This window comes from Artibeus jamaicensis, unplaced genomic scaffold (assembly GCF_021234435.1).
Source record: "Artibeus jamaicensis isolate MK-2021 breed Jamaican fruit bat unplaced genomic scaffold, CSHL_Jam_final contig_464, whole genome shotgun sequence".
Classification (NCBI taxonomy): domain Eukaryota; kingdom Metazoa; phylum Chordata; class Mammalia; order Chiroptera; family Phyllostomidae; genus Artibeus; species Artibeus jamaicensis.
In genome coordinates, this window is record NW_026521842.1 from 23,751,708 (window position 1) to 23,895,886 (window position 144,179).

At 39.6% G+C, this 144,179-nt stretch overlaps 1 protein-coding gene, 1 non-coding gene and 1 pseudogene across 2 annotated transcripts; 2 read left to right on the forward strand and 1 right to left on the reverse strand.

Moving 5' to 3' along the window:
- Positions 1 to 11,823: 11,823 nt before the first annotated feature.
- On the reverse strand, positions 11,824 to 28,440 carry LOC128627673 (eukaryotic translation initiation factor 4 gamma 2). Its single transcript, XM_053666789.1, has 2 exons — positions 28,368 to 28,440; positions 11,824 to 15,402 (listed from the first exon to the last, which is right to left on the reverse strand). The coding sequence occupies exons 1-2, from the start codon at positions 28,438 to 28,440 to the stop codon at positions 12,581 to 12,583; spliced, it is 2,895 nt and encodes a 964-aa protein (XP_053522764.1). The 3' UTR covers positions 11,824 to 12,580.
- A 1,855-nt stretch (positions 28,441 to 30,295) lies between these two features.
- Positions 30,296 to 108,745, forward strand: LOC119061423 (AP-3 complex subunit beta-2-like; annotated as a pseudogene).
- Positions 59,914 to 60,042, forward strand: LOC119061426 (small Cajal body-specific RNA 24). The gene has a single exon (XR_005084780.1). It is a non-coding gene; the product is annotated as a small Cajal body-specific RNA 24 (non-coding RNA).
- Positions 108,746 to 144,179: the final 35,434 nt, after the last annotated feature.

The following is a 144,179-nucleotide window of genomic DNA, read 5'->3' on the forward strand; positions in this document are numbered from 1 at the left end:
TTACCAGCGGGAAATCGGGGTGAAGGGAGGAGGAAGAGGGTAAATTGGGGAGGCAGCTGTAAACAGTGATGAAAGGAGTCATGGCTTGGAGTGGCAAACACGCAATAAAAATATACATATGACGTGTCAGAGAATTGTACCCCTGAATCCTATGTCATTTCGTTAACCAATATAACCCCAATACATTTAATTAAAATAAAATAAAGAGTTTAAAAAAAGATCACCCGAGAACGCTGTAACTGAATTCATCTACTATTTCCGTTCTGTCTCTACCTGCCGTCCCATGAATTGTCACTCAAAATTTTGGTTTGACAGTGTATTCTGGGTGACAAGAGAATATAAAAGGAGGGTCTGCATGTTCGGCAAACGTTAAAATCTAGGGCATCAGTGATCACATTATTCAGTAACCCTTACTAACCCTTACGTGAACACCCTCAGGACTAATTCTTCTGGACAGGAATGTGTTACTGTCTCCTGGCCAATGCAATGAACTTCATTTTAGTTGCAAATGAAAAGCATTAAGATTCAATCTTCACTATAGCTATAACCGCCATCGGCTTCTAATTATTATTTAATCTGCCATTTTAAATCAATCTCTCTCCCCTCCCTTCCTGTCTTCATAATTATTTTCCCTTTCAACTCTCCATGTATTAATATTACTATTCAGAGGCCACATGATTTTGGCTCAAATTCTCTCAATTATCAGCTATTAACTCTCAAGGCCCTTTGGGAAGCAAAAGTACTAAGCATTGCTTCAGTTTATAATTTATGGAAAGAAAGTAAGGTAAGCTTTATAAATCTCACCCTGAATTCTATATTATATTTATATTTATAATCTAACAGATACCTTGGATGGTATCTGTAAGCCCTTATCTTAAGGATAGGAGACAATGGTCTGGAAAGTTTAAGACTTAGCTCTTTGACTTTGAGGCTTCTCTGTGGGTACCAGGCAGTGTCTATATATGGGCTTATTTTTATTTATGTTGCATGAAATCTGGTCTGTTTCTTTACTCTGCATAACCATCTTATCTTTTTTTTTCTGTTATGCCTCTCCTGTATTATCTTTTCACTATATATGAAGTCCTGCAAGAAAATTTAAGATTATGTAGGAGAAGAAAAATAAACTTCTCTCCACTCTTCTAGATTCTTAGCTGAGATCCTCCCCCTTGTAATAACAGACAGATTAACAGGAGAAAAACAAACCAAAGTTTCATTACACATATACCTCCTCTATACATGGGAGATACCCAAGAACACTGAATAACTCCCTGAACTTGGCCCTTAAATATCAGCCCTGGCTAAAGACAAATGAAGACTTTGGAAGATGTTGTGGGCAGGGAGCCAGTTACTGGAGGTGACCAGAAAAGCACAGTAAACAAGAGAAAGGTCCTTATGCAGATTTAAATCACGGCCCTTCCCATTGGTAAGAGTGTCTCAGATTTAGTCAATCTCCTCTTCCTGTTCGAGAGAGGAAGACACCTTGCAAATGGAGATTTTTCCAAGGAAAGAAACCGTCCCTCACAAAAGCATAACTGATTCTCAGCTCTCAGAGCTACTCCTGTGTCTGTTATTTCTTAAAACTAATCGGCCCCAAATTCCTTAGGCCAGAGAGGCATGTTTTGGGTGGCAAATCCTGCCCCCCTTCAATTATTTCATTCTCTTTTCCATTTCCAAATTTCTCTTTTATGTTTCCACATTTTCAATCTCTTTCATTCTTGTGAGTGATATCTTCACGTCCACGTCCAGCAGACACTTCATTCTCTGTATTTTTCTTTAATCTAATGTTGAATGTTGCTATTGACTCTTTGCAGTCATTATTTTTCATTTCTGAAACTTCATACATCAAAAATCCATTTTATTCTTCACAGAAATTTGTTCTTCCCTCCAGAATTCTGCTTCTCTTTAAACAATTTTTTTTGAAATATTCAAAGAAAGAAAATCTCTGGGGTTGTTGCTTCCTCCCTTCTTATAGGGTGTGAATTTCCATGGATTGCTGCGGTGGCTAATGCATTTCAGATATTGAGTTTCAGAGGGAATCCTTCCCCAGGAATCCATTCATCTGGGTCACGGACACATTCCTACAGAGTGGTTCCACCTTTGTCACCGCATGGCTTTCACGTTTTGAATTAATTTTGTTTATTGTCAACCTGAGATTCCCATCACCACATAGTTCATAGAGATGTAGAATTCAAAAAACCTCATAGAGCAAAGTGTGGAGTCTTCTTTCTAAACATCGGTCTATTTTTTCCATTCACAGAACCAGTTACGATCTCATTTCTTTCCATAGTACGACCAATGTGTGAGTTCTTCAGATTTTCTTTGTGTGGGTAGGGAAGACTTCAGAGGCTTCTGTTCCTGTCATACACAGGCCTGTGATCTGCTCTCCTATCTTTGAACAAAAATCAGTACACCAGGCCCAAAAGAGTATGTCTCTCCATAACAATTTGACTGTTCAGATTGAATTATCTTTCATCTCTGTTAAAAGATAATATATTTCCTAATGGGTAAAATTATGACTCATACTGATAAAGAATAAATGCATTCAATATTTTATTTCACTCATTACTTAATAAATAAACCTGACTCATGGATGTTACAATAGGTTCAAAGGAGCAATTGAAGAAGAAAGCACATGTAGAATAAAAAAAAACTGGCATTGATTTACATAGAAATGCAAAACTATCTTTTTCCATAAGGGGAGGGGAGTCAATTTAACCTCCACTGAAAGAATATCCCTACATATCCACAGACCAGAATTATTATGTATTGATATCCATTTTCTACAATTTATAGGATTTTCAAATGGCTCAAAAGCAAACAAAGGTTAGAATCAGACAGCGTAGAAGAGTGTGTTTAATGGAGACCTTCACTAATATTTCCTGTTTCCTTCAAATTTCCTTACATCTTAATTTTAGTTTCTTCTGGCTTCTACACCACTAGACACTTGTTTTCTTGCTTGAAAGCTTGAATGAGCAATTTAAAACTGCATTTTATCTAGTATAACCATGGACTCCTTTTAGAAAAATATCTGAGGTCAGCTTAGTCTACCATATTAACTAGACTCATTATTACTCACTTTTAAACTCTTCATCTGTTTTTGCGATAAAAGTTTCACTCTGTTCTCCTGCAAAACGTGTAGATTTGATGTTCTCCGTCTCCATTGCATTTTTCCCCAGGTCTAACTTTTAACATCATTTTCGAGGTTTTTGATCTTGGTATTTGTTCAGCATGTATCTCTGCCTCTATTTTTAACTGCTTTCTCCATACTGATGACCTGGAAACTGACTCCTGAATCTATCAGCTGCTTCAGGCACTTCCTTCCACCTGTGCAGTGGGTATCATCCAATAGGTGTCCCCTGGCAGCTCAAGTTTGACAAGACCAACACCAAGTTCATGGTCCATCTTCCACCCACCTCTCCAACACAGTTTCCAAAGTTGTTCTTCTTCCTGCACATTTTCTGTATATTTTGATATTGCAATATAATTTGTCATTAAAATGAGAATCCTAAAAATCATTCTTAATATCTCTCTCCCCTCTACTTCCAAATCAATGATTCCATCTTAATATCTCTAAAATTATACTTAATTTTTTTCTTAGTGTCCTTTCTTGAGGTGATAGTTTTTTTTTTATATTTCTGTTTTTTGGAGGAAACTATATTAACTACCATACTAGCTCTTATTTCTAACCAGTAATAATTCATTATCTCCTTTGCTCAACAAAATCTCTTTAAATATAAACTTTTGCATATCAGTATACAAGGCACTCATTCAGATCACCAGTAGTAAGTAAGTAAATAAATACATAAATACATAAATAAACTAACTTCAAAATGGGCAAGGACTTGAACAGGCAATTCTTCTGAAGAGGAGATACAACTAGCCATAATAATATGAAACATGTTCAACATTACTAATGTTCAGGGAAATGAAAATCAAAACCACAATGAACTATCATCTCACTTTATTAGAATATCTATCGTCAAAAAGAAAAACAGTAAATGCTGGCAGGCGGTGGAGAAAAGGGAACCCTTATACACTGTTGGCGAGAACACAAACTTGTAAGTCACTATAAAAATCAACCCATAGATTCCAGAAATTGAAAATAGAACTGTCACGTGACACAGCAATCACACTACCAGGTATGTAACCACAGGACACAAAACTGTTGTCTTGAGGACATACCTGTACTGCCAAGTTCATTGGAACATTATTCGTAATAGCCAAGGCACAGCAACAAGCACAGTGCTCATCCACAGAACAGATCAATAAACTAGGAGATAGATATAGGTACACATAATGGAAAAGTATTCAGCCTTAAAAGGAAGAAAATTCTGCCATTTGAGAAAACGTGGATGAATATGAAGGGCATCCCATTAAATGAAGTCAAGAAAGAAAGATAAATATAGCATAGTATCACATATTTACAATCTAAATTTTAAAAGCCAAACTCATACAAGTGGAGTAAACATGTGTTTGCAGGGGGAATGGTGTGGGGGAAATAGGAAGAGGTTAGTAGAGGGTACAAACTTCCAGATACAAGACAAATGATTTCTGAGGATCTAATGAATGTCACAGTGATTACAGCTGATAACACTGCATTCTGCAACTGCAGTTCACTAAGAGAGTAAAACTTAAATGTTATCTCACACAAAAAAAATAAATATGTGAGGTGATGCCAGTGTTTGTTAACTCGATGAGGGGAATCTAGTCACAGCGTTTAGGCATTGAATTATCACCTTGCACACTGTAAACACATTATAAGTTTTTGTCAATTAATCCTCAGTAAAACTGAACAAGAAAAGAAAGACTGAGGCAGCATCGGGAAAGGCAACCAACCAGAGTCTGGCTGGTGACTCAGCTCTACCAACTCTCCAGCTGCATGAACTTGGACAAGTGAATTACGTGTTTTAACCTTCATTTCCAAATGCCCTACATGGGGATAGAAACAGAATGTCTGGTGATACTTGGGTAAAATCTGATTGAAATTTGGAATTGTGCTCCCAGAAAATAACAAACACTATATAAGTAGAGACTATTACTACAAATGTTTAATTTATATAGAAAAGCAAACTTACATTATATAAATATGCATTTTTAACTTACCCATTTTAAGTTCCTATTTTTATTTACTTCATCCCAGTCAATTCTATTGCGTAATCTCTCCACCTAGCATTCAGTGATAAAGTATATCCATATTCTCCTCAGTGACACAAAGCTTTGTAGAGGTTTATACCATCTACATCCATATATATTAGTTTTTCAATTGCACAGTTTTTGAAGTCTTATAACAGTACTACCATGTTACTTATATGTTGCTACTTTTTCACTCAAAACTAACTTACAGATATTTCATAGTTATCTGAGATAGGCCTCATACCTTTATCTCATATTTTATTTTCCACTGGCCTATGAATATATTCCAGATCTAGTATTGCATGTTGACTTTATGATACTTTGGCAAAATGAATATTTTGTTATTAAAAAAGATGAATAAGTTTGATTCATCTAATGTATGCCAGGGTGACTACCGCTGATAATATTGTATTATATAATTGAAATGTGCTAAAATTTTAGAACTCATGTTCTTACTGCCCCCCCAAAAAAATGAGAATTACTAGTGTTTTGCCCTAACAGGTGTAGCTCAGTTGGTAGGGCATTGAAAGGTCACTGGTTTGGTTCTGGTCAGGGCATATGCCTGGAATGTAGGCCTGGTCCCCAGTTGGGGTGTGTGTAACCCTCTTTCTCCCTCCCTTACACTCTAAGAACAATAAAATCTTTTACAAATTTATAAGTGATTTATGTATTTAACAAACACTAAGAAAAGGTATGTGTCTCTCTTCTGTAATGTGTTCTTTATAGTTTTAATAATACTTCATGTTTTAATGTTTCTCTCTCAAATAGCATAAAGCTTGTGTTCAGTCGATTCTTTGCCAAAGGCACAGGTGGCAAACACAAGGCCAAATCCAGCCCTTCACCTTCTTTCATTCGGCCCAGAACCTTGTTTCTACTCGGCAGAACCAAGCTCTGTCTTAACAGTTAAAGAGTAGTTACATTTATACAGTCCTAAAATTACATTCAGCCCTTTGAAGGCAACCAGGAGGCTGATGTAGCCCCCAGTGAAAACGACTTTGACACCCCTGGATGGGTTTCTATCAGTGACCACTAATTGGGTGGATTAATTGGAATCATCTGAAGAAAAGAGTGTGTATAAATACGCATATCACATTTACATACCCAAATATCCACAGAACACAATATCAATGTTCAAAAATTAATTAGCAATCAAGCCAAAGTCACAGTTCAGGTTAAAAACCACATAATCACAATTAATCAATAAAAGCACATTCACGAATCAATAAAAGTAAGTAGAATATTTTGTAGTAAAGTTAACAAAAGCATGCCAAATTTTCATACTGGAAACCACAAATATAAAATTAGAAAAATTAAAGAAGATTAAAATTAATGGAGAGATGTGCCATGGTCATGGAATGAGAGACTTGAGTAGTAAAAGGCCAACTTCGCCTTTGAAATTATACAGTCCAAACAATCAGAATCATCACACCAACAGGATTTTAAAAAGAAATGGAGAATATTATTCTAAAACTGATAGGAAAGTTCAAAGGACCTGAAATAGTCAAAACAATGTAAATAAAGAGAACAGCCACAAAGGACTACCTTTTCTGATTCGAGGACTTACTATAAAGCTACAGTAATGGGAACATTTTCATGTTGGCACCATGAGAGCAGATGGATTAATGGAACAGAATTTTAAGTCCAAAAGTAGTCTCCCACATAAATGTCAGAAGAATAATGGATGAAAGATAGCTTTTTTAATAAATGATGTTGAAATAACTGGATATCCATATAGAGATAATCTTGACCCATTCCTCAAGTTATATACAAAAATGAATGTAAAATGGAAATAGATCTAAAAGCAAAGGCAAAAGACAAAAAATTTCTTTAAAAAGCACATAGTAGAAAATACTTGTAATATTGAGTTATGTAGCATTGCTTAAATTGGAAACAAAAAGTATAAATCTTTTTAATTTATTTTTTCTTGATTATGCCATTACAGTTGTTCTCTTCCCCCACTTCATTCTCCTCCACCCTACCTCCTTGTCCCCACCATTACCCCCCCTTTAGTTTATGACCATGTGTCTCAAGTTCTTTAGACTCTATATTTCCCATACTATTCTTGCCACCCCCTTCTATTTTCTATCTACAGTCTATGCTACTTACTCTCTGTACCTTCTCCCCCTTCTCCTCCTCCCACTCCTCTGTGGCTAACCCTCCATATGATCTTCATTTCTATGTTTCCACTCCTGATCTAGCTGTCCTTTTAGTTTGCTTTTGTTTTAGGTGTGGTTGTTAATAACTGTGAGTTTGTTGTCCTTTCACTGTTCATGTTTTTTTAACTTCTTTTTCTTAGATAAGTCCCTTTAACATTTCATATAATAAGGGCTTGGTGATAATGAACTCCTTGAATTTGATCTTATCTGAGAAGCACTTCATCTGCCCTTCCATTCTAAATGAAAGTTTTGCTGGATAGAGCAATCTTGGTTATAGGTCTTTGGATTTCATGACTTGGAATACCTCTTTCCAGCCCCTTCTTGCCTGTAAGGTCTCTTTTGAGAAATCTGCTGACAGTCTGATGGGAACTCCTTTGTAGGTGACTGTCCCCTTATCTCTTGCTGCTTCTAGGATTCTCTCCTTCATTTTAATCTTGGCTAATGTAATTATAATGTGCCTTGGTGTGTTTCTTCTTGGCTTCAACTTCTTTGGGACTCTCTGAGCTTCCTGGATTTCTTAGAAGTCTATTTCCTTTGCCAGATTGGGGAAATTCTCCTTTATTAAGAGAAAGATTCAACTTCATCAAAATTAAGACTTTTGTTAATGTAAAGACACAAAGAAAAAATGTAAAGGTGAGACATAGACTGGATCATATATTATACCATCTATCATATATCATATATATCTGACAGAGGACTTAAATATAACTATATAAAGAACTCTTATAACTCAATAATAAGAAAGTAACACAATTTGAAAAACAAAGGTGAATAAAAGATTTGAGCAGACATTTCCCAAATGAATAAAGCTGACAAGCACAGAAAAAGATGTTCAACACTTTTTCTTATGAGGGAATGCAACTTAAATAAAAAATATAATATTGACGTAAACCAAGTTGAATAAATACAATTAGAAAGACTCACAATACTGAAGTGAGAACACAGAACTAGTGCCTTCATGATAATGCTTGGAGGCATTCAATATGATAACATCAACTTAGGAAATTAGTTTTTCATTCTTTCCCATTCCTACCATGGAAGTCAGTAATTACCAGCCTAAGTGCCATATTTTATGGACTATAAGATGCACTTCCCCCCAAAAATCTGGGAGGAATAATGGTTGTTAATGCTGCTGTTGACTTCTGTGTACATTTACATTGGTGAACTACTGTGTTATTTATGTTATTAAATATTTTACCACATTTTTGCTTCAAAATTTTTTTTCCTATATTCCTCCTCTAGAACCTAGGTACATGCGCTTATGGTCCAAAAAATATGGTATCTACTGTAGAGAAATAAAATCATGTCCACGCAAAGACTTGTATGTAAATGTTTACAGCAGCATTATCCATAATAGCCAGAAAATGTAAACAAGCTAATACTCATCAACTAGAGGATGGATAAGTAAAATGTGGTACATGTACACAATGGAACACCACTCAGTAATAAAGATGTACAAACTCTTAGTCAATGCAATAATATGGCTAAATCTTAAAACTATGATAAGTAAAAGATACAAAAGGCTATGTACTGTATGATTCTATTTATATGAAAGTTCTGCAAAGATGAAAGGAAAACATGGAAGAAAATACTTGGCTGACTTAAACCGAGGGTCAGTTGAAGAGTGACATGAGGCCATCTTAGGGGACACTGGAAGCCTTCTACATTCTGATTTTGTTAGTGACTGTGGCTACTGTTACTGCACAGAACACATCAAACTCTACACTTGTAATGGTTAAATTTTGATGCACATACTATATACATTTATAAAGCTTTAGAAATTGCATTCAGTTATCCCTAAAATATGTGGCACCAAAGTTATATTCATGATTTTAATTCTGAAGCCTTTAGGCTTAGAATTCCCCAATTTTCCCTTGGTCTGGTATCTGTGGGGAAAGTGCCTTCCTCTCACCGGCCATGAACCACCTCAACCCTGAAAAATGATGCTGCTGTGAATCATACTCCCATCTCTACCAACACAGTTTCTGAATTGGGATGACACATGTCATCCTTTTGAATAGTTCACTTATCTTATTACATATGAGAAATGGTTCACCACGTAATGTCCAGTGGTCCTTCCATTTCTAATTGTCTAATAAAAATGAGAGTGTTAGAAGAATCAATCTTGGAGACATTTTTCTTAACAGAAAAATCTCCCCAACTTTGAAACAAGATCCCTTGGAGATAAGGTTTTCTTCTGCTTTGATGACCCCATCTCTTTGCTTGCTTTCATCTGTCAGGACTGCATATATACCTGGGAACTGGTGATTTAACTTGCAGCTACAGATATAAGAAGGGTTGTACTTCTGCATCAGCTTGATCAGCTCATTCTCTGGGTATAGGAAAATAACCACTCTTCCTTTAGAAGCAGGACAGAAAGAACTGAAAATATACCAATAGGAACAAAGAAAAGGAAAGCTACACTTTAGCAATAGACAAATAGAACCCTTTGTACTCAGAGAATATCCTGAAGTCTATTTACTCAAAGGCAGTCCCACTTATCAGCTTCACCATGACTTTACAAATCTTAATTTTGAAATCAAACTTTTTCGCTCATATTAATACCCACCTCAAAAAATGAGAGATCTCAATAGCTAGAAAGATTATATGTGTATCTATATCTCACATGAAAAAAAGAAAGAGAGAGAGAGAGGAAGGAAGGAAGGAAGGAAGGAAGGAAGGAAGGAAGGAAGGAAGGAAGGAAGGAAGGAAGGAAGGAAGGGCTTTAAAAATGAAAGACCTCCCATAATAGGGTGAAAATGTGTCCCCAAAGAAATTAAGATTGCTTTCATTAACATAATGAAACATTGTTAATAAGCTATATTATATTTTACAGTATCAAACAGAGCACTATACCTTACAACAAAAGCACATGTAGGAGAATGTACATCTAATCCATGGGTTAAATAAGTTTTGGGGGCCTTCTATGACCTACCCTTGCAACTACCTTCTCTGTTTGTGCCTTGTTCTTTATGACATTTTTTCTCAACAGCTAGCTTACCTTCCTCTAAAGATCTATAGATCTTTCAAAACACAAACCAAATGTTACCCTTTCCTATCTGAAAGCTGCCCTATTATTCTAATAGAAAGTAATTACTCTTTCTTCAGAATCATAAGCAATTTGTCTAAGCCACTCTTACAGTGCCTACCATTCTCTGATTTATTGAGTTATTAGTATAAATCACTTTAGCAGCTTTGTTTCAATAATCAATCAACATTCCTGTATATCGCAAAATTTTATTTTATTTTTTTGTGGCAAGAATTTTATGGTATGCTAAAATTCATTCATGATAAAAGCTCTGAGAAATCTATAGACAGAAGGGAGCTACTTCAAATTTAGTAATAAATACCTACAAAAATGCTGCAGCTAACATCATACTTAGGAGTGAGTAACTTGAAGCTTTCTCTTCATCACTCTTTTTCAACATTATACTGGAAGTTCTGGCTAAAGCAATAACAGGAAAATGGAAATAAAAGGTATCCTTAGTGGAAAGAAATAAAACTGTCTGTCTTTGTAATGGATGACATGATCACCTGAGTAGAAAATCTGAAAGCACACACACACACACACACATATACACAACTATTAAAATGTTATTGCAGTTTTGAAAGCACTTTCAAAAACTAGGACATTTGAATGGCTTGGCATAATTTTAATTGGTTAGGTTTGCTGCAATAACAAACCACCCAAAAACTTAGCAAGTTAAAAAAAACAGCCAGTTATTTAGCTCATGATTCTCTGAGTCTCCATCTTGGCTACAATCAGCTGGGCAGGTCTTTAGGTTTGGGCCTGATTCTTTGAGTCTCCATCTTGGCTACAATCAGCTGGGCAGGTCTTTAGGTTTGGGCCGGATTCAGCTTGGCTAGGTAGGCGTTTACAATTGCGGTCACTTGGTGGGTTGCCTGAGGACTGGAACTGGAGGGCTGGCACGACTGGGACTTTCCTCCATTTGGCCTCTTGTCCCCTACCAGGCTTGCCTTGCCTTGTCGACATGGCAGTCCAAGGATCCCAAGAGCAGCCCTCCGTCACCCCCCATGGAAGCTGTGGGGTCTCTTGAGGGTTGGGCTGGGAATTTTCACACAACGGGACATCACAAGGCTGGTCCTATTAAGGGTTGAAGAAAGAGACTCCATCTCTCAACTGGAGGAGGTATAGTATTATGGCCATGTTGTAATTATCTATAATTATAAAGTGATATTCAACAACATAATTATTGAATTACTCTCAGAATAGAGATGGAAATCATATCGTTGTTTCCTAGCCAAGTTGTAATATTTTCGATGAGAGAGAATTAACTGTTACAGTAAAGATCATCTTAATTATCAAGGCGATTTAAAAACGTGTCTGTTTTTAACTTCAGAGCACTGGGCATGGATATGAGTTCCTTTGACATAACCCTTCACCATGAAAATTAAATCGTCTCCCTTTTATAATTTTTTTCATGATAATCTCTCTAGCATGATACAGCTCCCATCATAAAATTATGTTTTCCTATTCCATTTCTGAAAATAGCCATCTTTTTTTTTTTCAAGTATCACAATGTTTATTGATAGATACAAGTATATAAAATCAGGGCATGAACATGACTTGATAAATTAAGTAGACTTAATTTCAATACTATAATAAGAGGGACCAATTCAAATTCTCACCATTTGTTTCACACCCACAAAAACCACTTCAAGGGCATTAAACGATCTCTCAAAACTGATCAGTTTTGTGCAAGTAAACCATGTTTCTTTTAAAAAGACGTGTGCACTTGCCCAGGCTCAAGGATATTAAAATCTAGCACATAAAGCCCATTACTAGAGGTAGAAATACAGGCAATATACTATTACGGCAACAACCATCAATTACAGTTAAGAATTTTTCTGTAACAACCAAATGGATAATCAAATATTGCAACAACTCAAGTATTACTGAGCAAAGTGCATTTCTACAGTATTCAGTGTTGCTATTCAGTTTTCTAACTTAAAACAGCCTATGATAACTGGCAGCAAAGAAGATCCTTGCAATAGACTGCCTTCTGCTTGAGAACTTATGATGTAAGTATTGCATGCTGCTAATATACTATCTAAACATTAAAGATACTCCTAAAATATTTGATGGTAGACTATGATTAAGACATTACACTACAAAAAACCTTATGCAGAAGGAAATCCTAACTGACGTGCTTCTGCTTTAAATATTGTGAAAACATTACGGCGGAATGAATTTTCGCAGTGGTTAGGTCAAATGCAGTTACACCATATCAACAGTATGTTTTGCACAATTTAAGGCTTTGGCTGGTTCTTTAGTCAGCTTCTTCCTCTGATTCTTCTTCCTCAGCAGTTTCTAGCCAGGTTAGCCACTGATTCACCTGGAACAAAGCCTTGCCTTTCCCGGGAAACTCTTGGGTTATGTCTTCCTTCCAAGCCAAGAAAGCTTCTTCTTCAATAATTTCCATGTCATAGAAGTGAACAAAAAAGCGGAGTAACATGCCTTTTGGGAAGTTGCTGTTGTAACAGTGCACCTGAAGAGCATACAGGGCACTTACTTGTAGATCAACATGATCGTGAAGGAATTTCTGCATTACTGGCTTGAAAGAAAGAAGCAGTTGTTTTTCCTGCTCTAACTGTTCTTTGGAAGGAGCAGAGGAAGAATCTGTTTCATCACTGGGTGGGTTTACTTCACTAGAAATATACTGTAGGAAGCTAGTCATTAAGATGTTCACAAATCCTTTATCTACATGAAGTTTGGGAGAGATGTTGTCTTTAATCCACTTATATATGGTCTGAGGGGATGGATCCAACTTTATTTGCTTCAATAGTTCCTTCTCCAATTTGAGGAGTGGAAATAAGAAACTAAGTCCCTTTCCTTCCAAAATCTCCAACATGCGATCCTTATTTTGATCAATTTCTGGGAGCATTTTCTGCATATTGACCTTGCTTTGTTGGAAAAGTTCTGTTAACCATTCTCGATCTTGTAACTTAGCTAGTTGCTGAAGACAAAGTAAGAAGAGAGGAAAATGGGTGCCACTTTCCAGTGGTTGCGCTAGTTCGGAAATGCTCACCAGCTCTGAAATGATGGCACGAGCTGCGAACTGTGCTAAATATGATTTCACCAAGGGGATGTCAACCTCCAGTTTGGGGCACTGGTCCAATACATTCAAAAAAGCCTGCATGAAGTTGTCACTTGTAGCTATTCCTTCCTGTTTGAGTAAACTGATCAAAGAACTGGCTTTTTCTTTATCTTCATCACTTCTGTCTAGTGACAGGATGATTACTTTGCTTAACATCTCAGGAAGAAAGTGTTTAGGAGCCCGCATTTCTCTTACACCACTGACAGCTTCATTTGCATTTCCACTGTTCAGATATTCAGTCACAACAGTTTCAGTTAGTTTAAGTAGTTCTTCCTTTGAGGGTGGCGGCTTTTTACTGGTCTTGGCAGGCTTTTCCTGAATAAGTGGTGGATTAGTTTTGAGACCAAGCTGAGGTGTCTGTCCCAGAGGAGGTGTCTGAGTGCGCGGTGGCTGCGCACTAGGAGGAATCATAGTTATCTGGGGCTGAAGCTTTGGCACTTGATTTTTATTCATTAGGAACGACTGAGCAGGCCTCAGACTAATCTCATCTGCATTAAGCTGTCCTTTCTTAGAAAACCGAGGTGGCATATCCTTCGACTGTCCTTGCAGCTGGGATAAGAGTCCCTGACTCTGGTTATGGTAGAGCTGGCTTAGCCCCTGGCTTTTCATAAACTTGCCTCCCATCTCTCCAAACTGTGACTGTGTGGGAGGCATGATGTGTCCCCCATGGCCATTGAAGAGTTGATTTGAACGATGACGCCCCATGGTGGGTGAAAATCTATCCTGGATAACTCCTGGACCAGTCCCAATTCCACTACCTGGCATTTGTCCAAACATATCAGCAAGTCCTCCAAGTGGGTCCCTATCCATTTTCATCCTGGGTGGCATGAAAGGTCCCTCCAGAAAGAAGTCACTCCTCATCCCTTGAGCCATAGGAGCTGGAATAAACACTCCTAGATCTTTTACTGCATCTTGACGGATTTGATTGATCGTCTTTGGTCCATTGTCAAGAAAAGCCTTGCGAGGAACCCAGTGGTGTTCTCGCAACTCTACTGTATCCTGCAGCAGGAAACGAATCCTTGCTGGCAATTCCTTACTTAACATCAAGGAGCACATTCGGGCAAAGTACTGATCCATTAAGGACTTGGCTCGTTCATGGTCTAATCTAGGTCCCACTGTCCTCATTATCTGACAGAGGCATTCCAAATCTTCTCCCATATCTTTGAGTTGGACTCTCTTCTTCTTTTCCAAAAGTGTTTTGATGCACTTATGAAGGATAGATTCATGAATAAGATCAAGCTTTCCAAGTTCTCCAATGAATTTGATGTTCCCCAACATCTTGATCTTAGCAATGGCTCTCTGTTCCTCCTCCTCAGGGAGGAGGGGGTTTTCACGTTTATCATAGACATCAACATTTCTGGTTCGGTTTTCAAATTCATCTTGTAATTTGGAAATTAGGAGGCGTCTGAATGTTGTGCTTTGCTTCTGTCCTGGCTGACCCTCTGCTGCTGGGCCATCAAAGTTTGGTGCATCTTCTGCCAATCGCAGACATAGCTGAGCATACAATGAGCTATACTTTGGCTCTTCTAGGGCTTTGTCCACAATCAGCAGTATGACCCCTTTAAGGATGAGTTTAGACTCTACACCCACATTGAGGAGCTCAAGGCATAGCTTGTCAAACTTTTCAGGAGTAAGCTTATTTAGTATGCCTCTTACTTTCCTGAAGATTGCATCATGTCGTTCTTTTTCATTTGCGGAGTTGTTTGCTGCGGAGTTGTCATCTCGTCTAGTGCTTCGTGCAGGAATCCATTTCTGAGCGTTTTGCCCTGGGGTTTTCCCCAGGAACTCGCTGTTGCCAGCAGTCTTGGGATAGTGCTGAGGTGCACCCCTACTTCCTCCTCCGCCCGAAGAAGCACTGAAACGAGAAGCACCCCCTTCTGCAATCGCACTCTCCACTTTGGCGGCTTGACAATGAAGAGTCTTCAAAAGAATAATATTAATGGATGGGGTGGGGAGGGACGGGGATGGGAGAAATGAAAAACCTTCACCGGGAACTCAGCAGCTGCCAATGCAGCTGCCTCTTCGGGATCCGGTCGTCGGGGACGGGGAAAGGAGGGGAAGGGGAATGGAAAACAAAAAAGGGGGAGGGAAGGGGGAGGAAGGAGTCGGGAACGGCTGGAAACTCTCAGCTCAGAGGAGTCGCTGCTGCAGCCACCACCCGGTACTCGCCGCCGCCTCCATAGAGCTCTGACTCACTGCTGGCCGAAAATAGCCATCTTTTAGTTTGTCTATTACATAGATGAGAAAAATTGGCAAATGTTTTCCATTTGAATCTGATCAATATCAAATGTGGTCAAATGATTACATTTGTGCTTCTTGTATGCCATTTTCCCATTGCTGTATTTTTCAATGTAAGCATGTACAAAGAAAGATTTCGGCCCCTGATTTCCTGCAAAATTTATGCTGCATATGTCATTGTTGCTTCCCTCGATACATTCTTTGGCTTCATTCCCTAAGTGCAGGCCTTAAACAGATTGCTCTTCATAAATTCTTCAAAAGGTCATCCAGCTTATACGTCTTTAGACCAAGACATGGAATGAACCACACCATTTCCACTATTTATAAGCTCTTTGAAATTACACTTACATCCCCTTTATACATTGAGTTTATTTAGCTATGGAATAGAAGTCCTGCTTTCTCCTTCATACGCTTTGGTTGTGAAAATGAGAGCACCAATGTCTTCCATCAAGTGTGCATTTTGCTTATTAGCTGTTTCCTTCTTTTATTCCTTTCATTCCTGTGTTTTTTTATCATTTTCTAGCTCTTCTAATTGAGTCCAGAGAATAACAGTACAGTAGCTACTCACAGAAAGATCCCTTCAACAATGACTCAAAAATTCTGTGCCGCACTCATGACTGGATTTATTGGTTCCACATGGAGAAAATCCCAGTCACGTACTTATCCTGGAAACTAAGTGAGGCGCCGAGTTGTGGGTAGAAAGGAGAAGCCTGTGAGGTCAGAATAATGATGATAATAACAGTGATGAAGATACTATGACAATAGCTTCCTTCTGACATTTACCACATACACTCAGGGACTCACTATTGTCATTCCCATTTTAGAGACAGACGCCGAACCTCAGAGAGGCTGATTAGCCTGGAGAAACAATAGCTATTCAGAGAGGGAACAAGAACTTCAACTCCAGGTCTATTACACTCCGCATGCCCGGCTCTTACCCATTGCTTCACAATGGAAAAATGAAGGCAGTGATGAATTTTCTCCTGACTTCCTGGAATTAACTCTGTCACTAAATCATTTTTATGACTTTTTCATTAAACGCTTTGCATATGTTTCTAGAGCTGAGTGATATTCAGATGTAACAGAAAACATGAATTAGAGAGAAAACACTACGCCCATCTTTGGATCCTATGTAAATTAGGGCTAATTGAGTCTAGTAAAATTGGGATGTGGACACGCAGTGATGGTAATGGGATTCAGTGGACATACGTTCTGGGCTCTAGAGAGTGAGGTGACAGGTGGCAATTATCATTAGTGACTTTTGAATAAAGATGTTGGAGTCTTCTCACTCATTAGACCAAACAGTTCAACTGTCATTAGAAGGAGCCATAAAAGGCCCTGAAATACCATCAGAAAGAGGGTAATGGTTATTGCCGTAGCAACCTATTATTTCCGTATTGGCGGTGTGATTAAGAAATCAACATCACACATTACCCTCCATCAGCTGTGGTGTTTAATAACTGGTGACAGTGGTCACCAATCAAACTGGGAACAGTTTCCATACCTTCACTGAAACTCACATGGCGCACACAGCTTCCTTTTCCAACTGTGACTTTAATTTGAATATCATCAGGAGCAAGTCAAGACAGATATGCTGTCAATCATCCCAAAAGTCTGGTCCTCATTGGAGGCATACACACTAGGAACGCATTCACCACGAAAAGGAGACTGGAATTTTACCATCGCGGTTTGTTACAGATCTCTCAGGAACAAGAACACAGATGTCGTTGTCACTTTTTGTTTTTCTTACCCACTCGCTGTAAATAGAACACGTGGAGCATTGTTGAAGAGGTAATATATCACCTGATAAGGAAACCACCACCCAGATTCTACGCTAAGAGAGAAAATTCTGTAGACTACACAGTAAATTAAAAGATGTAAAAACTCTTCTAGAGGACATTATGCTTAAGGAAACACATTCTCATTATTTTGAATAAGACTTTGAATTCTTAAAGCCTGACCTAAATGACAATTATAATTGGATGTTTACAATGAAAAATATGTAGAAAACCTACAAGCAATAAGTCAGTAATTATGCACTTGCTAAAAACATGTGCTTGGCATTTTTTTAAATTCCCTAATTAAATTCTAATTAGGATATGCAGTGGAGTGTTAATTTTTTTGCTAGCTATACCTCCAGGGCATTTTTTTTACACCTTCAGGAACCTACACTTATTCAGATATGTAAGAGATAATTATCAATAGAAAGGACCATAGCATCGCTGGCATGGAGAATTGCTTGTCTGTGGTTTCTGCCTCTACCTAAACAGCCCAGGGGAGCTGTGTGTGACTGTGCACTTTCCTTAGCTGACCAATAGGTGTATGACTTTCTCTGCATCCTCCAACCAGGGCTTTCCTTCCAAAACTAGAGAGGGACAGAGAAATACGCGGAGCTGCTCAGTGAATCTGAATACAGGGTGGCCAACCAATCGGGCGCGTTCAAACATCTGGTCTCGCATAGCAACTCAGACTGCAAATGGGAAACCACGTGTTTCGCTCTCAGAATCCATGCAGTTCACTTTCACTTAAAGTCCACACATTACAATTCCAATGATAGAACTGGCCACTCTTCTCCGTAATTGCTCTCCCAAGGTTTTCTTGGAGCTTTCTAACAAATGTATTTCTACATTACCAAACCATACTTAGACTTTTTTTTCGAACTCTTATCCTAATTGCCAAAAATGTCCATCACCTTATATATAGTAGGCAGACACTAAGATAGAAAGCAGTCTATATTTCCCTAAACATTGGGGCATGAACCAAAAAAGAAAAATACAAATGCCTATTAGGGCAAAGCGTTTTTACATTGACTTCTCAGCACGAATCAGTGAGTAGTGGCATCTTAATTGTCCACAGAATTGTTAAACTCATAGTTTAAGAATTACCCAAAGACCCACCACTAATTGCCAACAGAGCCAGGATTTGAATTTGTGATTCTGAGTTGTCAGGAGGCTGAATCATGCTCTTCCATATTCCAAATCCACCTTCGCCAATCTCACGTATCCAACAGAAAACATAGTAAGAGAGTCCTGCCCTCCTCCCAGATGACACTCCCATAGTTTTTTTGCATTTCACTTCTGTGCCTAATTTCAATAAGCCCTTCAGTAAGCCCCTCATTTTTCAAAAAAAAATGCACTTTTCTCTCATTTTGCTCTGTTCAGTAACAGTCACGAGCTACTGTCAACAGATGTGAGAGTTAACAGATCATTAAATTTTCCTCCACGCGGCATCCTCAGAAATGCCCAGGGTCACACCTCTTCCCATCTGAAAAGATTGGCTTTAGAACAGCTTTGCTCAAAACTACTAACTTAGTCCATTTTCTCTAATGTGCAATTAACATGAACAATTCCGCAGACAGGGCCATGGTGCAGTCAATTATACCTGGGTTCCTCTTTGCACCTGTATTCTATCTTCCTGTCTACTGGGCTATCTGTCTTCCCTGAGAGACCCTCACCGAGTCACCTAAAGGCTGGGGGCCAGAAGTCTCTTCGGCAAACTTTATAACGGAGCACATTTTGTTTGAGAAAAATCACGGGGAGAGAACATCCTGCCAGTTCAAGGGTGGGTCCCTCACTCTCTGCTCCACAGACACGCACACACAACATGATTTCTCTGTGTGAGATGCACCTCCTTCCACTATGTTCGATTGAAGAAATGGAAAATGAGTTATCCAGAAAATCCTAGTTTAACTTTCCTTCTTGTAAGAAATTTCATCCTGATTTCCCCAACAACATTGATTATATGCTATTTGAATTCCAGCTGTACTTCATGCATTCCATAAGAACTAAAGGTTAGCACTTTTTAGGGCATTAATTTTTACTCCTTTTATCCCTCTCTTTATACTCTAAAATGCAGGGACTGTGTTATTACTACCGAGGGATCTCCAGCGGGTCGCACCGTGCCTGATTTATATTTGTTGATCATGCTTAGTTATTCACTTACACATCTTTAAAAATGTGTTCAGCATGGGGACTTGTACCTTCTAAGATACACACTACCCCAATGGTCTCTGCCTTTTTGGATCTCCATCCTCATGTTATTCCTTGCCCTTGAGTAAGGGTATACCTTGGGATCAATAAACACAAGACAGCAAGAATAATGAGACTTTTCTTCCATGATTAGGTTACTCAATACAGAGACTTCCACATTGGTGACACCCTGTCTTTCTTTTCTGGCTCTGATGAAGCAAGGTGCCATGATGACCGATAAAGAACTTTTGGCCACACAGCCAACAGTCTGCAAGGAACTGAATCTTCCCAGTAACCCTATGAGTAAGTCTGGGTCTAAATCTTTTCCTAACCAATCCTTCAGGCAAAGTTACAACCCTCCTAAATCCTTTGGTTGCAATTTTGTGGGATTCTAAAACAAAGGAGCAGATAAGCTATACCAGAATTCCTAATGTAAGGAATTCCTGTGGCTCTGTATTAAACCACCAAGATTTGGGGTAATTTGTTACTCAACAATACAAAACTAGTACAGTGTTGGCATTTTATTAAGTGCTGGCAACATAGTTATGAGCAAAATAGAGATCTCTTTTCTTTTAGTGCTCTATTCTAGTAACCAAGTAAAAAATGTCTCATTATCTAAATGTAGAAAGAGCTCAGTACTCTATGTATGTGAAGCCCTTTTCAAATGGTATTTCAGGTATTTATTGCCCTATAACAAACTGCCCTAAAACAATGATTTAAGACAACAAGGATGAATGATTTCTCATGACATCCTCAGTCGGCATGGGACCCTCTGCTGGTTTTTCCTGGGGTTGCTCATGTCCAATACCTAGACTCACAAGGCTGGAAGGTCCAAGATGAGCTCAGTCCTATGTCTGGCTGAGAGGCATGGCAATCAGCTAGGGCAGCTCAGTTCTTTCCACATAAGTCTCTTTTCCTCCAGTAAGTGGGACTGGATTTCTTATGTAGCAGCTCCAACTCAGCGTTCCAAGGAGGCAAGGTACATTGCACAAATAGCTTTGAAGCTTCTGCTTGCAATGTGTTTGCTGATGTCCCATTGGCCAAAAGCAGTAGTATGGCCAGCTCCAGAGTGAATATGAGGGCAAATATACAAGCTATGGTTATGAGCAGTCATGATGTATTGAATGTTCTTGCTGGAAGAATCCACAACAAATACTACTGCCATTTAGATTCATAGAGGAAGTACTAGAATGCTATAGCTTAAAAGAACCTTAGGAGACATGTAGTTAAATCCCCTCATTATATCAACAAAGGAGCAGATGTGATTGAAACAAAATAATTATCTAAGTAAAGAACAGAGTCAAGGTTAAAATGCAGATTCTTTAAGTCAGTCATATCCTCTTTGCTGTACAGAACACATGACTTCATTGTCAACCTCAAACCATACAAAGAACTTTACAAAGGAGAAGGTCACACTGTGCCACTCTAGGTTAGAGAATACAACTCCCAAACACCTGATCCCTTTTTCTCTTCCCAGGGTTATTTGAGTGCAAAAATGTATTAACTCTCTAGTAATTAGAAACTTCGTGTATCACATACTATTCCACAATGTGCCAGTTATTTGAGGGATCATTGCTATTAAACTACAAAATAAGGAATGATCTCCCACTAGCAATTAACATCCAGTGGTCTAAATCATCGTTTTCGTATCAGCCAACTTTCAGTGCATTAGCCAAACAGGGAGACCACATCCAACTAAACACCTGACTTTTAAACTTCTCCAGGATTATTTGTATTCATTTAAACTACCATTTCTCCATATTTTCTATGCTAATATAAACTTGTCCAGGCTGTGGGCACAGGTCGGAATGACTTTTGTTATGTGGGTAAATGCTCCTGATTTTCTAAGCCTGGATTTCTGTGATTCTTATTTTCTGGAGCTTGTTCATGATGATTTTTCACATATAGCTGCTGGAGAATACAGAAGTGAATCTTCCCGAGAATACAGAAGTGAATCTTCCCGAGAATACACCTGTCTTGTTAAATTATTCCCACTTTGATATCCATGCGCATGATCCTTTCTAATCTCTAACAATAGAATTCACATTCAAGGACTTGAGGGACAGCAGCTTTCTGCTTTTAGCTCTTGCTAGTCTCACTATTTTTCTTGTAGTCTGAATATTCACATCACAGAAAAGGCGTGATCACCATTGAAGAAATTCACCTGACATCTCTATTTGACATTATTTTTAAAAGGCTCACTAATCAACTGCTATTTTTTTGTTACTACTAATTTCATTTGATTCTAGGGCACGTATTTGCTCTTGAAAGCCCATTTTTCCTGGTATTCTATAACACATGCTGTCAATCTTGCAAATTTCTGCTGGAATTTTATACGCTCTTGTAAATCTACGGTGAAGAAGCAAGAATGAGGGATTTAGTCAGAATTGTTTTTAAATGTCAGTTCTATCACTTCCTCGGTGTTTAATTTTGATCACAACTTTTTTACTTTTTAAAATGTTATATTTATCTACTTCTTTGTCAAACGAGAAATTGGCCCAAAAGAAAAAATGTTTTTAAAAATGAAAAAGTTGTTCTGCCTTAAGTAGCTTGCAAATTATACAATTTCTACCAGTGATGATTTCTTGAAATAATATTACTTTGGAACACCATTTATTGTTCTTTATTCTAATATTGTTTTCTATAACAAGTTTTCTCATAATGACTATATCTTATTTATCTTTAAATTTCTGATAGAGTATACAATATTAAGTGCTCCAAATAATGACATATATGATGTTACATTTGATACTTAGAGAAAACCCCTATGAGGTAGGGATACATTACTGTTTTCATTTGTCAAATTAAGAAACCAGATCTCAGAAAAGTGAGAAATCCAAGATTGTAAAGTGAGTAGATCTTTTACAAGGGGGTTGAAGCCATAGTTCTCAACTCCCAGCCCACATTCCCCCCAGAGTATTATGGATATTTATTTCTGTTAGAAGTAACCCTCCCAGGGAGGGGTGAGACGCACATCCCAGCAAATATGTAGGGTGAAGTCAAAGATGTCCCGCCCTGCTGGACAATTGAAGGTCAAGTCATCTTATTAATATGTAAGACTGATAGATCTAAAAGTAGATTGAAGACACATATTTATCTTATCTGAAATACTAATAAAATAATGATAAAAATAGTTTTTAATGGCTTACTACTCAAAATTAAAAAACAGTAAGGTGGTATGTTTTCTAAGGCATATTGCATAGCTGCTTGTGTCCTTAACCTAATATCTTGTTGCTGACTAGCCTGTTGCAAATAATATGTACTATGTTCTTATTATAAACATGAAAAAGACCTCCAGGGCTCGCCTGGAGATATTTAAAGAAACACTAAAAATATTTTTTAAAGTTAAAACCTATAAAAAATAATCTTTGTTGTAATCTCAAAATGTTTCTTCTTCCTATTTTGGGTCCTGTATTATCTATGAAAGAGTCTTTAATACAATGCATCCATAAAGCAATAAGAAAATGTTACAAAAAGTAATAAAACAAAAAATAAATTTTAAAAGTAGAACTAAGATAAAAATAAATTCATTACATTTGAAAGACAAAACCAATAAAATCTTCTAACTTCATCATGAAGACAAAACTTTTGAGAACGGGAAACAGAGAAAGAATTCAGGATATACAATGTCTTACAAACATTTATTCCAAAGGAAAAGAACATGAAAAAAATAGGATTTGATAATTAAGAAAAGAAAGATAGAAGGGATTCCCCAGAGTTAAAGAACACCAGTCATAAAAATTAAAAGGCTGTCTAGTAATTGAAATGGCTCATACCTAGACACCATCCCATAATCACAGGATCACAGGGGATAAAGTAAATATTCTAAATTGCCTGGAGATAGAGGTCAGTGTGAACTGGAACAGTACTACGTCACTTACAAATAAACTAGAATGTTAGAACAGAACAGAAAAGGGTGTTAAATATTTTAAGGATTAAACAATGCTCAATTTACAATCACATACTTATTTAAACTAACAAACATGCAAGTTAAGAAAAATGCACCTTCATATATATGAGGCCTTGTACACTCAGACACTTTCACTAATAACACCATTCCTTAAAAAGTAATTTGGGAATATATTCTGGTAAAAAAAAAAAAAGAAGAGGAAAAGAATAGAAGAGATCTAAAAATAATAGTTCAAAACAAAAAATAATAAAAGAAACTTCTAGGATGAAGCTGGTAGGGTGGGCATAAGGAGTCATCAGGCCACGTGGTCATTACCAGAGGGAGAAGTGGGAGGGGACAGGTAGGAGCAGGCAAAGGGGGAGTAAGTAGTGACAAAAAGACACTTTTAACGTGGGTGGTGAGTGCACGGTAGAGTGTGCAGATGATGTGTTACAGAGCCGTACACTTGACTGGTACAGCTCTGGTCACCTGGGTCACCAGCTGTACACCTGGGTGACCAGTGTCGCCACCATAGATTCAATTTAAAAATTAAAAAAAAAAAAAAGAGTTATCAAGCCAGAACAAAATGGAACACTGTAGAGATTCCCAACCAACCCACATTGGCTGGCATTTGGAATAAGATTGCATATGTTTATTGATAGCACTGATTATTTTTCAACTGACACACTCAACCTGTAAGTAAGTTGTTCAGGGCTCAGATAGGTTACAGAAGAGTAATCCTGTAACATGTAGGGTTACATACGGGGAAGTAAACTAAGGGATAAAAGTAGACACACAAAAGACAAGCACTACAAAGTAAAAAAAAAACAGAGAACTATGGGAGCCGGAAGGTGGGTCCTAATATTTTCAACTTATAAAGGGAGTCATCAAAACATTCTAGCTACTAAAGACAAATAGGATGTGTGTTATTTAAAAGATACAGGCTAAGCAACGCAGGAACAACTATAATGAATTTGGGGGGAGCAAGAAAATAGAGGCTACGCCGTGAGTTCAGTCCTTATTTTAGGGCAGAATAATCTATCGATTATGAAAAGTATCGAACATCAAGACATTTAGTATTATTACAGCAGACACTCTCAGCCCCTTTCCCAAAGTCCTCTGGGCTTTTCTGTTGTCCTCTGATCCAGAGATCTGCCACCTGCTTGTCTGTGCCTCAGCGCTCCCACCCCAGGCTGCTCGCCTCACTGCTGGGACAGGTGGGAACTACAAAGAAATTAGCCACCACCCCGAGCAGAGCTCACTGCTGCCTGACTGATGGAAGAAGGTGTCCAAACAACGCATCTCCTTCCATCAGCAAGTGGGGATTTCTGAGGTGTGTGTTGGATATTTTTCCTAGATTGTTCCTGTAAGATTAACCTCCACTCCCTCATTATAGTGACTAACCTATCAGCTGTCTCTCCTTCCCTGTGCGTCTTCCTCATTTTCTCTTAAATAAACTACTTGAATTTCACTCCTTGTCTCAGGATCTGCTTCTAGGAGAAATGCAAATTAAGACATGCTTGTAGATATGAAATCCACCCACTAGAATTTAAATGATTTATCCACTGTGGATAAGAAGTAAGGTAAGGATACTGCATTGCATTGTAAGCCCTTCAGTACCATTTGAGTATAAAAAAATATTCCTATTTTGATGTATGAACAGATACTTATTGACAGATAACAAAGATAGTAGGTAGGTAGATAGATAGACAGATAGCAGGAGGGTCTATAATCACATGTGCTAACTAATCCAGAAAGTTTATAAAAACCAGTGAGAGAATTAAGCCCATAGTTGACCAATTCGAAGCATTCCCCCAAACACCAATGCCACCAGGCAGATTAGATGAAATATGACTCATTCACTATGTTTTTTTGTTCCTGTACCCATGGTATCCATGCCAACAAGAGGCATAACAGGCGGATGTAGCACCTGAAAAATTTCTGCGCTCACAATGCAGTTTACCCTGTAGTGCTCAAATTCACTTCAAACTGTTTCTTATTAAACATTCGTTATGTTCTCAGTACAGGCTCCTGCCAAAATCCAGCTCAGTTTCTCTAACTTTCGAATGGTGCCAAAAGAAATCAAAACAGTAACATCTTTCTCTGTCATCCTTATATTCCTGAATTTCTTGCTGACCGAGACACACACAGCTTGCTGACTGAGTCATGTTTGCCTAATTCTACTGACTTAGTCTATTTCACTTACACTGATGTAATGCAAACTACTTCCAAACACACGGGCTGTTTGCTTATGTATTTCCCTCTGGCAATCCTTCATTCAAGCACATTTTACGTACTTCTCACTTAACCTAATAAATATCTATGCGCCAGAATGATAGTTTTATCTTCTAATCAATATTAAAATATGGTCTTCTCATATTTTATGTTAACATTGATTTTCAAAAAAAAACTTAGCCAATCTCTCAGGGACCCCTTCCAACTCTCATACACCTGGCATGCAGCAATATGCAGGTATATTACCTGTCTAGGGCTATTGAAACCCAGTTTGAAAACTATAGATCACAAGGTCCATATGCAAGAGTAGTCCTTGTTCTTTTGAGTAAGTTTAAGATGTTACAAACTTTATGTCTGGCTGATGGATTCTAAGTTGTTACAAATAACTTGCAAGACACTTACAGAAGCAAGTCAGATCTTGGGCTTCTGAATGACGTTCTGTTGCCATCGGCTTGGCTTTGCATAAACACCAAATTTTTCACTGAGAACTGTCTTCACCGTACAGTGATGCTTTTAAATTTTACTGAACACATTGTGTGTGTGTATCACACAGCAGTCAGCTGACCCCCTCTGTGACCTCATTGCAGATAAAAACCATTGCCTTAACTTGATCATCAATTTGATGAAACATTCTAGGCAGGGAGGCTGTTTTCTCCTTAGGTAACAGAAGCTCCCTCAATGCCGAGTCCCACATGTTTACTGAAATCTTGCCAAGAAGAAGACATTAGGGGATCAGGAGAGACACAGACCCAGTCTTGAGGACCTTTCAGAACTAGACACAAGGGCTGACAGTAATTAATAAAAATATACAGTCCCTTAAAGGTAAAAAAGAATTATGGCATGCAATAATAATGGGTCTGGAAGACCAGGGAATTTCTCTGAGACCTGCGGGAGAAAGAGACATTACCGACAGGAAGTGGAGGATGCTGCTGATGGCAGAAACAATGTTCTGAGGAAGGGAAACCACACGGCAAAGTCCTGAGACAAAGGCCAGAGGGGTCTCGAAAAAGGATCACAGACCAGACACTGAGGACGAACCTACAGCAGCCAAGTATATTTTGTTTTTATAGCACAGTATTTTGTTGCTTTTGTCTATTAGCTATTGGCCAATATTTAAATGTGACAACACAGAAAACGCTGCATATCTGCTTTCATTTGGAACATCAGAAGGGGGAGTATTAGAGCCCCAGCCCTGACACGGCACAGACCGGCTGCTCAGCACCAGGCCAAGTTCGAGGGTCATCCTCTCTTCCTTTCGCCACAGTCCACACGCCCCACTGTGCATTCACAGACGTGCTTGCCTGGGCCATTGCATTGGTAACTGCTGCTCCAGTGTATGCGTGCCATGAACAGGAGACTTTAGTCTAGTTCCTGTCACCACGGTGTCCTCATTAGAGAACCCAGAACATGAAGTGAGCAAAAAAAAAAAAAAAACAGAGAAAAAGAAAAAACTATACTCAAATGTGAGGACACAAAAGAAAACCTAGCCTTATGCACCAAACAAGAATGACTAATAAGACCTAACAGAATCTCAATAAATCCTTGCTTATATTTAAGTAGAAAGATAAAAAGGCCTTGATACCTGTTTTCTTTTGGTGAGTGCATACCAGTCAATATTTAAACAGACACCTATAACATAAGCATAACATTCCCTGCCACTAGAACCTTAAAATTCTGATTTGAAAAGTATACCCAAAGCTCTACCTACAGATTCTGCATTTTCATATGTACCACTCTTCTAACATGGTCAAAGCGAGGTGTGTTGCCATAGAGAAATAAATGTGCTAAAAAGAAGGCAGGGAGTCAAAAACACACAACTAAATAGGTATCCAAAGAAACTTTTATTTTTATCTGTTCTGCAATAACAAGACAAAGAAATAGTTGTATGTATTTTCAAATGCGATTTTTAAAATATATCATGATCCATTTGATCTTGGGATCAAGTAGAACCTACTGATCTGCTCAAATTAATGGGCTCATGTACCTAATGTTACAATATTTGAAAAATACAACCTGATTTAAAATATATCATACTAAAAAGTTTATGGCGGGCCAATTTATTAACTATGGAGGAAAAAGAAAATAAATATGTTACACATACATAAAAGCTATAAAACACTTCCAAACCATAGAAATGTTATACTTTTTCATTCACGTTTTAAGTCAGAAATATAACTACATTATCCCCTTAATCCTATTTTAAATGAATTCACTTATTATAAAGTATATTAAAGGTACTAACAAAAACATGGCTTATGACCTTTTTCTTCCTGTGCAGATAGGGTGATATTTTCAAAATGATAATTAGAAAGTGTCCGTCTCTTGCTGAATTATCTTCGACAAACTCCTGCAGCTCTGAGACCAGGTCTGGACACATCACCAGGGTACTAACAACCTAGTCCCAGTCTGTTACAGCCTCTCCCTCGCACTCCCACCCCACACCCCCCACCCCCACCCCCCCCCCCTATAAGTTGTACTACAGTCGCCCTGATGTCTGTCTGCTCCTCGCAGGCATCTGGCCTTGTTTTGTCACCAGGAACCTGTGCCTGCTGTCTCCTCAACCTGGAATGTTTTTTGAAACACTTTCCCAAGTCTAACGCGTTGTTACCGTTCCCAGCTCAAACGTCACCTGTAAGTTTCAGGGACACAACCCGAACTAAATAGAGACGCGTTTTCTGGGTCGTCAGGCCAACAGGGGCCATGTTCGCTCTGAGAAGCCTGCTCTGCCTTTTCCCTGCCCTGCCTTGCAGGTTCGGAACAGTGGAGTTTTGATGGCTGGTTTTCCCAGTTCCCAGATCAGAGGCTTCTGGCTGCATGTGGACAATGGAAGGGACCAACGGGGTTGGAAGTCCAAGGGAAGAGGTGGCATGGGGCATTTCTGGACGTGGACGTGTCTACTTGTGGATGTAGCACCTTCAGACAGGCCCGGGCGGTCCCGGCGTCCACCAGCCTCTCGGACTCCTGTTTCTGGTAACGGAGCCCACTCTCTCGGTCCCTCTGAGAAACCCGGTGCCTAGATGTCAATTCTGCTCAAACTTTAATTGGGTTTGTTTTTAATTCTCCACCTTCCAAGGTGGTGAGCTCCTGTCCCACGAAGGTTCTTTTCTGAAATTTCTCATTAATGATCTGTCCCGTAAAGGCAGAGAAGTTGACATATTGCTTTCTCCACGGACACCTCCTCAAAACACCTGCGGACCACAGTGACGCACCTACCATGTCCTCTCCCGCCATGTGAAGAGGCCCATTTCCTTAAAACAGGATTCTTCACATGTTAGCTCCAAGATCACTTTCAGTATTTAAAAAAAATCCCATGTTTAATGCATCTAACTTTGGCTTTTGTCCAAAACTATGATTAAGAATGAGCTAAATGATGTCTGAATCCTGTGGTTATCCTTAGGAAATACAAATTTCCTCAGGAATAAATTGTGCACATAAAAAAAAAAGCAACTTATTCTTTCCTCTAATGACCTTTTTGGGACACGTCCGAGTCTGGTGCCTTGCTCGGTCTTGCTTGTATCAAGATGTGGATTTCAATGTTGAGCCCTCAATAATTTGTTTCCATTGTTGACTCCATGTCCTGACCTTCACTGTCCACTGAGACATCCACAGTGTAGTTAAACTCTCTGTATTCTTGGACAAACACGCCCTTACCTTCCAGACTCCTGGCATCTCTGGGATGCTAAACATCAATACATTGACAGCTATGCTGAGTCAAATAAAGGTTCAATTTAAGAACTGAATGTCTCAGGATAGGTTAATATAAAAGCATAAAGTGTTTTATAACTCTGATATGGGGATATTTTCAATGTGCGAAACATATAAGGTAAAAAATTCATTTGCTTTTGAAACGAATTTGGGGAGTGATGGGAGAAAGAGCCCAACGTGCAGGGAGGAAAAGTCCTCTTCCTTTCCTCCCTTTGCTTCTCCTTTTGGCTTTAATGAAATCATATTTACTCTAGTTATTCAGGCCTCTCTTCTTTTTTTTTTATTGCTAAAGAGATTCTCTGAGTATCCTAAAACGGGGCCCAGCCCTTCTGGAATATCTCCACCCCAGTCAACCCCCTTAAAAGCCACTGATTCTCAGAGAGTTGGCATTTTAACATATGTCAAAATGCTTTTCCCCTTTAAGTGATTTCATTATGATCCTCTTTGCTGTTATTTCAAGAGCAGACACTGCCACCCCCGTGACCTCCCATCACTCATCTTTCTGCTAAGACTCCCCTGCTCCTTCCATATTTCCAGTTGCCATCTGGTCCTTTCCGGTACTACTTCAATGTACATGCTCAAAATTAAAGTCATGTCCATATCCTGGGTGTGGCATTCTGACCGATGCCTGTTGATACACTGAACCTCCTGTGCACCAATGCAAAAGTACTTACACACACATGCACTTCCACAGACTTCAAAATACCCGTGGGTCTCTATTCAGTACAAGGTTCTCAATGTCCCTTATGTATTCCCCAGGGATAGAGGTGAGCCATTTGAACCTCACCAGTTACAAAAGTGAGCTGGGCTACAGAAATGCTGGCCACGGGGTGGAGTCCTGCAAAAACAAAGATGGCCTCCACCACCAGTGAGCAACCACAGTCCTTCCTGGGCTATCTCCTTGGATCGCCAGCCAAAATGTGGGTAAGTTGCCTCATATTTGTTCAGCTTCATCCTATGAAGAATTAACTAATGAACATCGAAGTTCAACTCACCCCCCTCAACCCCTGGACAGTGTCCAGAGCCCCTCGCCAGTGGGGAGAGGGGTCAGCACAGCCTTTTATACATGGACCTTAGATGTGTATAATCATGTGAGCTTATATTATTAATAGGAACTCACATTTTTAATAGGAACTGACATTTTAAATTTTTTAAAATTTTAATCATCACCCACAGACATTTTTTTCATTGCATCTTTTTAGAGAGAAAAGATGGTGGGGAGAGACGTCACTGTGAGAGAGAACATCCAGAGTTGTCTACCGTGTGTGCTCCCAACCAGGAATCAAACCCACAACCCTTCCGTGCACAGGATGATGCTCCAACCACGGGAGCCACACCAGCCAGGGATAACATATTGGTGGTTTCATTTTAGGAAAAGCAGGTATAATAACAGGGGTTACCACAGTGATACTACTTTTGTTCAGAGGATCCTAACTAATCCTTGACTTTCACTGGGAAAACATTTGTCATGAGTCTGAGGGCATTTGGCCCAAATATTGCTTGTTATTGTAAACAAGGGATACTTTTCTGGAGTTAAACTGATAGAAGTGGCCCACCTCTGGGGAGAGATGGGAAGGACTGGGGACTTATCCTTGCAACTGAGGAGACTTAACGCACCTCGGCGCCCTGTAGTATCATTTGGTGCTTTCTCCCACTCCTGATGGCTTCGCATGCTTCCCTTTTATACTTGATCTTTCTCGGAAACTAAATATAAGGGATTAAATGAGAATGTCCAGGAAGGCAAATTATTTATATGATGGCAAGAAATTCTGGCACCTTCTGGTTTCATGATATATTATGTAACATGGCCTATTAGAAAATAACACATTTTAAAGACCATACCAGTCCATCAGTATCACTTGATTTAGAAAATTGAGGTTTAAAAACTAGAACTCTTCTAATTTTACATCACTAATAAACAGCACCGAGAGGATACAAGTCCAAATATTCCTGATTCTTGGATTATTGCTTACTTTTCTGCCCCACATGGATAATGTTTATGAACAAAGGTAGAAGCAATTAAGAAAAATTCTAAATTGGTTTGTCATCCCATAGACAAAGGCTGGGTATAAAAATAAGCATCACTTTTTGTTTCCAATAATAACCAACTTCAAAGGGAACCATTTCTGCTACATCTTTTTTTTTTTTTTATAATACAGTTTAGGGGATATCTGTCAAGCCAGAGAAATATATAATAAAGCAAGCTCTCCTTCCATCCCAAACCACAACAAAGAAATGAATCATGAATAGAAATGTTAACATCAAACGTACCCACTGAAAAGTAATAACACTACAACAAGATAAGGCCATTTACATGAGTATTTCATAAAGATTTTCCTCCTGAGATTCTTACATGATCTCTTTCTTCTAAGCTTTGATTTTTCTCAATTTAAAAGAAAGTATAGTGATTAGTTGCATTGCCTTTGAGAACCAGATACATATTTATGAAAAATGTCTTAAGTATATCTATGTAGAGATAATGTACAGGGAGAACACAGTTATTCAGAATCATAATCTCATTTCTGTAGGGCGCATCTATTGCACCAGGAACCTACTGTAGTTCTTTTGAAAGGTGGGCACATTAGCTGCATTAACATTTGACTCTGATTTGCAGCTTTTGTATTTCAGGTGCCTCAGAGAAACCCTCCTGATTGTGACCCGCTTTCATGAGCAGGAACGCCCGTCGTGTTGCCAACCCAGACTGATTCGAGCACACAGCTTATAGCTTAAGGTTGCGGTGGGGGTTGGTGTTGCATCCTCCGGTGTTATCCCAACAAGAAGTCCCAGCATCCTCGTAAAGATCCCCAAAGTGACCTCGTTTTGCCTTTTCACTATATGCTTCCTTCTACTCAATGCCAGGTTCATTAAGCATTCTGTTATGTTTCCGCTGTCATGGCCAACTTGTCCCGTGATATTCCTCTCCTAGACCCTTCCTCGACTAGTGGGAGCCAGGAGTAGAATTATCTTTTCCAGGTTGACCTGTTTCACTTCAGGGAATATTTGAGAGACTGTCCCAGTTGCCCATCCATTCTGTTTGAAACCACTTCCCGATCTGCTTTAGCTCAGACTCCACAACCAATGCCAGCAGCACCCCCCTAGACTCTCAGGTCACTAATGGAGCCACCCAGACCTTCTCAAGGAAGGAGTCAGACTGTTCAATGCACATGGGTAGAACAAGGCTCTTCTGCAAAACGAGGCTGTAGGATGGAAAAGAGATTTTCAGAAACCACTAGAGGAGGATCGGCAATACTTCCTCAAATCCTAGAGCTCACCAAGATTTCTGGAGCACATCTTGGTACCAGCTGGTAGCCAACGGGCCAGAGGCACTATATACATGTGGTAGCATTTTCCAAAAATGTCCCTATCAATACATATCACATCCCCTGGGCTTTTCTTACAGTGCAATGTTGAGGTGCCTCTACTGAGAGGTGGGAGCTGCATTCTTTCTCCATGAACTGAGGAGACCTTTGTAACCACCTTGATCATTAGAATGTGGCAAATGCTGAGTGACTGACTGGGCTAGTCCATAAGAGATGACATGGCCCTGGTAGCTCTGCTGCCCTAGGCTGATGTGTAAGAATGCTGCCTTCTCGGAGCTGCCTGGCTTGTGAGACCATGTGAGGAGACAGAGAGATACATAGAGATGCTTTGAGGAGTCCACATGGTTAGAGCCTCCAGCAACTTGAACTTTCCCAGCCCACACACTAGACATGAGTAACCGCATCTTCACATGATGCTAGTCCCCTGCTTTCCAGTCATGCCAGTAAAACTGACCATTTCATGAGCAACATAAACATTGCGAAAAACTACTAAACTCGAGGATTGCTTTGTTAGGAAGGCATAGTAACTAGGACAGACACAGTCTCTGGTATTCCCAGTGTGTGCAGAAATTTAATTAGCTGCCAACCAAATTTGCATTGCACTTCAAAATCTCAATATTCAGTTCCTTGAAAGGTCAGAAGACCTGTCAGCATTGAGCTGATATTCCAACACAGCAGTTCTCAGCTGGAGATGAGTAGATCTGCCCCTTTCAATGAGGTCTACATTTTCAACTTTCACACGCTCCCCACCATGGCCAGCCAACTTAATTCGGCTACATTTTCTGCCTGGTCACTTTTAGCATTCAAATTTGCACCCTGAAATGGGGTGTATGACCCTCCCTCCTTCACTTCACATATATTTTTCTTTAAAGATTTTATTTATTTTTAGAGAGCTGAAAGGAGGGAGAAAGGGAAAGAGAGATTAATGTGTGGTTGCCTCTCACTCAGCCCCTCCTGGGGACCTGGCCTGCAACCCAGGCCTGTGACCTGACTGGGAGTAGAACCCATGACCCTTTGTTTCACAGGCAGGCACTCAATCCACTGAGCCACACCAGCCAGGGCCACATCACATAAACATTTAAGGCAATATACAGGTAATTGCCCTAAGACATAGTTGCAGATTCTGGACAACATAATTAAATGCCTAACTGATAGGTAATGCTTAGCTAGTACTAAATTTACATTTAAAGAGCATTTTGGGGGGCAAGTCGGTTTAATTTTGTAGACACAACAATCTACTATTGAATGGGGAATTGAACAATAGTAGTATTTTCCATGTTTAAGAAGCGAAGGCTTATCTAAGCCACAGAGAGATAATGAGACTCCAACACCTATTCTGTACAAAAAGTAGAATGTCTCATGAATTCCTCCAATATTTCCTGGGTGCTGCTTATATGCCCCTTCCTTGGCCATGCATATTTATTTTAATAAATTGATCTGACTGCCTGGATTTGGCCAAAGACCTTTCTTCCCTTCACAGTGGTTTCAAGCAAATATTTACTGATCTGTGTTATTTCTACTCTTCTAGAAAAGTAGATTCTGAGAACAACTCTCACCTGGGGAAATGTGTCAGGAACCTAGATCCGAGCAGCATGGGCGGGGGGTGGGGATGGGAGGACAAGGTGCAGCTGAGAAGATTGTCTCAGAGAGAAGGAAGACATTTCCAGATGAAGAAAGCAACGAAACAGCCACACAGTCCATTCCAATTGATCATTATTCCGCAGACTAAAAGGGAGGCCAGTAAAACATCAGAAAGGACACATGAGGTTCGTCAGAAGAATCAAGCAAAGGGGAAATCTGGAGAAATAGTTGGGAGGCAGGAGATGATTCTATATGATGTTTCTACACATCTTGTGACAGTGATTGGTGATTGTCTTCAACTATCTTTTCCATGATAGTTGTAGAGCAAACAGCCTTGGAAGATAAAGAAAGATGCCATCAGAGCAGCAGAGGGAAGATTTGTTTCCTGACCAGCATAATAAAGATAATGTCTCCCTCGAGGGCAAAAGTTGGGCAGGTTTACCAGCAGCTCCGGTACAAGGCTGGGGTTTCTCAAGCTTGGGTGACCTCCGTTGTGACGCAGCTCACTCCGCGTGCAATAGGCCCCTCTGCGTCATTCCCACAGTGCTTGGGGACAAGGGGAACTGACTCGAACATGAAGTTCATGCAACCTGCTGTGTCGTAAGTGGCAGAGATCTTGGTCTCTGGTCCAGGAGCCTCGTGTCTTCTGCCAGCATCTATGAAACTGTGGCAGGCTTACACATTAGTTTGCAAGTAGAGGAACATTGCAGACACAGCAGGCAGGAGTATTTCCCATGCTCTTAAAAAGCATAGTCCAAGAAATTGCCCAAGACCAAGGGGATAGCTTTTGAGAAAGAACTAGTGATAGTTGCTATGATTTCTCTCTCTTACAACAGGAAAAGGAAAGGGCTTCCAGGCGGTAGATTGTCCTTTCTATCACCTTTGAGTCCCGCCCAATGGACACTCGAGGTACACCGTGTGTCAACAGGCTGAGGTATGCATTTGGATTCAAAGGTAAATGTAAACTCTTTTTTTTTTTCCTGCCATTGGCTTCAAATCCAGTGCACAAGAACATCACATTTATACATCCTTGTCACAAAGCAAGTGACAAGAAGTGCTACACAGAGTGGCCCAGAGGAGAAACAGAAGGATTTGGAGAAGCAGGTCTTTGACGATTGGGAATACGAGAGAAATTCAGTCAGAACAAGCAGTCTGAGGCAAGTCCGAGATGCTAAGATGAAACCCAAATGGTAAGTTTGTGCATGCATGTCATCACGGAAAAATGAAGAAGTCCCTCACAGAATCCTCAGAGGCAAGAATGACAAAAGCTTTGAACATCAGACCTAACTCTGGTTCCTAGAATCCTGGCTCACTGGAGGGAAGAGGACAGAGAGAGGCTCGTTTCTAGAGCCTTGGACACTCACTTTAGTGACAAATGTTCACAGCTGCAGTCTGGCTCCTTTACCTATGTGCAAGAAAACAGAGGTGGAATAAGAGAAACCAATACCTTTCTGAAAGTTATGTAGCAAGTGGCAGCACTGATTTTCAAACTGGGTGCCATACACTGAACTGGGCCCCCCACCAATCCATGCGCTGAAGCCCTAACCTCCAACTGGGCTGTGTCTGAAGGCAGGGCCTTCAGGAGGTAAAGTTAAAGGAGGCCATTAGGCAAGGGCCCAATCCAATAGGGTGAGTGTCCTTATAAGAAGAGGTGGATACCAGGATTCTTGTGCACAGAGCAGACCATGTAAAAACACAGTGAGAAGGTAGCGAGCGGGCCATCTGCAACCCAGGATGGAATCCATCATCAGACACAGGTACCTTGATCTTGGACTCAAGTCTCTAGAACTATGAGACAGTAGTGTCTCTCGCTACCCAGTGTGTGGAAATCTGTTAGAAGAGGCCAAAAAAAAAATGAATGCACAATGGATTGCATCTCTGCGCTCACAGCTTTTCACTGCACCACGCTGCCCTTTCATGATGGTTATTAAGATGTCTTCAAATATAAAGACATTCAAATCCATCAAAAAGTGACTCTTATCTGCATTTGAGTTTTGCAGGGAAAGGGATAAAAGTAACCTATCAAGTCGTTTCTCATTTTTCGAGGTTATTTTCTTTATTTACTGCTGGATAATGAAATAATAAAAGTGCTCAAAGCACTTTTTAGTTGGTTATGAAGAGAAATCAATACCGCTTTTTGTTTTGCAAAGGAAAGGCATGAGAGGACGCTGAGGTATTAAACACAAGTGGATTGCATAGCTATTCACGAGGGGTTGCTAACAATTGGATTACTGTTTTAATGTCATAACATGGCAGCGCTGAGGATTACCTTTCACATCTAATCATGCCATTTACATGGAAGTGGGAAAATGCTTCTGAAGTGGCCAAATGCTATTCACTGAATGGATCACAATAGCACTAGAAATTGCTCCAGAGGAAAAATAGTCAGATTCCTTGCCAGGCTCTGGGGAGAGGTCAACGCCTCTTCATTAAAAAAAAAAAAAAAAGCACACACAAAAAGGGTGTGTATATATATATATATATACACACACACACACACACACACACATATGGCAGCTTGTGGCAATAAAAAATACCATGAATCCAGGCCCTGACTCTTGGCTTCAGTCTTTCATGTTTTAAAGTTACATGTTCTTGGTTTTGCCACCAGTAACATTGGAGTTATAGTTAAAATCTCTAGTACATAGAAGAATACTATGCCCCACGCATTTACATAAATGTTTATGTATCAGATCATAAAAAAAATGCTTTGAATTAGCTACTACCTTCATCATCCTCACTGTATGGATAAGAGTGTGGAGGCAAAAAGAGTGTTTAATTTGCCCACGGGTGGGAAGTGGCAGAACAAGCATCCAAGAACAAGCTTATCTACCTCTATGGAGAGGCAATCTGGTACTATCACTAAAGCTCCTACTATGTGCCCCAAAGAAACTTCAGAAGACACAATGTACAGTAGTCCCCCCTAATTCATGGTTTCACTTTCCACAGATTCTGTTCTCCACACTCAACCACGGTCCACAAATATTCACTGGAAAATTTAAGAAATAAACAACTCACACATTTTAAATTTTGTGATTAGTGAGATGAAACGGTGCACCATCCCACTGTGTCCTGCCCAGGAGGTGAATCATCTTTCTGTCTAAAGAATCCACACTATATATGCTTCCTGCTCGTTAGTCACTTAGCATCCTTCTTAGTTATCAGATCTACTGTCATAGTATCACAGCTTTTGTGTTCCTGGGACCCCGGGCAATGGCACCCATGTGCTAGAGTTGCGATGCTGCTGATTCAAATATGCCGAGGGGAATCTATGTAGTGCTTCCTCTAAGTGAAAGGTGGATGCAGTACAATACGAGAGAGAGACTACATTCATATAACTCTCATTACAGGGTATTGTTATAAGTGCTCTATTCTATTATTGTTGTTGTTACTCTCTTACTGTGCCTAATTTATATATTAAATTTCCTCACGGGTACCCATGGATAGGAAGAAACACAGCATGCACAGGGCTCTGTATTGTCTGTGCTTTCAGGCATGCCCTGCGGGTCATGAAAGGTGTGCCCCAGAGACAGAGGAGGGGCTACTGTAAATTTACAGCGAGGCATAGGTTGCCTCTCTGGCTCCAGGCTACTTCTGCAGCCCCTATTCCCCAAGTCCTTGTACCGCTCCTTTATCACGTCAAATATACATTCACTGAACACACTAGATTATTTTGTGATGCACTCTGATTTTTTTTTCAGAATGCCTATTTGTTCCACTCCTCTGGCACACAGAGCTCATTGGTCACACTCTCCGGGAGCCCTTTCTCAACTCCATGCAAGAGTTCGGTTCTGCACCTTCATTCCCAGTAACATTCTGGTCCCTCTCTCTCAGGCAATGTATGTTATGGTACAATTATTTATTTACTTACTTGTCTTTCCTCCTGAAATCTAAACCATCGCAAGGCCATCTCTTTTTTCAACATGCCTTGAATCTAAGTACAAAAGATCTTTGAAGCTTGTTAAAAAGGAGTCCTGCACCCAGTCCAGACACGCATAATCAGAATCTCTGATGCGAGAGCTCCAAGTCTAAGGTCCCTGACCCTGGGTTTTGCATCTACAGTCTCCTGCCTCCTGTGTTTCTATGAAGCTGGAGAAGCGAAGGCACAACCAAGTTACTGTCCAACTGAAGATGTACCCAGAGTGCATTGCTGAGGCCCCAGTAAAGAATGGCTCCGGCTTCCGCCAGGATCATCCAGGGACATCAGAGCTCTATCACTGGTCTGGGGTCACCATGGGGGTCCTTTACCAAGGACTGTCTTTCCTGCATCATGCCCTGATTAGGAAAACTCTTAATCTCTCAGAACCCAGCTCCCTTGTCATTTCCCCTCTAAAGGCATTCCAAGAGCGGACTGGAGCAGATTGCTATCTGCCCTCTGAGACTGTGACCGTGCTAACGTTAGGGACATTACTGTATTCCTCAAAACCTGTAGAGTCGCATACATGGTAGGCACTTTCAATGCTCATGAATGCCTACATTTGTGCATGCAAATGCCTCAGGTATTAAATCAAAATCCTGATGTTTTTTATGGCCAATAGCATTTCTGACAGGTCAGTGTATGGGTGATACTATTGTCCATTATTTTGAATATAACCCTTGCCTCTGTTATGTAAAATGTATACATTTGTTTTTAATATAGTCACCTTCCCTTGACCTAGGCCTGCAGAATTCAGGATTGCTACCAATGTGGTTATGACAATGTAGTAACACTAATATTTAAATCTACCAATCTTCACAGTATAACGTTAATTTGTCAGATGTACTACTTTGAAGATTTATTTCTCTTAAGAATCATTTTTAAAGTTTTGGAAGTTCTTATTTCTGTTTTTCCCTCTTGATTGATTAGCATCATGTAATTTATGACCATTATTACTTAAAAACAAGGCAGACTTTCTATAGATTTACTAAAGCCACACACTTTTAAAAGCTTACTTACTTTTATGCAAAAAGATTTACTATAAAGCAAATTTGGGGGTGATATTTTTTGAAACATAAGAAAGAGAAGAAAAAAGAAATTATGAAATGCAGGATCTAACCTGGAGACAAGCAGAGACGAGCTGGTCTGCACAGATCAGAGGTCTTTTTCTCTTAGGAACATATCTGCTTAAAAATGTGAAATAACCTATGTTTCTTATGTGTCTAAATTCCCCTGACCCTCTTAAACTATAAAGTAGTAAGGCATCCATCCACCCAGCTATAGTTCAAGGACTTGAATAAACTTGATTCAGTCACAGTGGCAGCGGCATGGAATTCCCCTATGAGACTATAACTCCCAGGAGACCTCTCTGAATAAAATGAGGGGGTGATTTCATCAAAGGTACTTTTTCTAGAAGACCACTTCACAGCATAACTGAGAAGAGGATTAAGAGGTAGCAAAAAACATGAATTTCAAAGTCAGCTGGATTGCACCACCACCTTCCTCATTTTATAATCTGTGTGACCTCTGTTGAACTACTTAACCTTGCTCGCCTCAGCATCTTTATTTATAAACAGAGATAATTCCTGCTTGAAAATTATGTTAAAGATTAGTACCATAATAGGTATCAAATGGTTAGAACATAACTGACACTCACTAGACATTCATCCTCATATGTTGCTATTTAAGAGGAAGTGGTAGAAGGAGATCCAACTTGAGGAGTGTTGACTCCTTGGTCTGAGATCCAATGGAGTCTTTATCATAGTGACACAGGAAAGCACGTATCTATAAGAGCTGCATAGACATTGGTGACCCATCTCAGGCACGGGCAGCAGCCCGGCTTCACGAGGACCATATGGAAGATGCTGAAATTCTCTCCAGATATTGCTACCATTTGATGGCCTCCATAGAGTGAGGTCTCATCATGTGTCAAGTACTCAGATGAGCGTTCCGCATATGTGATCACTTGGACCAGGCCACCACCCCATCAGGCGGTCATTAGCATATTCACTCTGGATGCAGGAGATGAAAGTTAAGAGAGCTTCATAAATCTGCCCGGAGCCAGATGGCCACTCAGAGGAAAAACTTTTTATCTGATTATTAAATAATGTCCTTAAAATTAAGCAGCTTAAGTTAAATGAGTTCCTTTGTAAATTCCAAGTTTATTGGAATATTCTAAATATATGCTGTCTACTATCTACAGGGAACTACAGTAGAAGCAATAGAGATTATAAAAGGCATGAAACTAGTTATAAGTGCCTCATGATGTATATATACATGTATGTGGGCATATGAGTGTGCACATATGTAAATATGCATACACTGCAGTATAATGAATTAACTTAGGGAGCAATATGTGTTAACCACCTAATGTGGTCGAAATGGCTCAGAAGGAAATGGGAACCTATTGTTGCAGATGGTGCTAACCTTCCCTCACAAAGCAATTGTCATAAGTATCCTTTTTCACACAAAATATATGACATTATATGAGGCATAGGATAACTCTGTGTGCAAGGAAGATGGAGAATGGGGTGGGGTCTGAGGACAGGACAAAGTTGCATGGGCAACTTTCTAGTCCAAGACAACTGGGTAATATGTTCAGAACCAGCCCCTCCCAAACCATCTAGTGCCCTAACACAAAGCCCCCCCCCAAAGGTATGTCTACCATTTTTTATTGGACATCTATCATACCAACTTTATACTAGTTGTTTTACATTAGTTTTTATGCTCCTTACACGGCCACACAAGGTGAGCATTTATGCCCTCATTATTTCTGCCTCTATCTGTAAGGATCTCTGAGTAGCTAGTCTGTGAAATACTTAAGGTCTAAGAAGGCATCTTATCCTGGGAGACTTTGCACATTATACAGTCTCAGAAACTATTTTAAATATATTTAAATTCTCCTTAATATTAGATTAACTTTCTCCAGGAGACCTATGTTATCATTTTAAGAGTATTTCCAAATATTCCAATATCACTTGTCCTATTTGTCCCACAAGTGTGAAGGACAGATCCGTTTGTAGTGAGCGGAAAAGTGGGACCGGTCTTTCTTTCCATAGTGACCAACCTACTGCAACCAAAACCAGAGAACTTCCACTAACACAGTCCAGGAATAAGGCAGCTGCCATCAATGGGAGAGATGTTGCTCAAGTCCTCCAGCCAGATGGCAGATACACGGGTATGGATTGAAAATATTGAGAAAAGATAGTTTACGTAGAAAAGATAAGATCTTAGCAATAACAAGATGAATTCTAAGCATAAAGTTAACCATCTGTGTATCTATAAACACACGCGTGCATATATCATAATCTAAATTTAGGAAATAAAGATATAGAGTAAAAATAAATAAGATTAAAGCTACCGGCACAATATAAAATTATTTATACATATGTAGATGATCCCCATTTAGGAAAACTAAAGAGACACACTGTGTGTGTGTGTGTGTGTGTGTGTGTGTGAGAGAGAGAGAGAGAGAGAGAAAGAGATGAACAATGGCCACTTCTGCTTGACAGAATGAAAGGCAGTTGGATTATGTAAAGTTCTCTCAATATTTACATATCTGTAAAAAGCTCTTAGCTTTAATAATTGAGGAAAATTAGCATTATATAAACAGATACATTATTTTATTAGACATAAAGTCAGTGTTTTTGTGTGTTGGTATCTTCTTATTTCACTTCAAGATGTGTGCTTTTGTTAGTAGACAGATTCTGTTGGAGAATTTTGCAATTTTTGCTATTTTACCGAAGACGGACAGGCAGAGCTATACGTGGACCTCAACTGAGCCTGCCTGATTGGTTACATAGGCTCAATTTCCACCAAAAATAACTCAAGCGACCTTTTAAATTAATCTTTGCTCTTTGCATTTTACAGCATTGGCCTCGACACTAACTTATATTTAACTTATATTAAATCGTATATCAAATACCAAATGCTTCTGGAATAATTGGACATCACGTGGTATTCAGCCTCCTCTCCCCAGTCATTTAAGGGTTTTATTTCAGCAACTGACTCAGACACCTTAATCTCAAAGAACTGTTTATTCTGGAGTATCCCCGTAGTATTATGTTTCTCCAAAGTTGTCATGCAAAAAAAAAATTGCCTCCCTAATATATTTAGTAAGATTTCAAGTCCTGACACCAGCGTATTTAGATTAAGGTGTCTTGGGCAGAACTGTGAATCTTCATCTCTACTATTCTTCATGAATTCTGAGGCAGACGGTCTGGTGGAATTCAGAGGTAGAGACTACTCCTTTCTCAGTGTTCACCTGATAAGAGAGGCCTCGTACGGATTGATAATCAAAAGAAAATCAAATTTGGTCTCACAATACAAGGCCATTTATTCATTACATTAGTGATGGCGGAAGTCACACTTTTGCAGAATTGGCAGGTGTCCCCCTGATTCCAGTGCTCTGTCTTCAAGAAGAAAATGTGTTGTCAGGGATCCACAAAACAGCTGTGCTTTGTAAAGCAACCTCCAAAGAAAAGTCGTGTAAGTGGGGCACAGGAATATTTCTAACGGGCCACTCTCTGCAGATATTGAAGTCTGTAATGCACAGACCTCAAAATACAGGTCAAATCTCCTCTACGACCTCCTCCCAATTAAAATGCCAATGTTCTCTAAGTGGTCTTTTAATCAACCATAATTGGAAGCATTTTTTAAATTTTCTACTGTGTGCAAATCACTGTAGGAGCTTGAAGGAGCATCAGACAAAGCTCATAAAAGCTCAGAAAGAGAAGCCCTTGGACTTCGATAAGCTGTTTGGAAGTGACATGGCACTGATCAGCTACATGAACGTGAACCCTCTCCCTCACTTTTTTCTAACATAATGTAGCTATTTGTGCCTTCTTTCAAAGTGACTTCATCCGCACAAATGTGCACAATTGATTTTTGATGAAGGTGCAAACCAATCCAATGGAAGGAGGAGAGACTTTTTTAAAAGATGATCCTGGAGCAACAGGACATCTAAAGGAAGATAAAATGAGCTCAACCTAACTTCACATCGTAGACAGCAATCAACTCGAAATGGATCATGGGCTTAAGTGCAAAACGGTAAATGCAAACTTGTAACTTTATTAGAAAGGGAAGACTTACGGAAAAATCTTCGGGCAACAGTATAATCCAGGACAGAAAAACAAAATTCTGGGCCTTATCAGCATTAAAAACTTGCTTCACAAAAGGCCCTGAAAAAGGAATTTAAAGACGAGCTACAGAGAAAGGATACTTACAAACCATGTAGTTAACAACGGTAGTCCTAGAATATATAACTCTTACAGCTCAAAAGAAAAACACATATGACACACGCACAATCTGATTAAAACGTGGGAAACACACATGGAACATTTCACTAAGAAGGGGACACAGTTGACAAGGAAACACACAACAGTCACGTTCAACTTCATTATCCATCAGAGAAATGCAGAATAAAACCACAACAATCTACCAGAATGACTACATAAAAAATGATAAACCAAATGCTGACAAGGATATGGAAAAACAGATTATATATACACTGATGGTCAAGAATGCAAAATGATGAAGCTATTTGTGAAATATTACGGCAGTTTCTTGTACACCTAAACATGTAAATATCATAGGAAGCAGAAATTGTACTCTTACACATTCTTTCCAGAGAAATAAAAACTTATGTGCAGCTTTATCTGTAATAACCAATAACTGGAAACAACCCAGGTATTCTTCAATTGGTGAAGGCTTGTTCAAACTATGGTACACTCTGTGGACTACTGCTCAGAAATATTTTTTAAAATATTTAACAAACTATTGATAAATGCAGCAACTTGAATGAATCTCAGAGGAATTTTACTAAGTGAAAACAGTGAACTCGACAGGTTACACGTTGGATTATTGCATTTTTAAAACATTTGTTTAAAAGGCAAAATTATAAAAATGGAGAAGAAATTCATTGGTGGTTGCCGTGATTTATCAATAGTGGGCATGGAAGAGAGGGGAATGGGACCATAAAAAGGTGAGTCCAGGGACCCTCGCGGTGGGGACAGTGGCCTTCTGGATACATGTCTCGATGTTGGTATCCTGGCTGTGGTACCAGGGCGGAGCAGCAGACTTCTGCAAGGTGCTCACACTGGGGAAACGAGGTAAGGACCACACAGGACCTCTGGGAATAATGTCTCCTAGCTACGCATGTGAATCTACGGTCATCTCAACATTTTTAAAAAGTTTAGTTTTAGGAAAAAAGTAATTCTTGAGTATCCTCTAGAAAAACAAAAATTAAAATGGGTTTGAAAGGAGAATAGCCTCTGCAGTCCTAGTAAATGGTTTTGAACAGGAGGTGCCAAATAAAGTTTACCTTACATCGCAATTTTTGAAAGCGTATTTTTTCAGCAAGCAGTCCTGGGGAAACATTTGCATGGGAGCCATGAAAAAGCTCTGCTCAGATCTCCCTTCCAGAGAGAACCCTCTGTCCCAGGGCATGAGTCAGGTCAGGTCCCAGCCCCCACCCACTGAATAAGTTCAGGATCCCCTGCACTTTCCCTCAAAGGACAGTCTGCGAGAGGTACTGGGTCTTGGGCGCATGCAGTGGGAAATCTTTGCTTTCCACTCCCTTCTCTATCCTCCCCTCAAATAAAATGTCGAAACCTACACTGTAGTCTGAGGTTCGTCTTGTCGGATCCTGCTTCCATTGCTCTTCCTCCTCAAAATTAAGGGTCTGCATCTTAGTTTGGAGCTTTCCTGATCTGAATTCCTCTGACTTTCATCTTTTGAAAACATTACATGCCCCCTGAAAAACGTCCTTTGCATTCCTTGCCCCAGCCCAGCACCTTCTCCTCGGAGGACTCAGGTAACGTGGTGTGTTCTAATATGGTTTCCTCTGTGGTCAAAGTTACTCAGATCCCTAAAGGGCCGCACACCTCAACTCTCCAGTTGGATGTACGTATGTATTTTGGATGAGTAACACATGAGTAGATTTCTATATATTTCCTTCTGTAAGTTTCATGTATGTATCCGTATGCGTGACTCTTCCAAAACCACTCTTCCCCACAAAGGCAGCTATGTGGGTATATTTAGCGCCTGTCTTTGGAATGCACTGTATTAAGAGAAAGAATAAATGTTACTGTCTTAGGGAAGTGAGTGCATTTCATTAATACACTCTCAAGGTGCATATCTTGGAGTGAAGATGATGCTCTAGCTTTACAAGCAACTGCTGCCTGGAAGGTAACTAGAAACAGAAAAGTTGGTTTGCAGTCTGTTCAAAGTTAACTTTGTTTCTAGGCCAACGTTGCTTCTTTTGTTGTTAACCACAGAGGGTTTCCCCCTGTTTTTAGCTTTTGCTTTTATGTTAGATGTCTCTTGAGGAAAATACTAAATATTCTCTGCTCTTATCCATAGTACATCTAGCACTTGGACCTACTACCAAATTTTTTTGTATTTTCTTGCTTTTTGTAGGTACATTTATATTTATTTACTTTTACATTTTAACTGTATTTTTCCATTACCATTTGTCTTATACCCTCTTTCCCCTGCAATTGCCACACTGTTGTCCAGGTCCATGAGTCCTTTTTCCTTTTTGCTCAACCCCTCCACCCCCCACCCCCATCAGTCACCCAGCTCTCTCTCTATGAGTCTGTCTCTATTTTGCTGTTTCAAGTCTGCTGTTAATTGAATCAGAGCTTGAATTTCACTTTAAATGAAGAAGACTTTGCTAAGAGTTCTGCACGGTCTTTGATAAAGAGACTGCTGATTTTCAGCTTTTATTATAACCTATTTTTTCCTGTCAAAATGTCTTTTAATATGGACTGTTTTTAATCTCTTTAAATTAATGAATCTCATTAAATGGCTCTTAAGTAAATCATTTTGATAACGGTTGACAGATTTTTTTTTTTTTACTCAAAATGGGAAGTATAAGAGAGTTTCTTTTTTCAAACATAAGACTAAAATGTCATTCCCAAACTGCATTTGTGCGTGGGGGTCTCCCTGGCGAATCCTCCCCAGGACTGGTTTCCCAGGTAGGTTACCAAAGAGTGATTCAGTCATTTAGAAAAGAAAAATAAAAAACTTACATATACATCAAAGAGCAAGACATCAGGGACAGAGGAAGAAATGCTTGTATTTTTGGCCTGTTACACTCTTTCATCAACTTTGTGTCTAGCCTCGTACCTTTCATTACTGTCTTTTATATAGGGACCAGTTGCATTTTATTAAAGTGCCATTTAACCACAAGATAATTCTTAAAACGTATTCCTGGAAGTCCTTGAGTCTGACACATGAGTCTGTGCAATGCTGAAGACAGAACACTTTTTATATTACCTCTTTTTATTTGTACACTTTAACCCATTTGGAGCACATCTTGTTAAAGGTGTAAGAACGTACATTACGCCAGGCTGGACTAGAGGTGGGAGTGAAGTGGCGGGTCAGAGATTTGAGTTACTTTACACAGTGTTTTTTAAGCAATAACAGCTTTAAACAGAACGTTCACGTTTCTGAACATCACAGCCCTCAACTGGGCTTCACTTTTTCTTCCAGTTATCTCCATTGCTTCTAAAATGTATGTGCCCTTCACACAGCGTAACTGTAACAGGTGGAAACACAATGCTTAAGAAAACAAAATTGCCAATGAAAATGCCCAGAGATGTGTGACACTTTGGCAATGTCACTGGGGAGGAGGTGGAAGGAAGTAGTACAAGGGAAGCCAGGGAAAGAGGGTCACCAGCAGTAGTGGGGAGAAGATGCGGGAAGACCCTCTTTGAATTCCAGGAGGCTTGCTTCTGCATCCTCCTACCAATGTGCTGTCCCTAGGACACAGAAGGCAAATGCATCTTATTTGTTTGAGTGAAGTCAGAGATTGAAAGAACGAGAAAGGGAACAAACTGTTCTAGAAATCAAAGCATCATGATATTCCCACTTGTGAGGTGGGGACAGAGAGAGGGAGGGAAATTACTGTTTTGTGCCACAACTCACTTTAACCAGTAACACTCAGAAAACAGCAAGTAGGCAGATATTTGGTATTTTATGCATTTTGTAAGAGGAAATAATAGTGCTGTATGTGCTGGTTACTCCCCACACCGCACACTACACAATATAGAGATTCACTACTTGGCAGCTTAGCTGTAAGGCCGTCACAGAAAAGACAAAACCATTCCTTATTATCATAATAATATTTTCCAGTCAAGGTTCTGGGTCTTCAGTCCAGCAGTTATTTCAAATGGACATAGTTTATTATCTTAGACAAAGTAAAAAAAGAAAAAAACAAGCTTATGAAAGGAATGAGGGAGAGTGAGCCCTGCTTGCTTATCACTTTAACATTGTCCAAGAGCCTTGCCCGGCAGGGTAGTGTTTCCAGGTTGTCCCAGGCCCCGTCTCACAGCTCTGGGATGGAAGGGGCCACCTTGCCTGAGTGGAGGAAAGGAGTTCCAGCAGCCTGTTTGAGGGACCGTTCTACCACAGTGCTGATCGACCGAGTGGGTCGTCGGGCTTAGGAAACTGAAGGTTTTCCAAGGGTCGGAGCCACCTGGGCATCAGCCAGTCTTCAAAGACGGTCACAGGTATGTAGGAACAGAATCAGGGCAAAAGAGGCCACTTGTGCTCTTTTCAGACATCGGGCTGTATGTTAAAGTGGCTCAGTTAAGGGGATACGGGTAACTCTATCCAAGAGAATACAGAGAGTGCTCCGGTGGACTCTAGAACCCTGAGCAAAAGAATCTATAGCTTTCAATGTCAATTTTAATCCATTATTGATTCTGTGTCTCATAGGGGGGAAATGCAATAATTAAGAGAAGCTTCACATTTCTTATTCATAGAACTTTCTAATCACATACTGTTTCTCAAAAAGTACTGCACGAAGAAATGGTCTTATCCTAAATGCTGCATTTCTATTTGCGGAAAGGGAAAAAATAAAAGGCACATCTCTCATCTGCCCTTGGAGTTCTCACGGCATAAACTGTCATCATTATTTTTCCTGTTCCCTCAGGTAATAGGTTATCAGGAGTCTGTTAAACACCCCAAGACTTTTAAATAATATATTCATGAGACGTCTAATAACAGAACTTGAAAGTCAAAGAGAAAACTAAGTGGACAGGATGTACGTGGCGAGGAATGTGGAGTGTGTGGGCGCCCTACCAATGCCTCACCAAGAAGGGGCTTTGTCATCCATCACACTTGAACTTCAGTCACAAAGGCCCTGCCTCCATCTCGGTCAGCAGAGACACCTGCTACTGACCGAAGACTGACCAACCTCCTTTAACCAAGTGAATTGACAAAAAGCATTGAGAGAAAACATGCATTTGAAATTATTTTTAATAAATGTATTTTCCAAATCCTTTAGCTCTGAATTTTAAAATAACATCTTATTGTTGTTTAAACTACCTTTTCATTCTCCCTACATGTCATTTACTGCCTCTGGGGGAAACAAAAACTTTCTGTAAAGGTCTCTGAAATAAATCTTAATCTCCTGAGATCAAGGGTGTGTAGACCACAGCCCACAGCCAAATCCCTGCTCAGCCTGTTTTTGTACAGCCTGGGAGCTAAGAATGTTTTACATTCTTAAATGTTCACATTGTAAAAAGGTTATATAAATGCCTGGTATCCTCTAATTTGCTATTTGGCACTTTATAGAAAAAAAACTGCCATCCTGGTTCTAAATCATTATCCTTCACACACATACGTCTAAATATTATGCACACAGACTCAGATGAACCCAAGGTCACGGCAGTGCAAAATCATGTTGCAATTTGCCTTTCTTTGTTGCCCCTGAACTACTACTTTCTAACATTCTGTAAGTACTATCTCATCTAGGGCATTAACACACTGGAATGAAAAGGATACCTCTTTAAAAGAATAAACTGTTTTTGCAACACATGGACGAACACGAAGCCACGGATTCATGGAAATTGAGAGCTAGGTGTTGTGAAAACTTTCTCCTCCTCTACTTCAGGATCAAAATATTCGACAAACCCTCCCTCCACACCCATTTCTTCTTCCTGGCTGCGGGAGAAAGTCTAGTTTTTTGGCAAAAGAAGGTGCCTTTCCTTCAATGCACCCTGGGTTTCTTGAACAGAAATGCTCATTGATTTGCTTACAATTAATATCAGGACCACACCCACGACTGGATTCCAGATCTACCTATGCTCATATATTTCTCCAAGATGTCATGAACCTATATTCGTCTTGCCTCTGTAAAGTTACCTGTCCATCATCCCATCTACACATGCATAGTGACAGGGGAAATATCTAGGGATGGTCACTCACACATTCATGGGTGGTGGCTCTGATGACGGAGTTTAGGATAATTTTATTTACTTCTTTATACCATTTTTTTGGCAGTCAGGGGTATGCATGTTGTCTGCAATGAGTATCTTTCAATGGATCTGTATTGAAAAAAAATGAGTCACCAAGGAGCATTTTTCAAGCATATTGCTGTGAATTATATAAGCATCACCAAGGAATTATGCACATTGTAATAGGGAGGTCAATGAAAAAAAAAAAGATTCACAGAATCTGAGCCAGGAGCCCAGAGCATGCTTGGTCGCTGACCAATACACAGACTGCTGCATGGTCTAATTAATTTTTAATTCTACTATGCATTTCTATCCAAATCTGCCTCTACATTTTGTGTCTACGAGAACATGGGGATACATTTTCCTTAATTAAACATGACTTTGGTCTAGAAATACCAACCCAGTGATTAAGTCTCTTCTTTGTCTTAGTTTAAAACATTAAGACTTCTGCATTGATACAAAAGAGTTAAAAATAATGGACAAAGTGTGGGTTCAGGAATCAGCACAGTAGGGACTGACATCGGGCTCTGGGGCTCACTAGCTTTGCCCTACTAGGCAGACCATTGGATTGTGAGCTTCGGTTTCCTCATCTGTGGAACAACGGTGGTAATAGACTGCAGGTGCTCTTGGGAGGGTCAAATGTACGATCTTCACTTAGGAGCCTGGTGAAATGCCCACTGTGTGCTCAGTGTGTGGCCCAGGTCATTATTTCTCCATTCCACAGAATGAGATAGAAACACAAAGTGAAGGCCTGTGTCTCTGAACCAGGCAGCATTGAAATGGGGCCCCGACCTCAGTGTTCTTGCTCCGACCTTCTCCAAGGGGCAGCCTGAGGAGAGAGGCTGGCAACGCAGCTCTCAAAGTTGCAGCCTACCCACTGGTAAGTCTTCTAACACCTTAAAGTTTCATCTATAAAATGAAGACAACACCCTGTACTTCATTTGGTCATTGAGAATGAAATACAGTTACATTTCAAATCAGGTATTTTTATTCTGACACCAGCAAATAAATACTAAGGGCTTAACCCTGAGAGGGCTCTTATTACAGACCAGGTCAAATTCTTCATACTATCTCCAGTTCTTAGATGTAACCCTGGTAATGAGTAGGCACTCAACAAAGAGTTACAAAGTGAAAAATCCAAAATGAATGAATGAATGAATGAATGATGAGGACTGGAACTCTCTGCTGATCATTTCTTCAATATTAACACTGTACTCTAATTAGCCATATTCTCTTATCTCTGTTGTTGTTTTACAAGTCACGTTCAGAGTCATGTCCACATTCCTGCCCCCCAGTGGTGGTTACAGGCACAGTGTCCGGAATCCAGAACTCAGGGTCCATTCCCAGATCCATCATTCAATAGCTACGTTACCGTGAATTACTCACTTTATCCCCCTAACCCTCAGTTTATCAAAGATTATACTAACTGCTTCAGAGACTTATGGGGAAGATTAGGTATACCAATATTATTATTATTGTTATAAAGTACTTGGTAAGTACTCAACAAACATTAGCTGTTTTTACCATCGTTCCTTATTATTGTGTCACACTGTCTCAGAGGACCTGTGCATTGGGCCCCTGTCCCCCATTTGTGCAGAGAAAGATGCACTTCTTCAAAGCAGAAGGTGCCTGTCAGCCTTCAAGGGGCTGCCATTACCAAGCTCGATTTGATTGGGCGTTTCTCTCTTAGTGATGGAAACGACATCATTCACAAGCACTGCCTAAACTTGTGTGGTCCGGGGGATCTGTGACAAGTTCTCGGGTGGTAAGGAGGGATGGGAGGCCCAAATAAGAAATGAGAATGGCATTGTGTCATTTTACATAAACAGACATTTCCACATTTGAGAGAGAGAGCGTGCACACTGAGGATGTTGAAGCTGTGTATGTGTGTCTTATTGAAAGTAAGGAAGAGGGTGGGTAAATTATTTGCCATTTATCTCACTATTTGATTCTGTCAAATCCTCACACCCCTCTTGCAAGATTGATACAAGGGCTTTCACTGATAAAAGAGATAATACTACACAGCAGAGAAGTTAAGAAGCCTGTTCAGGTCACCCAGCCTTTAAATGGCAGAAATAGGGCTCACACTCAAATCTGAGTGTTGCCAAACCTTGTACTATTTAAATAATAACAATCCCTTTAATTTTTTTATTGATTGATTGGAGACACAGAGACAGAAAGAGAGAGAGAGGTCAATTTGTCATCCCACTTATTTATACATCCAATGGTTGGTCTTGGGTGTGCCCCAACCGGAGATCCAATCAACAACCTTGGCCTATCCGGTTGAGGCTCTACGCGACTGAGCTACCCAGTCAGGGCCAATAACGATTTCTATTTAGAGAGTGATACATAGTCACTTCAGAAAATTTAAGAAATTCCGATAAAGAGTGAAGTCAAAAGGACTTTTACTCCCCCACCTAGGGGCAGCTTTCTGGGTATATATTACTGGTTATTTCCATTGCACACACCACCCTCTCTTCAGTTCACGACTAAGAACCTCATTTCCAAGAACCTCGTGGTAAAATCGGACCACAAGCAATTGTCTTCCTTGGGTACCTTACAGCTTTAAAATCCTATGATATTACACTTTGACATAATTTTGCTCTCGATTTTTAATGCTCTTAATAGAAAAAATGAGGCAGATTTCCGTGAAGAGTTCAGGTCTTCCCGCACAGAGATGACATGCAGCTGAGCAGGGCCTCTTGGTGTGGGTTCCTCAACACCCCGCCCATTCATCATTTCCGCAATGGACTTATTTTCATGGCCACTGGACATGTAGCTACATTACTGCCCCTGCCTCCATTTAGGATGCTTTTTGCAGGGAATCAAAGGGAAGAAAGCTAGTTTAGGCAGATGAGAACACTTGTGAGCATTAAAGTGAATCTGTGGAATATAAAACTGTGGACCAGCTCAGGAACCTGAAGAAGGTACTGATCTAGATGCCAGTAGCTACTAGATTGATATGGAAGCGGAAGCAGTGGTTAATCAGGCACCTCCACTTTGGGTATTCAGGTGGTGTAACTTGCAGGGTTTTTTTTTCCTCCTGCCTCCTGACTCTGGCACTGACAGAAAGATTAGAAAGTTACATAATTGCATTAGGATAACAAGGCAGTTCAGGCAGAGGCTGATACCCTGGCAGTATTTTTAGAATAATTCGGAGAAGCTGCCATTACCATCTCATAGAGAGCTGTCTTCATTTGTCAGAAGGGACAGAGAGAAGCGAATTCATCATCTCTTTTTCAGATTACTGGGTACTTGAAAGATGGGTGAGAAGACGTAACATGAAGTTCAAGGCGTATGGAAAATAAGGACATCATGAACACCCTTACGATGACCTACATATTTTTTTTCTTCTTGTCAAGCACAAGATTTTTATTATTTCACCTGTAGCCTTTATATCTTCTGCTCCAAATTTCCCCTCATTCCCTGCCCCTCTCATTTTTTCTCACCTTCTCATCTCTCCCACACACACACACACAGAGGCAGAGAGGTGTAGTCACACAGACACACACAGACATATACCCCCAAAGAGATACATAGATACACCCTAGACGACTTTATTTTCCTTAAACAAACCCTGATGTATAATACATACATATATATAAATGTGCATGATAGCCTCATTCATCTTTCCAAAGTATAATTTTTCATTTATCTCAGCCCCCATTTTAGTTAGGATGAAAGTGCCATCCAACCGGAATGGTGATTAGAGTCAGAAATAGTTAAAGCCTTTTGAATGGAAAGTGACAGAAATTTACATTGTCCTCTCTAACACATACATGGGAGATTTTTTGTGGTGCAATGCACTGGGTGGACAGAAATGGCAGGACCTTCAGGATTTGGGCAAGGAGGGCTTAGATACCATCAAGATCCCCTGGTTTCTGTGTGTTTCTGTGTGTGTGTGTATGTGTGTGTATCACACATCAGTTTCTCTGCCATGGGGAAGACTATTCCCAGAAAACAACATGAGAGGTCATGTAATCCAATAGAAGTTCACTGTAGATTTCAATGAGGCTTCCATAAAAAAAAAAATTGACAAATTCTCCTTCGCTATTTTCCCTTTGCCCTTTTCAGGGTCTGCTCTAATCTCTAAGGTCATCTTCCCCAGGAAACCATTAGCAACCATTTCCATTCATGACCTTTTCCTTCTCTGACATGTGGAAATAGCATAAAAGGCAGGAAGAAATAAGATGGTGAATTTTATTCACTGGGAATCAGATGAACACCCTCCCGGAAAGAGCAACGAGAAAGACAATAACGGGGTGTCCTGGGTCGTTTCCTCCTGGAAAAGGGAGCAAAGAGAGGACAGCTGGAATTTTAAGGTGTTTGATGGTTGAAAGTGACCTAATAGGGCTGGTGAGTGAGAAAAAAAAATTCCCTGTGGCCAAACCAGAAGGTAAGAAGAAGGTAAGAAACTGATGAGCAGGGAGCTGAGGAATGGGCATAAAGGTAGGAGATAGACACTGACCAGAAAATGCCAGAAAGCATTTTTTTCTGGGTGCTGAGCACAGTTCCTCTCTCATCCAGAGGATACAACAGGCTCACCAGTTTTTAAGAATGACTGTATTAAATCTTTGTACTTGTAATTCTGATAATTTTTTGGATTTTTCTGGTACGCATAGTAACAAATGAGCCAAGAGAAACCACGGCCATATCCAGGTTCATAGGTGACGCCTTCTCTTCCCTATGAACCATGGCATTCTTGAGAGCATGGTCTTGCCCTGACTTAATATTACATATCTCTCCTACCGGCCTGAGGAAGGCCTGAAAATAACAGGTTCTCGGTGCTCATTTTATGAAAGGAAACATGAATAGCGGAGCAGAAATAGGAGAGGATGGAGCAAGAAGAAAAGTCAGGAAGAACAGAGTGGAGGCGAGAAAGGGAAGTTGGGGAGAGGACAGGCTTGTGTCCTCTCTTTCTCCCTGGAGCAGAATTCTCCTGGAAAAGAGAATAAGAGGGAAAGGGAGGACCTGTGCCATTCCTGACCGCACTGGTACTTCACCCTTGAACCAGCCATCACATCCTCATTTTCCAGCATTTACAAAAGAAAATCAAACCTGTTCCACGATTCGCTTTCAATTTCTTTGTAACTGGGCTAACCATCCCATTGATTCTATTTTTTACTCGACAAGTTTGGCTCCTCCACCACCCAGCTGTTTCACACCAACCCCCAGTGATTTCGCTCACACGTCCTTGGCCTCTCTCATGCTGGGGTCACATTGCTGCTGTGAGGCTCTTTTGGCAACTGGAGAGTTGAGCCAGTTTGTAAGTAGAAGCTGTTTCCAGGCCAGATTTGCAGACGAGTACATATATTTCTGGCTAAGGATCATCTTCAAAAATACCAAGATATATTTTTTTTAAAATCCTGTCTTCCAAAGCAGAAGCCAGAAATGAAAGGAGCCTCAAGGCTGTAGGGAGCAATGGTTGAACTTGTTGGCTGAGTTAAAGAAAGGGGTCCGGCATAGCACCTGCAGGGTCCAGTCGTGGCTCATCCTTTGATTTCAGCTCGTGTTGAACGGAGCCGACTCACCGGAAGGTCCATCCTCTGTACTGTCAGTGTCTGACACAGTGCCTGCTACACAGTGGGTGCTCAGTGACTGCCGAGTGGGTGAGAACAGGCAGGAAGGAAAGCCCACCTTTCCTGTTTTATTGTGATTTTTCTGATCGTAAACAGAAAAGACAGGACCAGCCCAAGTCACACCCCTTTCTTATTACAAAGTCTTTTATTTCAAAATCCTAACCATGTAATTCTGTGACATAACAACATCACACTCAAGCACACCATATGACATTTTAGGAGAAATGTTCGTATTAAAACTATAAATCATTATGCCCCTATTATTACCCTACCAACCACGCTTAAGCAGGCCTTACCTCTGTGAGATCCTCTATAACAGATTAGAGGTGAAAACTCAAAAAAATATAGAGCAGGAGAGAGACTGTAACCCAGAGACCAGTGATTTTTATTACCATGTGTATCTCTAACTTTGAAAGAACTAATAATGTATATATCAGAGGCAATACACTTGCCCTATACAATAGGAAGATTTCACAAAGCTCACAAAACTGACACCAAGGAATGGGGAGGGCCCATCTCAAAGAATAGAGTTGGTAAGTTGAGGAACTGCTTAGTGTAATTTAATGAGGCTTTTTGTAAAACACTGATTTTTCTTTTCAGGAGCAGTACCCCTCCATAGATGGATGGGTTATCTCTAAATCCCAACATTGACCTTAAATATCAAGCATGCAGCTCTTCTTGGGATGGGAAAAAGGTGAGCTGACGGTCACAGAGTCAGGCCCTTCCAGGTCCGGGCACCCCTCCCTCAGCAGCTGGCATGGTGCTTGTCTCAGATGAACAGTGATTAAATTTCACTCTGCTCTCAAAGACGACCAGGCAGAAAATGTTTGCAGAGAAGAAGTTGGAAAGGAGATACACACAGGTTCTAGAGTGTGCACTTGTTAGGCCGGGAATTAGATAAAAGTAGCCAAGAGGAACCCGAGGCAGGCACCAGACTGTCTCAGCAAGGAAGATAGAAAAGTAAAGAAAGTACAAAGAGTGCTGAACAAGATAAACCGCCTGTACATGACCTTGTCTTTGCAGAAAAGTATCATTGTAGTAAGCAGAGAGCATAGCCATGTGTGTGGGTTCTCTCAAGATAGCCAATTGCTAACAGCTACGTCTGCTTCTGTATTTGCTTGCTTGATTGCTTGCTTGCTCACCCCAATAAAAACCCTAGGCCGTAAGCACCGGGCGCGACTCTCATTTGTAGCCATTTTGGCACCATGTCTCCAGACACCCCGAGAGTTCGCCCCTGCACAGGTAAAAGTTTGGCCAATAAAGTTCCATCTTAAACTCCTGAAAGTTTCCGACCATTTGTTGCTCGCATTGGTGGATGCTACACACTGTGCCCCAGACACAGTCTGGGGGCAAGAGGCAGGGAGTGGAATAGGCACAGCCACCTTTTATAGCAAACTCACCATCCCCCAGGGCAGACCGGCAAACACAGGTGGCAATGTGTGACAGGTGGTTTGGCAAAAGCCCAGAAGCGATGCTGTGAGAACATAAGAGAAGAGACTCAGCTATTTATGTGATTTGAACGTTGGATGACAGAAGCAGATGATTAGGGAAGACCTGCTACAAAACTGTGGGCCCAGTAAACAAGGTAACGGTCACCTCCAGCAGGGCCCAGATGCATGAACAGCCAGGTCTTGGTGATTCCCAAGGGGACCCTGTGTGACCGCTTCTGCCCTTTAGAGCTGCGTTTTCTAGACAAGGTTTCTTACAGAATTTATAGCGTCTTTTCCTGGTAGAAGGAAATGTGAGATTCCACATCTTTAACATTGGATATCTCACAAGAGTAATATCATATGCAAAATTTGGGGATAATAAATAACTTGCATATTTGGGGAGACCTGCAGGTGAAGTGTGGGGAGGAGGTAGATAAAATTAAGCTGGAACGTTCAGAAATACCACTTTACATGTTGAGAATAATAATTTGACTTACTTCATAATCAACGTGAAAAATGGCATAGATATAAGTGCTAAGGTTTTATTTGCTCCTTTCTGGGTGCTAGGATATAAATCAATTTGTATTCAGTCTATAATATAAAGAAATATGTACGACACAAATTCTGGGTGTGATACTATCAAAGGCTTGTATGTGAGGGACATAAGAGAAAAAAAAAGACCAACAGGGAGAAACTAGTCAGATATACTATTGTGAATTGAAATAGTTAGCATAAAAAACTTAGGTCTCTTCAAATTAAATATATATATACCATTGATACAAAATAATGAGTTATTTGGGGGGAGCCACGTAACGCACACTCGCTGAGAATACAGCCCTCATTAAAACTACCCCCGGCTGCTAAGGCTTGTTTCTGGGGCTCAGCGTCAAAGGAGGGAAGTCACTCAGCAAATCCACACTGGAGCCATAGCTAAATGACAACTGTCTGATGCTAACGCTTAAATGCAGTTATTATGCAAAAATGACCTTTAGGCTTGCAAGTATGGTAATTCTGCATAAATGACACTCCTGCCCAGATTTAGTTACAAGTAAATATTTTCTAATGTAAACCCAGGCCCCAGATCAAGCCAAGATGTCCAGTTGGATGTTAAATTGTTCCATTGCTCTTTGTAAAGCAATCTCGTGCATTTCAAAGAACCATAGCTTCTCCCTCAACTTTGGATAAGAGGCGTTTTTTATCTTAGCCTGAGTCAACCTTTGGGACAGGACTCTCCAGGAAGTCGCTCCCCTGCCATCTGGATTTAAGTGTTTCAGGGGACAAGTCTGGGGTCAGTGCGTTGCTTTTTGCTGCTTTTGTTATTTTTCTTCTTGATGAAATATGTATGTAGGGCATCGTCTTCTTTATAATGAATATGAAAAGTATTTATCTAGGTATGCATTAATTCTTTTCAGATAATTGGTTAATTTCTTTTAAGTCTGCATAGCTAAGTTTTGCCCAACTTAAGAAAAATACTTCAAATTATTTGTAGGAGCATTTTTTTTCCTGGGAAAGTTTAGGGGTTTTGTTTCACTGTTAAGTATGCTAACTGTAGATTTATTTCTAATGTGCTTTATTAAACCGAGGAATTTTCCTTTTATACAGAGTTGCTGAGAGTTGAATTTTATAATTTTAAGTTTTTTAATCTTATTTCTTTAGTTTTAGAGACAGGGAGGGAGAAAAAGAGGGAGAGAAACACCGAGGTTTCCTCCCTCTCCTGAGAGGCAGGACCTCTGTCCTGTAGAGACAGAACCATCAATTGGTTGCCTCTCCCGAACACCTGAACCAGGGACTGAAAGCACAGCCCAGGCCTGTGCCCTGAGCGGGAGTGCAGCTGGGGACCTTTCGCGATGCGGGTTGATGCCCAGCCAACTGAGCCACACAGGTCAGGGTCAGAACAGTTTTTTAATCTACCGAGATGATGACTTCTCTTTATTCTGTTGGTTTTATGACTTTATATTATTTTTCTAATGTGGAACCAGTCTTGCATTACCGCATAAACCCAATTTTAATATATTCCTGGATGTGTTTACTCATGATTTGTGGCAGATTATTGCATGTAGACTCTTGAAGGATTTTAGTCTGTCATTTTTTTTCCTGCCGTTTTCAAATTTTAGTATCTGATTTATTCAGTTGTTTTTATAAAAATCGATGGCAACAGTTCCCCTTCTCCTCCATTTTTCAGAAGAGAATTGGGCAGAACCACTATTATTTTTATCTATAGTATCTCATAGGATTTACCTATAAAGCCATCCAGGCTTTCATTCTTTATTCCTAGGAAAGTTTTTTAGTTACAAATACAGAATGCTTTAATAGACGCACGGCTTTTATAGTCAATAATATTGCAATAACTATGTACGGTGCCACATAGATACTGGCAATCCTGGGGGGAACACTTTGTAAAGCACACAACTGTCTAACCACCATGCTGCATACCTGAAACCCACACAAAATAATATTACGTGTCAACTATAATTGAAAAATAAAAGCACAAAAATAGATGCGCGGCCTTTCAGATTTCTTGTTGCATTAGTTTGGGTACTTGTGTGCTTTTTTTAAAAAAAAAAGTTGGGATTAAGACATTCTGCATTTTTAAGCATCTTATATTAAATTTGGGGAATATTGAAAAATCCATAGAAAATGTAATTGTCCATAGGAAAAAAAAAAAGAGGAATTATTTCCAGGAGAGAACTGGCCTTGTCTCAGATGATTCACAAGTAAAGCATGAGCAAATTTGGGTCTGGGTACCACAAATTCAGCATTCTGCACCAAGGTAGTGACGGGCTTGCTCTGCTTCCACCTCCTTCTGTCTCACCTGAGATGCTCTGTCAACTTCTGAGAGCTTCCCAGTAAGACAAACATCTACTAAATTTAGAGCATGCAAATTAAAATTTTTGAGAGGAAAGCAGAAAACTTAATCAGCAACATGGCCAGCTTTCTGGGTGGCACAGATGCTGCTGGAGAATACGTAGCTCCTCTGTTAAAAGGGCAGTCTACCCGATGGCTGCCAATGGTGTGGAAAGAAGCAAGAAATTGGACCATCCCCAAGGAGGGCAGGGGGCTGTGATGTAGACTCTGTCTTTGAGTGACCACTTTGAGAAATGTGAAGATCATGTAGAAATCTACTTTAGGATAATTAAAAATCAATAAGATTTAGGTCTCTAAAGGGAATGTTATTTTTGGATTCAAGGACATGCATGACCATAAAGTAGAAGGAAGATCTAAAGAATTCTGTTTTAGGAATCAAGAGAGATGTAGAATATTAATCATGACAATGATTATTGACTTATATAGCATTTATTCTGTGTTAGATGATTCAGTGTTTAATTCTCACCATGCAGTATAGGTGCCCTATTATACTGAATGTTTGAGAAAAGCCAAACTTGAAAAGGTTCAAATAGTGGAATCTACTTTTATTCGGTTTCTTCTTAAGGTGAAGAAAACTGTTTGTAAATGTCCTAGAGAAACACAGTGGCCTTCTGTTCACCTTTTGCAAGTAAACATGGTGGATCATTCCACTACTGACATATTAAAAAAAAGGTTCAAATAAATTAACTCCACATGGGTTCCAGGTAGTACAGTTGACATTTAACTGGCAGGCTGGAGACATCTCTTAACCGCTTCCCAAATCCACTGTGGACACCTCTTCCAATTCTGCACTCAGCAGCAGCATCTTGGTAGCCTGAACTTATCCCTGAGGCAATATTTTAAACTATAAATGTTGGAAAACGCTACAAACCTACCCCTCTCCAAGAGCTTTAAATCAGTTAATTATGCCAATTACTTGTCAATCCACCATTGATTTAACCCCCAAAGATGGTGCTCTTAACCAATATCCTACATGAGAATTAAAAATCCCAAAATAGACGGGACTTTTTTAACAGTCAATGTATAGGACCAAAGCAGAGGATGTCTTAGCCTCCCCTGACTTTCGATATTTAAACAGAGACCATAGGTAACCACCATGTAGAGCAGAGAATATTCAAATATTAGGTGGAGTGGTTGGAATTCTCCATTCTAGAACCATATATATACACCTTTCTTTATATATTAAGAGTTTACCAAAAATGGTATTAATGTTAACATTAACTTAGATTCGAATATTCTCACTCAGACAAACAAAATTTTAAGTTGCTTCACTTTGAGCCAATATTGCTTGGCTTAATCTACATCATATCTAAAAGTACACCATTTTTCAGAATTGAGAAACAACTCTAGAAACCCTGAAGTTTCGCTTCAACCGAGAAAGCCGACTCATAAACCAAACTAAACATCCCCTTAAAAATGCCGCCCAGGGTCTACAAGGTCATTTTATTTCCAAGGTGCATATTTCAGAGCAGCATGACATTTTCCTGGAGACTCATTTGATGTTGTAAAATATTGCACTAAAACTGAAGCTACAGTGAACAGAGTTTAGAGCTTCCTCCTTTAAGAAGGAATATATATATATCTCAGCTTTAGCCTTCTGTACAAAATGAACGCCCCCGGAGTACGGGGATAGTGATGTTTAATAAAGGCCAATTGACATTCATCCTATGCTCACTGACTCACCGGAGAGGGGTTGGGGTAGAGGAAGAAGGAAAAAAAGTTTCTCTGATCATAGCATGATGTATAAGTAATCTGTGTTTGAAAATGAGGGAGAAGGAGGGTGAAACATAGGATGTTCTCTGATGAGTATAGTTTCCGACCAGTGAAGCTCTGGGTTGGGCCGGTGGGCGGGCTCTGGTGAATCGCTGAGAACAGTACCCTTTGATGGGCCCCACCGCAGTGGCGAGTGCACTCCAGCCTCGCTCGCTCCTACTTGAAGTCTCTCCAGGTTAGTGCTTTGAACATTAGTTCACCACCGACCTTGGCCGTTACGATTTGCAGGAAGCTGACGGCAGTCATTAGCAGCTCCTCACAATCCGCTTCCACCCCGTGTTTTCTGAGGATGAGTGTCTCCCCTTTCCTTATGTCACTTGTCATTTATGTTCTTGCACTGAATACATTGTAACCATCACATTTGACAGATCAAAGATGAACTCTGTCACTTAAAAACCAGCTTTCAATTATCTGCAAACTGTCCAGATGTTTTTTGGATTTTTCTTTCAAAATTCTTAAATGTTGTCAACAAGCTGATGCTGAAAATTATGACGTATTGTTTTTCTCTTTTCCAAAATGGACAGAGAGAAAAGAAGTAGAAGGGACATATGAAGACAGAATAAAAAATAAGAGCAGACATACCATATAAATGAATTCTATTATATGTTTGCTAAGCACTACACTAAATGATTAAATACATGGTTTCCCTTTCTATCCCCTTGGCAACTATTTGTTCTTAGTTCTTTTATCTCCCCTGTAGCATTATTGAGGCATAACCAGTACACAAAAAACTGTACCTGCCAAATGTGAACTATCTGGTGGGTTGGTAGGTATGTGTACACTCATGTAATCATGAGCACAGTCACAATAACAAACGTATTCACCAATCCCTAAAAGCCCGTGTTCCTCTTCAGGGGTTAAGGGTAAGAACATTTAAGATGAGAACTACCCCCCTAACAAGGTTTTAAACTCAAAATACTTTATTTTTCAGTACAGACACTATGTCGTTCAGCACATCTCTGGAACTTTCTTATCTTGTATAACTACAAGCTTATAGCCGTCGCTCTCTTCCCCCCAGCTCCCTAGTAACTACCACTCTACTGTCTGCTTCTGTACATCTAATATCTGAGATGACTCATTAAATAGGAGTCATGCAGAATTATTCATCCCTCTGTAAATGACTCATTTGTTATAATGCCTTCCAACTTTATCCGTGTTGTCACAAACAGTAGAATTTCACTATTTTTAAGGCTAAAAAATATTTCATTTTATGTATATCCCACATTTTCTTTATCCATTCATGCATCACTGACACTTGTTTCCGCATCCTGGCTATTGTGACTGACGCTGCAGTGAACACAGGGACGCAGACGTCTCCGTGGCTTCCTGATTTCAGTTCTTTGGGATAAATACCCAGAAGTGGGATTGCTGGATCGTACGGTGATTCTAGTTTTAATTTTCTAGGAATCTCCGTATGGCTTTCCACAGCACCTACCCCACTGTACACTCCCACCGAGAGTGTAAAGCAGTTCTAGTTGACAACCTCACCAACACTTTTTTTTTTTATAATAGTCAACCTAATAGGTGTGAAGTGATACCTCATTCTGGTTTTGATTTGCATTTCCTTGATGATGAGTGATGTTGAATACCTTTCCATAAACCTCTTGGCCATTTGTATATTCTCTTTGGAGAAATGCCTACAGTCAGAAACTTACAATGTGCCTACAATTATGTGCATTTGTGAGGTAAGGGGAGGGAGGCTCAGGGGCACTAAGAGACTTGCCAGTGTTATACAAACAGTACTAACTGTGCATTAAGGAAATAAATGATTGTTTCATAACAATAAACTCCTGGATGTGCCGAAAATAAAACTTCATTTTTTATTTTTAGAAAAGTTTGAACTTTAACAACTGATCTATAAAACGAGTCGCATCTGAACTTTGAATTTTAAAGGCCGCAAACAATATTGAGCTGTTCTCATTCTTCTGTTCAAACAAATAAGCAAACAAATGAAGAAACAAACAAAAACGAGGCATGTTTTACAGCCAATCCAAGTGTCGTTTTCTATTTTGAGTCTTAAATTTCAGGGGGGTAGTCTTCCAGATGTATTTGCTATACCCAAAATAGGGAAATGCACCATTGTTGAAGTCTACATGATTAATACAAAGAACATCTGGAGAAAAATGCAATCAGGTCAGAAACACACTAATTACCTGGGAAAACTGTCAGAAAATATCTTTAGGCCTCATAGTTTTAAGAGAACAGGCCTAATTCCATGGCCAAGATCAAGTCTGTCTCTCTTCTTGCAGAAGATCCTCAAACATCTTTCTCTTCTATTTGTTTTTATACTTGATAACCTTACTCCCTGTCTGGAACCAAAATTTGTTGCAGAGTGGAAAAAAGTTCCTTCCCTTCCTATACACACCCCACTGACTTGATACATCAATAAACTGCTTAACACACTTGTGCCGACCCCATCCTCGGTTTTAGCATAACTCACTATAAAAATACAGACAGGAAGTAACCAAGACACAAAAGGAGAAATGGTAGAGCTAAGAAGTATTCAGGTGGTCCTTGATGTTTTTCAGTTTGGGTTGTATGCATACTACACTCTATATATTATAATGACACCCTTTACATGCTTTTTATACATTGCATTTGATACAGTAAACTGTTTTGAATATATTACGTTAGAACTTTCAAAGAACAACAGGTGGAAGATTGTGTTATTTTGCCACCTAAGGGTGCAGTCTGCCACCCAACATTTTGATTTAGCCTACCCCTATTTTTGGTACTAATTCATCAGAATTTTATTGAGCAATTAATAAACAGTTTCTTACATCTTAACCTTCTTAATTTATAAAATGGAGTGAGAAGTAAGACCAGTTACATCACTATAATACAAGAGCTATTACGTCCTGTGGACACCAAAGAAGTTGATGTATAAAGGTAGAAAATAGACAGGGGGGAGGAAAAGAATAGTGTGGGAAATATAGAATCTCAAGAACTTGTGACACATGGACATGAACTAAAGGGGGGAGTAGGGGGAGCGGGTGTGCAGGGCGGAGGGGGATGTAGGGGGGAAATGGGACAACTGTAATGGCATAGTCAATAAAATATATTTTTAAAAAGCATTAACAAAAGCATGCCTACAGTGATGAATTCAGTCCCCATCATATGTTCATTTCACTTAAATAAACAAAGTAATTGTTGAAATAAAAAGGCTACTTAGAACTTCTGCAATTATTTTAGTTCTCTGGGATGGTATGGCATGTTTATTGCCCAACTTTCACAATTTCAGCTGTTACTGTAAATTTTTCATGACACAGTTTTCCAAACGTGCATTCAGTAAAGAGATAAAAAGATTTCGAGTTGTATTTATCATGTTACAAGGCCACTTTAAACCCCATCTACCTATGTAGTCGATTCTTCTTCCTAGAGCAGGGTTTACCGAAGCTACCGTGGCCCCGACATCTGGACTGCTGTTATGGAAACTGCAACCTGGTAACCAGCTGACCAGACCACACTGCTGGTATAAACACTAACGTCAGTAACATCTCTGTGCAGAGACGCAGGTGGATTATCCAGTAGGATCCTTACCCTGATAGCAGCTCAATTCTACAAATGAGGACCGAGCTCACATTACAAGGTGCTTCAAGAACTAACCACACAGTTGGTAAGTGATGGAACGCACACTAAAATCCATGTCTCTCTAAAACCAGAGCTGAAGCTCTTACCTACCACATACAGATTCCGCTATACTCAAACTACTCGATGTCTATAAATGATATATGATTGTAGAACAGAGAATTTTTCCATTGTCACCAGCACCGCCACCATCATCACCGTCATTCATACTGTCATCCTCATCTTCTGGAGGAGGGACAGGCAAAGGCAGGGTCACGGTTGTTTGTACAAAAGGTAATACGATCATTAATAAATAACAACATGGGAATAAACTCTGTTTCACAGAATCACAACCGTAATCCTACTGTTGTCCATGCCTGCAGATTAGATATTTAATTATCTCTTTAAAAGGTATCTTTTTAATATATATTTATGTATGTAATTGATACATATTTTAGGATACATAATATCCTAAATGACAGATAGATAGATAGATAGATAAAGGGGTACACGCAGCTTGGGGGATGTTTGTACAGTATTAGCACCTAGGTGGCCACAACCCATATTACAAAACAGATTTCAAGAGGCCTCCCCCACACCCCTCCCCATCACTACTCCTTCCCTTTGTCAAAGGTAATCCTTAATCTGACTCAATCACCACAGATAAATTTTATAGGTACTTGAAATTAATAATAAAAGAAACTATGGCTTATAGAGTATTCCTTGTCTATTTTATATCTGGTTTATTTTACCTGTTATTATATATGCAAAATTCTTAAAAGTTCTGGCACATAATCGTAATGTATTCATTTTCATTGTTGTATAGTCTTTCTTTGTATAAATGAACCACTGTTTAAATTTATCCAGGGGACTTGGGTCAACATGTGGGTGGTCTCATGACTTGGGCTCATAAAAATCAGTGCTGCCATGGCTTTCTCTGCTGATTTGCATCTGTGCACATGGGTGGGCTTTTCTCGGGTTTGTACCTAGTAACAAAAAGGCTGGCCAGAGTATAGACCCAAGGGCGGCTTCACTAAAATGCTGTCAGTTTTCTCGCATGGTTAACCAATCTACACTCCCACCTGGAATGCATTAGGGTTCTCATTCATTGTTAGTCCTTCTTGTGAGTATATGTCCTTTACTGTTTCTCAATTACACTTAAATGTTTCTTCTGAGTTTGTCATACACATTTCATGGATAAAGGTTGAGTTACTACAACTGGGAAAAAAAAAAAACTAAAGCAAGTTTTTATTCAAAGAATTAAGCAGGTGTTGCATGGAGATTTTAGTGGCCAAGCAGCCAAAACCAAGTAGAACAAATTCAAATGTGTGCACTTATGGGCACCCTGAACTGACATAAAAATATAATGTTCCAGCAACCACGTTAAGAATGAGAATGAGGAGAGTGGCTTTGGCATAACTATGTAACCCTAACAATTTTTTTCCACCGAAGAGCATCCACATGTTTAAAGGAGTGAGAAAATTATGGGCTTACACGGCAGACTTGCTTCCCTCCTACCTGTCATTCCACGTGAAAGACATTTAACCCCAGGTCATTTACGTACCACAAGTCCAAACTGCGGTTTCCATTCAAATCCAATTACCTAAAATTTCAAGCTCTTTCACTCACTTGTAGTTCCTTTCCTGGTAATAGGCATGGATTTATATTTAGTCTAAGAACAATGGGGATTCACTAGAAGACTTCGAAAGGTCACAGTTTCCAGCAGAGGTTTTACGAAGGCAAATGGCTTAGTTAGAACCTTCGATGTTGGACTTGAGAACCGAAGGTAGGTGAGACCTGCCGGTTCTTTCCCTCAACAGCTTTCCAGGTTCTGGCTTTTCCCAGTTTTCATTCACTGCAGCTTCAACCCTATTAGATGATTGAGAGTTAGTCTCTTTTACAAACTTCTGTGGTTGCTTTTCATTTGTGTTTATCACCAACGTGTAAAATTCTACTCTTGAATTTCTCTCTCTTTTTTTTCCACCATGGATTTTATGGCTTATTTATGGCATCCAACTCCTTGGCCTTTCATTTCCTTTGGCTGGAATTGTGCCCTTGTATAGATTCCTACCCCTGAGCGAATCTAGGATTCAAGAAGCCTTTTTTTCTCTCTTATTCACATCCCTCAATATTTTCTAACACTTATCCTCAAATGGGCTTTCCATGTCAATAAACAAAGCACAGAGATGACAATTTGAGGAACAGACTAAAAAGACAAGCAACAATCTATTTTTAGTTTCCAGAGAGATTTTTGTTATGAAATTACAAGATTTTATTATTTAAGACAAATTAAGATCTATAAAATTGAATTCCATCTCAATGTATGGGCATGGTATTGGCAACCGTAGATGTATCAAATACAATAATAAAGTTGCATTTTCCTTTGGCTTCTAGAAAAGCTGTTCAAATGGTAATAAGCTGGAATTATCATTTTTAAAAAGATCTATTTTCCCGTAAAATTGCAGCAGCTACTTTAAAAATGTATTTCTGTCTCTCAGAGAAAAATGATCCATCATTATGGCTGAGAATTTTTTAACCTAATCTAATGATGGTAACCCTTCTCTTCTGTTGTAGAATAATGGGCTGATTTTCAAACATCTATTTATAAGTATTTTTTACATCAAGATATATGACATGAATCTAAAGCTTCCAAATTATAAACAATTTCTCTTAAAAATATTAAGCACACAGATTGTAGCAGGGTTTCTCTAAAGTTTAATTTTTACTCTAGCGGTTGGTTAGAAAATGAAGCCTCAATACTGAGCAACTTTCGTTTTTAATTAGTTCCTTTGCAGTTTTAGATTTTTGCCAGATGATCAAAAGGTCTCACTTCACGAAAAAATATGAAATTGTTTTTACACGTGAAAGGGTAACTGTAAAACTTTGCTCGTAGCTTTTTTTCGTGATTTTCCACCTGTTCACTAGTATACAAGTAAATTTCTGCATAACTGTCCTGTTCCCTTTATAAAGCCCCATGTCTTCCCTTGTATTTAGAAGCTTTTTTTTCATTACAGGTAGCATTAGGACAATTACATAATTTCTGAAATAGTCACATAATCTTTGAGTGTTTCTAAGATTGAATTATGTATGGTTTAAGATCTTTCCATCACTATGATCCCATTGCATTCTCAATTACAGGAATAGCTGCATCCGTTGAGTCTGTAAAAAAAAAACTCTCATCTGTCATCATTGCTCTTCTCATTTCTAGACCTTCGTGTGTTCACTCTTGGCTAGATGCTGAACTCCGTCTCCTGTGCCAAAAACCTCCTGCCTCACCCATCTCTTACTTAGGCAGTGGGGTTATCTTTTCAGCATCGTATTTACTGACATGGACCTTGGAATAAGTCCACTGTAGGTGTGACTTCCGAGGCCGCACTGTACCCTTGAGCCTGACTTACCTTACATAACTGTTCTGGCCCCTCAGTCTCTAATTTAGGGAAATAGCACCAATGTAGGGATACATCACTCAGAGCTGAGAGGATAAACCCAAGCTAAGTGAAGGAAGCGTTTGTCACACAGTGCCTATCAAATGATGACTGGTCAAAGGAAGAGTATATGTCTCTATTTTTGCCCAGTTGTCTCTGCCAAAAGGCCATGGTTTCCCTGAGAACAGGGGAGATATTTCTGCTTATTTCCCTTAGCTTTATCAAATATGATGGAGCTGACCTAAAACAGAAGCTCAACAGATGATTTTATTGAAAGTCTATGCAATTCAACTCAATAATAAAGTCCACCTCACTGTTCTGTGTTCCTATCCTTAATCCTACTGAAATTCTGCATCTTCATTGCATTTGTTACGGCCTCCTTGGGATCCCCTCTTGTTTTTCATTGATGTCATCGTTCCTGAGATTATATCTATGGCCTGTAAGAGACGGGCAATGAGACCATTTAGATTCATTCATTCAATATATTCTAACATGTAATCACCACATGACAGCTACTTAAGTGGAACTACACCTTTCGCTGAATTTGGTCCAGTAGTCTGACTGAAACAACTCAGTCCTCCATCGGCCTTAGAGTTTGCCATTCTCCTGCTCTTCTGTGTCATTTATTTCAGCTTTCTAATGAGTGGCCAGAATTAGAAAGGATTCCTTGTTTAAGAGATATGAATCACTATGAAACAATGGCTGCCCTTTTAAAGCCAAGTGATGGAAAATTCACTACCTGCTAAGGCATTGTTTAAATTTCTCCTAAAAAGTTTTCCCTGGTTAAGCTGCTTTTGACTTGAAGAAGTATTCTTCCGATAATTTTTATCCATCTTTTGGCAAGCCTGCCTCATTCCTGAAGAGGAAGGAGATTTCAACTATTTAAAGGTAGCTCTTGCTTACTCCCTGAGACGATCTCATTTAAAAAAAATTCTTACAGGAACAAGTATAAAGGACACATAGACAAAAACTAAAGTGGGGGGGGGAATGGGAGGGAAGTGGGGAGCAGGTGGGGTGTGGGCTGGGATGGGAGTATAAGAAAATTGTACTCGAACAATAATTGAACAAATAAAATAAATTCTTTCTGTTTTATGAACTTTAATATTCTAAATGATTCTCTAAATGATAATTGTTGGATGAATTTTTCTCTGTTCTCGTTAATGACCATACCCATACCTCACAGTAGTGTGGATTGTCCAAAGTGGAAAATGTGCAAAATATTCTGCAGGCATCAAAATTCAAAATTAGTTTCAGGCCGATCCAGTCATCCATCAGTGTTGGGTTTTGATAAAATTGCTATCAACTGAAACCTTAACACCTTTTATTATTTGTTTCTGATACTCACTCACCTCTCTCGCACCTGGAAACAACTAGCAGACATATGTTTTGCCCTATTAAATTTTATTGCTAATTTCTGACTCATTCTTTTAGCACACTGCCAAGATATTGGGGATCCTGATTTCATCGCAATCCGAAATACCATAATGTTCCTTCTCAGTCTCCAAAATGCTTGTTAGCCATGTCTGGCATTACTTCTTATTCCAACTACCTTGTAGCCAAACTCATCAAGATTTATAGCATCTCTAAAACCACAATACATCTTCTGAAGTACTTCTCGCTTTTCATGCAAAAATGCTGTTACTTCCAAATTTCAAGATACAAATGTAAATGCCTTATTGTAAAATATATGTGTGTGTATTATCTGAAATGTTTAATGCTCTTCTCTATTCCATTTACACCATTCTTTCAATGCACCATTGAAAAGACATAATTATTGAGGTTTGTTTTTTCATTTTAATTTTATCCAGGAGTATTCTAGAAAGTTGTGTGTGGGAGAACCACCCCCCCCCCAAAAAAAAAACCAGAATTATCTTCTGGAGGGTGGGGCTCTTATAGTGCAGGATTCCCCCACTAGGTGACCTAACTCATCTGTATCCGTGTACCAGCTGCCAGTGTTATGAGAGGCTGTGTTCAGCTTCGGTGAATTTTGTTGAAGACTCTTTCAACGCGTTTGTCCATTTCACAATGGGTGATTTACAAGCTCAGGTGCCCACACTGTGCTGAGTGTTCAGCAGTTTTTGACCCAAAAGGGCATGACCCCCATACCCCACCCTCCCTATTCACCAGATCTTGCCCCAAGCGATATTTTTGGTAATTGCTTCCTCAGGTGAAAAAAAGTCCTCAAAGGGAAATCTTTTGCTAATGTGGAAGAGGTCAAACAACAAATGGTAGAAGTGATAAAAGGCATCAAAACCAACAAGTTCAAAACCTGTTTCAGCAGTGGAAAAAATGTCTCAGTAGGTGTACTGCATCAAATGGAGAGAACTTTGAAGGTGCTGAAGTTTAAATATGTAAGAATAAATACACAATCTTTTATAAATAAATTGTTCTGTGTTCCCCCCTTGTATTTTATAGGAACACACTAATTGTTACATTTTCCTTTTTTAAATTAAGTCTAATTTTCCAATAAAATCATTTAATAGTTTCAATTATTACAAATTATACTTTATGCTATTATGATAGCCTCCATAATTTATAAATGCTTAAATTTCAATTAATAACTAAATCCTGACATAAAACATTTCAAAATATTTAGAAAGCCAGGCTGAATTTTTGTTTTGTTGTTATTTTAATCCATGTGGTAGGAGAGAAGAAGCAGAAGTACAAATTCCCTTTGATTTTGCATTTGCCTTGGTTTGTTTCAGAATCAGTCTATTTCAGACTCTGACTCTTCCTCCCACTTGTTTGCTGGGTCTTATTCGTCTCCACAACTTAACTGGCGCTAACACCCCCCACAGACCCCTGCACAGAACCAGCATTTCCCTAACCAGTTCTTTTGAGACCCTACTTCAGGCTTTGTTTATTTGTTCTGTACCCAGTTTGGTGAGAAATGATGTCATTGCTTCTAATCCACAGCCTCTTCTTGATTTCCTGCTAGACACACAATGACTTTTTTAATTGAGTTTACTCATCTCGAGTATATCTAAGTTGACATAAAAAGTGAGCGGAAACTGTATACAGAGTTCCCGTATCCTCTCCCAACTTGGCACATGGTTTCCCCTATAATTAACATTTTGCATTAGTGTATTATTTATAATTGATAGGCTAAGACATACATTATTATTAACGAAAGCCCATAACTTAGGATTCCCACTTTGCATTGCACAGTTCCACGGGCTTTGACAAATGCATGTCACGTCTTCGCCATGACAATATCACACAGAATAGACCCAGTGCCCGACAAGTCTCGGTTCCCCGCTGACCCCATCCCTCTCTCCTGGCCACCACTGAGCTTCCCTACCGTTTGGCCTTTTCCAAACTGTCATATAATTGGAACCATACGGCATGGAGTCTTTTCAGATTAGCTTCTTAGAAATAAGTATTAAGGTTTCTCCACATCTTTTTATGGCTTGAAAGCTCTTTTTTAAACCACTAAATAATATTTTACTGTATAATATACTTGGCTTATATATTCAACTATAAGAATCTCTTGGTTACTTCCAAGTTTTGGCTACTATAAGTGATGCTGCCATAAATATTCATATACCTGGTTTCATGAGACGTAAATTTCCAACTCATTGGTATAAATATCTAACTGCTGGATCCTATGTTAAAACTATTTAACTTGGTAAGAAATTGCCAAACTATCTTCTCTAGTAGCTTACAACAAGCGATGAATAAGAATTTCAATTCTCCACCTCCCCTCCTGCATTTGGTATTGTCAGAGTTCTGGAATTTAGCCATTCTAATAATTGCGTGCTGGTATCTCACTGCTGTTTTAATTTGCAGGTCCCTAATGACATACTATGTGGAAGATCTTTTCAGATGCTTATTTGCCATCTGCATGTCCCCTTTCATCAAGAGCCTGTTCAGACCTTTGCCCATAGTATTTCAGGTAATTTGTTTTCTTATTGTAGATTTTCAAATATTTTGGATACACACTCAAGGCAAAATCATTCCTAAAGCACACTCCCATCAGTAGTACTGGTCTGTTTTTCCTTGAAAGGCTCTTTCAACATTATATACACTTCTATTAAAATGCATGCAACAACTGACTGCAAACATTTGCTCACATGTGTTGCCTCCTCTATGGATGTAAGGTCTTTCCAAAGAGAAGTATTTCTGCATCCCCAGCCACATGTGTTGCCAGACAGAGAAGAAGCATTCAATAAATGATTTTGAGTGGATGTCATTACTGAACTCGGCTAAAGCAGACTCTATAGCTAGTTGTCTAAGACACTGTCTCTAGCAGACAGGGTAAAATTCCCTGTTTCAAAAACACAAGAGGAATTACTGGTGGTTGTTCACAAAAAAAGAAAACATTTGACCCGTCTATCAGATATTTTTAAAAATATTTGTTCCTTTGTTTTTACTTTTGTTTTTGTTAAGAACCTCTAGGTTCTTAACAGCTGGAGTTCCTGGGAGTTACATTTTCGCTGTATCATTCACACACAAAAATCCATTCCCTTTAACCTGAGCCTTCCTCAAGGCTCAGGATAAAGAAGGGTTGAAGCACTTATTGATCAGTTCCTACTAGTCAGTAATCAATCCAATGGGGGATATGAAGACAGTGGTAGAATCATTGTAACCTTCTTAAAGAGATTCAATTAAAAAAATAAACACTATCATTGTCATTAGTTTAATTCATAGATGTAGATACAGAGATACAAAAAGGTATAATTGATAGATGATAGATAGATAGATAGATAGATACATACATACATACATACATACATACATAATTTGGGGGAGTGAGAAGATAAATTTAGCAATATCTGATAGAGTGAGGAAGTATATACTTTTTCTGACCCAGAATTCACTTCTAGGTTTCACTGTTTGTTGACTCTCACAGTAATTATATACATTATTTGTAATTTCAAACACATGAAATAATGACCACCAATGACAAATGACCACCAATGTATTTATATGACACAATGCTATATACCAAATTAAATTAATACATACGTACACACACACTCTAGGCATCAATGTGAATAGATCTCAAAAACAATGTTATGTGAAAATTCAAATTACAAAATGATATAAAGTATATCCATTAACAATCAATATATTTTGTCTGTGTATGCATATGTGTTGTAAAATATATATTAAAAATTGACTGGCAAGGTACAGACCATATTCAAACTAGCATGCCCATGTGGCAATGTGATTGGGAAATATAAAGGAAACTTCAACTTTCTCTCCAATAGGTGTGTTAAATTTTAAATGCTCTGAAGCTAACATTATCAAAATTAAGGTTTTGGGAAGCCTAGATGTTTGTTATATTCTTTTTCTATGTTTAATTATACATTGTTTTCATTACAAGTGTAAATATTTTTAGGGAAACTTTATGGGCTATTAAACTGATTTAGGAAACAGAATTTTAGAAAGCACCTCAGTGAAAGTAAGTCATGAGAGAAATGACCGAGATCAGCCCAAGGGAAGAAGCAGCAGATCCAGAGACCAGCAGCCAAGGAGATGATGACATGGGAGCAGAGACGGTGAAATATCCTGGAGAATGTGCCTTACGACATAGGGCACTCTGAACAGGAAATCTTACTTCCTTGGGCCTTGCTTCCCTCCTGTCAAATGATGGGTATAAATAGATGTATCTATTATAGGTCTTCCAACTTTAAAATATAATGAATGGTCCTCTGAATATGTTCTACATGGTATTTTACCAATCTTTCTCATCTTTAAAAAATTTTTATACTATTATGTAAGAAAAGAAAGAAAAACTACTCTGATTCAAATCACTGGTTGCTACTCAATAGCTCTTTCCTTTCCTTTCTGAAGGGTGAGCATTGGTAGAAACAAAATCAGACACTTTTTTCCCCCAGATTTTGTTAAATTGAGGCAGCCATGGACCAACACTGGCCAACGAGATGTGAAGGAATATCTGTTGGGAGACAGGAGCTTCTGAGAGAGGATCTCCCCTCTTCCCTCTCTTCCCATGTGGATGCTGTTGGAGTTACACAGCAGAGCCACTTGTGACCACACAGGAGCAAGTTCAAGCACAAAATACTAACTCATGACATGGTCTGTCTGTGTTCAGTCACTGCAGACTTGATCCCTTTCTCCAGGCTGATGTAGTGAAATCACCAATATTCTTTATTCCCTAAGTTATTGTTATTCTTTTACTTGCAGCCAAGAGCACTTCATAGCTGTGTATGTTCTCTTAACTTTTTCCACTGCTAGCCATTACATTTTTAGCCAAATGTCCCATATTTTAAATGCCTCCATATTACTAGATGTTTGAGACTAGAAAACAAAACAAGCTACCTAGTATTGTTTGTTTTATTTAGATATAAATGTAGGATAATGAGACTTCATACTGTTTGAAATGTAGATCAAGAAAAATTTCAGTGTATCATTTGTCATAATCCTTGGTACAAAGTAACATTTCAATACAGAGGAAGTATCCCTACCTGAGTGACCAAAGGACGAGGAGACAGAGCAAAGTTAGCTCATGCCAGTGCATCAAGACGGCTGTGTGCACTACCAGGAACAGGTCTACTGTGGTACCACAGAGCGAAAGCACAGGAAAAACAACACAAGAAGAATTCAGATTCTAAAGACAGCAGTGTTTGGGAAGGAAACCACTAAGTAGGTTGGTATTTCTCCCATGCACTTCCCCTCTGGTACATAAAACTTCAGACACAGCAATTATACACATTTCCCTTGACTTCCTTAGTTAACTGTGCTAAACCCAGAGCATACAAACTCTCTGAATCCACCATTCTCCTTTTAAAATATGAATAGCGATTCATGTGCCAAAGGGTTAACCTAAGGATAAGTGAAATCTGAGAGAGAGACAGAAAGAGAGAGAGCATTTAGATTAACTGGTATGTTACAAGCATTCAATTATATTACAGGTAATATTTTTGGTTTCATTATTACAATCATTGTATATTCAGGTATACACTTTTCGCTTTCGATTCCTTTGAGCGTGGTGGGGTGCTGAATGAGAAAATGAGGACTAAATAGTAAAAATATACATTAGATGTGACAAGTTAAGTCATAATTTGGAATTCCTCCAATCAGCACACACATGATGGGCACGCTCATATAATAAACATCATTCTATGTACCAGACTTAAAACAAAAGAAGTTTCAATCTCTGAGTACAGGAAGCTTGGAGTAGAGCATCAGACTCTAGGAAAAATCTCAACCTCTTTGTCCATTCTCCCACTCTTTATTTTTCTCACCGTTCACCTTTTCCCCTCACAGTCATCGCTATGGAGCACAAGGAGCTGGCTATGATAGGATGGTGCTCCTTTACCCACCAAAGTCTACATAGTTAAGAGCAACCAATTATTGTCTCCTCCTCCTAAGGTATTTCCTGACCCTTCTATGCAGAAGCAGCATCTGTCTCCATTCCAATACTCACTGCACGTGACTCATGCCTTTTCAATGTAATTTGTCAATATGACTATGTATTACAATTGTTTTGACATATTTTCTTTTCTTGAAAGAGAGAATATAAGCATGATCCCTTCACTATCATTTTTAAGCTCTTCCCTTTGTAGCACTGAATAGTCCACAATTGGAAGGTCGGTGTATATTTGTTAGAATGTGAATGCATGCGCCCAAAGTGACTTGATGATCATAATAACTCGACTATATTAAATAAGTAAAATGTACAAGCCACTGTGCTAGGTGCTTACAAAACTTGTGCAATGAAGTGTTCAAAAGATCTATCCAAGCCAGTATTACTCTCATTTTACAGAAAATAAAGTCACGTAAGTTGTTAGCAAGAAATCTAGAAATCCACATCTAAAAAAAGGAAAACCTCAGAGAATATAAACAGTTTTGACTGCATCACACAGTGAAGACATGAATTTGTCATTTTGAATGTTTTTCTTTGAAGTTATCAGAGATCTAATTTAAATCATCTCACTTCTTAAAAGAAATTTATCATCTTGTGTGATTAAAAAGTTCAGAGGTCTTGGGGGACACTTTGATATGAAGTTTTATGATACAAGCTGACTCACTTCTCTGGAACTATCTTGACTATGCCTTTCTGCAGGTGAAGACTTCTTCATCATAATGTCTGCCTCATGACAGCAAATAGCTGCAGATGACCAGACCTCACATCTGCATCCCATTCCATTCTGAGATAAACTAATTATAAGGAATTTTTTATTACTGAAACAATAATAAGAAAGAAGCTGGACTAGAAAGCTCAAGAAAATATCTCTGCTTCCCAGATCCGAATAGCTGCCCATATTTGCAAATGTCCAAGATGACTTTCACCTCTGGTAGAAGGTAGGGCCAGTCCAAACCATTTGATTAACATAAATTGGGGGAAAATGGATTGCCTCAAAAAAAAAAAAAAAAAAACAGGGCACAGCGTACAGGGCTTATTATAACAGAAAAGCAGGGACTGAGTCATGTGACATCAAAGTTCATCTTCTTTAAGATTCCCCTGTGTGGCTCCCACTCTCTTATAGATGGGAAAGGTCATTTCTCACTGGCTACCCAAAGCACTGTGCAGGAATTTTCAGAACCTTTAGCAGTGAACCTATGTACAAGTTTTGATTCCAAATTTCTCTCTCTTCTCAGACTCTGCCCTTCTTTTCTTAGGATCTATTGCCTGTTTTTTTTTTTTTCAGCCAAGCCATCCTCTGGCTGCCTGGATCGCATGAGTGCAGCTCAAACGTAATGCCAAATGAATCAACAGCATAGCCGTCAGGCCATCACTAGAAACAATATTAGCCTTGTCTGTTCAGACTGAGAGCAGTATGGGAGTGACACAAATAAAATGTAATGGGATGAAATATATTGCTCAATGTACAGTAACAAGGAACTATTGGTTGACAATTGTTTTCTCCCCTCACTATATTTCAATATAGCTTCTCTATGATTGTGACAGAGTGTTAGTAAACTAAGTGCTTATGGCTGTGTAAAACACATAGTAGGAGCACAATAAATGCATTTTTAAGGACTGAATAAATGAATGGGTTCATTAAATCAGATTCAACAAACCAGTTGTAGAATATGGACTTAGCAATGCAGAATCTTATATTTGGAAAATAATCTTGGTTTAACAGCCATCTGATCCATCTAGTTTTACCAAAAATAAATCCTCTCCACTGAGTTCCTGATGTGGAGTTCTTGTGACGCTAGTTGAATATCTCTGCAAAGAAAATTCATGCCACATGGATCACTTAATTCCTGGGACATGCAGAGATACATATCTGAGAGTTTCTCATCTTAAAGAAATGCTCCTGGTGGCTTCCACAACAGTGAAACCATCAAAGATGGACTGCAGAGATTAGAAAAATACAAAGAAAACTGCATAAGCCAATACTATTGTCTTTGGATCTACAGAATGTAGATCAGAGAATTCAGAGCACATGACACAATTTTAAGCAAAGAGAAGACATGATGCTTTAAATCTGAAGTTTTACTTTGACACAGTTCTCTTTCAATAAATGGGGTTTTCAAAATTTTAAATGAAAGGGGAGTTAATAAGCTTTTGGTGTGTGAACTATGTCCACAGTATTGTTTTGCATTTCATGGACATAAATCTCTTCTCATCTTTGCAATGTTACCACCAAGTAGATGTTGCTCTTAACTCCATTCTCAGAGGCATCGGGTGTAGGAAATTCAAGTGACTGCCTTGGACCTCTACCTGGGGAGAAAGCCCATGCCTTACACCTATGTGCACTGCCTTTCAGCTATGTTTATCATTTTTCCCCTAAAATGCATCAGAAAAAAAAAACAAAATCTAGAGATATTCTTGGGGAAGGATTCATGCCATGGGTTCTGCTCTAACATTTAACATCCGTGATACTGTTTGCTGAACGAAGAGAAATGCTAAGACTCCACCAAATGTTTACTGAGTAGATTATTCTCAATGGCCTTCTGCTGAAAAGTTTAAAATTAAAAATAGAACACGATTGCCTATTTGTCCCCCGCCAGACTGTGTGGGAGCAGCAGCCCAGGTTGCCAGCAAGGTTTCCGAAGCTCAGCGTTAGGCAATGTATCTCCCTTCGCCCTGAGTGTTAATGCCCTCTCTCTGTTTCTTTCCAGACAGAAAATAGTAACTAATAGCTTCAATAGCTGCTCCTTCCATCACTTCAACTGCAAATAAACTCTGTTGTTTTTCATCCGTCAGAACCTACGGATGGACACCTAGGGCCAAATGGAGTCTTGCAACTGTTGCTTTCAGGGAATTACCACGGACGTGATCAATGGTGGTAAAGGAGCAAGGAGAGGGTCCCAGGGGATGGTAAATATGTCCCTCGGTTCTCCAAATGTACTCTGGGCTTCTCACCTTCAGGGAACGTGGCTGCAGTTGCATTGTGTGTCAGGAGGAAATAGGAGAGCTTTTCTCTCCTCCGACACAACAGGGCAGCGGGATTTTGCCTGGGAAGAAGGTGGAAGGAGATAAAGCAGTTCCTTTTCTCTTGCTCTAGCTAGGGGAAAACACACGCCATGGTACAAGGCAGTGCTGTGGATTCTGCGACACATGTGCAGTCTACTGTGCAGACGAGACATATTGGAGTGAGCGCTGGAATTGAGGACAGACAGGCCTGGCTTTAATTCCCACCTCTGCCACTGGCTTGGCTGTGTGATCTAAGACATGGAAAGGAAGGTCTTCAACCTCAGTTTTCCCCACTGTAATATGGGACAGTATTTGTCTTGCAGAGTTGCCATGAGAAAAACATTGCTAGACTTAGCAAGTTAAAATACAAAGAGCTCTTTGTTAAATTTGAATTGCAGACGTACAACAACAAAAAAAATTGGGATATAAGTATATTCCAACGATTGCATGAGACATACTTAAACCAGACATTATTTGTTTACCTGAAATTCAAGTTTAAAGGGGTGTCCTATAGTTTATCTTGCAACTTTCCTATGAAAGTAAAGCACCTACTAGCAAGCACGATGCTTGACACAGATTTGTTGCTCCAGAGAATTTCGTCCCCCTTCACCTCATGGGTTTTAGTTTTATGCTCCACATGAGGATGCATTTTTCAACCCCTGAATGAGTCAAAGTTTAATTTTGTTTAATTTGAACCCACATATAAGCAGAGCATCAAACGTTCTCTTTGGTGATGGCTAACTAAAAGATTTCCTCCACCTGCCATCGAAGGTTCTAGGAAAGTTCAGGATATCTAGGTTGAATCTCTTCCAGTGACTGATTTAGGAAGTCAATTAGTTTGTCAACTAGAAAATATAAATCAGTATGACTTGAGTTTATGTTGTACTATTTTCTGTACAGACACAGGAAGAAATTGCAAGGATAACTTTCTATTTTTTTAACATTCTTTATTGCCATTCTTGAAACAATACTCTGAGCCAAATACTGAGTATAAATAACTTTTCTTTTTGTCTTCTAATAGTACAAAGATTTTTCCCTTGTAGTAATACTTGCTCATTTTTTATTGTAAATATGTCCATTCATAATTTACATTTTTGTATTCCTACTCATTAATGACTTTTGAGGGGGATTTTGACTTCTGCCTATATTCAACTCAAATAAAATTCTGTCAAAGAAAGGCAAGCACCATATGATTTTACTCATATATGGAATCTAATGAACACGATAGAGAAAGAATTATGTATAGAAAGTAGGCTGACAGCTGTGGAGGGTAGGAGATTGGATGAATTGAACAAAAAAAAAAAGAAAAAACTCATGTACATGGAAGAACTGTGGTAACTGCTGGAGGGAGCAGGGGTAAAGGAGGGGGAGGGGAGAATAGGGGAATAAATGGTGATAAGGAGACTTGACTTGGGGTGATGGACACACCAAACAGCGTACAGATGATGTTTTATAGAATCGTGCACCTAACACCTATATAATTTTCTTACCTAGGATAACTCTCCATTTCATAGTTGGAGAAACTGAGGCACTAAGTGAATCACTGAATGATTTATGCACAAAAGCCCCACCAATCGGAAGGTAGAAGGAAAATAAAAGTAAAATTCTGTGGATTCTCATGCAATGCTATTATTTTTATTTTAGTCACGGGTTGAGGAAAGGAGGAAATAAGACAGAAGACGTGGAATTATTTGGAAACCTTTGGGAAAAAAGAAGTAAACTGAAAGCATTGTTATTACATTGAAACGAAATATATTTGTCACCATTAAGTCCATTTTCCATCATTCTAATATTAAAAGGAAGAGCAAGTAAGCGACACTTAAACAGCATTTAAATTTGGTTAATGTTCAGAAAGGTTAATAGTATGAAATGTAGCTCTAATTTTCATTTGACAGCTGACGTCTAGCCTTCTACGTGTTATTAAATTCAACTAAAAAACATTCCCTCTGTTACAAAAAGAAAATTGTATGAAGGATAATCACCAGAAAAGTGTACCTTTATTTTTAATGTTTGCCTATTAAATGGAACAAACATGATGATAGAGGTACATTCAATTTATTCACTACCTATAGGCAAATTAATAGTATACTATACTGAGGCTATAAAAACAGACTATTTAAAATTATTAATGGCCCTTTGACGTCAGAATATATATATGCTACATATTTGATGTGGGCCTCGATATTTGTCCCCTATTTGTATTCCATTGTGTAAGAGCAGTGTGTAAAGTATAGCTTTTCAACTGGCTCATAATTAATCTCTCCTTATGTTAAAAATAATACTGACATGATAAACCAAGATGTTAAAATATGAGCCATTTCTTCCAGGTGCCTACAATTACACCTCACAGTGTTTTGGAAATTTTCTGCCATCCAGATTTTTTTAAAGAAATGGGATGGTCGACAATATGCTATTAATGCCAAATCATTGTTCTCATATTGCCTTCCTTCCCGTCTACATTTTTCACCTTTTCCTTTTTCTAAAGGCAATATGACGTCCACGGGAGGAAGTCCATGCCTTTCATTTTGATTTATAGGTATGATGATAAAAGTTTAGTCCCATAGCTTGCTGCCCACTCCTCTGACAGAGTATCACCTACAGCATCTGTTCAAAGACAGATTATCCATCGCTGGATATAGTTTGATTTTGGTAAACATAGCCTACGGTGTGAACACATTGAATTTAGACTCAAGTTGAACAGAAAAGTACAAATATTCCAATATGTGGTATGTTTTCAAATTAATTCTATGCCTAAGGTCTTTGTTTTGTTTTCTGCTCCATCCTTAGGAAGTTAAATTCACAGCACTCGATGGTCAATATGCACTCTATACATATCGATGGAATATTTAGCCTCAATGCAAATGTTATGACATGAATTCATTCAGAAAATAGTTTTCATGAATTTCCCACGCCTGGCAGGCACTGTGGTCAGGCACAAAGTCCACAACAGTCTTAACCTTTATCAGGTTTTTAATCTAGTGTGGAAAACAGACAAATAAATATGCAAATTACAAATAACAATGCAACTTACAATAGGAAAAGGGCAGAATGCTATGAAATAATATGATTGAGTATTAGGAAAGGCTTCTCTAAGGAAGTAATTCGTAAATTCAGACCCTAAAGAATGAGGAGTAGAAGGAAGACCCCTCTTGTCAGAAGACTATGAAGACTTGAAGGTACCTGGCCCCGGGGCAGTGGCGCTGATGATCAAAGATGAGGTAAGATCTTGCTGAGTCTCATAGGCCATTAAGTTGAACCTTTGGCAAGTCAGCAGCAGGAGAATGATAGATTGGTTTATATGTTCCCTTTTGCTGCTGTGGATAGAGAATGCACTAAAGTTGGCAAAGGCGAAAGCAGGAGAAACAATACAGAGGCTGCTTGGGTTGGGATGAGATGGTGGCAGTGGAGATGGAGAGGAGAGGATTGTCTGAGATGTGCGTGCATTCGTTTTTCTAAGTGGATAAGTGAGTAGCAGAAAGCACCTTTGAGCAACCTCAGAGAAGTTTAAAGGATATACATACTGAACACCAAAATATTCTTTAAAATCCTCTAGACTTCTGGTAAAGAAGGAGCAGTAGGTAAACGTGCTTTGCCTCCTCGCACAACCACAGGAAGAATCACGACTAACCTCAAAACAAATAACACCCAGAACCATCAGAAAATCCAGCTGCACGGAAGTCCAACAACCAAGGATTTAAAGAAGCCACATTCACCCGGATGGGCAGGTGGGGTGGAGTGGCGGAGGTGGCCCAAGAGGGGTGGAGACACAGTGTGGTGTGGTGAGGAGAGGTGGTAGCAGAGGAACAGGCTGTTCCACATGCACACGTGGTGGATAAAAATTGTGAGAGACACCTTAGGAGGGAGGGGTCCCAGACCCAGGCAAAACCACACAGTCCAGGGTTCCAGCGCCAGGAAGGTGAATGCCCATAACTTCTTGCCGTAAAAGCCGGTGGAGGTTGGAATAGCAGAAGAAGCTGCTGGATTTTCAGGAGACTCCACTTAGGAACCACACAGACTTAAAACATATGCAGACCCACCTCCTCTGGGACTCAGCAGCCGGGCAATTGCAGGAAAGGCACCAGTCACCCAGGGAAACTGCTGGAAGGGCACCCATGGCACCAGGCAAGTGCCAGGCTAACATCTAGAAGCCAGGCAACAGCACTGTCGCCTCTCTGAGCCCTCCCCCCATGGAGCCACAAAGAGATGAAGTGGGTTGTCCTGCCCTGGTGACTACCTAAGACTCTGCCCCCCACAATGTACACGTGCCTTTTCTACAATAGATCATGATTCTAAAACAGGGAGTCACAGCAGCTCTATCTAGTGCACAGAAACAAACACAAGGAGGCTGCCAAATTGAGGAGACAAAGATATATTGCCCAAATGAAAGAGCAGAACCAAAAAAAAAAAAAAAAAAAAAAAGAAAAAGAACTAAATGAAACAGAGATAACCAACCTATCAGACATAGAGTTCAAAATACTGGTGATCAGGATGCTCAAAGAACTCACTGAGTAGAGCAACAAAACAAAAAAGACCTAGGAAGAGATGAAGGTTACACGGAGTAAAATACAGGAAAATCTACAGGGAACTAGCAGTGGAGAAGGTCAAGCCAGGATTCAAATCAACACTTTGGAACATAAGGAAGAAATAAACATTCAACCAGAACAGCAAGAAGAAAAAATCATTTCAAAAAAGGAGGATAGTATAAGGTACCTTTGAGACATCTCCAATCATACCAATACTCAATCATAGGGATGCCAGAAGGAGAAAAAAGAGCAAGAAATTAAAAACTTATTTGAAAAAATAATAAAAGAAAACTTCCCTAATTTGGTGAAGGAAATACACATACAAGTCCATAAAGCACAGAGTCCCAAATGAATTGGACCCAAAGAGGACCACACCCAGACACATAATTAAAATGCCACAGGTTAAAGATAAAGAAAGAATCTCGAAGGCTGCAAGAGAAATGCAGAGTGACCTTCAAAGGCATTCTCATAAAACTGTCAGCTGATAACTCAAAAGAAACCGCAGGCTAGAAGGACTGGCAAGATATATTCAAAATGATGAAAAGAAAGGACCTACAAACCTAGATAACTCTATCCAGCAAAGCTATCATTCAGATAGGAAGGACAGGTGAAGCTAAAGGAGTCCATCAGCACCAAGCCATTATTACATGAATTGTTAAAGGGACTTATTTAGGAAAATAAGAATCAAACCTATGAACATTAAAATTGGCAACAAATCCACAACTATCAACAACTGAATTTAAAAAAACAAACTAAGCAGACAACCAGAACAGGAACAGAATCACAGACGTGGAGATCACATGGATGGTTACCAGCAGGGAGGGGGGAGAATGGGGGAAAAGATACAGGGAATAAGAGCATACATGGTAGGTACCAAATAGATGGGGATGTTAAGAATAATATAGGAAATGGAGAAGCCGAAGAACTTATGTGCATGACCCATGGACGTGAACTAAGGGGGGGACATTGCTAGAGGGGATGGGAATACCAGGCAGAGTCGGGGCTAAGGGGAAAATTAGGACAACAGTAATGGCATAATTAATAATATGTATTTTTGAAAATCTTCCAACCATAGGCACAGACAACATTTTATTATGCATACAGACTCAAAGACAAATTTTCTTTGTAATACACCATGCCGCTGATATCTCTGCCCTGGAAAAGCCATAGAACGGGCAGGCAAGGTCAGCTAGAGGTCATTTACCATCATTTCTGAAAAATGTCAGGTAAGTTTTATGTACTGCTAAGAACCCATTACTTTCCCGAGAAACGTAAGAATCACATGGCAATGTGTAGCAATAAAACTTAGACCAGAACATTAGGGGGCACAGAGGAAAAACGGTCAAATATATACACCTAGATGGTATTTGTGAATGTCACTGTCACCAACAGAATGTTGCAGGGATGCACTGGCCATCACAAAAGGGCATTCATTCAATTAAGAAGCCACGTTCCACCACATGTAACCAATAGTGGGCAGTGTTTTTACCTGACTTCCTCCCTGGCCACTGAACCAAGTCTGAAAGTAAGGTAATTGACATTTCCTTCCTGAGCTCTTCTTTTCCCAAGAAAGATGTTTAGAAAACTGTGACTGGAAAGAAAAAAAAAACCACCTTATTTATCTACTTAGGACAACGTGGCTGAAAGAAAACTCTTGCCTTTGCCCAAATAAACTTTTCTAAAAGCCTCCCTAAAACAAGGTTAGAGACACTCTGTGTAACCCCTAATAACTGTGAGTGGAAATTCATCAGAAGAAAAGTAAACATCAAAAGCTATTGCCACCATCGGTTTTGCTAGCGTCCTGTCCTGACCATAGATAGCAGTCTCCAGCCCTTAAACAAATGGAGAGGTGAATCTCATAACAATGCCTCCCAGGATAGCAGCCAGGGCACAAAAGGAAAGCAATTCAAACGCAGCTCCTTCTCCCAGGGGGTTTAGGCTCTCTGTCTTTTAGCCACCATGAAAGAAAGGTGATTCCTCTACATTTATTCCCAACATTTATTTGCTGTTTTTCTGAAACAACCATTTCCTCCCCTCTACCCCCCATTTCTTAACAAACTTTCCATCCATAGATCTTTCTCTGGCTCTTTGATCAACATTACTGATGTGAATTAGGATATAAAAAAAGATAGAAATTAGGGTGCCATCTTAAGACAAAGATCAGGTAGTCAACAAGCAGATGCAGTGGAGGTCATTTAGAATCAACAGATACCAGGCTACACTAGTAGGTGTTAACCAGGGAGTCAGGCTGCCAGGAGGAAATGGAAGGAGAAATAAAAAGTGTGAAGGATCTGTTGAAACACAGTTGTAAGCAACATGCAGCAACTGTGAATGGCTGAGAAATCACAGTAGTATAATGGCTGAGAAATCACAGTAGAAATCACAGTGACAGACCCGCAGGGCATATCTAAGGGAAGGAATGACTTTTTTTTTCTTTGGACAAGTATTTGCCTATGTCTGCAATTACCATCGGGTCTGAGGGCTGGGACTGAAAAACTATGTTTACCTGCTACATAAAGCCTGTTGAAGATGAGGGAAAAAAAAACCCCTATCTTTTATGGATATAAGTAATGATCATAATAAAGACAACAGCAAAAATAATTGTCATTATTCGCTATTTTCATGAAGGTCATCTTATCGTCCATTGAAATATGCATTTAGCTACATGCTCTTTTTATATTATTTCACATTGAATGAAACGCTTCTATTCAAAGTGGCTTGTGCAGAAGGAAGAATGTGTTTCCTTATGGGACTGAAAGGCTTCAGGGATGGCTGATTCCAGGCATACAGCCTCTTTACAATGTCTGCAGAACAAACATAGGTTTTCTCTCCTCTCTCTCATGGGTGCTTCACCCACAGAAGCTTTTCCCCTCCTACAGGCAGAAGCTACAGGCAACTCCAGAGAGCAAACCTATCTTCTCATTGAGCTTCAAAGAGAGCTCCCCAGTTCTGTTAATCAAAAGTGCTGCAATTGAATCCTACTAGACTTGATTGTCCTTTCTTGGAAGGACACTCAACTACTTGACACTTAGCCAACGCCTTGGTGGCCTGGACTGATATGAACCCCTTTTGATTTGTGCAGAATCACAAATCAAAGGAAAGAGGGTTCAGTGCAAAAACTGGAATGCTGCTATTAGAATTTCGGTAGATAGTTGCTGGATAGACAGCGCTATCCTTTATGCTTGATCAGAAATAAAATACGAAAGAAGAGTTTGGGCCTTAGCTTTGAAGGATGCTAAATCCAGACCAGGAGTCATGGTTTATGAGACACCTACATGCAAAAGGAACCAAAGAGCAATCTCTTATAAAGCACAGAGTCAAAACAAGAGTGAAAAGGGCAAAAAGAATTAAAGAAAAAATCTCCTGCCAAACTCTGCTTGTTTTCATGAAGTTATTGAGGAGTGAGGTACAGTTAAACATGGCTCATTGTACTGAGGAAGGAGAGATGGAGAGAAAAGGAGTACATGGGTATTGCATCATTTTAGCATCAATTTGAAGGTGACAAAATACAAGATCAGAGATGCAATGTCACATTCAGCCAGGAAGCATTAAGCTTGACTCTGCACCTGCGCTTGGTTGATTCTAAAGCAATTTTGAAAAGCAAAGCCCCCTAACATTCATGTCCCACTAAACTAAATATAGAAATAATGTTTGGCTCAGAAGTTATACTAACACAGCTTTCAAATATAAAATTTTCAAAATCATAAGAAAGTTTTCAGGTGGACATCACCTGTAAAAATGCATAATATTATGACAAATTCATCCTAATTATGAAAAAAATGTATCAGGTAGAAAAGTTAACCCTCTACACTCTAATGAAAAAACATTACTGGTTAGTGATGTGGTTCTATTTGTACAAACCAATACATTGGTTTAAAGATGGAGAAACATTTCAGTATTTTTAACTTTTTAAAAAATGTTCCTTTTTATTGCATTTATCGGGGTGACACTGGTTAACAAAATTATACAGGTTTCAGGTGCACAATTCCGCAAACAGAACTCATGTAGAAGAGGGATGAAGTCACACTGTGCCTCCTAATGCAGTTCATTGACAGTGAGGATTTGAATGTTTAAAAGCTGAACTCGCTGGAAAATACCAGGGGTATAATTATTTGGAATTTGTTGCCGCATCACACTGCACAGTATTCAGTCTCTCCCCTCCCCATCTTTTTGTGGCTAATGTGAGGGAATATTTGAAATGTGAAAAATAACCTTTTCTTTCTATCCCTGATGGTGTTACCATATGGCATTAGCATTTGGTTCCATCCTTTCCACCCTCCTACTATTTATTTATTTTAATCACTACTTGTGATTAGTAAAAAGAAGGGCTCTTCGAGTTTATTCCTGGCTACACTCTCCCTCCCAGTTTGGCCCCGAGCATCCCATTTCTCTTACCTACTGAAACAGCCCTTTTTAAATGAGCTCAATGGCATGTACCCGTTGAATGAAACCCTTAAAAACGATAGTTCCTCATATTTTAAGAGACTTTCTATTAGCTGTGGATTTTTTTCTCCCAAAGTTCCAAAACCATCTGTGTCTTCTCATTTATGACCAAGACTTGGAGTTTTTAAATTTGCTCAGAGCCAACGGAACACAACATCTGGATTTCAATGGAAGGAGGAAGGCTCCTTTGAAAGCCTGTTAATGCCCCTGGACCACAAATGAGATCAAATTGAAGAACATTTTTTATGAGCTGAGTACAAATGAATTAGAAACGTGTGGATTAAATTTTTGTTAAACCTCCAAGGAAACTAAAATATTAAGGAAAAGTGCTTTGCAAACTGCCTCTTGGCTTCTGCCAAAGTCAGAACACTTGAAAAAAGAAGGAGTTGGTGATACCTACTGAATCTAAATGGACCCAGCATTTCCTCTGTAGTGCATAAAGGACATTTTGGTCTTTGAACAAAACAGAAGAGATCCAAGGTTTGCAAGTTTCATATCCAATAATGCTTAGTCTTCAGTCTCCTGGAGGTCAACCAACCTTCCCTTTCTAAAACATTTTATTTATTTATCTTTAGAGGAGAAGGGAAGGAGAGAGGGAGAGAAATATCAATGTATGGTTACCTCTCATGTGTCACCTGCTAGGGAAATGGCCTATAAGCCAGGCATGTTGTGCCCTGACTGGGAATTGAACCCCAATCCTTTGGTTCGCAGGCCCATGCTGAATCCACTGAGCTACGCCAGCCAGGGCCTTCCCTTGTTTTTTATTGCTACTTGTTTTGTTTGTTTAGCAATAGCCAAAAACACCGAGCGAATGACATCATTGCACTGATGTGACCCAAAATCTCTCAGTCATTTCATGTGCTTGAAGGATGGAAGACACTGATGAGTAAATATTTGTTGTGAATTCGTGAGTATGGAAGTCTTGATAGTTCAAGTCAACTTTATTTTGTTGGGTTTTAGAGAGCTTTTCTGATTAATGGAAAATAAAGGTTTCCTATTCTTAGACACATACTTGTCACTTAAACACTCTTTTCATGACCAATACCGTCAAAATGACAGGTGAGCTCACTGTGTGTGTGTGTGAGTGTATGTAGGGGTGGGTAAAAACAGTGTTACTAATGCTTCAACTCCCTACACTTGACCTGAGACCCCTGGACATAGAGAACAACTAATTCTTCAATTATTTGCAGGGAAAATGCTTCCATGACCGTGAACCTGAGTGAAGTCCCTGCCAACAGCAGCTCAGGAGAGGGCAGGTGAAGGGGAGCAATCATCAGTGTAGGGACTGCAATTTTCCCAATTTCCCAAGTAGGAAGCAGCTTAAATGGTCCTCTGCCAGTAGCCACAAAGTCTGCCAAGGAGAAGGAGTGATTCTCCCCTCTTGCCCCTTCCTCAGAACACCTTGATCTCTTCTCATCTTGAGGATAACCAATGTCAGGCCATGTCTGCAACCTGCCTTTACACCACTGCTAATAACAGGTTCCCGCCTGGAGACAGCTCCAGGAGCACAGTTTTAAACAGTCTCTTCAGGCACAGAATGATTTTGTAAAGCAGACTCCGACACCGAGGCAAATATTCTCAAACGTGCCAGCGATCACTCCAGAAGTCACTTGCCGGCATTAAGATGAAAACTCACCACTGACAGCTCCCCCCCTGCCCCTCCACCACCTCTCGCCATTTAGCACAAGACCTTCAGAGTCATCCCTGTACTTACTACTGTCTCCTGACTCAGGAAAATCGCTAGAAGTTGTTCACGGGAGCGAGAAAAGAAGGCTCATGGACATACCAGTTCTCGGAGAACACAGAAGAGCTGCCCAGTGGAGGAGGGTGGGCAGTGAGTCGAGCAAGCCCTCCCAAACTAAGAAAGACATGAGAGAGGGCACCGAGAAAAAGAAGGACGCGTCTTGTGAATAATAAAAACAATGTTTAACATGCAGCATGAATAGAAAGACAAAGAGGCTTGTTCATCCTCTGCGTCACCTGAGGGAAGTCTCCCAAGATGTCAAAACGCACAGGTTCACAGCCTCCCCGTGACCGCTGATGGGAAGTACTACAGACAAAGTGTCGGAGAAGGGTCCCACTCAAATGATCAGCTGAGCCAGGGGGACTGTGCCTTCATGGGGGACCGTGCCTCCATGAGGGGCCAGTGAGAAGCGCAGAGCGGTGAGGTCAGGGGAAAATGCCTCCTCCTAGAGAGCTGGGAAGGGGCAAGGGCCCCCACCCCCACGAATTTTAGTAACACTCATCCTATTCATGCATCTGCTGGGAGTCTGGGCTGGCTTGTAACAAAACAGTGATTCCAGTGCTGTAACCACAGTCCTGACCGGCTACTGCGCAGCGATGGACTTCATTAACCCTCTTCTTAACACGTCTGAAATGATGCATTTCCTTTCCTCATGCTGCCCAGGGTGATTCATTCCACGAAAGCTGTGTTTGTTTTTATTTCCATTTTATGAAACCTCTGTTCTGCTCAGATCTTCACAACATAGGCTTCGTTAGAGTGAATGGGGACAGCGTGGTTCATACAATGTGGGTGCCAGATTTTAATGGTTCCCGATTCCTAACTACATTTTCCCTTGTGAGAACATATAGGAGAGAATTTCTGTCTTTGCTGCTTGGGAACTGTAGAGTGGTTCTCAAAGAACGTTCCTTGGAAAAGGCAGTTTTCCATGATTTGCTTAAGGTTTCCATCTGTAATGCTAGACAATGGTAACCTATACAGTATTTCATAGATAACATCAAATTCGAAATTGGCAAACGTAATTCTGCAAATGATCTCTACCAATGAAAAAATGAATAAGCAAGCAATGAATGAATGTTAACAGGAACATTGAAATAATTCCTAGAAATAATCCACACACCATCCTTCCCCCCATATGAAGAGTCTAACACACACCTAACAATATCATTTTACTATTAAGAGTACCACATATTCAAATTATGGAATAAAATATGTTAATACTGCAATGCAGGAGTCAGAGAAATAGGATTTATTGCCATGATTCCAAAATCTATATAAATATAAGGCTTTCATGTACTCATCCCTTTTCTGAGCAGTTATTCACTAAAGAACACGATACCTGAAGAAGACCCTGAATAATAGGAGAAGCAATGTCTAACGTTCATTGGCCACTAATTATGGCAGCTACTGGCTACACACTACATATCACCTGATTTAATTATTAGAACCATGCTATAAGGGAGATACCATGATTAGTTCTAATTTACAGATGAGAAAACCGAGAGTTTCAATAGGTCATCTAAGGCCACACTAGCAGGAATGGTCACAGTCAGGAGTTAAATTAAAACCCTCTCCAGAACCGTCACTCCCCATGACCTTGTGCCTTGGTGACGGGAATCTGAAACTTACCACTCCTTCAGACACGGAGCTTACACCACAGAAAATACAGATGGCCGAATCTCCGAGTCACAGCTGCCTCCACTTTGCAGCTAGAGAGCCCCTTTCAGGCATCTAATTTAAAACATGTAATTTCTCGTGCAGTGGGTGCTGCTAGTGGCCTGGGCTGTGCATGGTTACATGAGGGGTCTCGGCAGGACAAGGCCGTGGATGTCGACGGATACATAATTACAGTTATGCTATTCAGGGCGTCCCATGCTCTTCTCCTGATCGGCCCATAATCAACTTAGCAGCTGTGGCGATTATCTGACGTACTTTTTTGAATACCTAAATGAATCCCATTTTTGTGAGACGCCTGTTATCTGGATTATTATTTTTTTTTTAGAAAGCCTTTAATATGGCATCTGCTCTAGCTGGAGACCTCTAGCATCACTGCATACAACTTATTGTTGTTTCTTCCCAGTAAACATTTTAACACTGTGAAAAGATATCGGATGTGAGATCGGCTTTCACTTTTCAGATTTATTTTTTTTTAATTCCACCTGCACAAAGAGAGAGACAAAGCAAAATAGAAGGAACTACTTTTCATGATTTATTCATTAAGTTCCCAATAGAAAAGGAGAGACCGATCCACAAGGTTTTATTTCTTATGCATCCAGCAAAGGCCAAGGGTGCTTTTCCAGCCCAGATACAACCTCTTCCAGGAAAACCGCCCTGCCAGTCCCTACTCCTGCGGTGATGGTGATTACTGCCTCGTGCCTACTTCCTCTCCCAGAGCCCACTGCTCTGTAGTGCATGGTGTCTGTCTTTCCTCCCAGACTGAGAATTTCTTGGAGGCAGTAGCAGCTGAATCTTCTCTATCCTTAGGTCCCTTGCTCTGCCTCGAAAACCTGACAAGTTAGTACAACTCAAAAAAAGATGGTTTAAATAAAGGAGACAAAGCAACCTCCTGTAGACACAATGCCTCAAAATGTTTTCTGTGCAATATTCTCCTGAAATTTTACATGTGTGATGTGTTGAAGGTTTGAAAGCAGAAGCAAAAAAACATAAAGAAAGCCACAGAGTAATCTATTTCGTGTAATCTCGTGATCATCCAGATCTTCCGAGAAGTGTGTTGTTCTGAGGACTATCTCCCATCAAGCTCCTGAGATGGGAACTTTCATCAGCTGCAGCTCAGGGAACAGAAAACTGAGACCCACTGAGGGGAAAAGGCTGGTCTAAGAATGGGCAGCACACTCTCAGTTGTGGGACGAGGCTGCCAGGCAGCCTCTAAGTCCCCACTCTCAGCCCTTTTGCCAGGTGGGGCAAAAGTAGGTTTACAGTCGTGAGTACGCAAAACACAGAGTTCATTCTTGTATTATCACTTAGTAAGTATTGTATTATTTTCCATAAGAGCAACTGGAGGCCTACTTTTGCCCCACCCTGTACCTACTCCTTCCCTGGGAAATAGTGATACTTTGGGTGTCTAAACCCAGCAGAGGAGCTTGACAGGTAGCCAAGGTCGGGGTCACTAAGCAAGAACTTCAAAGGCAGTACAAGTGCGGAAGGAAAGGACAGCGTGGTGGGACCTCCACAGAGCAGGAACCAGACCCACGGGCAGAAGGTGGAACCCATCAACACATCTCTTCTTCAGTGGAGGCTGCAGACGTCCACTGAGCACCATGCTCACGTTCTGCACCCGCCGCTGGCACGCAGACAAAGGAGACGCAGCACAAGCCCTGCAGGGTCTCGCAGGTCAACGGACTTCTACTCCCTGGTTGCACCGTGCCGTATGCCAGCCACCAGCTCCCCGTGGCCACTTAGTGTAAATTGAAATTAAAACTGAATAAAACTGAAACATCCAGCTCCTCTGCCTCTCTCCCCACACTTCAAATGCCCAATAGCCACAGGTGGCCAGTGGTCACCATGCAGAACAGGGACCACATAATATCGTTTCTGTTTTATAGAAAGTTTCACGGGGCCCTGGCATTAAAGACCTATGTTTAAGAGCAAGAGCCCTGCAATCAGAGAGGCAAACGCTCACTGTGCCTCAGTGGGCAGGGCACGGAACCTCCCGACACCTCCATTTCTCATTTCTCTACCTGTTCAATGAATATAACTACAACACCTGCTTTTGAAAGTCATTGGAAGGATTATTTACATTCATATAAATATGTTGAGCACCCACTTAGTCTATACATAGTCAACAATGCTGCATTTTAGGGTCATTGTCATAGGTATCACTGAGGATAAGTTAGTTGTATCTCTGAAAGCATGTGATTTGGTTTTGACATCAACCCTGGAAGACCAGGATCCCCTTTCCAACTTACAGATGAGAGCACACACTTCTAGGAGACATTACCCACACAAATCAGATTCGCTCGAGTGGGATATCAAACACAGTCCATGCCCAACGCTTGGGCTCCTGCCAGCTGCTTCAACGCTCTGCCACAGATCTGTTGGCATTTGTACCCTAAATGTGATAATACATGCTATAATTTCATATATATAATATGAAAAATATTATATATTTTCATATTATATAATAAAATTAATATAATAAAATTTATATAATAAATTTAATACATAATAAAATTATAACAAAATATAATAAAATCTTATTATATATTAAAATATATAATATATAATTTATATAATAAAATTTCATTTATTAGATAAGTAAAGCAAACAATACAGTACATAATAATAAGTGAAGGAAAGCACACTAGAAACAAACAGTATTCAACTTATTTACAGAAAAGAGAGCTACTCAAACTTGGTTGGGATGTAGCAGAGGTAACTGAAAGAAGACTTTACCACCCGAATCTTTTCAACTGCATTTGCCAGTTAATTGGCTGATTTCATCCAGCACGTAAATATAGGGGGTCACATTTAGACGCCTGGGATAGGTCCTCCTCAGTGAAAGGCACTGGAAGGGGTGATAAAGAAGCCTGAAGGGTCTTTCATAGAACAGTGAAAGATGGATCCCTTGGGTGCGTAAGAGGGACCCCATCAGTCTACTTTGCAATGATCTTAAAGTCCTTCATTGAGTAAGATGTTAAGCGTCTTAAATTATTCCATAGATTGAGGAGCTGAAATTCACCTATAGAGATAGATCTGTAGCTCAGTTGCTTAACTGAACTAAGACACTGCATTGGAAAGTATCGTGCTACTAGAAGTGCCACACGCACATCATTCATTCAAGTGATAACTGCATTTCTTTCTTATAAAAATTATTTAGATATTGTTTTAATGCGGATGCTCAACTTTCTTACATGTGGGTTGATGAATACCATAAGAAATTATTGTGGGCCTATTCACATCCTGGGACTGTAAATAAATATGTGCAGAAGCAAAAAAAAAAAACAAAAAAAAACCCCAAAGCAAAGCAACAGCAATGAGTTAATAGATAGGTTTGATTCTGCTACTTGTTAGCTGTGTTAACATGACCACATTATTTGATGTGCTGAGGCTCTGTATTCCTATGGGGACAATTTCACCTACCTCTATTTCTTTTTCTTTTTCTTCTAGCAAGGATTAAACTAGATGATAGATACTGAGCACTTAATATATTGCATATCTCGTATTTCATAATTACAGACTATCATCATGAAGAATTGTATTATAATATGTGACCGTCACGGAAACCTTATAAGGTAGGTATGATTATCTCTTATTTGCAAGTGGGAAAGTTGAGGATCGCAAACCTACAACAGCATGTCCAAGCTCAAAATTGGCAATATGATGCCTGGTAAAACGGACCATTTATACCCAGATCTGCCATATACCTTCCACTGCCATTAAAATAATACTAAATGTTGCTACAAGACAATGTTAAAAACATTTTAATTTGATATTTTAAAAAAGATATATAAATTTTATGATTGCACATAAGGAGGGAAAATATGAAAAAAATAAACCCTATAAGCTGATTACTCCAAATCTACACATCTAGCCTAGATCTCTACCCTGAACTCTGAACTTGCATCCAAATGTCTCCATGACACCTAGGCTTAAAAGTCTGTCATCTCAAAATCGATATTCCTAAAACTGAACTCCTGATCTTCCCATCTTCTGACCTCTCCCTCTGCTCTCATCTTTCTCTTTCTTCCACATGGAAATTCTATCCCACTGGTTGCCCAAGTCAACACCCTGACTTCTCTCTTTCTCTTAGACCCACATCCAGTTACTTAGAAAATTTGACCAAGGCTACCGTCAAAGTACATCAAGAATCCCATCGCGCTACACTTACCAACTCATCTCCATACGCCTTCCCTTTAATCTGTTCTCAGGACAGAAGCCACAAGGACTCTCTCATCTCTTTGAAAGAAAAAGCCAAAGTCCTTATGATAATCTAGAAAGCCCTCCATTACTGAGAACTCCTTAATCAGCCCTTTAGCCTCAAACCGTAGGACTGACTTCTTGCTCACTCCAGTCTGTACTGGCCCCCACCATGTTCCAGCAACAACCCAGACATGTTCCTACTTCGGGGTTCTGTGTGTGTGCATTGTTGCTTCTGCCTTGAACACCCTCTTCTCAACTGCCCAGTGAGATCGAAATGATACCCTCTTCAAGTCTTCGTTCATACTTTCTCACTGAGCGTCTCCCTTACACCTTGTTTAAAATTACAATTTCTACCCATACACACACTCCTTACTCCTCTGCCCAGTCCTACTTTTCTCCATCCCATATGCTGGTCCCCTATGGAGACAGGATAAGATATAGGAGAGGAAAACATAGCCTAAACCATGATATCACACTTATTCTCCATTGGCCCTTACGAAAGTTTAATCTCTTTGAGGGCTGAAATTTGTATCTGTTTTGTCAACGTCTTTCTCCACAATACCTAGAATATATGTGTTTAATAAGTATTCGTTAAGTGAATGAATGAAAGTGAATGAAACAAATACAGGAAAAAAGGTATTACAGCGATATTTTATTCTCCCTATTTTTCTTTTTTATATGAGCAATCATTGTTTATATTTTAAAGGCTATGTTTACTTACATGGTAGATTTTCTTTTAGGAGCTCTGCTTTTGCAAACATTGAAAGAATCCAAAAATGTCACTGTTTGAAAACAAACATTTCATAACAAATGTAGTAATAGTTCATGGTTTACTAGCAGTGGTAGAGGCAACAGCAGAGCAATCATTCATCAAGGCCTTTTATGAATCACAGACCATGACTGATCCATTTTTATTGTGGGTTTATTTAACCCTCAGAAAAACCCAATGGAATGTCCATAATTAATGGAGATGGAAACTGACACTCAGGGCTTTGGATAATTGGCTCAATTATCTACACTAAGTAACTAGTAACTGAAAAGTTGGAACGCTAATGCTGACAATTCCTTATCCACATAATTCACAGCATCTTCATTTCCAAACATGAAGGTCCAATATATTGGAAATGATTTCATTTTCTCAATACACACTTGTTAACATGACTGGCTATCGTATGGATTAAACAGAATCAGAAGGATCACAGTTTTTCTACATATTTACTACAGCAAGGTTTTGAAAATAATTTTCAGCTCTCTAGTGAATTACTCTCTTTTGATTTACCAATACCTTATTCTTTGCATGTCTGTATTTTTTATTTCTTTTGCTAAAGGCCTTGTAGGGTGAGCAAGTGACTATACAGCCAGACTTTCTTTCTCAAGAGTGGCCAGGCTGCCTTGAAAAGGGCCCATCATCCCTCCTTCCCTTTCTTTAGCTCAGTTTGCTGGAGCCCTCGGGGGAGGTTTTGAAATTGACACTTCGTGTAAGTGCAGTGTGTTTGCCCCAAAATATTCTTTGTTGGGGAGGCTGAGGACTTTTCTATTTACTTATAGACACAGCATGGTTTACAGCCTCCCAGAGTGAGGAAATGGAAAAGGAAAATAAAAGCAAAATCGAAACCAGCTAGTTGGTAAAATGACTTTAGTTTGTAAAAAAAAAAAAAAAAGCACATGGGGAGACTTGGAAAAAGCACACACCTTAGGAATTCATCAGTGCTTAAGGGAAAAAATATTTATTGAGTATTTACAGTGTAGATTAAAAACCTTGCATAAAGTGCCCATGTAGCTTTTATAACATGTCTTTGCAATGAATCACCAATACAGATGTTACCCCCACATTAAAAGAAATTTTTGAAGGTGAAACATGGACATTGAAAAGAGTTTAAATAACTTACAATCAACTAACCAAATGTCTTCATTTTGAAAGTCGCGAACTTCCAGATTCAAGGACAGGAATAAAAGTCAGGAGAAAGCTGAAGGTAAGGACGTCATTTACTGGAATGTGCTTACGACTCCCCTCTTTTTCAGATACTCAGTAGGTTTTTCTTTGCTTTCATGCCCTTCCTACCCCAGTCATACCATAACCATCCTATTTTTTTAGGATTTGGGAAGTGGAAGCCTTCAAAAAGTAATCCTAACGTAACCCTGCTCTTGCTGATCAAATACATACCATTTGCTTAATAATGACAAACTTTCTGTTAAATATCAATTCATCACATTTATCCTGCTAAAGTTCTCTAAAATGTAAGCTAAGGCCAAGATGGAGTAAAATTTTCACTAACAACGACAAACACAACTAACAGACAAAAGTTGATGTATCTAACATTGCAGTAGGCAGCACAGGACAATGACAGCTGAGTCGGTGAACTCTACGATCACCCCCAGGGCTATGACCTAGGAGGGTTTCCAGACCGCAGCCCTGAGAGAGAGCAGTCAGAGCCCAGCACCCGCACTGAGCTGGGGAGTTCGGTGTAAGACCCAGGGTCATGTGCTGCCTTTATCCTGGGTGAATGAACCCAAGAGGGCCCTCAGTGGTATAACCACAGTTACCCTCCCACTTCTGTTCCCACAGCTAAGGTGCTGTGGCCAACAGCCATCCTCATCGAGAAGATCCGGCAGAGTGTTATTACAGATTTCCCTTGAGTAGTGAATTTCAGCTCCCTGGCAGCTCAGGAAATTATTGTACAAGCCAATCACAGCCTTCTTCAAACACTGGGGGTCACCACCCCTTCTTCGTACTGCAAAGCCTGCCCCCTGTAGCCCCTGGCTATTCACTCTGCTCCTGAGAGCCACCCTCCTATGGCATATACTGTGCTCTCCTCCTACAGACTGTGAGTATACACGACTAACAATTTGTGGCCACGTTCAGTGTCCTTTGCCCTGTGTTGGGCCTCATGTGTCTGGTTATTCTTTAAGCTCTAAGGTGAAAGCTCTTTTTTCATGGATGGGTTGAACAGGAGGTGTTTAAAAGAGGGAAATCAAGGTGGGGAAGGATTGCAGATCAAAACCCTGGAGAGACATGATCTGCACAGAAAAAAAAAATTCCACGTGAGCTCCACCAAGCATTTCCTCAAGCCTTCCACTCATTCCCAAGAGAAACTGAAATGCATAATCTCACATTTCACAGGAAATCAGGGAAATTACTTAGAAAACTCACTAGAATCCTAGCAGTGGGACAAAATTCTATGTAGACTAGTCTAATTTAATGCTACTTTGCATAACTTAGAAGTGACCTCAGGAGGATTTCTCCTTTTTCCAAGTAACTGTGTTCCAGGACAAACCTCCATAAAAATCTATCTATCTATCTATCTATCTATCTATCTATCTATCTATCTATCTATCATCCAGCAACAAGAAAGTTAAGTCGCAATGTATGAGATAAGCAAAAACTACCAGGTAAGCAAAGAATCAAAAGGTATGCCCTATAAAGAAAAGAAAAATCAATTTATAGAAACAGACCAAGAAACATTTCAGTTAACAGAATTATTAAACAAGACATTAAAACTGTTATAATCTCTTGAACAATTGTAAATGTTCAAGAGAAAATATTAATCATGTTAACATAAATAATATTTAAAAACAACTTTTATATGTGAAAACTATAATATCTGATGTAAAAAAACCAAAACGCTGGTTTGCATTAACCTCAGAGTAGATGCTTCAGAAGAAAAAAACTAGTGAACCTGAAGACATAGCAATAGAATCTGTGCAAAGTAGAACATAGAGAGATGAAAGACTGGAGGAAAAACATATCAGCTGTGAGGTATGGAACAACTTCAGGTGGACTACCATATGTACAACTGGAGTCAGAGAAAAATAATTTGGAGGGGCGGAAATCGAAGAAAAATAATTGAGAAAATAATGGCTGAATTTATACCAAATTTGATCAAAATCATAACCCCAAATCCAAGAAACCCAACAAATCCAAAACACAGGAAACATGAACAATGCAAAAACAATCTTAAATTGCAAAAATATATATACACATATGATAAAGAAAATGTCTTCAAAGCAGCTGGAGAAAGATATGTTTTAAACCAAAGCAAGAAGACAAGAATATTAGATTTCTCTTCTCTAGCTCTGAATCTGTTTCTATTTTTTCATTAGTTTCATTTGTTCATTAGATCCACATGTGGGTGAAAAAGGTGAAGAGATTAAAAACCCACCTCATAAACACAACAGCATGGTGATTTCAGGAGGGAAAGAGGGATAGGGGGAAGTAGGAGAGGTCAAAGGGAGGATAAATGGTGATGGACGGAGACTTGACTTTGGGTGGTGAACACACAATACAATATACAGATGATATATTATAGAATTAATTGTACACCTGAAACCTATACAATTTTATTAACCAACATCACCCCAATGAATGCAATAAGTTCCATTTTTTAAAAAGAATATTAGTTTCCTCAACTCAAACAATGCAAATCAGAAGAGAACGGAGCAACAACTCTACTAAAAGAAAACACCATCAATCTAGAATTTACAGCATAGTCAAACAAGCCTCCAAAAATGAAGATGAACTAAAGACTTCTTTGAATACATAAAGGATTAAAGAATGCATCACCAGCAGACCTATGCTTAAAAAAGCAATTCTAAAGAACTTTCTGTGGCAAAATGAAAATTATACCAGGTAGAAATATGTATCTATAGACAAAGCAATTAAGGGCAATCAAAATTATTTAAAATGTGCATCATTAGAATATATTCCCCCTGCTTTTTAATTTCCATAAAATTAATTGAATATGTATAGTAAACAATAATAACAGGTATTGTGAGGCTTATGTTTAGAAGTTAAATGTATGGCAACAATATTGCAAAGGTCAGTGGGGGATGGGGGGAATAAAGTATACGTTATCATGGTCTTATGCTATACATGAAGTGAAATATTATTACCAAAATTACAAGTTAAAGGGTATTAATTAGGGGAGAAAGGAAAGTTCTTCCTTTATTGTGCCCCTACACTTTATACCTTCCTGATTTATAAGGTAGCCTTTTTCTTCAATCGTACACGTGGATGGTATTCTGTAGACCCAATCTAAATTTCACTCTGTTATAAATTGATAAGCCAGTTCCAATAAAGTGAAAGGCTCATTAAACTGTACAGAGTACATGACTGAAGGCATGAAACAAAACTGCATTTATCCATATTTGAAATTTTTCTTGTTATTGCTTTTATTGATTTAGAAGCACAATTTAGAAACACAATCTGCCTACCCATTTCTCATCAAAACCTCTTTGGAATCCTCATGAAAATTCCATTTTAATGATATGCCTACTTCTGTTTTTAAATCCAAGGAGAAAAGCATATGATTTTGATAAACAGACAACTCGACTGACTCTTTGCACTTTTTAAATGCGGCTGTGTGTTCACTGACACCACTGAAGACACTGTGTTTGGGTTTTTTTAAATCCAGAAATAAGTGCTTATGTCGAAACCACCTGGTAGGATCTTGCTCATTTCCTCGTAATTGACAGAAATTATGTTTATTATTACTTCTCAAAAAAAGAAGATTACTATTCTCTTATGACTAGCTACAGAAATAAGAAAGCCCTTTTAGTCTTTTGTTTCTTTATAGCTGGTAGTGCAAATACTGCATGAGCACCTATTCCAGTAAAATAGAGCAAAACTTTGAATAATGGAGCCTTATCATATAGAGATATAAAATTAGCTTCACATGCGCATGTTTTGGAAAAAAAGAAAAAAAACCTGTCCCAGGGAGAAACTGGCAGTAGAAGAAATCTATCTCTTTCTACCCTTTCATCCAATTCATTGAGTGCCAAGGACGTGCCCTGGTCTGTCCCAAGTTCAAAATACAAACTCCTTACTGTCACGCTATTTATGTTGACCATCACTGTCCCTACCTTCAAATAATTTCTAAGGACATTTTATTGCCTGAACTAAATATAAATTCTTTTTCTTAAAGTAAATCTCTAAAAATTGCTAAAGTGTAATCTAGGTATGGAGACTAACAATGAACATGAGTAATATTAATGTATTTCAGAATGACTTTTGATAGAGGTTTACATACACACAGATCCTGAGATTTATTCGCAAACATCTATTTACCTTCAGATTCTAAGAAAACTGAATGAGATCCTTAGAAAGAAATTGCAGTAATCTTTACCTGGCTTTCTCCCTACATGTATTTTAAGATACATGTGGCTTCTACAAAACAAGTCTTTTCTTTCCTACGATAAAGGAAAGAAAAATATTTATATCTTCTTCAGTTTATTATTCGGCTATAAATTCATTTAACCTCTCCTTCCTCAACAAACACACATATTGACACACAGTGTTTTAAGTGTTTTGTTTTGTTTTTTTTAACAGATCAGATGAACAAGACAGTTAAGTCAGTCACAGTAGTCGATGCAAAACTAGGATAAAAGTATTGAACTTTTCCAGATGAAATCATCTTTGACCTTCTGATAAACCCCGCTTTGCTCCTTAAAACATTGATTGCCAAGCCAAAAATGTGATTCGATTTACTTGGTTATTATCTAGTAAACACGTTGTCAAAATTTACAGTCTAATTAAAGATAACAACAATAAAAAAACAACTAATCCCAAAGCCTCCTACTGGTCTCCAGGATGATTTCAAAAAGTACTACAGCTAAAAACAAGCAGACAACCATAAGAAAGAGTATTTACCAAATTCCATAGAATAAGTGAAGATAATAAAAAGATGAAAAATCAAATTTTAAAAAAGTGTTCTCCCTTTATTTAATAATATAAAAAAACATCCAAGTTGTGAATAGTACCTAGCTTCTGGGGCCTAGCAAATCTCTTATTTATTTATTTATTAGTTTATTTAGTTAATAGCAGCACAAATTTCTAAAAGCCTCACACATTTAGAGAACTAAGTCAGTGAGGCCGTGAGGATTACAATGAGCATGCGTAGAATTTGGTACGTCCAGAGTGAAGCCCCATTCTAAACCTCCCAGCTAATTAAACACTGCGAGGGGGCGGGGAGGAGATGATGGGCGCAGGAAAGCCAGGGCAGAACAGGGGGGAGATGGACTTTAAACACAGAGTTCTAGAAGGATAACACTGCATTTGCTTGATAGATTCTGAAGCCTAGGCCTTCAACAACAAAGACGGAATCATTCACATAAACTATTTGTAGGTGTGATCACCAAAGTAGCACCCCACTGAGCATTGTTAGTTGGTGTGAAATTAATATTTGAGTGTGAACTTTATGTGTGTCTGTGTATTGTGTGTGCATCCATACATGTATATGTATTTATGTATGTAAATGCATGCATATGTGTATATATACATCATTATGTACATGTATATACACATGAATGTATATTTATGTGTATTCATTCAGCCTGGGGTAAGGAATTAGAATATCTAAATTTGGGTTACTCTTGATTCAACTATATAGAAAATTCTCACAAACAACACTGGACATGTTTAGTATTACATATTCAAAGACCATTAGGAGTGAGAGTTTATTAGCCATTGAACAAAAGTATTTCAGGTGAATCATTCAACCTAGCTGATGTTAATTAGTCCCTTTCTGCCCAGAGCTTTTATATTTGTGATACACTCCGAAACATTCTTTGTCACAGAATGTTGTGCAAGGCATTCAGATGTATTTCACAAGTTTCCTCTCACCACTCTGTTGGAGACCCCAACTTTGGTCTGCTGCAAGCTCCCACGTGACTCTACAGCAACTGGTTCATAGTACTCCCACTATGTAAAAATTCCTCAGACAAACAAACAAACAAACAAATCCTTTCTTTGCTGACCTGACCTGCTCTCCTCCAGAGGTAGCCTTTTTCAGAGCAGGGATTTCTACCATTTTATTGAATAGAGTCTCTCTACTCAACCCCTTTTCGGTGACTAATAAGTGATTGAATGATAGCACTCAGAATTTAGAACGGGTTTCTTACAGCACCCCTCTTCCCAAATATAACTACAAACATTGGTTGAGATCCAATATGCCCAAACGTGTAAGGAGAATCGAGAGTGTTTTACTTTGCGCTAACCTAACGGTGACAATAGGTAGGGGACTGAATTAGGATGTATAGCAGGTTTCAAAATAATTAGTTGTTTCTTGATGAGAAACTGAAAAGAACCATTAGCCGGCGGTGTCCAGAAATTAGTGCCTGGATCAAAAGTAAACTGCTCCCATTCTGCTCCGGTCTTTCTCCTTCTTCTCAATGTGTCCCAAAGTATTATACTGCCCAGGGATTGCCCTACACTTGGTTTCTTTCCTGTTTTAGAAACCTTGCTAGCATTGCTTCATCCTGATTCTACAATAGCTCCAAATATTCCTTGAGTTTCAAAAGTTTATCAATGGATTGTTACCCAAATTTACTCTAACAGTATCCTCGGCCATCCACTACTATGTATTCTTTCTGTCAAACGGAGTGATTTTCAACTCTTCTTGCACATTAGAGTCCACTGGGGAGCTTTCAAAACTAATATTGCCTGAGCCCCATCTCAGACCATTAAATCAGGACCTCCAAGGGTGGGGCTGCACTATATCATTGTTAAAACTCCCTAGGCAATTATAATGTGCAGCGAAGGTTTAGACCAACTGCTTGAACCTGAATGCCAGGCTCAGCATTTCCTCTCTCTCTGTTATGCTATCGTGACCATAATGTGGATATTCTACTCCTCTGGTGCCAATTACCATTTCCAAGGTAAATCTCAGCTGATAAAGAGTGCCCCACGATGAAGAAGCATAAATACCTCGATGTGCCGTAGATACGAGTATGTGTGCCTGAAGCATTCCCCATGGTGAGGTGTTTTATTTTCTAACAATTTACTGGTACATCCGTGCGTCTCATACATTCAGCTACCCGTACACCCCTGCATAACACTGGGCCACTCAGAGATGTTGTAGTTCAGACAAGAGCTACCCCACGTCTTTTCAAGTGAGACATACGCACAAACACACACACAAAATTTTTAAGGCCTCTTCCAAAAAATGGTCTCAGGGAATTTCTGTAGATGAATTCTTAAAGCAGACTTGAATGGGGATACTTCATTGTAATTGAAGAAAATTTGCCTAGTGTCTTCATGGGCAGAGAGTATTTCATCGCAATGAGTAGTTTGCTGGTATCCTCTCAGCTTTTCTACTAGAAAAATATTTTTTACGATGGAGACATTACTACTTATAATCTCCTGTTATTATTAGAGTATGGATAGGTAAAATATTTCCAAGCGAATTAACATCATTGCCAACATAAAATATATTCACATATTCAAGATGTACTTGAAAATGTGGCAATTGTAATATAAAACAAAACAAACTTAAAAATTTTTTGAAATAATGACACTAAGAGAAAATTATTACTGTATTTTTTGGAACATAAGATGCACCTAGGTATTAGAGGTGGAAAATAGGAAAAGAATTTTTGAAGCTAAAAATGCGGTAAATATTTAATAACATAAATAACATAATATTTCACCATGTAAATGTAAACAGAGCCCAACAGCAACATTAACAACCATCATTCCTCCCAAATTTGGGGGGAGGGAAGGTGCATCTTATAGTCCAAAAATACAGTATAATAGTAATATTATAATATTCACCAATATTTCACCAATGTAAATGTAAACAGAACTCAAAAGCAGCATTAATAACCATTATTTCTCCCAAATTTTGGGGGCGTCTTATAGTAAAAAAAATACAGTATAATAGTAAAGACCATTTAACCAACCCCCATCTTAGTTCCCTTCCCTGGGAGTAGCCTATGAAAGCTCAGGGTATGTCTTTCCAGAAATAAATACATACAAATGTGTAACTGCTGTGAGTATTTTGACCTTAGTTTTGTTTGTTCATTTCATTGTTTTTTTTTTTTAAGCTCTTTCTCATTTGCCACTGGAGATTTCTGTCACTTCAGGGCCAAGGTGTCCACAAGTCCTCTGCCCCTGGGTCCTCACAGAGCTTATGTGGGAGCATCGGAACCCACCAGAAAGCCCACAGAGGAGCACGACTGGCAATGGGACACCAAACAGAAACCATAAAACGGGATACCCCTTCACTGCTTTAAGTAAAGAATGTTTTCAATGAGTCACGGATTGCTACCGTGATAGGCGGGCAAATGCGGGCAAGTGCAGGCAGGTGAGGAGGTGGGAAAACAACCACAAACTCGTTCTTCAGAGCTGGAGCCAAAACTGCCTTGATCCAACCCTGTGGTTGTTTTCCAAAATTGCCTCAACAGGGTCACACCCTGCCTCCTCCCTGTTACTCTTGAAAAGACCTGAGCTAGTAACCAGGGGCAGAAGCGGTGGTAACCCTTAGCACAGTGACACGAGGGAGGGACACTTTCTGGGTGTGTGGGCCACAAACCAGCTGTATAAAAAGAGCAGATGATGGGAGCTTAAGGTGTGCAGGGCCCGCCTGCAGGAACCTGATCCCGGACTTGCAGCCTCCACAACTGTCCGGGGTGCAAAACCTCGCAGGGAGCGAACCCTGGACTCACCACCCCTCAAGCACATGCCGACTCTGAAGCTACATAGGGAGCAACTTCCTCCGAAACAACTCATAACCGACCGATACCTACACAGCCCGAGAAAGAGAGAAAAACCCATTTGCTGCCCTACACCACGCCACCCCGGCACAGTGACTCAGTCTGGAGCAGGCTGAAAACACTGAGAGTCTCCCTGAGGAGCGCAGGGTTGAGTCCCACAAGGGGCACCCCAGCACTGAAGACCTGTCCCTGAAAGACGAGCCCCCAGAACACCGAGATTTGAAAACCAACAGGGCTCCAGTCTGGACACCCGCAAGTTCAATAAAATAAACTGGGAAACGACTGTCAAGGCCCTGGAGGGCGGACTTACCAGCCAGGGCTCAGCTTGGAGGCAGCAGGCCTGGGGGATGCAGAAGTTACGGGAATGAAGAGGCTCCTTTGCTGACCTTAAGGCATCTGTCCTGGCCTGAGCGCCAGACGTCCTGCTGGCTGGAGGCAGTGCCTCTGAATCCTGCCCGGGCCTCCACCAAGCAGGTGAGCGCTGGCTCTGCTCCGGGCTCCCGAGGCGAGGCCCGCGTGCAGGCACGTTCCACGTGGGACCCCACGCTGAGACCTTAAGTGGGCAGCTTGTTGACTCTCGGCCCATTAAAGAGCAAAGGAAGGTTCCCTCTTATTGGACTCAAAACCTCAAGGCCTCAGCAACTACACGTAAAACTAAATACTGTCTCTATAAGTTTAGAGAGACTGAAAAAGATGATTTAAATAATTACAAAAATCACAAGGAGCTGATTTCTGTAGGTTCTGCTGGGAGACCAGTTTACTTGGCATTTTATATCCAATTGTAGGACTCGGATAAAGGCGGAGTTAACACAGGTTTTTCCCATTTTCCTGATTCGTTTGATCATCTAGAAAAGACCCACAGAATGTTTCCCAGAATGTTTCCCAGACTTGTGTGACTGGAACCTTTGTTCCTGTCACGTTGACAAAGGTCAGGCCTTGTTGACAGGACAGTCTCGTGTCCCTTGGGCAGCGCTGGGCAAGATTCCCTGGACCTGAGACCCTCCCGGCTCCCTCAGCTTCTTCCAGAACAGCCCAGCCCATTGTTTTGATGTCAACTGTCAGTGACTTTTGATTCTAGAAGCTTCCTCAGTGGGGGTAGCTGCTATTTTTCCCTAAATGCAAATTGTTACACTGCAAATTGTCAACTTTATTAACCAATGTCACCCAAATACATTTAATGAAAAAATAATCAATAAAACATTTGAAATTAAAAACTATTTTTGCACTCTCTCAAAAAAAATGTCTTCTTCCTGTGCCCCTGGATGAACTGTGTCCCCTCCCCCCATCTACCCCGGACCACTTGCCTCCCACACTGACCCCACTCCCACCTCCTCCTGCTAGTGCCCTCCCCCGGTGGTCCCCTGTTCCCTCCTATTTGGACCACCATCCTTCCCTCCACCCGCTGCCCCTGACCCCAGATGAGAGGCCCAGGCAGTCCCTGCCCATCCTCTCAGCGGGGAGAGACAGGACATAGTGCTTCAGAACTTGGCTCCCAGGTCCATCAAGAGCCAGGGTGTGTTCAGAAGTGCTGAACAACCTGGAGAGAGAATTGAACATCCTTACTGTCCTATGGGGATTCCAGACCAACATTGGCAGCATGGACAAGGACTGTGGCAGCCACAGTCCAGGCCACTGGATGCTGTGCTGCTAACACAGGCCGAGTCGGTGACACCGCCCTAATGGTTTGGTACAGCTACTGCCCCACTGCGATGAGCTTGTGGTTGCAGCTTCTGTGTTTGCCACGAAGCTACTGTGTATGTGGCTGGCACAGAGAGTTCATCAAACCTTTGGCAAAGCTCACAGACAACATCCAGGTGCCAATGGCCAAGCCAGCATCCTGTGGCTGAGCAGTGAACACTATGAACCTGTCCCCAAGATGACACCTGATTACCCAAGAAAAATGGCCAAGCCCTTCACAGCAGAGGATGCCGTCCACCTGATCAACGTTAAGTGGACCAAGCTGCTGACCCAATGTGTGCGAAGTCGGGCCAAGTACAATCAGAACTGTGATGACCATGCCTGCTTCAGCTGGCAGCTTCTCATCCCTTCTGAGCAGGGTGGGGCCCTCAGCCCCAGTCTTGAAGTCATCCTTCAAAGAAAGAATGAGGCACTTCCAGCTGCACTCACTGTCCTACCTGCTCAATGCCAAGGCCACAGACTACCAGGAGCTCTCAGGCTGGCCAGAGGAAGCACAGCACGAAGGTAAGTAAATGGACTAGAGCCTCAAATTTCAGGAAGAGGAAAGAGGAGAAACCCAGCTTGAGGATGAGGAGAAAGGGAGGAGCACCAAGAGTGAAAGGAGTGAGGAGGCCAGTGGGAAGAGGAAGAGGAAGAGGAAGAGGAAGAGGATGAGGAAGAACATGCCAGAAGCACAAGGAGAAGGCCCAAACTCAGATGCTGGCAGCAGGTCCAGTTGTATGGAAATGCCCTTTCAGAGGAAATAAACACCTCCCAGCAGCAAAAGTGTCCCTGCTTGACCTAGAAAATTTCACCCCTCCCAGTGTCCAGCCTGGGTAGCCCCTCATGGGCGTGTCCAGCAGTCTGGCTGCTGACCTGATAGCCTGACACCCACAGACTCTCTCGCGGTGTCCTCCTGCTGTGTCCTGTGTGCGGTATTGGGAGGCAGGGGCTGCTGTACCGGTAGCTGGTGAGGGGCTAACTGTGCACTTCACCTTCAGCCACCTACCATTCTCCACACACCCCATCCACTTTTCCAGCAACTCTGACACCCTCACCAAGGGCCTGTGTGTCGGGACCCCTAACCTGCCTGTTGGCATCAGTATCTAGGAATTTCCCAAAATAGAGTCCCTGGCACCAGGAGGATCTTCCACTGCTGTGATGGGCATTGATTTCTACAACACAATGGCACAGAAACCATCTTCCGGCCATGTACCCAAACCTAACAGCTCCCTATCTCGTCTGCATTCGGGTACTCCCTGAGGAGCCGACAGCCCTGTTGTTCACGAGAATGAGTTAAAGAAGGAACAGGAATAGATAATGACAGGAATGAGACCACAGATACCTGTCAGAGTGACCCCACTCTGGGACAGAAAGTGACTGCCACTGCCAACTTGGGTGGTGTCCCTGTGTGGGACGTCTGATGACAGCAGGTTTGCAGGGGGGACTCTGACCAGGGCAAGTCTGACCCTGCTGACTCCAGATGCCCAGGACACTGCACTTGCCCATTAACAGTAAGAAGATGGTGATGCGTACCCACCCTGATGGTGAAGGACATGGGACAGTAGCTCCCAAGTTCTGTGATCTCACTGCACCTGTCCCTCCCTAATGACCTCTGGGCTGTTAGCCCCCCTCTTTCTTTCGCTCTTATATCACACTCCACGTGTCCAATAGCATCCAGAGGGGCCTCTCTCTGGTCATCGCCAGTCTCTCCCCATGGGTCCCTCAGTGACCTGCACACGGGGAGGTAGCAGCTGTTTCTTTCAGCCCTCCCAGCTTCTGTAACTATTTATGTAGCAAAATCTCAGTAAAAGATCTTCCTAATCCAGTGGTACTCGCTAATTCCTTCTGAACTCCTGATGAGTGCCGAGACCCAGGAGTACTGAATGGTGAAGTGTTTTGTCTTGCAGGCAGCCCTGTGACTCACACAAGTTCTAGCAAAAGTGAGGAGTCACAAGCAATGCTCTAGGGCTGAGACATTTTTCTTTTTGTCAAAATGCGACACGTACAGGGTTTGACGAGCTCTGAAGCTGACGAGTACTGAGGTATGATGACCATACATATACTCAACCCATGTCATACCTATGGCAGGTGTTAACTAGACTTAATGTGATGACTCTGCAACATACAAATATCAAAGCATTACACTGTACACCTGAAACTAATGGTATATGTAAGTTACAACTCAATTAAAATAAATCAAAGGTAAGTGAATAAATAAATAAAATGTGCATTTGGGGGCTCTAGTCCAGGAATATTAAATCAGAATATCTGGGGGTGAACCTAGAAATCTTCATTGCAAAGGTGGCCAAGATGATTTTAAAGCCTAAAGGTCAAAAACTAAGGGCCGATTTAGGCACCTCCCGGTTTAGCTGTCCCCCTTTCTGCCCGGGAGTCTTCCACATCACGCCAGCCCTTCAGAAGGGACCTCGGTCAGCTGGGACTGAGGTGCCAAAAGAAATGACTTAAATGCAAATGAACTGAAATCTCTGGAGCCTGCCTATTTTATAGTTGATAACAGTCAACCGAAACAGTGTCTGCTGAAACATAATCCAGAGGAAGCTATTCTGAAAACTCAAGGAAGAGTGGAGTTTCTGACCTTAGGGGTTTAAAAGCTGATAAGAGACAAAGCTACACATGGAAGTTATATGAATAGGAAAAAATCTAACTGCTCTTTACTTGGGTAGTGGTCTTGACTTTTACCTCTATTTGACTGAAGATATAAAAACGCTGCATAAAGTCTTCTCACCTCCAGTCTAGGTTCTCCATTAAATATTCTAAATGCATAACCATAATATAGTCTAGATTTTCTGGTCTCTAGAAATTTCTTGTATCCGTTCTGTATATAAACATATTATGTTCTGAAACTTCAAGGTATATCTAGTTTCAAATAAACCTGGGTCGCTTTCTCAAATTATTATTTTCAAAATTCTATCACTTCAAAATCTTCTACTGCTTTTGTACTTGAAAGTAATACAAGACAGCTATTACTTCATTTCTTCCTTTACTAATTGGAAGCCCTGCATTGAGATCATGTATATCCTGGGATTCGAAAGATGGTTAAAACTTGGCCCCTATGCTCACGGACCATAGCCTAAGAGATAAAGCAAATCTATAAATGACCATGTGCCTCAGTTTGGGGGGCAGGGGAAATGTTCACTATATAGAATATACCTTGTCCCCTTTGCCTGGCAGACAGGGATGATTTTCGAATGCCTGAAAAGAAGTGACTACACAGAGGATAGTTCTGTGTAAGTTGGGCGGAGAGGGTGAGCACTTTTAAAACCCGCAAGGATGTGAGTAGACAACAGATAAGGCAAGGAATCTTATTTTAGCAATGAGGAGGTAAAGGGCTTATAATGATCCACTCAGTGAAAAGAACGAGCTCCTTAAATAGTCACTATCTGACATGGTTTTCCCATTTGATAACTAAATTAATTGTGACACAATAGGGTTTAGGGTATGGCTGAGGGAAGAAGGCAGGAGAGCTCTCAACACAGAATGAAAACAGGGCTAGAGAACAGGGTGGCCTTGCTCACCCACTGGATAGATGTCATTTGTGAACAAAAGTGCCCATCAAAGAATTTTCAGCATGGAATCCTGGGAGGCCTTCATTTGTCACCTGGGCTCCTTCCCCTGGCTGTGGCAGGAGCCTCAGATGCTAATTGCCACCATGAGTCCCTAGATTTACACACTGAATGATATGACATAATCCTGGAGAAAGAAAAGGAGATTGGGGGAGACAGATCTCTTCGGTCTCACCGTGAGAGTGGAGAGAAGCAAACCTGACAACTTCCCCTTTAATTGATTTAAATTAGGAATTCCTCCAACTTCCAAACTGTTTTCTAATTAAGTTCGATATGAATGATGGCCCATATTGTAGATGGTTGAAAGGTGAGTTTTCTCAAATAATAATGAAGCAGGAATGGGACCTAGTTTTGTGGAAGGAGTCATCCGTGCTATTCAGATGACATCTTTCAACATTTTGGGGGGCGGTGATTAGCTTATTTTAGGTTTTAATAAAACAATAAACCCCACTCAAAAAAAGCATCCCCAATGCTAAGGCTCATCTTTAAAATAACTCTAATGAGATTTATTTTTATTCATTTTAATAATTTATATGTGCTCATGAAAAAATATTTGGCATATAGAAAATAGAAAAATGGGAGGAAAGAGCATCCATAGTATCAGATCTAGTCACTGATAAAAATTAACCTTTTCAGTATACTTCTCTCATGCTTTATATTTTACCCTGTACCCAACTTCAGGATCATACTAAATACTGTATATATAAAGTATATTATCTTTCACATAATATAAAGCAAACTTGTTCCCATGAAATTACAATATTTGAAAAGATACATTTGTCTTCCATGTTATTCTATATAAATCATGCAGAATTTTTCCATTTCTGTCATTTCGATTGACCATAAGTGCCATTCCCAAAGCATTCAGTATTTTGAACAAGGCTACGTAATGTGGATATTAATGTGGATATTTTAACTTTATACTGTTTTTTATTTTTTATTTGTTGATTTCTCAAGCTGACTTTTCAGTTCACATTAAAATAAAATAAGATGAGAACATAGTAAGACTCAAAATAAATTTGAAGTATAAATATAACATGACATATTAGTAATAATAATATTTTCCCGTGCTAGAAAGGGGAATAAATGCAATACATTTCTCATTCTATATCCCTCTCAGAATCCTTTCATACATGTATTGTTCTATGAGAGATTTTCATTTTTATTTACTTTCAACCTTCTGACCTTAGTTTCCTTGATTACAGAGTAAGGTCACTATTTCCTATGATATTGCATCTTTGCGTGGATTACAAGATAATTATACGTAAATTAAATATCATAATGCCTAGCATTGGGTAGATGCTCATTAAAATGTATTTCTACCAGGTCACCTTTCTCTTAATTGATACAAAGTACACATGGCATAATCTATCATTTTTCAGTCGGGCAATAGAACCATCTACTGTTTTAACACTGGGGAGATAATGGCAAAACCTAAGAAAGTCTCAATTTTGGGAGCTTTAAAGGGGTAGATTGATTTTCCTCAACAATACCCCTCTTTTGAGAGAGGATCAATCCAGTGAGGTGCAGAAGAGAATCTCTCTCTGATCATTGTTGATGGGAAATGTCAGCTGTACTTTTTAAACACTGGGCTAGCAGAGAGAACAGGAATGACATTTTAGTGCCCACACCTTGGAACCAAATGGAACCTTTGAAGCGAATGCAGAGGGACGTATTAAAAACATCTCACAAACCAAGCCTTTGTTAGATTTCTGCAGGACTGTGAAGCTGCGGGGATTTGTTTCGCTAAAGGACTCTAACTTGTTAACATTTTAACTGAGACTACTTTTGCCTCACTTCAAAGAATTCCTAATATTCCTTTTATTATTTGTTGCCTGCGTTTGAAAAGATGATTTTGCATGAATATTTAGCATTTAATAACACAAGGGCATTTATCCGCCCTTGATCCTCCATCCTCCCTCTCCCCAGTTTGGCTGGATGTTCCCATTCTAGCAGACTCCATCTGTCCTGCATTACTTGGAGTTCACAACTCCTCCCAGGGTGAGTGAAGCACACAGCTATTGAGGAAGTGAACAGGAGGTAAAGAGGAGAGAATATCATTTGTCAGTTGGGAGAATAGGGTGAAGTTGTTGAAATGGTTGAACATTTATGGAAGCACTTTGCTAAGAAGTTGGGTTGTATTACCTTACTCAGTGTCCGTTATAGAGTTACAAGAGAGTAATTATTTTCATACCCATTTTGCTGATGAGGAAACTGAGCCTCAGCAAGGTTAACTGACTTAGTAAGTGAACACCACTGGCATGTCTCCCACAAACCCTGGCTATTCATTGAAAATAATGGCCATGAGACAGCTTTATAAAGTTTCTCCAAAGAACCTGTGAGGTTCTTGGGTTTTCATTTTATAAATGAGGACACCAAACTGAGGAAAGTTAATGAACTTCCTTCCATTCATGTAGCGAAGTAACATACATGGATTTCATCACAGATATCTAAACTTGATCTTAAATCTACTCCACAGTTCTTGGCTCTAGAATGTATCTTCTACGGTACTTGTCTGTTACTGGGTATTACAAGTGACATAAAAATAATAAAATGTGGCCCTTCCCCTTAATATGCGTATTCTTATCAGGAGAAATAAATTGGATATTAAAAATGTCTAGTGTATAGAGTGATAATGGTCACCAGATAATAACAACAGAGAACTAGGAGATAGAATGGGAGAGGATTTGAAAGACCTGGATAAGGAATGGATTGGTCTCCAGCCATCATTTTAAAAGAATGATGCTCTTAATTTGGCCGATAGGGATACACACAAGTTGAATGCTTTGGTCGCCACCTATTAAGAGAATAGAATAATATGGATAATAATTGTTCTGAAATTTACCTTATGCTTATTTAAAAAAAAGGTTTGCTGAAAACTCTCACAGTAAAAAGAACAAAAATGACCATGATAGGTCTTCATGTATTCGATATTTTTAATTACTTGGGGGAACATTTAACATAATTTGCATATTATATTTTTCAATATAGAAATTACTTTTGAAAAAAACATTCATTATATGATCAGTCTAAGAAATGCAGTTTGAATGATCCCCTGATTGTTAATAGGATTTTACTTTCCTGATTATACTCACTCATATTTTTGAAAGGATAAAATTTGGGGAGTTATTCAGACTGGTTTAATCTCTGTCTATTCTACTTACTTGCTTTGTCTGTAAATCTTCTGAAACCATTTTTTCATTTGCAAAAAAAGAAGGCTTCTTATTCTGGGGATTAGTGGATTAAATACAATAGTATTTTTAAAAGTACGCTGGTTTCTAATATCTAACAGACACTTAGCTAGTGTTCATTTCCTCTTCTTCAAGTAAAATGCCTGCTATTATGCCTGGATAGAATGAGTATCCAAAATCAAAGAGCCCCTATGTCTCTCACTATTAATAGGTAAGTTAATAGATAACTGTGTATATTTCTTTAGTTGTTACAGGTTTGATTTCCAAGCAGAGGCTGAAGCACGCTTTCTTTCCCTTCCTGCCCTCATTATCATGACAAGAACAAAAAAGTTTCCTCATTCTCTCCTCTCTGTGTCAGCTGTGAACTGTAAGAAACACCAGCTACAGACCAAACAAAACACACATCAGCAATGATTTGTAAATAATGGAAGTTATCATTGTAATTAGAGACCAGCTCAGCCATGACGGCACTGGTTCTAAGTTTAACGAATGAATGAGGCAGTTGGCTAATATTTAACTTTAATTTCCTGGCAAGCAGAATATAAGTAGTTTTTAAAACTTCATTGGAGGAGAGTGAATGTTGGATGTATTTATCTTGGGGCAAGAAAAATAAAACTATTGAGAGAAGGGATAAAAACTACCTGTAGGGACAGAAAGACGGAGGAAGATACTTGGACCAAAAATGTAGGTGGCCAGGAAACCCCCTAGTGTCGTGATTTGGCAAAAGTTTAAGGAGGGAATAAATTCTCACTTGAGTGTTTTTGGGCTTTTGAGAGCGAATGCTATTTGTGCTCTTTGATGGACTTCTTTAAAAAAGAATCATATAATTGTCAAAATACACATGTGAGTTGATCTTCCCAGTGCAATTTTGAGTGCCATGGAGTGAGAGGGAAAGAAGGAACGTGAATGGGAATGGAGCGCTGACCTGGTTCTATGCATTTTGTGTTTACGATGATGACATGTAGCAAATACACTGGAGAACACTGAGACTCAGATATCATGTGACAAATTATTCAAGGTCACAGGGGACTCAGGGTTAGATGCAAAGGTTAGCATCTAGGTAGTGGTTTTCCAGTGCACTGCTTTGCCTCCAAGAAAGAGGTCAGGGAGATCTGGTCTAATTAGCCATGGGTTCTCCATCTTCCTTTCTCCCTTGCAAAGATATAAGTGCTTACATCACCAAGATCAGGAGTTTACTAAATGTTTAAGTACAAGAACACTCCCAAAGAGTCCATAATGCCCAATCAACAAATGCACCAGTCAAATAAGTTGAAGGGCTCTTGTACACCCTGAGACAAAGATCAATTTTTTTAGTGAATTTTAAATATGGATACACCACAGTATGATTTATTATAGCCCTAATCCTGTCCATTATGTCAACGTGACCCACTTATTTTTTAATTTTCTCATTCTAGTACATTTAAAAAAAATAAAAGGCCTCATATCCCCATTGCTTTTGATATGTATGCAAATTTATCAGGTGGGGACCACTTCATACAACATCCGAGCCTTCCACGGTCTATGGGAAGGCACGTTGTCATCGTTCTGTGTTTAGTGTAGAACACTGATTTACACGATACTGTAATGAATATATGTTGCACCAGGTATGTCTTCTGTGTTGAAACTGTTATTCCACACAACATCAGTGCCCCTCCCGGTGCAGGTGTGTAGGGGACCCTTTTTGACAACAATCCACAGATGACCAGTTTCGGTTACTGTGGCTTTCTGAACCACTTGGATGGGGCTGATGTTGCGGCTGCTACCAAGAGCCTGGCTGCTTCAGAAATTTTTCAAAATGTTCATGCAATGACCAAGTTTTCTGTTATCCGTGATATGTAAATAGGAATGCGTACCATGCCCATCGCCACAATGATGCTGGGCTGGTTGTTCCACGAATAGAAACGTCATCAGGTGTAGATTCATTTGCATAGGAATTAGTGGCTACTCAATAAATTGTTGACAGGTAACATTTTGAGAATCAAATATTCTCAGGGCTCTGTTTGTAACTCAGAGCAATGTCTATATCTATTTATACCAATAGCTCATTAATTCATTCATATTTTATTTCAAGAGTCAGCTTTCTGTCATGTGGAGGACTTTTGAAAAAATCTATTAAATATTACTATAGGTAAGACTCTATGCTAGGCACGTGACATCCTTTCAGTCAAATTCTTCAGTATCCGTATGTAACACAAACTAGTGTTCTCAGTGTGTATTAGAGAAAATGAAAAATAGCAAAGACTCAGTAAAGTGCTGCTGCAGGATACACAGAGGTGGTGAGGAATGGAAAAGATAGTTTGAAAGTAACTATTATTTATTGTTTCTCTGCTGTCTGCCAGGTGCTTCCTGGGGGGCTGTCGTGTAACGTCTCCGGCCCTGCACCCAGAGATAGGCCTTTTAATTAAATGGAACTTATCGGTTTCTTTTTCACACACAGAAAATTCATCAGATAATTATCAGCCCAGGGTATTATGTTGCATTATGATAATCTGGCAACGTGGGGAGCTTGCAGGAGGGAAAGAGCTCCAATAGTTTTTATACAGATATCTTTTTTAGTTATTAACATGTACAGCTTTACTAGCTGGTTGCAGCTTAAACTTGTAAACTTTTTGATGCTTGAAACAGTCTGTCAGAAGCAGCCATTTTGGAAGGTTCTTTCTAGGTGCACGAGAGAGTTTCCAGTGAATTGAAAGCAATTATGTTTGCCCGTACCCTAAATTGCTCTGATTTAACTACCAGAAAAATTGTCATGGCAGGAGAAAAGTCAATCATGGACAGGTCGGTGACAATGGCCTCTCTCAGAAATACACTCCCCATTCAGAGATTAAATCCGTGAGAATATTTTTTTGTTTGTTTTTGTCATTCTGTTTTACAAAATTCAAATTTTAGGCCCTCTGCCAAGAGAATAAACACGTCCTGTTTATCCATAGGCAATCAATTCAAGCGTCCTTCATGGGTGGCTTAGTCCCGGTTGTGGCAATCAGGTATCAATTTGAACTTGAATTACAGGCCCAGTGGTGAAAGGTCAGAGTTGCATCCATTTGGCAGTCAATCTTGCCTGCTCAATTCATTCACCTTCGTTAAGCAGGAGGAAAGTTTTATGTCCCCACTGCTTTGTGCCCTTCCCTCAACACCCGCTCTCACCGTCCAAGCTCACTCCCATGCTATGCACAGCAACCTTCAGACATTCTCCATTAACGCTAAAAATGTTCATGCATGAAAGCCTGTTTTGATTAAATCTTTAGCATTGTGATGGCCAGAGAATATTTTTTGATATTATAACAGGTAAATATTTATTGACATAAAAAAAATCCAGAGAATATTTTAGTTTCTCTCAAATGGAAGAATGAGCCTGCTCCTTTGGAAGAGGCAGGGGCAGTGTGGCGGGGTGTGTGGTAAGGACCAAACTACTAGTATCCAGTGTCAGGGATGGTGATTTCTGCTCTTTATAAATTGCCTTATATAACCTTCAAAAATCATTTTTGAAACTGCCTTCAGTATTCCTACCGAACAAATAAGACACTTTTTATGTAAAAGCTACATTAGTTAAAAAGTTGTTGGAACTTGGATAATAGTGAACTGGAATTAGAAAATATTGAGTTGGCCAAAAACTTTGTTTAGTGGTTTTTTTGGTCCATATGATGGCTTTAGTAGCCGTAGTTGTCTTTAACTTCCTTGGAAACAATTTTATATTGAAACAAAATTGTAGTGTGACAGCGGTCACATCAGCGTGCATTTTTAAAAAGCTTGCCAAAATTGGTGAATTTTTGTGCACCCACTTTAGTATCGAAGATGGGAAAGAATATGCAACAATTTCAGTGTATTATGCTTTATTATTTCAAGAAATGTAAAAAGGAAACTGAAACAAAAGATGCGTGCAGTGTATGGAGAAGGTGCTGTGACTGATTGAATGTGTCAAAAGTGCTTTGCGAGGTTTCTTGGTACTGTTAACATTTTGACTAAATAATCTTTTGATGTGGGGCTGTCTTATGCATTGGAAGGTGTTTATTAGCACCCCTGACTTCTCCCCATTGGAAGCCAATGGGAGGAGATAGCTGACATACTTAAATTATCCAGATCAATGAAGTCATTGGTGAAAATGAAAAAATGTGTCTTTTATTTTACATAAAAAACTAAATGGACTTTTTGGCCAACCCACTATCTCTAGCCTGCTCCAAAAATATATATATCTCAATTGAATGCAGTGACTCTGGGAAGATGTAAACATAAAATAAAGTGAAATAAAAAAGAATGAAAGACAAAGATTGCCTTTTACTTCCCCAGAGCTCAAATGCTCCTATTAAAGTAGAAGGCAATGCATCTAGAAGGTTCAGACTCCAAAAGGAGAAAACTGATCATCAGATACAGATGCAAGGTCCCATTGCAATCTCTGTAATCAGGATATTCTTGTACTTTATGTATTTGGGGTGTATATCGTGATGTCTACTTCATACATAGAAATGCTGAATTATCTGATAGATAATTGTGTTCAATGTTCTGGATATTCCTTGCTGGTTCCTCAAGATCATCTCTCTATCCTTCATAATTCTTCCTTGTCTCACAGGTCTGACTTATCTGGATTGTATCCACAAGCCCCCCTTCCCCCCTAGAATCCACTGGGTATATCCAATGGAGGGTGTGGCTGGACACCCAAGGGCGGGAAGAAATAGGAATCATGATGTTCGCACTCTTAGCTCCCTCCCCGCTGAACCTAAATTTGGAAGTGTGTATATGGCCATTCTCCAAATGCCACCTTTTTTGTCTGGGGTCCCTCTCCTAATTACCTGTCAGGCCTAAGGATGAGAAACTTGTTATTTCTCTACCCAGGGTGATTCGCCATACTTTGTTAATTTCCTATCATCTTAATGGCACTTTCATAAATAGTTCTTTCATTAAATTGTGTTCTGAGTGTATCGTCCTTTTTGAGGCTGGAACCCTAATTCAATTACTACAAAGCTTTAGGTGCAGTTGGAGGTTCTGTTACATTCCTAATAAAACCCTAAAAAAAGAAAAAGATGGATGATGTGCTCACCAACTAAGGCAATGCTTCTGGAAAATTATTCTATATAGTTTTCCCTCTTGTCATAAATACAGCAGATATACTGGATGCTGCCCTCAACTAATAACATGGGTTCTTTTCCAAAGCCTAATCCAATGTATATAGAACTTCCCATCAGTTAAATATTTTTAACCCCCAATAAATGCCAGTTTCACATTGTCCTGGTACTTGTACAACATGGTTTTGTGTTTAAAAATACAGACCAGCAAGTAAAAGTAATGACAGAAAGATCCCAAATATTAACTTGCATCTCTTAGAGAATATTAAAAGGGATCTAATTAATATTTCAAAGCAACACATCATCATATATATTTTATTTACACCCGAATTATCTCTCTACCCAGCAGTGCCCAACCTGTTCAGCCATACACCATAAAGAGCTTTCCTTCAATTTGCAGCCTACACAGAGCTTTACTTTTTCTTCCTATTTCTATTGCTTCCTGACTCTCTACTCTTGTCTCTTCCACTCTCCCTCCTTATTCACCTGTTATAAAGTTCCTATTAGGTCACTCAAGATTGTATTCAAAGATGCACTGACTTACACGGGTGGGGGAAAGAGAAAGATGACTGGAGATAATCTACGTAGAGTTTCTTTTGTCCTTTCAGTGGGGAGTGTGCACTGTGTCAGGAGAGCGTCAGGCATGGAACAAACGCTTCTGTGTCCTGAGGCTCCTTCATGGAAACACTCAGCACTCAGAAAGGAATGGGCTTCAAGGTTAAAGCCAATGGGCAAAGTAAAACAATTTTTAACAGAAAGAAAAAGTAAAAGTGGAGCCCTGGCTGGGTAGCTCAGTTGTCTGGAGCATCATCTTGTATATAAAAAGGTTGTGGGTTGGATCCCCGGTCAGGACACATGCCTAGGTTGCTGGTTCAAGCCCCTGTCGGAGCACTTGCGGTAGTCAGCCATTGATGTTTCTCTCTCACATGGATGTTTTGGTCTCTCTCTCTCTCTCTTCCTCTCTCTCTCTAAAATCAATGTACATATCCTCAGGTGAAGTTTACAACAAAAAATTAAAAGCAGAGAAGAAAAATCTCACAAAACCCAGACATAGTCATTGCTAACATTCTGATAAATGTGTACTATAAATTATCACATATTATTTTATATATTCATATATCTTTTATGTATGCATACATGCATATATAATTTTTGCTTTGACCTATCTGTCATTTTATATGCTTCAAAATGAGATTTTTTAATTGTTTTAAAAATATTCCAATTTAAGGCTTAAAATAATTTGCCAATTTCTCTCAGATTCAAATAACTATTAGAGGTTATTTTAGTTTTTAAACACTATAACTATTATTAAACTCAAACATTTTTCCACATATACAACTGCTTCCCTGACAGATTGTTAGGCAAAGATGTACTAGGTCAAATATTAGAAAATTTGGTCTTCTGATTTACATTACCAAAGGAATTTCTAGAGAGATGGAATCCACTCAGGCTTCTACCAGCAAAATATAACTGTTTCTCTATAAAATCTCCAGCCACTTATCAAGTGCTAGTTAAATAAGTAAGAAATGGCATATTGCTCTTTTCATATGCATCAGTATGAAGTTTATTATGCATTTCACAAGGTTATTGACTATTTGTATTACCGATTTATAAACTCTACCATTAATATCCTTTGCCTATTTTCTATTGATAAAATTTTTATTAAATTTTATAGTGCTTCAAATTAGGGTATTATTTCCTTGTCATTACTTCTGCATTTTTACATTTTTGTAATTTTCCATTAAGAAGGCATTTTTTAGCATTTAACTTTTTAACCAAATATGTTTTTTTAAGAATTGTATCATAACTATTATCAATTACTATTATTGCTCCCAAATGTGTGTGCTTGTCTATATTTGTATTTTCATAGATGTCAACTATTTTATATAAACTTCTTACCAAAGCATTACTGATACAAAATATGAAAGAATATAATTTGATCTCTAAATTTCCCCTAAATTGTAGAATTATTTCATATCATTTGTTGGGTTATCTTTCAATATTCTCATTGATTGTAAAAGTTCTCCCCCTGCTTCTTAAAAATTAATAAATGCTTCTGTGTATCCCAAATAAGCCAAAGCCCTGACTGATTTGATCCATTGATCAATTTGGCATTCCCCAGCAGCAGGCAGATCCGAGTCCTCTCCATTTATTCTGTTGTTCTGTATTATCCTTCAGTAAGATCTGAAATATTTTTCACACATATTCTGCTGCTCAGACTATGCAACTTGCTCTTAACGTTGTATCTCATGAAGAAAAGACAATCCACACTGTAAACCTGCCATCCCAAAGTTAGCGTGTTTCGGCCTTTTCACTGTGCTGGGTTAGGGGGACCCCTGAAACGTGGTCCTTTCGCTCATCAACAAGACTCTCTAACAGAGGTGGCTTAGGGGTAGCTGTGCTCACCAGCCAGGGGGAATTACCTGGGAATTACCTGGGAATTACTCCGGGGAGTTGCCTGATCAGCATAGCCCAACTTTCCTTTTAGGGAAGCTAGAAAGAGCCTACTCATTCATCAGGTCTTAATCTAAATGGTCATTTTCTCTAGAAGCCCTCAACACTGCCACAGACCAGGGTGAAAATAGGCCAGATAGCATTTTCTCCATATCCTTACCTACAATGGCCTATTCGATACCCTTCTTCCATTTTAGACTGGAAGCTCTCAGAGGTCAAGGACCATGTCTAATTTGTCTATTAAGTGCATGTGTTTTGTTTCTTTATAAAGAAATAGCTTGGCTAGATTTTTTGATAGGGGTAAGCACAGAGATCTATAAGTGAAAAGAAAAATAAATCCATTTCACTAATACAAATAAATAAATAAATAAAAATCAGATACATTTTCACCATGCTGACTATATTCTGAAAATAAAAACAGGGCTTTTTGCACATTTGCCTGGCATCACATCAATTCCAAAAAAATATTTGGGTCTATAAGTGGAGCATATACAATATTAATTCTTTTCTAATTAATTTTATGCAAATATTCTGTAATGGGAGCATTAGGGAATGGGTTGTCTCATTATTTTCACTTCAAATGTTAAAAGGGAATCCACAATGCAGATACTCTTTCAGAACTCTGAACTAAGTCCAAATGTTCTCTTAGAGGGCAGGGTAGAGCAGACGTACCCTTGGTCACAGAGACTCCAATTTGTGGACATTGAGAAAGAGAAGGGATTTAGAAGTAAATTCACAGCGGATAGATTGCTTCTCATGCCTTTTACTCCGTTCATATGTAAAATAATATCACATCACAAAATGAACCATTAGAAAGCCAGAGAGTGGAGAAAAATAAATTCCTTCACCAGGCCAAGAAATAAGTGTGTGTGTGCATACAATGTGTGGAATCTAGATACCCACTCTTCTCTTCTGTGTGTGCTAGATGTATTTAGAACCACAAATAGTTCTGAGAAAGGTGTCCCTGATGTTTTAGGTGCAATGACACTCCAAAGATCCTGTTTTAGGATCATAAACTAAGGAACCCATCTCTAACCTCACATTTAGGCGAAATATCTGAATAGCAATCTCACAAACATATTTGTCTGTGTTTGTTTTCCAATGATCACCCTCTGGGCATTTCAAACTGGAAGTAGAAGTCAGCTTACAAAGACAATCCACTGACTGTCAACTCTGGTAAACATAATTTAGTAATTCAGCGTCATCAGTATTGCTTGAAGAAGCAATACTCCAACCCCTAACCTCATACGGACCCATCTTCTTCCCTCATGGGGCTCTGCACTTGTGTAAGGCTAGTATCCCTCTATTTCTCCCAACTTCCTGGACCCTGTTCCTAATTTCTCCATCTTTGGATTTATAGCTTAACCTGAAACACTGTGTCCCATCTAGTTTCCATTTTTTCTTTTGCTTGCACATTCTTTTTTACAGTGTTTGAACAATAGCACCATGATTTCCTAGTTGCATGCACTTACAAATATCTCTTAAGCCATCTTAACCTCAATTTTACCATCTGTAAAATTGGTAATGTGCAAATTACCCCACCCTCCCTTGCAAAAAAAATCCAGTATAAACGCCTAGGCCATTTGAGGTATCAAATGAAGGGTAAATTTGAATAATTTGCCCTCCTTCTCCACTGGAATACTACAACAACGCTACCTTAACAAATTTCCATTTCCTCATTGTTAGTGACCATTCCCACCCCAGGGTGCAGTTGGGATGTGGTGAGGACGGAGGGGGGAGGAAGCAAAAATCGCCTGATGGCACATACCCAAAATTCATTAAAAAAATAATAAACACAGCATGAATCCTGAATCCAGAGAACATAGGAAAGTAGAAATAATAAAGCCAAATGCATTTTTCAAAAACCTACAGTGAAGGTGATCAACTACATCTAAAACCGGTTCTGCAATAAAACTGAAAACTAGAACAGTGTCTGCTAAATGTATCAGCGATGGAAGAGAGCAAGGACAGAACTGGACACTGCCCACGAGAGGGGACCCTACGCCCATGGGATGCCTTGGTGACTCAGAGAAGATTTCCAAACACCACCTTTTGCTAATCACTCTAAAACATACTTTTATCCCTAAAAACATTAAAAAAATTTAATGAATACAGATTCAATTTTTTAAATGCATATATATGTATAATTATTAAAGAAAAAGAATAGACCATATTCTCACAAAACACAAAAAGCACTAAAGCCGAACTGTGTGATAGGTAAAAATCTTGTCTCTGCTGCCATATTTTGGCCAAACTAGTATTACCAGCAACAACTGAAACTTCAGATATAGAAACACAGGCATTAGTAGTCACAGGGAAATTTTGTGGGGAGATGATTGGCATCATCACAATTAGTCATAGTGAAATTCTGAGGGCGATAGAATAGTGTTCAGTTTAATTCATTTACGGTCACTAGCTGCCACCATTTCTTGCTGTGACAGCCGGGCTAAGTTAACCCAAACATAAAAAAAAACACAACACCTTCTATTTCATGAAAGGTTGAGTGAAGCATTACCTCAGCCCTCATAGTAGTTAACATTTAAATAAATAATTTAAGAGAAGGAACAGTGAGTGATAACATATTCTACCTAAGCGAAGGGCATAAGTATTATTGTAAAATATATAAATGAATGGAGGGAAATGGAGGAAGAATGTGAGAGACACTAAACAAAGATGAATTTAAGGAAAAATTCCAGAGAGGAGTTTTCATTGATTGCTATGGATTAAATTGTGTCCCTTAAAAATTCCTATGTTGAAGCCTTCACCAGCAATATATTTGGAGATAAGATCTTTGGGAGGTAATTAAGGCTAAATGAGATCATAAGAGTGAGGCCCTAATCCAGCAGGATTAGCATTTTGTAAGAGGAGGAAGAGGCTGGAGCTCCCTCTCTCACCTGAGGGAAGAGGACTCAGGTGAACGCCTGTGTTGCCAGAACTTTGATCTTGGACTTTGCAGCCTCCAGGACTGTGAGAAACGCTTTTCTGTTATTTAAGTCACCCAATCTCTGGTATTATGTTGTGGCAGCTCCAGCTGACTAATAAGTACACCTGTCAAAACTGTCCAAGGTGACAGGAGAAAATGTTTCAAATGACCCTGAGTTCCAGGGGGTCAGAAAGGAGGAGGCGTCAAGCTGATGGAGACAAGAGATGTTGAGAAAGACCACAGAATATTCAATCTGGATGGATGCCTGGGGAACCCCATTGTCAGCCGCTTCATTTTACAGTAAAGGAATCTAAGACCAACTTTGCTCAAGGTGCTACCTAAAGCCAGTGACAGAGTCGTGGAAGGCACTTGGATGTTCTCCGCGTGACCAGGGACCCATTTCTCTCGAGAGGGTAGAGCAGTGCGGTAGCATCTTCGCTGAGAATAATTCTACATTCCTCTACACTCTTGCGAAGTTCTCTCCTTACTGACACTTCCCGAAACAGCCGGAGGCCTCCGTGGAAGCACTTGATTAATTACTAAGAACCATCAAACTCTGCAGCGACATGTCCCAGGCCAAGGCCGCCCTTCTGCCTGAAACGCCGATCCCGGTGAAGGTCTGACACGCACCGTGTTTTCTGACATTCCGGGCTGTGTGGCCCTCTGCCTGGGGATGAGTCAGTGGGAAGAAGGTTGACTTTAACAAATAAAACACAGCTTCCCCACCGGCGAGCCTGCTGTCGCTGTTGTTTCCAATCCTCCAAAGGAGGGACCGTCCATATGCTCGCCCACCACTGCCCCAGTACAATATCAAGGAATGAAAAAAGAAGAGGAAGAAGCAGGAGCCTGTGGAAGTAAAGAGCAGGACTAGCATTGAGATTTCTCAGGCAACGGGGAAGGGCAAGAACCGTAACACAAAGGCGTGGAACCCTTGGGCACGCGTAGAGCTATTGTAAGGACTGAGCTGTTTCTACATGCTTCCCCACGCGATGCCAAACACAGAAAACCAGAATTGAAACTAATAATGATAATATGCCATGTGACAATGATACATGGATAATAAGGTGCGTTAAACACACGTATTTCTGAACGCATCCAACTTTGCCCCCTGGCTGTTGTATCACTGAGAAATATTCGTGAAGGTCTCCAAAGTGTCTATATCCTCTGCATAGTAACTTTAAAATAACATGGGGGAAACTGGACATATTAAAAAACAGAGGAAACAAAGTCTACTGGTAATATGACGGTCATGACAACGTGTTGTACTTATGTCCTGTTGCAGATACAGAGACTGCAGCTGTCACCTCACTGTATTTATTCATCGAGTTGCACCAACACAAAGCCCCGTGTGGTTTGCTCTCAGCCAATAGCAGAGCACGGAGGGGTTACCGAGGAGGCACCTGGGGACATGAACGCCTTCAGTGACTGATCTGAGCTGGAGGACTCCTGGGGACTTTGCTGAAACCCTCTGAGGCTCGTGCTGGAGGCTGGGATTTTTTCCGGACACAATCACCCTTCCTTCTGTCTCTCGCTGGAGTCAGATCTGCACTTTATTCTGGAGCTCCTCCTCCCATCTTCTCCTGCTCTCTGGCCCAGTCCGCCTCCTGCATGTCCAATCCTCTCTCGGTGTCTGTTTCTCAGGAACTCACACTAGTCCAGGTAAGAATATTCAAGAGAAGAGCCGGTTCTGCATGGCAACATAAGACAATCCTCAATTTACCTCCCCCCACTGACATCTAATCCACAGCTGCACATGGAACAATTTCACCGGAAATAAAAAAGTCATGGAATGACTCCTTCACAGCAAGCAAACCAGAGACATGAACGCATCAAAACACATCAGAGTGGGTAGAAGAGTCTGAGACACAATCTCCCCAGAAACCACACCCCTATACCTCATGGCAGCCGACCATCGGGAAGGAACTCAGGACTCAGAACTTCTTCCTGAGAAGCAAAGGGTTTCCACCCCACTGTGGGCACTCCAACTAATAAAACCGGCTCCTGAGAGCCGGCCCCCAAATACCTACTTTTGAAAACCAACGGGGCTTTTGTGTATGGGGCAGGGGAGGGGCGCTGTGTAAACTGAGAAAGGGCTGTGCCCAAACCCACTCGCCCTGGGGCTCAGTGCAGAACCAGCCTCAGAAAAGGGCTCCGACTTTATGTCAAAGACACTCATTTGCTAATTTCCAGGCATTGCGCTGAGGGGCTGGGGCCCACGGAGACACTCTCCCATGAGAAAGGGTGGCAGACTCCATTCTGTCCCTCTCTTTATGCCTTGCGAAAGCTGGTGGGAAACATCTCTTTAGCCCTTTTCCCCCTTTCATTGGTTAATTTTTTGGTTTTGGAGGGTGCCTGTCTTCCCCACTCTGCCTCACTCTAGAGTGTCAGCATGCCCCAGAGGGAAACCTCTGTGCACCTCTGGCATCCAGCTGCAGCTGGGGGGCGGGGGGTGCATCTTAATCCCCTGGCTCTGGAGGCCAGGGTGGGGGTGGGGCGTGCCTTTCCTGCATACTAAACAGGGTGTTTGATACACATCAATAATGGGACATTGTCTTCAAGTACACAGTCTGTAATTTAATCAGAACGCGTATTAATTATTTGTTACATGGCGAGGCATTGCTAGGATTAATATTCCACAAACCACACTTTAGAAAACAATGGTAAAGTACATTTCTTAAGTGCCAACGTTCTTTTTACGCCTTGTATGTTACGTTGGTGATAATACAATTTACTGTTTCATTCATGTACAGCTACGAAGTCGCACTTGAACTTAAAAGCTGTATCCTTATTGTCAGAACATCCCCGCACGCCCCAGAATCCAACAAAGATCCTTGCAGGTAGTAAGAGTTCCACAAATGTCTTCTTCCAGGGGTCGGCTCAATTCTAATTCCTGGTCACATCTGAGCAGTTGTTATAAAATCAGCATTAACTCTAATAAAATAATGCAAGAGATACAGCATTCTTGAGAAATGTGTTATTTCTTCCAACTCTTAACATGCGTATATTATAGTTTTTAAATACCTGATGAGTAGTAAAAGCCCCCACTTTTATTAATCATCAGGTATGTACCAAGCTGTGGTGAGATGGGATTCTCCTGGCATTGCTGATACTTCACAATGATCTCACCGGGTATTTAAATGTGTGTGTGATTAAATAAGTGAATGTATTAAGTAAGTCCTCTGGTTGAAATGTATAAATCAGAAAATATGCACGTCTTTGGTGACAACATGCCACGAAATAGTTGCCTCACAAATCGGAACTGTGAATGGTAATCCATAAAAAACAAAGATATGCTAGAGATATGTTTTATTCTATAAACACGGCTTCTGGGTTGACTTTCAATGCCTACCTATTCTGGGTTGCTTTCTTCACCTGTCTTATCATCTAAACTGCTCACATAACTGAACCTCCATTCATAACTGACACACGTTCATGAACACGGCTTAACAATGCCCCTCCTGCCCAGACCGCTGGACTGTCAGCCCATTTAAAACTTTAACGTGTAAAAACAAATTTAACAGAAGCAAACACAGCCCTATGAAAAGGATTTCATTATGTCAGCAGCACGGAATTTATTTGCCCCAGTAACCATTAGGAGATGATAGATATTTCTTTTATTAATATGGCATAAACGCACTGCATAAATGACATTTAGGAAGTAATTAACATCATTTCCACAGTTAATATCTTTTCACATAGCATGAGGATCGCGCCTCTTGGTCTGCCCTTGTGATATGTGACGTCCTTATTTTATAACAGATGTACCACGGCCTCGCAAGTTTCTTCTGTTATCACGCTTTTACAGTTCAAATTATGCACAGCACAGATGCAGAGGCAAAAAACAGGGCTATTCAAACAGCTCTTTAAGACAGTGCTTTATGGCGGATGCAAAGCAACCCCATCACATTTTTGTTCAAGACCCAAGAATGTTACGACCAGGAACCAGACTGATTTACCCATTATTTTTGACATTTTAAAACAAACAATATCATTATGAAAAAAAAAATGGTCATTTCCTTATTTCATATATAATTTCACATGTTGCTGGCTTGTTTCTTTTGAATAATTTACAGGAATTCTATCTTCTTGCAACATAATCTGTCATTTTCCAGTTTTGATAAAACCATTCAATAATAACTGTTTTGGGCCAAAATCATTTTTTCGTCACCTTCTGTTAATAACTTATTTTTAATGGAATCTTTTGGTCATAGCTGAAAGAGAAAATGAACATTACTTTGTTCTATGAATTTCTATAACCCATAAACGGTTGGCCAAATCTAGTCACAAAAACTCTATTGCAATCGCTGGTTTTCTGAGTTATGTATGCATCAGTGTTGTGGTTTTTATTCACTTATTTTCTTCATTTAACACCTAGGTCTGACTACTCTAAATCTGTTGGCATTTGGTGCTTGGTACACTAGTGGAAAAGACACACAAGCTTCCCACCCTCTGGAGGTTTATATTTGGGAGACACGAAGATATAATTATAACTTGGGACTAATTCACAGGGGGGAAAAAAGGAGCAGGGAAAGGAGGCAGGGGTGACCTGTTTAGATAAAAGCACCTCCTCCAAGATGGGCAGGGGAGACGGAACATAGGGCGCAGGCGCCGGGTGAACGGGATCGTGGGAGTGGAGGAGGGGCCTGTGTGTGTTCAGAGCAGGGAGTGGCTGTGCTGGGGCAGGGAATCGAGCTAAATAGGGAGCAGGGGCTTGGTCACATGGGATCTCGTAGGTCTCCACCCCGGTTCATTCAGGTAACACCGAAAGGAATTTCCCCGGCAGCCTGCGTTTTCCCTCCCTAAGTCTAATGTTTAGTTACGTTGACCATTTTTACTGCAGGGAGTACATGGTGCCTGGGAATAAATTCTCACCAGCATCCCACCCACGGAAACACTGTGACTCGGGAATAAGACTGTCTGTCCTTAGGAGAGGTAGCAGTAATCTTGCGTGATCCTTGAAGATCCGTCCTTCCTGTTGGCTCAGGGTTTGTTGGAATGTTGTACTGTGGCTAAACAGTGCTCTTTCCACTTAAAAAGCAAAGTGTTTTCATAGTATCTTTCTAGAAAAAAACAGGTTTGTTAATGTAAGGTTTGCATGTAATAATCCTGTAGTTTGGTGTCTATATATCCACATGTATACCTGGAAAAAAATAATGACATGGGGAAAAGGCATGTCAACATAACTGATGAAAGATAAATGAAGATTCCATGTGTATTTATCTAGTCCAGTCCTGGACTTATATTTAGTAAATATTAGTTTATTTCCTTTATCTTTTATGTGGCAGGCACGGAATTAGACACTTTATTTGTATCATATAAGGCAGTGAGTTCATTTCTCATCCATCCACATAAGAATGGGTGATATCAAATTATCATCAAGTCTCAAAAATAACATCCTTTCATACAGGGGTAGGCAAATGCAGGTTTACAGTTGTATAGTACATGAAACACAGTTTGTTCTTATATTATTGTTTATTTAGTAGTTATTATCTTTTTCCATATGAGTGACTATAAACCTACTTTTGCTCACCCCTGTATAAAGGAAAATGGATAGAAGACTGGCAGTATAAGCTAAAATGAAATAATTACCAGGCAAGATTTTATAAGTTTCTAAAGGGATTCTATGAACAATTATATGCCCATCATTTAGATGACTTCATCAACTGATTTGGCGTATTATACAGGGTAGGGCGAAAGTAGGTTTATGGTTGCGAATATGCAAAACACAAGTTCATGAAGCTCTTATCGTAATCATCACCTACAAGTCTTCCCTCACATGAACAACTGTAAACCTGCTTTTGCCCACCCTGTACCCAGGAGATTTTTACAACAGCCTGGTAAAGCAACCGTTTTTCCCCTACCTGTAATCTCGTGTCTATTACCTAAGGCAATGGTTCTCAACCTGGGCTGCTCGTGAGAACCACCCGGAGCGCTCCTAACATCTCTATGACCAGGCCTCCTCTGAGGTCAACCAAACTATCACCTCAAGGTCAGGAACGCTAGCCTGTCCATTCTGAAAGCACCCTGGGTGATTTCAGTCGGGCAGGCAAGGTTGAGAACCTCTATTCTAGGGTACTCTGTACAGTGATGTAAGGTTATCTGTAAAGATGCATGTACTTAGCTTTTAAAAAAACGTGTTTCCCTTTTGAAATTCTACTCTGCTTTCTAGTCTTTAAAGAATTAGTGGCTGGGTTGTGAAGCCTTTACATTTGACATAGCCTTTGCAATTTAATCTCTGTGCATATCTCGTTTTTTAAAAGATTTTATTTATTTAATGTTAAAGAGAGGGGAAGGGAGAGAAAGAGAAAAACATCAGTGTGCAAGATATATATCAATTGATTGCCTCTCAAACACCCCCAGCTGGGGACCTGGCCCATAACCCAGGCATGTGCCCAACTGGAAATCGACCTTTGAATTTGCAGGCCAGGGCTCAGTCCACTGAGCCACACCAGCCAGGGCTCTGTGCAAATCTTTATTGTAGCTCTTACAGAACTAGTCATTGATAATGGAAGGGAAAGTGAAATACTAAACTCTGCATCTAGAAGGTAAGTTCTTTCAAGTTTCTAGAGAAATAAATAGACAGATAAGCAGCTAGAGGTATACAGATAATCTGTGAGGTAAGTGTACAGTTTGATATTCTCCTGGAATTTAATTAAATTGATTTTGAATTCAATAAACATTTTATATAAATGTATGCATTTCCTTAAAAAATAATGTAGAAACCTTTTCTCTTAAACATAATCATGCTCAATAAATAAGGGATGGCCATTTTTATGGCATCAGTAATTTTAAAATATATTTCACTGCATATTAAATACTAGGAATTATAACATATCCATTGTTTCAGAAAAATTGTTCAGATAGGGAGACTGGGCAGTGACCTTGTAATACAGATGCTTTTGTTACAGGAACTGGAAAAAGGAGTAGGTTTTGAAAAGAAACTGGCGTATGGAGTTTCACTGGGAAACATAGATTCTATTTTGAAATCTGACGATCGCTTTCTGCGTATTTTTTCTTTCTGCATCTGTTTCTTTCTCTCTATTTATGTTTTCATGAGACTTGTAATTGAAGTCACATAAGCAACATTCTCCACTATTTCCTTCAATATAAAAATGTTTGTTGGTGTTGATCCTGCGTAACTGTAGTGTGATAATGACACGTGTAAGTCCATGACCAAACCTTCTCTTCCCACATAGTTTTATCACTGATGATGCAGGAAACGGCATCTGTGTCCATGAGAACTTCACCCTGGAGTTTGTACGGAGTAGGAAAGACAAAGAAGGGAGCTGGGAAGTGCCCGCACATAATGCTTCCAAAGACTTCCCTTCACCTAGTCGCTGCCGTGGTGACTTCTATATTATTAAGATTTTTTTAAATGCTAAACATTTTTAATTGCAAAGACAGTATGAAACTAAATGTGAAAATCACTAACAAAGTTTTTTAAAAATAAATATTTTACAGGCAGTGGTATATGCCTATTGAGCACTTGGAATTTGGCTCACTCGACTGAGACTAAATTTTTAATTTCATTTAATATTCATTAGTGTAAATTATAAGACTACTGTGGCTAGGGCAGCCATATTGGAGAGTGCAGATTTTGACTCTAGCCACACTTGGAACTCCTTTGGAGGAGGTAAGTCACTGGATCAGAAACACCCAATCCATTACTATAGGATACCTATAGGATACCTGGAGTGATTAGCTTTGTTTCGGAAGAAAAACAAAGTCTCCTTATAGTTCGTCTAATTCATTTTAGCACACTCTGCTAGAACCACATCAGGAAATTCACAGACTGTACTTCTTTGACATTACAGCTGTCCTAATTAATGTCCTGATGTAGTATTTTCCTCTCCAGTCCAATAGACCCTTTTTTATCAAGCATTTCTCTACTTTTATGTTAGGGTCTAGTCTAGCAGACTCTAGCATGTAATCTGGTAGATGTGGGTTGCAAACCCGGCTGCTCCGTTTGCCTACGATATTTCCCAGAAAAACTTCAACCCTAGTTTTATCTTTTGTGAAATAGGTATAATAGTAACTCTCTCATATTTTGTTGCCAAGGAATAATGAACATACCATCACAGTAACTAGTATGTAATTGAGAGTGGAATTGTAATTCTCTCCTGTTTGTAAGATCTTCTAGTTCTGTCTTGTTGGCTTATATCCCTCTTAAAGTTTGATACATAATACAAGTTAGAACACTGTGTTTCCTGTGTACTTTGATAAGCATTTGGCCATAGGAACAAAAGATAACTTTCGAAATATGTGACCTGACACACTGATATGATTCTGGGAAAAATATTTAACTGTTCTTTCCCCTCAGTAAAAGACAGAAGGGGAATTGCTGTGGTAACCAGTTTGATATTACTAAACCTTCACAGGGAACAGGCATTGTAGGATTTATTGAAGTCATCTCGTCTACCACATTCTTGAGTTACTTGTTCCTGACTGCAATAATTTATTATCTACAGAATCCCCACTGTTACTAAGGGGGGAAATGGAGTTTTATATCAATACACCACAGACAACTTATTCACTTGCCTCCCAGAAATTGTTCATTACTTCTAAGAGGAAGGAATGGCTGAAAAGATGTGTAGGTTTCCCCAGATGTCGTTTTTAAAACTACAAACTGCTCCACTTGGACATAAAAGTACACATAAAAAAAAGTAAAAATGGAATGCTTTTGAAGTAAAGGACAAGTATATATCTTGAGCCATGTTTGTGACTGTACAGCTAAGTTTAAGCATGAAAGAAAGAAGAAAGAAAGGAAAAAAGAATGGAAAGAGGGAAGGAAGGAAGGAAGGAAGGAAGGAAGGAAGGAAGGAAGGAAGGAAGGAAGGAAGGAAAGAAAGAAGGAAAGAAAGAAAGAAAAGTGTGTGTGTGTGTGTCTGTGTGTGTGTGTGTGTGTGTGTGTGTGTGTTAGGAAGTATGCTACACTCCAAAAGAACTGTGTGAGTTTTCTACCTTATTATACAAGTAGAAATTGGAGGATATGGTCAGGGAATAGTCCCTTAGGCTATAGGAGAGTGGTAGAAGAAACATAAAAATTTTTTTTACTCTAAATTACTTTTGTACCTTTGTTGAAGATTCATCAGTCAGCTACGTATGGCTCGGTATCTGGACCCTAGTAGGGCCATTGCTCTGTATATCTGGACACTGACCACCTTTTCCTGGTGACTGTTTGGAACTGAGGAAGTGTGAGCCTTCCACATTTGTTGTTCTCATTCAAAGTTGTGCTGGATATTCTAGGTTTTTTGCATTTCCATATGGATTTTAGAACCAGCCTTTTGTTTTCTGCAAAATCACTGTTGGGATTTTGAATGAGGTTCTGTTGACCATATAATACAGTTAAGGACAATTGGAGTCTTCTGATTTGCAAATATGGCAAATCTTTCCTTTAATTGAGTTGTTTTTTTCCTTTCAAAAATGTTTTGTGGTTTTCCATTTACTGGAATTGCATGCAGCTTGTCAGTTTTATTGCTGAGTATTTTTATACTGTTTCAGCACAAACAACACCCCTTTTTAATTGCAAAATCATAAGCATGCAATTCTGGAACCTAACAATATCACACTCAAGCACACCATATAACATTTTAGGTGAAGTGTTCAAATTAAAACTACAAATTATTACACTCCTATTATCACCCTACCAACAACACTCAAGCTGGAGTTACTTCTCCCAGACCCTGTATTTCATGGGATTGTAAGAGGTATTTTTAGTTTAAATTCCTGATATTTCTTTACCAGTATAAGAAATACAATTGATTTTTGTATTTTATCTTATATACTACAATGCTTCTAAATTCATTGATTGTTCTTAGAATCTGTCTTTATATATTTCTTAGGATTTCTTCCTTACAAGATTATACTGTCTGCTAATAAAAATTTTTTACATTTCTTATCCAGTCTTGACAGCTTTTTTCACATCTTAATACACTGAATAAAATCTGAGTACAGTATTAAATAGAAGCGGTATGAGTGTTCCTAAGATCTTGCTTTGTTGCCGATCTTAGGAACAAAAAGCATTCCGCCTTTTACTGTTAAAGTATGTTATCTGTAGCTAGTTTTCAGGTTGTATGTTACCTGATTAAGGTGATTTTTCATTATTCCTAGTTTATGTAAGTATCCTGACACCAACATAGGTTAGATTTTGTCAAATGCTTTTCTGTATCATTTACGTGATATGGTTCTATTTTGTCTCCTTTGTTGGCTTATTCGCTATATTTCTATTTTGCTTTATTTTCGTGTTTCATTTAGAGTTTATAGTATACCACTTTATTTTCACTGTGAACACCTTAAAAATATGCATCCATTTCTCAGCCAACCGTCCTCAACTTTTGTACTGTTTTCATACGTATTAGATCATCACGTGCTATAAACATCATGATGTGTTGTTACTAGTTCTGCTTTAAAGAGTCAGTTATTTTTTAATAAATTTAAATAATTAAAAAAGCCTTAGCATTCAGTTCCCATTCTTAATGCTTTCCATCTGTTCATAGACACCCATAGCTCTACCTGACATCAAGTGCTTCCACCTGAAGGATAGTAGCAAAAGACAAGGATACTTTATCTTTTTCTACAGTACACATCTGCTGGAAATAAATTCTTTTCTGGGTCTGAAATGTCTTATTTGATCTCTGTTTTTGATTTTTAATTAATTAATTGTTCCCATCACTTTATTCTCCCAATACCATCTTCTATCTCAAACCCCCACCCCTGCAATCACCACTCTGTTGTCCATACCCATGAGTTCTTTTTCTTTCTTCCCCAGGGCTGTCCGCCTGCTCTCTATCTGTGAGTCTGTCTCTATTTTGCTTGTTAGTTCAGTTTGTTCATTAGATTCCACACAAGTGAGATCATATGGCATTTGTCTTTCTCTGACTGGCTTATTTCACTCAGCATCATGTTCTCCAGAAAGTTTCTTTTACTATAGAATTTTGGTTGACAAGTGTGTCTGTGTGTGTGTGTGTGTGTGTGTGTGTGTGTACTCTAAATATACTGTTCCACTTTTTGTTGTCTTGTACTGCTTTTGCACATGGTATGACATTACTCTTATCTTTGTTTCTACGTATTGTGTCTCTGGTTGCTTGTATAAGCCTTTCTCTTTACATTGGTTTTAAACAATGTGCTTACAATTTGCACTTGTGTAGATTTCTTCCAATGAACTTGTTTCTTAGTTCATTGGGAATCTTTAATCGGTGGATTTATAGTTCTCAATAACTGAAATCTTCCAACAATTATTACTGTAAGTGTTTTTTTTAATGTTTCCCTTCCCTTTATGTTTCTTCAGCAATGCCAACTGCACATGTGGTCGTTACCCCAGTTTGTCCCATGATCACAAATGCCCAGTTCACTCCTATCCAGTATTAGCTTTCACCAGTATCATTTTGATTGCTCTGTGTCTTTAATGTTAGTCATATCTTTTGCAGTGTCTAATCTGCACTTAAACCATTCCTTGTATTTTCATCTCAGAAACTATAATTTTCATCTTTAGAGGTTTTATTTGGGTCATTTTGAATTTTATGTGCCTGATCCCTACATGTTTAATATTTCGCTACCTTCTCAAACATATGGAATACAGTTATGTTCATTGTTTTAATGTCTTTGTGTACTAAATTTATAATTTGTCATTTCTGGGTGAGTTTTAATCGATTATACATTTTTCTGAACATGAGTTATAGTTTCTTAACATGTTTCATGCCTGAACATTTTCACTGGATTCCAGACACTATTCATTTTACTTTTTTTTTGGCATGATGGGTATTCTGGTATTTCTAAAACTATTATTTTCTTTTTGTTTGGATGCAGTTAAGATATAAGAGAACAGTTTTATCCTGTTAACACTTTATATAAATTTGTTTTATATTAATTTATATAATTTGTAGAACTCGACTGTTTTAAGAGAGAGATGGGAAGTTGGATTCCTATTATTCCATCTGTTCAGAAGAAAAGTACATATAATTTTCACAGAAATAAAAAACCATTAGGTTCAATCCACACCCAGATATTTCTTGAATAAAATATATAAAATATGACTAAAATCTGCACAAATTAAACAGATACCAAAAAATGGCTTCATGCAATGCTTTATATATTGAGTGCACATTACACTCAATAAATATAAATTATAGTTATAAAAACTAACAAAAAAGGTAATAGGCAATAGTAGACCATGATGAGAAAGCTAAAAAAGCTCAGTAAATACTAGAAATAAAAGAATAACTGAAAATAAAGACTATAAACTAGAAGAACCATTAATGTATAGATGTCACAGAGCATCTCATTAAGAAAATAAGAATAAAAAGGAAAAACATTAAATCTATCAATGGAAATATAGAAAATGATAAATAGAATCTGAGCTCGGGCTGGCCCAGCTCAGTTGGTTGGATATCCTCCTGCAAAGCAAAAGATCACCAGCCAGTTCGATTCCCAGTTGGGGACAAACCTGCGTAGTAGGTCTGGTCCCCAACTGGGGCCCATGGGGGAAGCAAACAATTGATGTTTCTCTCACATACCAATGTTTTTCTCCCTTTCTTTCTCCCTGGCTTCCCCTCTCTCTAAAGTAAATTTATAAAGAAGAATTTTATAAAAGGACTGAAGTACAGAAGGAAAGCAAAGATAAGCAAACACAGAAAGAGAACAACACAATGGACAGACACACAGACATACACAATACTATTAAATAAGTCCAAGAAAGTTTCTCATATTAAGATGTAAACTTTCATATTGAAAGGACAAACTGGGAAATGTTGGTACAATATGTTGATTGTCAAACACACTGCAGTAGAGTTATTAAACTTTGATGAAATAGAATATAATCTATTAAAGCAAAAAGTTGCAGTCACTGCAAGAGAGCAAGGCAGACTGGCATCAGATTATTTTTTAAAAAACACAACATCAGGAGAAATCAGGTAATGTATTTAAGCTAGAATATTATTACCCTGTTAGTACCGCATTATACTAGGTATTATTAGTACTACCCCACTATTCTTACTACCAGAAAATATTTATTCAAAAGCAGAAATAGAATTAAATAAAGCAATTTGTGTAAAAACTATCAAGGTTATCTAATAATTCTGCAAGGGTAATTTGACTCTCTGTTTCACAGACAAAGATGCCGTGGCTCCGATAAATTTACCAAACGACCGGCAACTCATAGCTAGTGAATGTCCAGCTCTGGACTTTTCTCTTGGGCTCTCCAACTGCAACATACAAGGTATTTCCAGGAAAGTCTCTGGGTGCCTTCATAAACACACTAGCCAGGACAGAAAAAGCACACTGTATTCATTTCCTAGGGCTGCTATAATAAGTCCCACCAACTGGGTATCTTAAAACAACCGAAACGTATCCTCCGACAGTTCTGAAGGCCAGAAGTCTGAAATCAAGGTACTGGCAGGGTTGATGTTTGTTTTTTTTTTCCCCAGGGCTCTGAAGGAGAACCTATTTCATGTCTTCCTCCTGGCTTCTGGCAACGGCGAGCAATCTTTGAGTTTCTTGGCTTGTAAATGCATTGCTTCAATCTCTGCCGCCGAAGTCACGTGGCTTTATTCTGCTTCTCTGTTTTCACAGGGGCTGAATTTTTGTAAGGGTACCAGTCATATTGAAATAGGGGCCTACCCTACTCCAGCGGTACCTCATCTTAACCTAAACAATAAGATCCTCACCAATTCTATTGACTAATAAGATCACATATCGCATTCTGAGCCATTGACAGCTGGAATGTCAATGTATCTTTCTTAGGAGACACATTCCTACCTGAATATGAAAAAAATAAATGCCCGCCCCCACTCCAAAGCCTCACAGGGTCAAATCAGAGGACAGTACCTGAAAAGTTGATTAATCTTTACAAAAGGCAAGGTGAAAATAAATAGGTCCTTGGCTTCAAGAAGAAAAGGTTATTTTTAAACAGCAGAACTTTAATGTGGTGCTTATATTTTATTAATAATTAATAAATGATTAATGCAGATTGCTTTCTTCCAAATAAATTATCAGAATGTGTTATAACAGATGTGAATAAATCATGAGTTGTCTGCACCAATATCGGGAGTATAATACATTATATTTAAATATTAGTTATGTGTCTGAACTAGGGGTGAGGACTCAATTGTAATGTATTAACCACTATTTCTATCAATGAGTTATTAATTATTGAAATTCAGCATGTTCTGAAATGACTTTCTAGATGTTTCATTGTGCAAAGCAAGTATTGATATTGATTTAATTTTCTCTTTTCCTTTTAGTGGGGAAAAATATCATCTATAACAATTAGAGATAGTCTAAAACATCAGCAAGGATAAAAAAGTTATCACGCTATATGTTTTCTTTCCTACTAAGAAATGAAGTTGCTTGTTCAAATGATTTTAATCATCCTCTTAATGGAAATATGTTTACATGATGAGAATAAAGCAGCAGAATGATCATCATCTAATTATCATCGTCGTTATCATCCTCATCATCATCAGCGATATTATTTTTTGCGCAGACTTTGTGCCAGGCATTGAGAAGAACGCTGTAAACTGTTGTATCCAACCTCAAAATAGTCTTAAAGTGAGTTGTTATTGTGCTTTCTATTTCACACCTGAAAAAAACTGAGTTTTAGAGATGTTAAAAAAAATAACAAAGCTTTCCTAGAACATAGTTAACAGCTAAGAGCCAGGATTCAAATTCGCCAATCTCCCGCAAGGTGCTGGGCTTCACAACAAAGAAATGTGGACAGATGCGCTGCTGTTGGAGCTTTGTAGTTTAGTCGAACTCTGTGAGGTCCTCAGTTATAATCTGAAGACATTAAAGGTAATGACTAATGTGTGTAGAGCATATAACCATCCTGTTCTTAGTGCCATACGTACACATATTCACTCATTTAATCCTCAAATAACACCAGGTAGGAGATCCCATACTCCTTTACAGATGGAAAAACAGACACATCGATACTAAGTAACATTTCCAGGCTTATTCAGTAATAGTTGTACTACAATTTGAAACCGAATTCTAGTTGCAAAACTTCTGCTCCTAGTGATGTACTCTACTGACCCATGTATGTATATATGTGTTTATTTTTAAAGATTTTATTTATTTAATTTTAGACAAAGGGGAATAGAGGGAGAAAGGGAGAGAAACATTGACACAGGAGGAAACTTCAGTTGCCTCTCACCTGCTCTGACTAGGGACCAAACCCACAACCCAGGCAAGTGCCCTGATGGGGGATCAAACAATGGACCCCTTTACTGTGAAAATGATGCCCAACCAACCAGGTCACACGGATCAGGGCTGTATGCAGGTGTTTAAATAGCGGATTCTCCATGTGTCCCAGCTCTGAGCACCTGTGACCCTCTGTTTTACACCTGTCATTTCTTTTTGACTATGGCTAAGTCTTTGCTCAGTATTCTAAAAACAGTTTAAGGCAACTTGTCCTTCAAGCTCTTATGTAAAAGAAACAACATTTGGCAAACACTATCCAAGCACAGAGAACTGGTTTTTTTAAAGAATGTCCTAAATTAGTGATGATGAGTCAAGCAACTATACCAAAGCATGTCTGGTCCAGGTTCTCCATGGCTACTTCCTGCATATGCCTTTCTTCATTTGCATCACACTTGGCACGACTCACGGACCTCAGTCTGGTCCGGTTTATGGAATGCCACACACATGCGTTTTGTCCTCCTCTTCTGCCTTCAGTACCTCAGCTCATGATTATAAAAATTCCAAGATGTATTCCCTGGCTGGTGTAGCTCAGTGGATTGAACACAGGCCTTGAAGCAAAGAGTTACCGGTTCAATTCCCAGTCAGGGCACATACCTGAGTTGCAGGCGAGTTCCCAGCAGGGGACGCACAAGAGGCAACCACGCACTGATATTTCTCTCCCTCCCTCCTTCCCTTCCCCTCTAAAAGATAAATAAAATCTTTTAAAAAATTCCAAGGTCTAATACCAAAAAGAATAAACTGGGGGCCTGGGACTTCTGGAAGGATGGAGTAATCATGTAAGTGTGATCGGCTGATTATATTCTGTTGTTGTATGGTCAAAAAATGACATTTCTATTTTGCATTTTAAACTGCCGCTCTTAGTATTATTTCATCACGGGTTTCACTTGTAGCTGTGCACCAAGTCCATGGCACTTTTTTCCTGGGCCTACTACGAACCTACTTTTACCATTTGCTCTGGTCGTCCTGTGACAAGTGTTATCTAAGCACAAGTGACGTTCACCACAACCGGGGAGCACTCGCAAAACTCTCCACAGGTCCTTGGCATTTGTTTGTTTGTTTGTTTGTTTGTTTCCTGGGTATAATGTAAGATGTTGGTTTTGTCAAAAGTGGCAAAGCCATTGGAGAGAAGGGACCTAGCACCTTCAATTTACTACTTAGTAAATTGCCTGCTCATTTTGTTTTTGGGTGAAGACTAATTAACATATGAGGGGGGACCCAGAAAAGTGGAATTTTCATCTGGAGGGCAGGCCCCTTGTAGTACAGGCCTCCCTGGCTAGGTGAGTGTTCTAGGAACCCAACTGGACCAGCGCCCCAGCTGACATTGTAAGAAGCTGTGTTTGGCTTCAGTGAATTTTTTTTGAAGATTCTTTTAACACATTTGCCCATTTCATGATGGATGATTTACAGGTTTATCTGCCCACACTGTGCTGATGTGTAGCAGTTTTTAGCCAGAAATAGTATGGACCCCCCTGTGCCCCACCGTCCCTATTCACCTGATCTTGCCCCCAAGAAACTCTTTTTGTTTGTTTGTTTCCCTTGGATAAAAAAGCTCTCAAAGTGAAACATTTTGCCAACATGGAAGAGGGGAAACCAAAAACGGCAGAAGCACTAAAAGGCATCAAACTGACAGGTTCAAATACTGCTTTGAGCAGTGGGAAAAAACATCTTGATAGGTGTACTGCATCAAATGGAGAGTACTTTGAAGGCGACTGAAGTTTAAACATGTAAGACTAAATCTACCGATTTTTATCTACTTTTGAGGCATGTGTCACAGTAGCCAATGTTACCCTAAATAATGCACAAACCTAAAAAAAAAATAGATAAGCAGTTGGAAGTTACCAGCGTTGAAAAGCAGCCTGGGGCCACAGGCACGCCAGCCACCGCCCAGCTAAACTCAACTTTCACGGGTTCGGTTTTCTGCCAACCTCTCCAGCTTCATCTCGCCGCAGTCTTTTCTCTCAGGTCCGCTACACTCAGAGAGAATTTTTAAAAATATACATCTAATTCTTCATTCTACATTTTTTATTTTGTGGGTCTAGAATGTTCTTTCCTAGCACTATTTGGTGCCTAGCTCCTTTCTTAGCTACTGGGTGTCCTGATAAGTGTGGAGGTGGCAGTAGCTGGTACCAAAGGCCAGTCGGCAAAATGCTGGTTGGCGTTAAACGCTCAGTCTCCAGAGCTGTGTTGTCCAGTACAGAAGCCGCCCGCCACACGTGACTATTTTCTCTGCTACAGTAGCCACGTGCATGGGCTTAATAACCACCTGGGTCTTGTGGCTACCGCATTGGACGGAACAAAGTATAAACATTGCCATCATCCCAGGTAATTCGATGAAAGAGCACTGCTCTCAAGATGGACTTGGGAATTCAAACAATTGACTTGGCCTCCCTATGTCTGTTTCCCAAATATCTCAGATACTGTTGATATTAAATGAGACACTGTATATAAAATATTTACAGTAGTGCCTAGTGGAACATTGATGCTCAGAAATGTTAGCTTTTATTTCTATCTGTAAGTACACTTCACAGGGAACTATAACGTTCTTCCAATTGTCTCAATCTTGAGTGGCTTGGACCAACTTATACTTTTTTAACATACCTTCCCTCCTGTTCTCCTGTTCTCATTTACTGTGTCCCCCCTTTCCTCAGATCTGATATTTAACCCCACTTCTGACTAGCATTTCCATTTCCATTTGTGAAAATAATTTGAAACCATTTCTGGCTAAGCTGTCCCAGAATGCTTTCGGTAAACTTTTTTTTTTCCTGTTAAAGTTCTAATGTCAAGTTCCAAAAATAAAACTTTTAGTAGATTCTCCGAAATAATAATTACAATGATAATCGCCCCTAAGTAGAGAAAACTCTTAGTTACAGGTCAATCCAAACCACATTTGGGTGCTAACTCCCCCCAGCCCCAGAACCCAGTGAGAAGTGAGCCATGGGGGCCAACCCAGCGGGAAGCGACAACACGTGGATTCCCCACTCCACACAGGGTGCAGAGGGCAGAGAGGCAGTGCTTCCTCACCCTTTCCTAAGTCTATGATCCCTGGGTCCACTTTACACCAATATCCCAGCTCCACACAGAACTCCAAAAGCTATCATGAAAATAATTTGACCCAGAGTTTATTTCCAGTTGCTCAGGTGATACTAGAGAGAAAACCCTACAAACCACTATTTTAAAATCTGCCTGGACAGAGCCATGGTCGTTATAGAAACAGTGCAGTGTTTAATGGGTGCGCCTTCCCAATTCACATGCAGCTAAGCAATTCTTTAAATCGTATCACTACAAGCCAAGCCCTTTCTTGCACTTTAATATACTACTCACGCCTGTATTTTGTTTACGCTTTAGCAATATTGTGTCATCCTATCTAGGACAGAGGGCAGAGGGCCACTGAATGACCGAAGGGCGAGAGAGTCTTGTTCACAAGATGGATTGTTCTGGGCATCTCTAGGAATGTTACATTCTGTCCTAACTGGTCAGGCTCTGAGTAGCAGATAAGCTACCACTATGAATCATAAACACAATCCACGATCATTTCTACCATTTATTTAGTGCCCTGCATGTTAAGCACATTTTTTGGACTTGATAAATGACAAAATGATACCTACCTTTAAGTGTTGAGAGAAGAAGAGGTAATTCATTTCAAAGGAATGAGAATTAGCTTAGACAAATTAAGAAATTCACAGTAGGTTGTACTCCTCCCAAGTAGTAAGAACAGCCAAATTGGAGTTCCAACACTGTCAAGTTCAAGTTCATGCTTTAGAGGCCTGGCTAAGGGTACAGCTTTCCCAATCAATACAAAGGGGTGGTAATCAGTCATGTTAGGGCAAATCCCTAGGATGGGGTATAGGTTTCAATCTCAAAATGCTTAATGATTGCCTAAAGAACTCCTTATGATTTCCTAATTATAAATCCAGAGAGTAAAGCCCGGAAATGCACGTTTTATGAAGTCAACAAGGTTAAATCAGCTGTCTTTTCTTTGAGATACCAAGCCCGAGAGAATTACACTGTGTGGACCACATGGACTCAAGGGAAGTCGATTTTCAGATGTCAAGCTGGCCTGCTAAGACAATCAAGGTTAATTTTCTAAAGACATTTTAAAATAGGAAAAAGATACAGCAAGCAGAGGTATCCAACTCATGAAACCAAGACATAAAATGCATATTAAAAGAAACCTTCATTCATTCACTCAGCAAGTACTGATGCTCTACAAGGAGGGTGCTAGTTGTTGGACTTACATTATGGATTTCCTGGAAATCCAAAGAATAACACAGAGGTGTTGAATTCTGTAAGCTGAGATGGGTGGGGACTGTGATAAAGGGTATGGAAGATGACAGGCAGAACCTCCAGGAATCGGCTTGCCTCTGTCTCCTGGGGAATCCCCCAGAAGTTGTGCTAAGCCATCTGTAGACCCTCCACCCTGAGCTCAGAGGCGTGAGGCTGCTACCAGTCATATCGGAATCTGTGAGGCACTGAGGATGGTCTGATCTGGTTTCGCATTCCTTCCTCTAATGGTGGTGCAACCTTGTCGAATTTACTTAA

Bases quoted from the DNA above. Each gene is read 5' to 3' on its own strand.
- LOC128627673 (XM_053666789.1), bottom strand. From the start codon at position 28,440: ATGGCCCCTGTTGGCCTGACGACCCAGAAAACGCGTCTCTATTTAGTT. The intron at 15,403-28,367 runs GTGACGTTTGAG...GCAGCTGCTGAG, and splicing joins TGTGTCCCTGAAACTTACAG to TTCCCGGTGAAGGTTTTTCA.